General features: G+C 39.6%; 1 protein-coding gene and 1 long non-coding RNA gene across 9 annotated transcripts; one reads left to right on the top strand and one right to left on the bottom strand.

The window, feature by feature from the left end:
• Positions 1-41,310: 41,310 nt before the first annotated feature.
• Positions 41,311-43,057, top strand: LOC148790364 (uncharacterized). The gene is made up of 2 exons (XR_016078817.1): positions 41,311-42,277; positions 42,757-43,057. It is a non-coding gene; the product is annotated as an uncharacterized LOC148790364 (long non-coding RNA).
• An 18,793-nt stretch (positions 43,058-61,850) lies between these two features.
• Positions 61,851-111,800, bottom strand: LOC104598355 (lysine-specific demethylase JMJ18). 8 transcript variants are annotated; one of them, XM_010260383.3, is made up of 14 exons: positions 111,445-111,799; positions 111,057-111,180; positions 110,776-110,966; positions 108,243-108,552; positions 107,533-107,604; positions 76,381-76,458; positions 75,754-76,284; positions 75,449-75,673; positions 67,800-67,961; positions 66,572-66,940; positions 65,319-66,489; positions 65,121-65,224; positions 63,944-64,141; positions 61,851-62,568 (listed from the first exon to the last, which is right to left on the bottom strand). In XM_010260383.3, the coding sequence occupies exons 4-14, from the start codon at positions 108,402-108,404 to the stop codon at positions 62,164-62,166; spliced, it is 3,477 nt and encodes a 1,158-aa protein (XP_010258685.1). In that variant the 5' UTR covers positions 108,405-108,552; positions 110,776-110,966; positions 111,057-111,180; positions 111,445-111,799; the 3' UTR covers positions 61,851-62,163. The 8 variants fall into 8 exon arrangements, with proteins under 8 accessions (XP_010258685.1, XP_010258684.1, XP_010258682.1 ...); XM_010260382.3 differs by lacking the exon at positions 111,445-111,799 and adding an exon at positions 111,268-111,407; XM_010260380.3 differs by lacking the exon at positions 111,057-111,180.
• Between the last annotated feature and the right edge of the window lie 32,379 nt (positions 111,801-144,179).

Here is a 144,179-nt window from a genome sequence, read left to right as displayed (position 1 = left end):
TAATCTCATCTCTTTTGTTGTTGTTCTTACCAATTCTCTAGGCAAACCTTTAGTAAGAGGATCAACCAAGTTTTTACTTGACCTCACATAAGTTATGGTGATAACTCAATCTTGGATCAGTTGCCTAACAAATTCATGTCTCAGACTTATATGTCTAGACTTACCATTGTAAGTACCAATATAGGCTCTCGATAGAATTGCCTCACTATCACAGTAAAGGGAAATCAGAGGCATAGGACTAGGCTAAAGTTTTATATCCAATAATAAATTTCTAATCCATTCAACCTCTTTTCCAACAGCTGCCAAGGCTATGAATTTGGATTCCATGGTTAAATGAGATATACAAGTTTGTCTCTTTGATGCCCAAGAGATCGCACCCCCACCAAAGATGAAGATCCATCCAAAGGTGAACTTGTTATCTCCATTATTGGTAATCCAACTCGCATCAATGTACCATTCTAGTACAACTGGATAATCATAGTAGAATAAGCCAAGTTCTAAGGTTCTTTTGAGATATCCAAGAACTCTTCCGATTGCCTTTCAGTGCTCTACACCGAGATTACTTGCAAACTGACTAAGTTTACTTACTACAAAGGCAATACCAGGTCTAATACGAAGCATAGCATACACCAGACTTTCTACTGCACTAGCATAATCAAGGTGCAATTACTCTACCAGAATTTACTACTAGCTTTATACTAGAATCATATGGTGTGCTATATTCTTTAAATCCTAAATGCTTAAATTTCTCAAGTATTTTCTCAATATAATGTGATTGGCTTAATGTGTAACCCGTATTATGCTTTTTAACTTTTATTCCTAAGATGGTATCTACTCCTAAATATTTCATCTTGAAGATAGATGATAAGTAGATTTTAGTTTCATTTATGCCAACCATATTAATATCCACAATGAGCATGTCATCAACATAAATGCATACAATTACACCATAATTTTCAGTAAATTTTGAATAAATGCATCTATCAACACTATTGTGTTTAGAACCAAAAGCTATAATGCAAAAATCAAATTCCTCATTCAATTGTTTGGGTGCTTGTTTTAAACCTTATAGGGATTTAACCAGTTTACAAACTTTTTTCTCATTTTCAGGAAGAACAAATCCTTTTGGTTGTTCCATATAGACCTCTTCATTTAAATCACCATTTAAGAAACTAGTTTTAACATCCATTTAATGAACAGATAAGTGATAAATGGATGCTAGTGCGACAAGTGTTCTAATAGAAGTTGTTCTAGCCACTGGTGCATAGGTGTCAAAGTAGTCAATTCGTTCATTTTGACTGAATCCTTTGACTACCAGTCTAGCCTTAAAAGTTTATACAGTTCCATCACTGTTGCAATTTCTTCTAAACACCCATTTACATTTGACTGGTTTTGATTCTAGAGGCAAGTCAACTAGTACCCATGTGTTGTTTGACATTATTGAATCCATTTCACCATTTATAGCTTCCTTCCAAAAGGCAGCATTTCTAGTGGTCACAGCCTCATTGTAGAACTTCGGATCATTTTCAATGTTTAGTACAATGGGTATCTTATTTAAAATCTTTTCTCTATCAACCTCAACTAAGAATATAATTGGTTGAGTAGAGATAAAATCTGAACCTAACTGTTTCTCTTTTCTTTGTCTTTGACTTCTTCTAGGTTCTACTATAGGTGCTCAATTGTGTCATTTCTTTTTTTAGTCTCATTGTTACCAATGGGTATTAAGATCTGAGTATCTCTTCCTAGTCCTCTATCATTTTCTATGGATTCATTTTTTGTAGATTCAGAATATAGTTTATTTTCAACGAATTCATCTCTAGTTTCAATTATTATGTTAGACTCTTAAGTCTAGAAGCCTATAGGCCTTGCTATGTTCTGCATATCTAACAAACATACTTCTCTTTGCTCTGAGTCCTAACTTAGTTCTTTTAGAATCTGGAACTTTGTAATGTGCTACGCACCCCCACACTTTTAGGTATGTTAAGTTAGGATTTTTTCTTATCCATAATTCATATGGACACTTGTTATTAACTCTATAAATAATTCTGTTGTGTAAATGGCAAGCTGTTAGGAGTGCCTCCCTCTACAGGTTCAAGGGTGCATTAGATTTCATCAACATAAAATTTATCATTTCTGTAAGTGTTTCGTTTTTCCTTTTGGCTAGGCCATTCTATTGAGGGGCATAGGGAGCAGAACTCTAATGTATTATTCCAAATTTTTCACAGAAAGAATTAAACTCATTTTTAAAGTATTCAACACTCCTATCACTTCTTAAAATTTTAATTTTCTTTTTCAATTGATTTTCAACTTTAGTTTTGTATAGTTTAAACATGTCAAAGGCTTCATCCTTAGTTCTCATAAGATAGACATAGGTATACCTAGACAAATCATCTATAAAGGTTATGAAGTACGTCTTACCTCCTCTAGTTAATACACCATTGAGTTCACAAATGTCAGAATGAATTAGTTCTATAAGTTGAGAATTTCTCTCAACAATTGGGAAAGGTTTCTTGGTCATTTTAGATTTTATACAAATCTCACACTTTTCATTTAATTCATTATTATAAGCAATTAAACCAAGTCTACTCATGTTTTTTATGAATTTAAAATTCAAGTGTGCTAATCTATCATGCCATAAAGAGAAAGAATCAACAATATAAGTAGAACATTTTCCTTCATTAACACTTAATTTGAAAATATCATTACAACCATATGCCTTTCCAGCAAACATCCCATTCTTGGATAGGATTAGTTTGTTGGACCTAAAGACAACTTTGAATCCCCTCTTACAAAAAGGTTTTACTAAGACCAAGTTCTTTCTAATGTCAAGAACATGGAGAACATTCAAGAGAGTTAGTGTCTTTCCGGAGGTAATGTTCAATTCCACGCTGCCTCTTCCAACAACTTTGGCACATGTCTTGTTTTCCATTTGTACCTCTTGACCATCAGTCACTTCTTCATATGTCTTGAACAAGGACTTGTCCTTGCAAACATGGACTGTGGCACCTGAGTCAAACCACCACCCAAAAGATGATTTTGTCATATTGACTTCAATAATCATGGCCACCAAATTGTCTTCCAACATGTTTGCAGACTTGGTTCCACCTTTCTGATGTCGGCAGACTCGGGCATAGTGCCCCTTCTTTCAACAAACATAGCAGGATCCTTTCTTATTATTGCTTTTCTTGAAGTTCCCGTCCTTCTTTACTTGTAATGCAGTATTAGTCTTCTTCGGTCTATTTTCCACAAAATTAACCTTAGAGTTCAGCATACTGGCTAGGGTCTGATCCCTACTATCTCTAATCCAACTCTTCTTCAATACGAAGGTGTTGCTGAATTTGCTCCAAGGTAAGTTCTTCAGCCTTGTGTAAAATCTTTTCTTGTAATCCTTCTAAGAGGGTGGAAGTTTGGCAATTATTGCTCTCACTTGAAAAGATTCAGGAAGGGTGATATCAAGGGATTGAATTTTATTGACTATCACCTGTAGTTCGTGAACTTACTCCAGTATGGGCTTATGGTCATTCATGGTGAAGTCAAAGTATTCTGCAATAAGATACTTATTTGTACCTACTTCTTGTGCCTTGTATTTGAATTCCAAAGCCTTCCAGATTTCTTTTGGAGATGTAAATTCCTCGTAGAAGTTATAAAGCCAGTCTGATAAGGCGTTCAGTATATGTCCTTAGCATAGAAGTGAATCCTCTTCACCTTTTTCTCTTTCCTTCTTTAGCTTTTTTGAGCCTTTGTTAGTGGGTTCAGGAAGTGATTGCATATTTGGATCCAGGAGATAGTACAATTTTAGTGTGGTCAGAAAGAAGATCATCTTGTCTTTCCACCGACTAAAGTTTGCTCCATCGAACAGGTCTAGTCAAACAAGATCTTGGTTCATCATCTTGAACGAAGTCATGCTTTCTTTCACCTCCATTGTTGGGAAATGGGGTCTTTGAAAGTTGAAGGAGAAGCTCTGAAGCACGTTTGAAGACACTATCTTTAGAACGTTATTTTCCCCCACTCAGTTTAACTGAGTTTGTTGTTGGGATATAGACAAATCTGTTCGTAGGATACAACAGAGCCTTGAGCGAGAATCTGCAACCAACAAAGTTGAAGAATCTTCGAAGAAAACTTCTGTGAGACAATAGCAAACCGGACAGAGAGAGAGAGAAAGTGATTTTCGAAATTGTGTGTGAAATGCTTGATTCATGCTCCTTAAATAGTTTCTGAATAGTTATGAAGAAGAGGAAGGTACTGGTTCAAAGAAAGGCACCTTGAACAGTCACAATTTCAAACATTGTGATTGTTTAAAAGGTAGTTAATAATTAATGACTGTTAACTTTGAATTGTGCCTCTTGATCACACCCGATCAAATCATGGTCATTGATCACATCAACGGTCAACATCACACCAAAAGCCAAAGCTGCCCTTTACGAGTCATGCGGGTGCATGCAAAGTGCGCCTCTAAACCGCCTCATTGCACCGTACACACGCGCACACATGTGTACGCGCGTTGCGCGGTAGCAAACCTCCATACTCTCCTCTTCTATATCTAAGGAGTGTAAATTAGCTGCTATTAAAAAACCCAAAATAATTCTTGTAATTTTCCAATGTGGGACAAATTAAAACTGGTTTTAGTAAGGGAAAAGCTATTTTTCAAAAAATGTGTGCAGGTGTGTTTTGTCATGTAACTGACCAATCAAACTCCACTGGATTTAATCTCTAATGAGATTAAAATCCAACACTCGTCACACATTTGATCCTCTCCTTCTCTTCTTCATGTTTTCCTACAGAAGCTCAGGTGACGATATACTACACAGGTTAATAAGATTTATAGTATATTACCGGAGGCTGGAGCCCTTTATCTGTCCTATGTTTTAGTGCTACATTAACCTCTTAACATTTGTAGCTCACTTATTAGACGCAAACTACCATTTCATGAGTCATTTCCATACTATCTTCTACACAAATGCAACAATAAGTATCGAACAAGGAAACTTCACAAAATATCTCAGTTGTCATTACTGCATGATCCCATTTCAAGCAAAGAGAGAACAACAACAGGCCCAAGAACAGGTGGAAGTGGAGGTCTGTTGAAGGTGACAATGGGCTATGCCTCCGCCTTGTCATCTGTCATGGGTCCTTCTTCCTCTCCAACATCATTGTTTGATTGCTTGACAAGGGTCGAAGTTGCCATTATCCCTTGTTTTTACACATGTAGCTCCGAGTCATATAAACTAGGTACTTACCACTAAATAAAAGGGGATCTATCTAAAGAGCAGAGCAAGCATTACTGTTAAATAGTGCATGCCCTTAGCTCCAATCAAATTGATGTGCTGGTACATTTATTGTAAATGAATAATAGTACATAATTGATTCATATTATATTGGTGTGTTTTTGTGTAATACCCTTAAACTGGACACTTATTAGACTCGTGTTAGTTTAGAATCTTTATAGCCGTTGGATAGATCTGGGGAGATTTATCCTGCCAAGATTGACACTAATGTGCTGCCAAGTTGGTTGGGGTGGCTTGTCTCAGCTGCTAGGGTGAGACCTGAGGTACATGTAGTGTGGGTTTTCTTGAAACCCTAAACCATACCAAATTCCAGTATTGCCCTAGACCTTGGAGATAGATGGGAAAACTAAAATGTTACACCTGACCCCTAGACTCGATTATGGTACTGTACTAGGTGTTGGATTAGGTTGTCTTTGATATGTCAATCAGTGAGATCCTTAGAGGGGGTCAAAACCTAGGTATGTTGGGACAGTCCGAGAATTCACCTGAGTAGGTGATCATAGTAACAGGATCAGCCCCTTTGTTGGACAAACTGAATGATCGGGGAATGCACTCTCTCTGGTGGAAACCTAAAATGCTGGCAGTTGATATCAAACTTGTTGAAATTTGTTTTGCAAAATATATTTATATAGAAATATACTTATATATTATGGTTTCACAAATTGTTTGCATAAGGTTTTAATTCCCGGGATCTATGTGAGCAGACAGTGCAACACTGTACCTTACAGTCAAGGGAGAGGTCCTCTCTTGTCGGGCAGTGTTTGATCATTATGAGCTCAGAGGTTAAGTGTAAGACCATTGAGGGTAATATCTGATGGGATAATCTTGCATCTGCACACAGTCATTGGGCCTTCATAAGGTGGCTGGACCCAAAGACCATTTAGTGTAAATGTTGGGCACTTTAAGAGACCATAATGATGGAATCAAGGGTTCACTGTGTTCTGTAGTGAATTCGGCCAGGCCTTGTAACAAAGGCTGGGCTAAACCCCTATGGCTGATGTATAAATCAATGCTAGGGTCCCACACCATACAAAGAGAACCAAACTAGCCAGCATTTAAAGGGAAAAAAGTGAGCTATGTGACTAAATAGGCCTAAAGCCCATTTGAAACTGGACTTAAGTCAGTTGATTAAAAGGGGGTGAAATTTGATTTATAACCTGATTAGGATTAGCTAAAGGATAAGATAAGTCTTATCCATTTAAGAGCCCAAATCCAAATATCATATTTGGATCAAGAAACTCTTTCCTAATTGGATTAGGAAGTTGATCCAAAGAAGGCTATAAATAGGGGGTGAATTCACTAGTTTAAACACACTCAACAATCTGCAGAATTCTTCCCAGTTCGATCTCCATTGTTGGATCTGATCAAGAATAGTTCTTGATATTTTTTCTTGATAGAAGAAACAATTTAAAGTCGTGTTCACCAACCCCTTGCCTGATTCTTGTTTTAGAACCATCCTATTGATCCTGCCTCACCATAAGCTGTGTCATGTTCAGTGGAGGCGGGTTTTGGTCAACTCTTTGAGCGTGAACACTTACATTGGGAGTTACTATTCCGTATTAGGTATTTCTTTATTTGCTTAATTTTGGTTTTAGATCTAGTCTGGTTTGTTTCTAGAACAACCTTGAAAAATGCCGCTTTTCTAAATCAGGGAATAGGATTCCTGGATGGGAGAACGAAATTTTTGAAATTTCACTTAGCCACCCTGCATAGTCCAGCCATCCATATGATGGATCTCCCATCCCTTCAGTGGTTTCAAGTCGTATAAGGTATTTCCTTATTTGCTTAATTTTGGTTTCAGATCTAGTCTGGTTTGTTTCTAGAACAACCTTGAAAAATGCCATTTTTCTAAATCAAGAAATAGGATTCCTGGATGGGAGAACGAAATTTTTGAAATTTCGCTTAGCCACCCTGCATAGTCCGACCATCCATATGATGGATCTCCCATCCCTTCAGTGGTTTCAAGCCATGGTTTAATTCTTGAACCAAATCAGACCTGATTTAAACCAGGTTTTTACATATGCAGCTCTGAGTCATATAAACTAGGTACTTACCACTAAGTAAAAGGGGATCTATCTAAGGAGCAAAGCAAGCATTATCACATCACCCACCTAAGTCTCCTTCACCAGAAATCATGGCCGACTTCTTTCCATCGCTTTTGCCATCGTGCTTTTCATCTTGTTAGTTGCACCCTTGGCTATCCTGTTGTACTTTGGATTTCAAAACTGGAGACTGAAGTCAAGATCTAGAGATCTTGAACATCAGATCAAAGAGCCGTTGTTGGTTCATGGAACCACAGCAGTCACACATCTGCAGAAGCCACAAGCAAAGATGGGGGAAGTAGAGGTGAGGTCACGATCCTAGAAGTGATCAAGACCTTGTATTTCTGGATCTTGTGGGTACGGGGTTGGTGGTAATGAACAGCATGAGTTAGATAGGTGGGCGCTTCCAATAATTTCCTCTTCAAATGATGCCATCCTCTGATTAAATGGTTGCCCGGAAAAGAAAATGATGGATTTGAAGCTATTAGACCGTTGCAGAGTTTTGCACAGAAGAAGATAGAGATTTACATCAATTTTATAGGTGATAACTTTCCACCGATTCTCGATGTAAAACTCATCTAAGTGGAGTTTAACGCTAATTTACATTGTAAAACTATACGTAAAACCAACACCGAGAAATTTGAACCAAGGTATAAAGTTTACCCCAATTCTCCTAAGGAGCAAAAGAAGAACAAATGTTCTAAAAACTTATTGTTTTCCTTACAATACGGATAGATGGGATCAATTTACGGTGGGCCAGAACAGCTCTCACACGGAGGGACGTACACAAGCATCTCCAAATAAAAGTGATAACTCTTGGAGGGAGGAACTTAGATAACTCAAGCTTCTTCTAAACATCTGAATGAGCGTGAACTATTGAAGTGAGTTCTTTGTATACCGACTCAGTCACGAACAACCCTTGGAATTAAAATCCAATGGAGTCCTAGGAGATCGGGTCTTTCTGCAGAAGTGGAATATTAGTATATTACTAATCTGTTTAGTTCAAGGGGTCAAAGATTGCCTACACCTTTGTCAGATCCCACTGTCTAGAATTTGAAGAGATGAAATCATTGACAAAACAAGAAGAATCTAATTCACCTTTGGGTATTGGTTTAAACTTTAAACGAGCTAATGGATGGGACCCAGTGATCATTTTTCGAATTGACTTTACTTCCTTTCTTGATATCCCACAAGCACCCTTGTCCAACACATAGTGACAACTCACAATGACCCGCCAAATCTTGGAAGCATCAGAGCCAACTTTAACATTCCAAAAGTTGTGACCACGAACATATTTAGCATGAACGACTTGAACCTAGAGGTTGTTTGGCTCAGAGATAAACAACCAGCCCAACTTAGTGACGAAAGATTGGTTCAATAGAGAGGAAATTCTCAATCCCAAGCTCATTTCTTCTGGAGCCATATAAGTATCCCATGCCTTAAGATAGATGCGGGAGCCACCCTCCTTAAATAGGATACCCTAAATATTGCTTAAAATTATAAATTAATCGACATCCTAAACTACTCAAAATTTACTAGTAGACATGAGCCTAAATGGTCTCTAAGATTTTGACAGTATGAAAGTTGTTAAAAGCTATTAATTCTCTAAGTATAGTACAGTAGGGGTACTATTATAATTTTTCCTCTTTTACTTTTTATTTGGGAAAATTCCCAATAGCTACCCTATATTTTATGTCAAGTGCCAATTTAGTACTCGAACTTTAAAATGCGACAATCTAAGTACCTACCATTAATAGACTGTCAGTTATATATATCATGTGGCTTCATGTGGATTTAAGACTTTTAAAAATATCAAAATTACCCATAAAAATAAAATACACTATTCATCATCTTTCTTAAGAAAATGAAACAGAATCCAAAGGGCCCATCGCTAGCCACCACCAAGGCTAGCTGGAGGATAAAGAGTTTAAGACCGTCTGTCTAATGGAGCAAAGCAACCATGGCAAATAGGACACTGACTGCATTTAAGCCCTTCCTATGGTTGCTTGCTTCATCAGCTCGGCGGTTGGTCTTTGGAGCACTATTTTCAGCAGGGTTAGGGTCATATGGGTCTCTTATCTGACTCTGTTACTTGCTGTTTTAAGCCAACTTCAGTTCAGTCCTATTCTTATGTATTATTCTCAGGAGTTAGCTTAGGCCTCAGGATGATCAGGCGGTACCCCACGTCCCCATCCACAGGAAGGAACAACTAACCAAAACAACTGCAAGGGCAATGGCAGCTACCTGGCTCAGAGCCTGGTATTCAATCCACAACCCAGGAGGTGTATGTACAATACAAGGAGCTAGCACCATCGGATTATGGACAACTGGGAGTTGGCCATGGTCTAATGTTCATCCTTTGCATTTCTTGCAATAGGATATTTGGGTCTTGGGGGGCCATCTGAAATTGGATGGATGATGACTGATGATGGTTCCCTTCCCTTTACTTCTGGTGCAAATTGGATAATTCATAATTTTATTAAATTGTTTCTTTTTAATTTCTGGTACAAAAGCAACCAGCCTACTTTCTTGTCGTTTTAATGCATTGGTGACTAAATTTCGTCATTTTCAAGTCTTTCCTTTGCAAAATAAATCCAAAACCGCTTCTTTATTCTTCAGAAACAAAACCAGCTTCGTCGAATCTTTCACCTTAGGCAAAACCACTTCCACTTGAAAGTTGGGACCCATCAAAAATGACCCACCGACCCCTCCACACCATGGACCATGGTGGTCGCAAAACCGCTATAAAAACACCACCCATCTCTCCTTCTTAACCTTCAACACTTCACTTCGTTCTTAATTTATACCGTCTCTCATTTGCTCGCCAGTTCCTTTGTAAATGGATTTCATTATCTCTTCCAAGAACCAACCGACTTTCTCAGAGTCAAAAAAGATCGACTACTCTTGGAGATCGAGAAGACCCTGAAACCCAAAACGCCATCACAAGCCGCCTGTATCTAAAACCCTCTCACGCCTCTGAAGCCCTCGACAAAGACGATGTCCTTCGGCGCATCCACCACCACAAGCACGTAAACAAGGTCCAAAATGCTCTCCATGCGCCCCTGAGTTCGCCTTTCTCAGGAGGGGCAGATAATGCCCCCATCCGCGAGTAGAGGTGGCTGGACGACACTCTCTCTGCTCCGTAATAGTCGGTTAGTTCCATGCGCTCCTTCGTGAGGGAAGAGAAGATAACAACTGTAGTCGCCGGGGTAACTTCTGTAGTTGCAGTAAGTAGTGGCGATTATGGAAAGTTGGAGTTTGAAAAGGTTATCTATTCTGTTTGGGATTCATCTGATAAAGAAAATTGGGTGAAATTTAAGGGGCATTTGTGTCTTTTTCCATGACACTTAACGGTGAGTTAATATTAGGGACTAAATGAAAGTTCGGATACTAGATTGTCGCAAAATAAAAGTTCGGATACTAGATTGTCACATTTTAAAGTTCAGGTACTAAATTGGCACTCCGCCTAAAGTACAGGGTACTTATTGGGAATTTTCCCTTTTTATTTCCAGTCGCCCTAGTATATATACTAAAATGTTGGTACCGCCAACATCATTTTTTGGCTCGCAAATCTTTTTTCTCTCTTCTTCTCTCTCTCTTCTTTCTTCCCCTCTTCTTCTCTCCAACATAATATGGTATCAAAACGGGACTATCAGATCTGAAAAGGAGAGATCGAGTGAATTGTTCTCTTCGCACCAAGGTTTTGTGTTGTGCATATTTGCATTTATACTCTTTACAAACTGAGTGCACATATTTGTATTTGTACTGTTAGAAGTTTATGCCCTTAGCACTGATCAGCATGATGTATAGTATGGCATTTATTGTAAATGAATAAAGTATATATTTGATTCATGTTAAATTGGTGTGCTTCTGTGTAATACCCTTAAACTGGACACCTATGAGACTCATGTTAGTTTAGAATCTTCACAGCCATTGAATAGATCTAGGGAGATTTATCCTGTCAAGGCTGACACTGATGTTCCGCCAAGTTGGTTGGGGTGGCCTGTCTCATCCACCAAGGTGAAACCTGAGGTACATGTAGTGTGGGTTTTCTTGAAATCCTTAATCGGACCAAATTCCAGTATTGCCCTCGATCATGGAGACAGGTGGGCAAAACTGCAATGTTACACTTGACCCCTAAACTCGATTATGATACTACACTAGGTGTCGGATTGGGCTATCTTTGATGTGCCAATCAGTGAGATCCTTAGACGGGGTCAAAACCTGGGTATATTGGGACAATTCGACAATTCATCTGAGTGGGTGATCATAGTGATAGGATTAGCCCTTTTGTCGGACAAAGTGGATGATCGGGGAAATGCACTCTCTCTGAAGGAAACCTAAACTATCGGCAATGGATTTCAAATGTGTTTGAAATTTGGTTTTGCAAAATATATTTATATAGAGATATACTTATATATTATGGTTTCACAAATTGTTTGCAAAAGATTTTAATTCCCGGGATCCATTTGAGTAGAGAGTGCAGCACTGTACCTTACAGCTGAGGGAGAGGTCCTTTCTTGTCGGGCAGTGTTTGATCATTATGGGCTAAGAGGTTAAGTGTAAGACCATTAAGGGTAATACCTGATGGGCTAATCTTACATCTGCCCACAGTCCTTGGGCCTTCATAAAATAGTTGGACTCAATGACCATTTAGTGTAAATGTTGGGCCTATTAAGAGCCCATGGTGATGGACTCAGGGGTTCACTGTATTCAGTAGTGAATTCAGCCAGGCCTTATAACAGAGGCAAGGCTGAACCTATGTGACTGATGTATATATCAATGATAGGCTCTCACGCCATACAAAGAGAGCCAAGCTAGCCAGCATTAAAAGGAAGTGAACGTGAAAGCTTAATGGGCCTAAAGCCCATTTTGAACTGGGTTAATTGGATTAATTAAATAGGGAAGAATCTAGGTATGGATCAGCAAATAAGGATGAGAGGATAACTCCTATCCTCTTAAGGAGTCCAGATCCAAATAGAGATTTGGATCAGGGAATTCCTAATTTGATTAGGAATGGCTGATCTTGATCTACAGATAAGATAAGGGATTATCCTTACCACTTATAGAGTTCATATCCAAATAAGGATTTTGATCAAGAGACTCCTAATCAGATTAGGAGGTCATCTCTTTAAGGCTATAAATAGAGAGCAAGGCAGATCTAAAAAAGACACACAAATAACACAGAAGACAACTCAGTTTGACTGTTTCTGCCTTTAGTTCTTTTTCTCCCTTCTCTTGCCGCCCTACCCTGTTCGATCTCTAATTATTGGAACCGATCAAGATTTGATCTTGATATTGTTTCTTGCTAGAAGAAACAATTTTGAAGCTGTGCTCACTACTCCATTTGATTCTTGTTGAAGAATTAGAGGTTCTTGGCGAAGAACTACCTACTGATCCTGCCTCATCCTAAGCTATGTCATCTTTAGTGGAGGGTGGATTTGGTATATTCTTTGGGTGTGAACACCTGCGTTGGGAGGAGATTTTTGTGTGGTTTCCGTATCAGGTATATCCCCCCTTAATCTTGGTTTCAGATTTGGTCCAGTTTGGTTACAAGAACGAACCTTGAAAATGCTGTTTTCTAAGTTGGAAATACGATTCCAGGATGGGAGTAAAAAAAATTTTGAAATTTCGCCCAACCTTTCTATAAGGTTTGGCCATCCATATGATGGATTTCCCATCCCTTCAGTGGTATCAGAGCCAAGTTCAAGTCTTGAACCAAATTAGATCAGATCTGAATTTGCGCAAATGGGCAGAAGGCATTCTACCTAATTTGCACAGTTAACGTTTTTCTAGAAATTAGTTCCAGATTTTTGGGCGTATGATCTAAATGTTTCTTGAATATTTGGGCTACACATGTGATGGAGATCGAATTTTTTTGGTGCCAAAATTGGCACACCCTACTATTTCTTTTCTATTCAATTTGGTCTATAAATAACTTTTTTTTTAGACAAATTGTTGGAGTGTGCAACAGAGGAGGAGAAGATTTCGCAAAAAGAATTTCTACGATCTGCAATTTTACATATATCAATTCTGCAATCTGCGATTAATTGTTCTTTATAGGTTTACAGGATGTCCAAGAAAATCACAGTGCAGCCCTCTGATTTCATTTTCTTGATAATTTGGTTATCTAGATTTAATTTATTTTTCAGATCATTATTCTTGAATTAAATCTTGAATTGAACACCAAAATTTGGGCCGGTTTGGACCAATTGTACCAGATTTGGTCCAAACTGGTTGGATTGAATTCTTGATTCGATGGGGTTGGTTTTCCTGACCCAAATTCAATTTTGGCTAGAGGGTTGATAGCCCACTTCAAGTTTTAATTCGGCCACCTCTGTAAAACCCAGTTTTAATATGTTAAAACTGAATCAGCCCTGATTTAGCTATATGGGCCAAACTGCCTTTTGTAGTACAACCCATGTACCTAGATAATGTTATATGATAACGTTATGGGCTCCATTGGGTTGATACTGATTTAATCAAATTAAGTAAGGGTTCTACAGATATTTTAATTGATTGGATCAATTTATTTCATGCATGTGATATATGGATGTGTGATGTGCTACGTGCATAGGCCATAAGAACTTGGCCCATGTTAATTCGGTAGTGGCTCTTTCGCACACCATGGCTGAATGCACATCTTTGCCATGGTGTCCATAAGATCATTGGATGATCTCCCTATTTGATGGGCCCCACATCAGCTTTCCCCTAAGAGGAACTGTGCAGAACCCTAGCCGTTTAGGGCCCATTTAAATCTGGCTTTAAGAAAGTCAGTGGGAGCCACTTTGGTTTGACCTAAATAAAACTAGGGCGTAATATTTCGTTCCCTCCACTGAAATATAAGTGCATATGATAAGGAGATTCATATGATGAACTCTTTAAAGGCCTTCCATCATTAGCATGAAGATGGGTCCTTTAGTAATGAGGAGATGCACCATAAAATTGGGTTATCCATTTGTTGTTGGATCTATTGGATTGTTTCAGAAGATGATAGGGGCGTCATAGACCGATGTGGGAGGGGTCTATCTTAAAATGAAAGACTCTCTCACGGTACCTTGGTGTTCAGAAATATGACGGGTAAGCACTTGCTGGATAGAAATGTTCAACATAAAATGGCAATGAACCTTGTCTAACAGAGGCTAAAGGGAAAACTCATAAGATGAGTGGATATGATCCTTCACAGAAGGTGGTGGGGTTATGCAGCTGAAACATTTGGCTCCATGCACTATATGTGATTTCCTACATTTCCAGAGACATAGTTCATAGCCTCCGTCACTGAGATAAGAGGGAAATCTCAGAGATGAACAAATGGAAATGGAACATAGATTAAAATCCATATCTATGTAGATAACATGAATCAAATCAATTTGTGGACTAATATTTGCTTTGCCTTTTATCAGAAATGGCAAATGGGAAATTCACCAAACTGTTGGACGATAATAAGCTTAAGGGCCCAAATTAAGTTGACAGGTTTCGTAACCTTATGTTGGTTCTAATGTCCGAGAAATTGGACAAAGTTGCTAAGAACTCTGCTCCGGATCGTCCAAGTGATAGGGCTTCTGAAGCCCGTAGGAGGAAATATCAAGAATGGGAAGAGAAAAGCTCTCTTGCCCGGTGCTACATCATAGCCTCCTTAGACAATCAAATACAGCAACAGTTCGATCAGATCGAAGTGTCCAAGGATATCTTGGATAGTCTAAGGACCATGTATAAAAAGCAGAATTGTTCAACTCATCAAAAGGTCTTAAAGCAGTTTATGACAGCACAAATGTCCAAGAATCATCTAGTTCATGACCATTGCCTTAAGAAGATGGAATACATTAATGAACTGGAGGCTCTTGGATCTAGGCTAGATCATGTCACCAAAGTCGATGCCATCCTGAACTCTTTGCCTCCTTCCTTTAATCAGTTCATAATGAACTATAACATGAATAAGCTAAATGTTAGCCTTCAGGAACTCAGCAAAATATTGTAGAGAGCTGAAGAACTGATAAAGAACGATGAGCCCATAGCCATGCTTGTTGAAATTGGCAGATCAAGCAACAAGAAGAGGAAGGCAAAGAAGAAACCATAGAAGAAAACTAGTAAGCCTAAAAAGCAGAAGGACAAGGCATCAGATGCCTGTCACTTCTACAAGCAGACCGGCCACTAGAAGAGGAATTGTCCTCAGTACCTGAAGACCAAGAAACAAGGTAATTTTGAATTCTTTGTCATAGAGACCAATATGTTGGTCACTTCTGCTTTCTGGTGTATTGACTCTAGGACTTCTACTCATGCATGTAATACATTGCAGGGGTTTAGGACAAGTAAAAGACTGAGTGATGGAGAAGTGATTCTTTACTTGGGGATTTCTGCAACGTGATGGAGAAGTGATTCTTTACTTGGGGATTTCTACAAGTGTTGCAGCTACAGCCATAGGAACTATAGAATTATATTTCGGAGAATGAATTATTATATTAAAAGATTATCTTTATGTACCCAATTTGAGAAGAAATTTGATTTTTGTTTCAAAACTGTGTATGGATGGTTATTATGTTCCTTTTAGTAATGTGATTACTATTAAAAGGAATAACAAATTCATCACATATGGAGAACTTGAGAATGGTCTCTATGTTCTCCAACCTTCTCTAGAGACAAATTTAACCGAAACTACGTCAGATAATAACCCAAAGAAAAGAACTCGTGATACAATTAATCCCACATGCCTGTGGCATTACCAACTTGGCCACATTAACATAGATCATATCACAATGTTGGTAAAGGATGGTCCTTTGGATTTTCTAATTATAGAAGATCTTCCAACCTGTGAACCTTGCCTTTAGGGTAAGATGACGAAACGGTCATTTATCGGTAAGCCTAAAAGATCAACAAGCACACTTGACCTTATACATATTGATGTATGTGGTCCCATGAATGTTAGGACACATAACCAGCACGTTTATTTCATAACATTTACCGATGATCATTCACGATATGGTCACGTGTACCTAATGAGACATAAGTCTGAATCCTTTGAAAAGTTCAAAGAGTTTAGACAAGAAGTCAAGAAATAGTTGGAAGACACATTAAGGCCCTTCGATCAGATCGAGGAGGCGAATATCTCTCTAACGAATTCAGGGACAACTTAAAGGAAAATGCAATAGTATCACAACTAGCTTCTCTTGCTACACCACAGTTAAATGGGGTTACGGCTATGACCAAGAAAGTTACTTAGTGGAAGTCACAGCCAGTGAGGAGGATCCAGTGACTTATAAGGAAGCTATGTTGGACATAGATTCCTTGAAATGGGTAGATGCCATGAGAGCTGAGATGGACTCAATAGAGACCAATGGAGTCTAGACTCTTGTAGATCCGCCCCTTGGGGTAAAAGCAAGAGGTTGAAAATGGATATATAAGAGGAAGAAAGGCCCCAATGGTAAGGTTGAAACCTACAAGGCTCGTCTTGTGGCGAAAGGGTACAATCAGAAAGAAGGAAACAACTATGAGGAAACCTTGTTGCCCGTGGCCATGCTTAAATTCACTAGGATCCCGCTAGCCATAATAGCATACCATCACTACGAGATTTGGAAAATAGATGTCAAAACCACGTTCCTAAATGGAGATCTTACTGAAATTATCTATATGTAGCAACCGCAAGGTTTCATAGCTGCAGGTCAGGAACACATGGTATGTAAACTTAATCGATCCATATATGGGCTCAATCAAGCTTCTAGGAGCTAGAACATCCGGTTTGACTCTACTATCAAACAGTTTGACTTTGAGCAGAATCCGGATGAGACCTGTGTTTATAGGAAGACCAGTGGGGATAAGGTTATGTTATTGGTTCTATATGTAGACGACATTCTACTCATTGAGAATGATGTAGGATTGTTGACTACGGTGAAAGTATGTCTTTCACAGCAATTCTCCATGAAAGATCTTGGAGAAGCCTCTTATATCTTGGGACTTCGACTCTATAGAGATAGATCGAAGAGGATAATAAGATTATCCCAGTCTACTTACATTGACAAAATAGTCAAGAGATACAGCACGGAGAACTCCAAGAAAGGAAACATTCCATTCAGGCATGGAGTCACTCTCTCTAAGGGAATGTCTCCCAAGACACCTGAGGAGATTGAGGGCATGAAAGAAGTTCCCTATGCCTCTGTCGTAGGGAGTATCATGTATGCCATGCTATGCACTTGGCCAGACATTGCTTAGGCTGTGAGTGTGGTAAGTAGATACCAATCTAACCCAAGACAAGAGCATTGTACCGTTGTGAAAAACATACTGAAATACCTTCGAAGGACAAAAGAGTTTTGTTTGGTATTCGATGGTAGTTCACTACAGATCCTTGCCAGATGATAGAAAGTCTACATCTGGATACATATTTACGATGGGGTCTTGTGTAGTTAGTTGGAAAGTAGCAAATAGGGGTCCACCGCAGATTCCACAACCGAGGCCGAGTACATTGCCTCAAGTGAAGCTGCAAAGGAAGCCGTATGGATGAAGAAGTTCATTCAAGAATTAGGAGTAGTTCCAACTAACACATCACCCATTCCATTGTTGTGTGACAACACTGGAGCCATTGCTCAGGCTAAGGAGCTACGAGCCCACTCGAAGTCAAAGCACATCAAAAGAAAGTACCCTGTACTACGGGAGATAGTTGGAAGAGAGGACATCCTGATTCAGAAGGTAGCATTAGTGGAAAATGTAGCAGACCCATTAACTAAGCCACTAACACAGAAAGTGTTTGAGAAATACGTGGAAAGTATGGGACTCAGGCTTGTACCCGATTGGACCTAAGTGTACGTGAGAGCTATTAGATAGTGTATGCCCTTAGCTCCAATTAACATGATGTACATTATGACATTTATTGTAAATGAATAAAGTACATATTTGATTCATGTTATTGTGGTATATTTCTATGTAATACCCTTAAACTGAACACATATGAGACTCGTGTTAGTTTAGAATCTTCACAGCCGTGGATAGATCTGGGGAGATTTATCCTGCCAAGGTTGACACTAATGTGCCACCAAGTTGGTTGGGCTGGCCTGTCTCAGCTGCAAGGGTGAGACCTGAGGTACATGTAGTGTGGGTTTTCTTGAAACACTGAACCGGACTAAATTTCAGTGTTTCTCTCAACCTTGGAGACAGATGGGCAAAACTAAAATGTCATACCTGACCCCTAGACTTGATTATGATACTACACTAGGTGTCGAATTGGACTGTCTTTGATGTGGCAATCAGTGAGATCCTTAGAGGGGGTCAAAACCTGGGTATGTTGGGACAGTCCAAGAATTCATCTGAGTGGGTGATCAGAGTGACAGAATCAGCCCCTTTGTCGGACAAAGTGGATGATCAGGGAAATGCACTCTCTCTGATGGAAGCCTAAACTGTCGACAATGGATTTCAAATGAGTTTAAAATTTGGTTTTGCAAAATATATTTATATAGAGATATACTTATATATTATGGATTCACAAATTGTTTGCAAAAGGTTTTAATTCCCAGGATCCATGTGAGTGGAAAGTGCAATACTGTACCATACAGCCGAGGGAGAAGTCCTCTCTTGTCGGACAGTGTTTGATCATTACGGGCTGAGAGGTTAAGTGTAAGACCATTAAGGGTTATACCTGATAGAAAGTCTACTCACAGTCCTTGGGCTTTCATAAGATGGTTGGACTCAAGGACCATTTAGTGTAAATGTTGGGCCCATTAAGAGTCCATGGTGATAGACTCAGGGGTTCACTATATTCAGCAGTGAATTCGGTCAGGCCTTGTAACAGAGGCTAGGCTGAACCCATGTGGCTGATCTGTAAATCAATGATAGGGTTCCACGCCATACAAAGAGAGCCAAGCTAGCCAGTATTAAAAGGAAGTGAGCATGAAAGCTTAGTGGGCCTAAAGCTCATTTTGATTTGGGTTAATTAGATTAATTAAATAGGGGCGAATCTGGGTATGGATCAGAAGATAAGGATGAGAGAATAACTCTTATCCTCTTAAAGAGTCCAGATCCAAATATAGATTTGGATCAGGGAACTCCTAATTTGATTAGGAAAGGCTGATCTTGATCTGCAGATAAGATAAGGGATTATCCTTATCACTTAAAGAGTTCAGATCCAAATAAAGATTTGGATCAAGAGATTCCTAATCAGATTAGAAGGTCATATCTTTAAGGCTATAAATAGAGAGTAGGGCGGATATGAAAAAGACATACAAACACCACAGAAGACAACTCAGTTTGACTGTTTCAGCCTTCAGTTCTTTTTCTCCTTGCTCTTGCCACACTACTCTGTTCGATCTCCAATTCTTGGAACTGATCAAGATTTTATCTTAATATTGTTTCTTGCTAGAATAAACAATTCCAAAGTTGTGCTCACTACTCCATTCGATTCTTGCTGAAGAATTAGAGGTTCTTGACGAAGAACTACTTGTTGATCCTACCTCATCCTAAGCTGTGTCATCTTCAGTGGAGGGAGGATTTGGTACACTCTTTGGGCGTGAACACCTGCGTTGGGAGGAGCTTTTTGTGTGGATTCCGTATCAGGTATATCCCTTCGTAATCTTGGTTTCAGATTTGGTCCGATTTGATTACAAAAACAAACCTTGAAAATGCAGTTTTCTAAATTGGGAATATGATTCCCATATGGGAGTAAAGAAATTTTTGAAATTTAGCCTAACTTTCCTGTAGGGTTATCCATATGATGGATCTCCCATACCTTCATGTACTCCTTCCAAACATAGCCTTAGTATCACTTTTTATCCAAGACGAATAACTGCCTCTAAAGAGAAGAGGGTTGGACAGAAATTCTTCAAAAAGGACATAAAATGATATGGCTTAACAAATCATAATAAAGAACATCTGTATCTACTGAAATTTAATTAACTTAGCAAGACATAAATATTAAGAAATGACAATTAGCTTCAAGCATGATAGTAGAATATTAAGTGAAATACCTGTATCTCTATCCATGTCCAAGATCCTAGGAAATAGAGAATTCTCTCCCATATCCATGTTGGTAGGGGTGCCAATTGGGTGGTTTTGGATGAATTGGGTTTGGATTGACTTTCAACCCATTCATCTTACCCACCATCCCATTAATGACCCATTTAAATAAAATTAAATGGTTTGTATTGAACCAAACCCACCTTGCCCAACCCATTGACCTTGTAACACCTTTAGTTTTATGAAAATATGAAAGTTAAACATATTTTTAATAACTTAGTTAGACATGGCCTAATGGTAATTAACGAGATGGTATTGTTTAAATGGGGAATTTAAATCACATCACTTGCACATAATTTTTACACGGGGAATTTAAATGGAGTTAAAAATCTTTTGGGTTACTATTCAATTATAGTTAATGGGTTATAGTTAATCCTTTTGAATTTAAATGGAATGGCAATGGGAATTAATGAGATAATGACACAAAAACATTAAATTCAAAGAGGAAGGAGATAGAGAGAGAATAAGATGAGATGGTTTTGTTTTCAACCCATGGTTGAACCGAACAACTAGACCTGTTAGTGGTTTGAAAACCATCTAGACCAGTTGGCTTTGTCAATGTTTTTGTAAATCGGTTGGTTGGACCAATCCAATGTCTACAACTTATTTCGATGGCTTTATCGAGACAAAGCCAACTCACTATATCTGCCTTTCACTGACCTGTAGCTGTGGCAGTTACACGTTGCTGAACAAATGATTCTAGATGATGAGGAAGCTAATCCCGATAATATAAAGACAAAAAATTTGTTGAATCAACTAAGAATCGCAACTTCAATCAAGAATATTGTGTTGAATATAGCCAAGCTTATTATAAGAAGACATTGCTCCCAAAGATGATTCTGGTGAGTGATATTTCCCTTGAAATAGTACATAGATTTATATCAACTAATGAATTTGCTTAATGGTCATAGAAAGAAACAGAGTCATCTGTCTAAAAGGAAATCAGTTCTTTTCGGATAACCAAAACATTTTCGTCACCACCAGTTGTGACAACCATGCATTCATCAGCGAAAAGGGGAATATCACAAGAGGTTGCATGCCTATTTGTGCTAGTTGAACTGCTACAAAAACAGGTTGTTCTAGCATAAGCTATTTGCCAGACTACAACACCTGATCAGTTCCAAATTTTGAATGTGACGATGACAAGCATTGGCGTCTTTCACCCCAATGCCACCAAATGCTGCAAGTATGCTTTCCTAGTTGACAAGAACTGGTTCACCATCAACTTATCAAGTCCTTGCGAGATCCAAAACAGGAAGCTGAATTGGTGGTGGAAAAATAAGAAATGGACTAAATAAACATCAGATGTATTTTTGAAGGGACTGGATGTTAGACAGTTTTGTATGCCGTTAACTTCAATCAGAATGATGTACTTTATGAGTTTATTGTAAATGAATAAAAGTGCATATTTGATTCATGTTCTCTTGGTATGTTTCTGTGTAATACCCTTAAACTGGACACTTAACGAGACTCGTGTGAGTTTAGAATGTTCACAGCCAGTGGGTCGGTTTGGGGAGACCTATCCTAACAAGGCTGACACTGTAGTGCCACCAAGTCGATTGGGGTGGCCTGTCTCAGCTGCCAGGGTGAGACCCTAGGCACATACAGTGTACGATTAATTGAATCTTTGAACTAGACCAGATTTCCAGTATTGCCCTGGACCTTGGAAATTGATGGGCAAAACTGGAAAGTTACACCCGACTCCTAAACTCGATTATGATACTGCACTAGGTGTCGGATTGGGTTGTCTTTGATGTATCAAATAGTGACATCCTTAGCGGGGGTCAAAACCTGGGTATGTTAGGACAGTCTGAGAATTCATCTGAGTGGTTGATCATAGTGACAGGGTCAGCCCCTTTGTCGGACGAAGGTAATGATTGGGGATGCACTCTCACTGATGGAAACCAAGACTGCTGGCAGCCGATTTCAATCGTTGAGATTTGTTTTGCAAAATATATTTTATATGAGATATAAAAGTATATATATTATGGTTTCTAAAATGTTTGCGAGAAGGTTTTAATTCCCGGGATCCATATAAGTAGAGAGTGCAACACTGTTCCTTGCAGCCGAGGGAGAGGTCCTCTCTTGTCGGGTAGTGTATGATCATTATGGGCTGAGAAGTTAAGTGTAAGACCATTGAGGATAATACCTGATGGGCTAATCTTGCATCTGCCCACTGTCCCTGGGTGTTACAAGGTTGCTTGGCCTAGGGACCACTTAGGGTAAGTGTTGGGCCCATAGAGCCCATTTGATGGGTTTCAGGGGGTGCACTGTCCATAACAATGTATTCGGCCAGGCTATGTAACAAAGGCTGGGCCGAACCCATGTGGCTGATGTGTAAATCAATGCTTGGGTCCCATGCCATACAAGGAAGCCCAACTGGGCAACAGTTAGGTGGGTTAAGTGAGCACATAAGCTTGATGGGCCTAAAGCCCATTTTGAACTGGGCTATTTAATTAGTTAATTATGGGGCGAATTCTGAGATGGATTAGCAAATAGGATAGGGTCTTGACCCTATCCACTCAGAGAGTCCAGATCTGGATGTGATTCAGATCTAGAAACCTCCTAATGAGATTAGGAGAAAGCTAATCTAATCTGCTGATAAGATAAAGGTTTATCCTTATCACCTAAAGAGAGGGCTGATCCAAATATGATTTGGATAAGCATCTCCTAATTGGATTAGAAGCTGATCCTTTGGGTTAACAAAAGAAGGAGGGGGCGGCAGCTTTAGAAGCATGAGATATTCACATCCTCTTTAGTGCTGAAATCACAAGAAGAAAGATTTCTGCAATCCCTGCAAAGATCCTTCTTGCTGCCTCCTTCCTGCAGCCGCCCTGTTTGCCAATTCGATCTCCAGTTGTAGGAGAAGTCAAGATTCGATCTTGACATCAGTTCTTTGAGAAAGAATTGATAGGAAGCTGTGTTCACGTGCCATCCTGCACTGCGCCAATTTCAGTGGGAGCAGTCTTTGGATCCTTCCTTGGGCGTGAACACCTTCTTTGGGGGATACTGTTTCTCCGTATCAGGTATAATCCTCTACTACTCTTTTTGGTTCAGATCTGGTTCAGTTTATGGTTCAAGAATGATCCTTGAAAATATGATTTTTTAAATAGGGAATGCGATTCCCAGTTGAAGGGAGAGAAAATTTTTTGCAATTCGCCCCCTTATTCCGCAATCTTTGGGCGTCCATATGATGGATCTCTCATCCCTTCAGTATTATCAGAACCATGGTTCAAATCTTGAACCATTTTGTTTCAGATCTGAACCTGCGCAAATGGGGAGAAGGCGTTTTACCCAATTTGCGCAGATATGGGTTTTGGGAAATTTGTTCCCAAAATTAATGGATGAATAATCTGAAATTAATTTTATATAAATCTAATTTATATTTAGAACTATTCTTCATGATTTTCTTGATTTATGGGCTGTTTGTACAAGAGGAGATCGAAATCTTGATTTGCGTAGGGAACCTGCGATTTTGTGGATTTTGGATTATTTTGTTTGTAAAATGTTTTTTTTTTTATTTTTTAGACCGAATGTATAGGTATTCGATATGATGTAATCATTAATTGAAATAGGATTTCTATTTATTTAATTTTGGATCAAAGATGGCGGCACAGAAAAGGAGATTTCGCAGAGAAGAAGGCTTTGCAGATGGTTCAAACTGTTTTTTTTATCAGTATTTAATTTCAGAATATTTTCTTGAATTAAAGATCAAACCCTAGACCCATTCAAACCAAGATTGGTTCAAACTGTTTGGACCGAATCTAGGGTTTTATAAAGGCTGAAAGTCAGCCCTAATTTTCCCACTAATGGGCCTGAGGATTGATACTTAATTAAATGGTTAATTCGGCCGAACCTGTAAAGGCCCAGCTTTAAATAGTTAAAACTGCTAAAATCCCACTTAACACATAAAGCTATATGGGCTGAACCATTCGGCCCATATACCTAGATAATATTAATGGTTAATATTATGGATTTAAAATGGGCTTCAAATGGGCCTTACAGATGATTAATTGATTGGATCAATTTATCCCTGCATAAGATGTATGGTTGTGTGATGTGCTACGTACATGGGCCATAAGTGCTTGGCCCATGCTCAATCGATAGTGGCTCTTGCGCACACCATGGCTGAATGCACATCATTGCCATGGTGTCCCTTTTGGTCATTGGATGACCTCCCTCAGTGGTGGGCCCCACACCTCATCAAGAGGTCACGTGCGGAACCCTAGCCGATTTAGGCCCACCAAAATCAGGTTTTATGAAAGTCAGTGGGAACCACTTTGGTTTGACCTAAAATTAGAACTAGTGCATAATTAACTATTCCCTCCAGCTAATATGAGTGCATGTGATAGGGAGATTCATATGATGAACTCTCTAAAGGCCTTCCATCATTAGCATGAGGATGGGTCCTTCAGTAATGAGGAAACGCACCAGAAAATGGGCTATCCATTTGCTGTTGGGCTTGTCTAAGTGTTACATAAGATGATAGGGGCGTCATAGACCGATGTGGGAGGGGCTTCATCAAAAAATGGGAACACTCTCACGGTACCTTGGCGTTCATGAATATGATGGGTAAGCACTTACTGGACAGAAAGGCTTACCTAAAAATGGCTCTGAACCTTGTCTGATAGAGGCCAAAGGGAAAACTCATATGATGAGTGGATATGATCCTTCACAGAAAGGTGGTGGGGTTATGCAGCTGAAACAGTTGGCTCCATGCACCCTATGTGATTTCTCACATTTTCAGAGACAACCCGTAGTCTCCGTCACTGAGAAAGGAGGGAAATCACAGATAGATGAATAAATGGAAATGGAACGTAGATTAAAATCCATATCTATGAAATGAACATGAATCAAATATGGTTGTGGACTGATGTTTGCTCTTTTATCAGAAAATGGCAAACGGATCATTTGCAAAATTGCTTGATGACAACAAGTTGAAGGGCCCAAACTATACTGACTGGTACAGGAACCTTATGCTGGTCCTAGCTTCTGAAAAGCTAGACAAAGTGGCAAAGAATCTTGCCCCGGAGCGTCCGGGTGATAGGGCTTCTAAGGCCCGAAGGAGAGACTATCAGGAATGGGAGGAGAAAAACTCCCTTGCCTGGTGTTACATCATTGCCTCCTTGGACAACCCAATATAGAGGCAGTTCGATCAGATCAAACTTGCCAAGGACATATTGGACAGTCTCAGGATGATGTATGAAGAGCAGAATCGTTCAACTCGACAAAAGGTCTTGAAACAGTTCATGACCGCACAAATGACCAGGGGCTAACAAGTTCACGACCATTGTCTTTGGATGATGGAATATATCAACGAACTGGCGGCTCTTGGATCCGGGCTGGACCTTGCGACTCAGATAGATGCTATCCTTAATTCTTTGCCTCCTTCCTTCAATCCGTTCATCATGAACTATAACATGAACAAGCTGAATGTCAGCTTGCAAGAGCTCAGCAATATGTTGCAAAGAGCTGAAGAACTGATTAGAAAGGATGAGCCTGTATGCTTGTTGAAGCTAGCAAGACAGGCAAGAGAAAGAGGAAGGCAAAGAAGCTTCAGAAGAAAGCCACTAAGGGCAAGAAGCAGAAGAAAGACAAAGAATCGGATGCCTGTCACTTCTGCAAGAAGACCGGCCACTGGAAAAAAAACTGTCCTGCCTACCTGGAATCCAAGAAAGGTAATTTCGAAACTTGTGTTATAGAAACCAATCTGTTGGTAGCTTCTGCGTCTTGGTGTATTGACTTCGGGGCTTCAACTCATGCGTGTAACTCACTGCAGGGGTTCAAGGTAAGCAGAAGGCTGAGTGAAGGAAAAGTCACACTCTACTTGGGGACTACTGCAACTGTTGCAGCCGCGACCATAGGAACCATGGAGTTACTTTTTAGAGAAGGAACTATTGTACTGAGAGATTGTCTTTATGTACAAAATTTAAGGAGAAATTTGATTTCTGTCTCAAAACTGTGTGTAGATGGTTATTCTGTCTTCTTTAGTAATACGATTACTATTAAAAGAAATAACAGATTCATCGCATACGGGGAACTGGAGAACGGTCTCTATGTTCTACATCCTTCTCTATAAACTAACATAACCGAAACTACGTCGGCTGAAATCCTCAAGAAGAGAGCCCGTGATACAGTTAATCCCACGTGTCTGTGGCATTACCGACTTGGCCACATCGGTGTTGACCGAATCACAAGGTTGGTAAAGGATGGTCCTTTGGATTTTCTAACTGTAGAAGATCTTCCCACCTGTGAGCCTTGCCTACAAGGCAAGATGATGAAACGGCCATTTAACGGTAAGCCTGAAAGATGTACAGGCACACTTGATCTAATATATACTGATGTATGTGGTCCCTTGAGTGTTAGGACATGGAATCAACACATGTATTTCATCACCTTCACAGATGATTTTTCACAATATGGTTACGTGTACCTAATGAGACACAAGTCTGAATCCTTTGAAAAGTTCAAAGAGTTTAGACAAGAGGTTGAGAAACAGTTAGGGAGAGAAATTAAATTCCTTCGATCAGATTGAGGTGGCGAGTATCTCTTTGACGAATTCAGTGACTACTTAAAGGACAATGGGATAGTATCACAATTAGCTCCTCCTGCTACATCACAACTTAACGGTGTTTCAGAGAGGAGGAATAGGACCCTATTGGATATGGTCCGGTCACTTCTCATACACTCAGAGTTACCCACATCCTTTTGGGGTTACGCATTAGAGACTGCGAATTATGTGCTAAATCGGGTTCCAACCAAATCGGTTCCGAATACTCCATATGATCTTTGGACCGAAAAGAAACCAAGTGTCAGACACTTGAAGATTTGGGGTTGTCCAGCACACGTTAAAAGAACGAGTGCAGACAAGTTGGAATCCAAGACCAGTCGTTGCCTATTTGTAGGCTACCCAAAAGGCTCTGTAGGTTACCTATTCTATGACCCAAGTGAGTAGAAAGTGTTCTGCAGTCGAAATGCACAATTCTTGGAAACCGATTACATCCTGGACACCCATCGTCAGGAAGTTGTTCTTGATGAGGAGAGCTCAGGAGCAGTGGGAGATGTGCCACAAGTTCCAGGTAGTGACCAACCTAGAAGATCCACTCGGGTATCCAGGCCACCAGTCCGTTATGGTTATGACCAGGATAGTTACCTGGTGGAAACCTTGACTAGTGAGGAGGATCCCGTGACTTACACAGAAGCTATGTTGGACATAGATTTCCAAAAGTGGGTGGAGGCCATGAGAGCAGAGATGGACTCAATGGAGACCAAAGGAGTCTGGACGCTAGTAGATCCACCCTCCGGGGTAAAAGCAATCGGTTGCAAAAGGATTTACAAGAGGAAGAAGGGCCCCGATGGTAGGGTTGAGACCTTCAAAGCTCGTCTGGTGGCAAAAGGGTACACTCAGAAAGAGGGCATCGACTATGAGGAAACCTTTTCGCCTGTGGCCATGCTTAAGTCCATTAGGATCCTGCTAGCTGTAGCAGCATACCATGATTATGAGATTTGGCAGATGGATGTCAAAACTGCATTCCTGAATGGAGATCTTACTGAAGATATCTATATGCAGCAGCCGCAAGGCTTCATTGCTGCAGGTCTGGAAAACATCGTATATAAACTTAATACATCCATTTATGGACTTAAGCAAGCATCTAGAAGTTGGAACATCCGTTTTGACTCTGCTGTCAAATCGTTTGACTTCGAGCAGAATCCGGATGAACCCTGTGTCTATAGGAAGTACAGTGGAGATAAGGTTACCTTCTTGGTTCTGTATGTAGATGACATTCTACTCATTGGGAATGATGTAGGAATGTTAACTACGGTGAAAGTATGCCTTTCATAGCAATTCTCCATGAAAGACCTTGGAGAAGCCTCCTATATACTGGGTCTTCAACTCTATAGAGATAGATCGAAGCGGATAATAGGATTATCCCAATCTGCTTACATTGATAAAAAAGTCAAAAGATACAGCATGGAAAACTCCAAGAAAGGAAATGTTCCTTTTAGGCATAAAGTCACTCTCTCCAAGAAGATGTCTTCCAAGACTTCTGAGGAGATTGATGGCATGAAAGACGTTCCCTATGCCTCTGCCGTAGGGAGCATCATGTATGCCATGCTGTGCACTCGTCCTAACATTGCTCAGGCAGTGAGTGTAGTAAGCAGATTTCAGGCCAACCCAGGGTAGAAGCACTGAACTGCTGTGAAAAACATACTTAAGTACCTTCGAAGGACAAAAGAGTTTTGTCTAGTATTCGACGGTAGCTCACTACAGATCCAAGGGTATACAGATGCCAATTTCCAGTCAGATCCAGATGATAAAAAGTCTACATCTGGATATGTTTTCACGATAGGATCGTGTGTTGTTTGCTGGAAAAGCAGCAAACAGGGGTCCACTGCATACTCCACGACCGAGGTCGAGTACATTGCCGCAAGTGAGGCTACCAAAGAAGTTGTGTGGATGAAGAAGTTCGTTCACGAGTTGGGAGTAGTTCCGTTTAGCACATCACCCATCCCATCGTTGTGTGACAACAATGGAGCCATTGCTCAGGCTAAGGAGCCACAAGCCCACTCAAAGTTGAAGCACATCGAGAGGAAGTACCACGTACTACGGGAGATTGTTGGTAGAGGGGACGTCCTGATTCTGAAGGTAGCGTCAGCGGAAAATGTAGCAGACCCATTGACGAAGCCACTATCACAGAAAGTGCTTGAGAAACACGTGGAAAGCATGGGACTCCGGCTTGTACTTGATTGGACCTAAGTGCAAGCGGGAGCTGTTAGACAGTTTTGTATGCCCTTAGCTTCAATCAGAATGATGTACTTTATGAGTTTATTGTAAATGAATAAAAGTGCATATTTGATTCATGTTCCCTTGGTATGTTTCTATGTAATACCCTTAAACTGAACACTTAACGAGACTCGTGTTAGTTTAGAAATGTTCATAGCCAGTGGGTCCGTCTGGGGAGACCTATCTAGACGAGGCTGACACTATAGTGCCACCAAGTCGATTGGGGTGGCCTGTCTCAGCTGCCAGGGTGAGACCCTAGGCACATACAATGTACGATTAATTGAATCTTTGAACTGGACTAGATTTCCAGTATTGCCCTGGACCTTGGAGATTGATGGGCAAAACTGGAAAGTTACACCCGACACCTAGACTCGATTATGATACTGCACTAGGTGTCGGATTGGTTGTCTTTGATGTATCAATCAGTGAGATCCTTAGCGGGGGTCAAAACCTGGGTATGTTGGGACAGTCTGAGAATTCATCTGAGTGGGTGATCAAAGTGACAGGATCAGCCCCTTTGTCGGACGAAGGTAATGATCGGGGATGCATTCTCACTGATGGAAACCAAGACAACTGGCAGCCGATTTAAATCATTGAGATTTGTTTTGCAAAGTATATTTTATATGAGATATAAAAGTATATATATTATGATTTCTAAAATGTTTGCAATTCGCCCCCTTATTCCGCAATCTTTGGGCGTCCATACGATGGATCTCTCATCCCTTCCCTGGACAGGTAGGGTAAGTTTTGATTTGGAAAACTCCGACATTTTGTACAAACCAAGAATCTATAAAATTGAAATTAAGATGTATTTGTCATTTAGATGTTTTGACTGGTGAATTGGTTTTTAAATTTTGTTTGTAATTGATGTTTTTTATTTTCGTATTTCATTTCAATTTATATGAATATAGAGAAAACATGTTATTTAAAACAAATTTGAAAAAATTAAAAGAAAATGTTATATGAAAACAATGTATAGAATTAGCGGTCATTTTTCTTGTACTGATAGTGTAGCCGAGGGCTAGACCCGAAGCACTTGCCAACTTAGATAGGCCATTGACCCTCATCTTTTCGGCCCGTGGGACCTGCTACAAGGTGATGCACTGAAAGTGGTGGGCTAACTCTTGTACTTTGGCCAAATACTTAGCAATGTTTGGTTCTCTGGCTTCATATTCCCTATTTACTTGATTCACCACCAACTGAGTCATTGAAGATTTTGATGTGCGGGGCTCCGAGGTCTTTGGCAAGTTGTAATTCGATGAGTAGGGCCTCATACTCAACTTTGTTGTTAGAGGCCAAGAAGCTGAATTGCAGTGCGTACTCCACCTCGTTGCCATCCGGGGTGGGGAATATGAGGCCTACTCCACTTCCTTTAGCATTCCAGAATCCATCTACAAACAATCTCTAGGTCGGCCAAGGTCCCTCATCTTCTACGGGAGTCTGGCCAAGGGCTTTGCTGAAGGTGCACTCTGCCAAGAAATCTGCCAAGGCTTACGCTTTGGTTGCAAGTCTCAGCCGGTACTGCAAGTCAAACTCAGAAAACTCGATGGCCTACTTGGTCAGCCGACCCGAGGTCTCAGGTTTGGAGAGTACCAACTTGAGGGGTTGGGTGGTCAACATTGTACTTTGGGCTTGGAAGTAGGGTCTGAGTTTCCTAAACAAAACCACCAAAGCAAAGGCTAGCTTCTCCACTTCAAGGTACTAGGTCTCGACGTCGCAGAGGACCTTGCTGACATAGTAGATTGGCCACTACACGCCTTTGTCCTCTCTCACCAGAATCGAACTAACGACCTTGTCCTCGGCCAAGTGGTATAGGAATACTGTTTCTCCAGGAAGGGGCCGTGTGAGCAAAGGGGGTGAGGTGAGCTAAGACTTCAGTTCATCAAAGGCTCTTTCGCATTTTTTGGTCCATTGGAAGTCCTTCGATTGCTTGATGGCTCGGAAGAAGGGTAGGTAGCAGTCAGCCAACTTTGATATGAATCGATTGAGGGCAGCCACTTGGCTAGTGAGCCTTTGTGTCTCCTTGATGGACCGAGGTGGCTCCATGTCAAGTATGGCCTGGATCTTTTTCGGGTTGGCCTCTATACCTTTCTAGGTGATGATGAAGCCCAAGAATTTTCCCGAGGTAATTTCAAAGGCACATTTAATAGGGTTAAGCTTCATATTGTACTTCCTCGACACTGCAAAGGTCTCAGCCATGTCCGAGGTGTTCTAGCCGGCCTTCAAGCTTTTCACTACCATGTCATCCACATAGGCTTCAACATTTCTTCCAATCTAATCCTTGAAGAGTTTGTTAACAAGTCGTTGGTAGGTTGCTCCAGCATTCTTCACGTTGAAGGGCAAGACCTTGTAGTAGTGGGTGCCATGCTTGGTGATGAACGAGGTCTTCTCCTCATCCTCGGCGTGCATTTTGATCTGATTATACTCGGAGAAAGGCATCCATGAAGCTCAATAGCTCGTACCCTGTGGTGGTCGATCCTTGGCAATGGAAAGTTGTCTTTGGAACAGGCTCCGTTGAGGTCTCTCAGATGAAGCCAGCGTCAATTAGCTTGTCTACCTCATCTCCAATGGCTTTCCAACGCTCCAATGCAAAGTTCCTCTTTTTCTACCGAATTGGCCTACAGCTTGGGTCCATGCTTAGCCAGTTCGGGAAGGGTGTCTAGAGGAAGGGTAGACCCGACGCGCACCATCTTCTCGGGCTCGGCCTCGTCTAGGGGAACAGAGATGAGGTCCTCGACTTGCTAGTTCATCTCTGAGGTCGAACCCTTCCAATAGAAAAACTTCTTTGTTCTTCCCTTTTAGTGCTACCACAGCACTGTCTGGCCACTTGCTGATTCCCTCGGACGACTCCGACGCCATGCTCAGTTGGGAACTTCATGGCGAGGTGGTAGGAGTAGATGGCCACCTTGAGTGCATGAAGGGTTGGTCATCGACACCACCAATGTCATAGAAGATGATGTCTATTGATGATCCGCTGTCAACGAGTATCCTCTTCACCATATAATTGGCGACAGTCATCGACACCACCAATGCGTCGTCATGGGGCACCAAGACCCCCTTCAAGTCATTGTCCGAAAAGGTGGATGACTTCGTTTATCTTTCGTTTCTTGGGCATCAAGCCTTGGATGTTGAGTGTCTAGTGTAGGCTTTACAAGCCGAGGCTGAGGCTGTGCCCCTAGCGATGACGTCGATGACCCCAGACAGGTTGTGTTGTTGTTGCTACTGTGAGAACGAGGCATTGGCATCGCCCCCCCCCCCCCCCCCACATAATCCTTCAAGTGACCACAACGGATGAGGGACTCAATTTCAATTTTCATCTCATAGTAGTCCTCAGTGTCGTGGCCGGTGTTGTGGTGGTACTTGCAATACCTTTTTGGGTTACTCCTCTTGGGGTTCCTCTTTGTCTTTGTAGGCCACTTCATGTATTCCTCCTTCCCTACTTGCATGAGGATATGCATTCGGGTGGAGTTGAGTGGCGTGTACTTGCTGAAGGACGGGGCTGGCGGCTTCTTGTCAACATCTTTGTTGTTGTTGTAGTGATCGTGGTCACGGCCGTCTCTATCGTTCATCTTCTTTTCTAAGGCCCCTCAGTTGGGGTCGGCCTCATTCTCTTGGAGGTGCTCGTCGGCCAAGGCCTCCTCAGCGGCGATGAACTTTTGTCCCTTCTTCAAAAATTTCACCTTGTTCTTGGGTAGTGTCTTGGTGACAAACCACTTGAGGGATCCAAGTTGGAGGCCATTGATTGCGGCATGCATAGATACTAAGGGGTCGAGGTCTCGGACCCCGAGTTCTTTCTTGAATCTGTCGATGTAAGACTACAAGCTCTCTCCATGCTTTTGTCGGATTGACATAAGGGAAACAACGGTCTTCTGGCACCATTGGCTACTGACAAAGTGGGTGAGGAACAAGTTGGTGAACTGCTCCCACGAATTGATGGACCAAGGTGGGAGCCCGGAGAACCACCTACGCGCCATTCCCTTGAATGTCACCTGGAAAGCTCGGCACGTTAGGACGTTGGAGTACCCATACAGGAGCATGATTGCTGAGAGGCTTTCTAGGTGGTCATCTAGGTTGGTGGTTCCATCATACGTCTCTAGTGTGGGAGCCTTGAAGTGATGTGGGAGTGGCTCCAAGGTGATGAAGTTAGTGAAGGCATCCATTCTGTTAAACGAGGGGTTCTGACTGGTGGAGGCATTACCTCTGCCCTCCTTCACCTATCTGAGTTTGTCTTTCATGGACAAACTCAATGGATCACTATTTATTTCACCTACAATTGAAAGTCATCAAGCTTTTCGAATTGTGTCCATAATAAAAACATTAAAGAATATTCTTTATTGAGGAAGATAAAAAAAGACAAGATAAAAATTAGGGAAAATTCTCGATAGGTACCCTATACTTTAGGCCGAGTGCCAATTTAGTACCCGAACTTTAAAATGCGACAATCTTGTATCCGAACTTTCATTTTGCGACAATGTAGTACCCACCATTAATGGACCATTAGTTATGTATATCACGTGACCTCATGTGCAATTTAAGACTTTTGAAAATGTCAGGATTGCCCTTGGAAATAAAAGACATTGTTCATCATCTTCTTTCTCAAGAAAATGAAACAAAGTCCAACTTTTTGCTTTCAATTTCTCGCCGAAACATGATCACAATGGAAACGGAACCGAATTGGACCTCGTCATCTTCTTCTTGGCTTCGTCTTCACCTTCCACTTCTTTGACTTCTTCGGGTTTTTTAGTCTTTTTACCATGCTTGGCCTTAATAATAGACCACAACGAGGTTCTGCTCCAAAGAGAGAGTTCAATGCCAACTCAGGATGGTTGATGGTTGATGGTCGATGTCCATTCGTGTTTGGTAAGCACTAAGTCATTAACCAAAACCTGGAACGAGGGCTTGACTAGAAGTTTGTCAATGTTGGAAAGGATGGGCTGGTGGACATGGCTGAGGGAACGGGATTAGCAACTCTAGGATCACCTATTAATAGAAGGTTGATAAAGAAAATTAGATGATACATAAAGGGCATTTGTGTTTTTTCACATGACACTTAATGGTGAGTTAACGCCAGGTATTAAATCGTTGCAAAATAAAAATTTGGATACATTTTAAATTTCGGGTACTAAATTAGCACTCGGCCTATAGTATAAGGTACCTATCGACAATTTTTCCTAAAAATTATATTCCGCTTATATACATTTATCCTCATTTTCTTACTTTAAATTTATGCACGAAATTTGAATGAACCAATTACTGTCATGTGAACACGAGGACACAAGCTGTAATACCAAGAAGCCATGGATCCTTAATGGCTCTGATCTGCCGCCCATGTCATGCATACCATGATAGAATCATGGACTTTCAGGATGCTAACCAAAGTGGATAAACACAAACCACCTTTAGTAGACCACAACGACTCTCCGTGCTTCATATATGTTACACCTAGAATCCTTGCCCATAAGGGTCCTTTTGTTGGAAAATAATAAAGAAATCTCCCTCCAACACCTTTTCTAGACGTCAGCCCAACATCAATCCACAAGGGCCTTGAAAGATGTTTCCAATGCACCCTGATAAATGTGGGGTGTTTGTGGACTCCCTCATGACACGCAGTTGTAATATTTTTTCGTGAATCTAATACTACCATTTGAACAATAATTAAAAATTGGGAAAATTGATATGAAGTGCAAATTTGAAAAATAAATAAATATTAAAAAGAGAGTGGAAGGGTTTGGGCTAGTGATTGCATGGTTATTTGGACATTTCCATGTCCCTTTTTAAAAGATTTTAATAAAAGAGGGTCTACTTGCAACTATGTCACAAAGTTCAAGGGAGGTTTCAGCAATTTACCCAAAAATAAAATAATACAAAGAATAATATATATAAAAAGAAAAAGACAAAGATAATAATTAAAAAGTAATAAGAGTAAATAATAATCAAATAATACACACACATGCAAAAATATACATGCATAAATACATACATAGGACATGACAAAAATATAATAATAAAAGTATGGTAAGTAAAAATATAAACATGATAAGTGGAAAGCAATAATGAAGTGCACATATGACAAGAAACAATAATAAATTAATATTAATAATAAGTAAAAAATATAAAATAAAAAGAAACAAAATGATAAAAACAATTAGAATGATAGTAAAAATAATAAAGGATATGTATATATAAAATACATAATAATAAAAATAAAAAAATGAAATATAAAAATATAATAATAATAATAATAATAATAATAATAATAATAATAATAATAATTGTAAATATAATGAATATACATATAAAATAATCAAGAAGGGAGAATGAAATATCAATACAATATAATAAGTAAACAAATGAAAAATAAAAATAAAAATAGAAAAGAGGTTTCTTGTAGTTGGTTGTCTTTGTTGTGTTCGCTCTCTCTTTTTCTTTGTTTTCTTGGTTGATTAAGAATTATGTATTTGTATTTATGCTAGGGCAAATTTCATAAAGTATCCCTATGGTTTAGGAAATTGATTAACTCTACCTTTACTATTTACATCTTGTTTTAAAGTATCATTAAATTTTTTTAACAATTGTCTAAAACCTTCCTTGCCATTTATCCTAGACCACGAGAATGTTTGGTAGACACCGCCTTCTATGCAGTTTCCAATGCATTAGTGGTCAGAGCGCCCATACGTGTCGGTGTCGCCATCGTAGGTGGTAGATGGTAAAACCTATCGAGAACGGTGGATCGCAGAACAAAAGTTTAGGTGGTAGAACACTTTGAGTCAATAGTGATGGTACCACAGGAACACTTTGAGTAGAAGCTCCCCTCCCCTGTCTTCTTTGCAAATGAGTTCATACAAAGGAAAAAGTTTTGATTCACACTGGAATTTTTGTTCCAACGTGCTTTGATGTTGAGTCACTACCAACGACTGCACTTGGCCGCATGTGTATGGTGATCAAATGTATCACTCCTAGCTTATATTCCTCAATCCTCAGGCAGTTTTGAAAGCCAAAGCTAAGTTGGCGACAGAAAAAGAGAAGAGGAAACTTGAAAAAGATTTGGAGGGTGAGAATGGTGGGGCTGGTGTTTACTGAACTAACTTGAGGAAGAACTATATCTTAGCAAATGATGAATGGAAAGAAGATATAATGCTAGAAAAAATTGATGGTCGCAATGTTGCTAACTTTATCCATCCAAACATTTTACAAAGACTTGAAGAGTTGGAGAGGGAAGAAGGGCTCCAAGTTGAACGGGAAGCTAATGATGATGAGTTTGAGATGGATGGCAAGGAGTTTTTGTACAAAAAGTTAAAATTATGAAACTTGATAAAAAATCTGTCAAGAATAGGAACAAGGATGCTCGCTGGGGAGAGATAGATAGGGTCATTCCAACTTTGAAACCAAAGCACTTGTTGCTCAGTCCAAGAGGACTTTAATTGTTGTGAAGATAAGACTTAAGTTGTAAATCCCAAATAAGATAGGACTGTATTTCTAGATAAGCCAAAACTAGTAGCTATTCTTGTATAAATCAAACTCCTAGTAATCATGTACAAACACGACTCTCAATGTATATATATATTGAATACATAATAGCAACACCATCAAGGAACCTTTGCTGAAGAAACATTTTCTTTCCCTCGTCTCTCTCCTCTCTATTTGTCTTGTTTATATCTCATCACACATTCTCTCTATTTGTCTATATCTCATCGCACAGTCTCTCTCCTTTGTTTTGCTATTTACTTCTAATCGCACATGGTATCAGAGCCAATGACAACAGAAAGCTCCTCAACCAACATTCCATCCACTGCCATCTCTCCCAATACATTAACCAACCTCTCATCTTGTATCAATTTTTCGAACATTACCCACTTTCTACCCATAAAACTCAATGGGGAAAATTAAGTTGCTTAGAGGGCTCAGTTTGTACCAGTTTTCAGAGCCCATGAAATTGAAGGAATTGTAAATGGAACACTCCCAAGTCCTCCACAAACAGTATTCTCTGGAGGGCAGCAAACTCCAAATCCCAAATACCCCATTTGGATCAAACTTGATCAACTTATCATGAATTGGATTATCTCCTCACTCATTGAAAGTATCACCAATCAAATCGTTGGCCTCAGAACATCAAGGGATGTCTGGAAGGCATTAGAAGAAGCCTTTGCATCCCCCTCACCAGCTTGGCTTCTCCAACTATGCATGCAGCTCATGAACATTAAGAAAAACTCTTCATCCATTACTGAATATATACAAAAGATAAAAAACATAGCAGAGTAGTTGGCTGTTGTGTCTAAACCTGTCCACAACCGGGATCTTCTTCTCAGCACTCTTAGTTGACTCGGGCCTGATTATGATCAATCCATTACCTCGGTAACAGCTAAATCTGATTTCTCTTCTCTTGCTCTATCTGATCTCTTTGGACAACTATTAAATCATGAAGCATGGCTCTTGCAACGTAATTCTTCTCTTCTTGGTGACTCTTCTTCCAATACTGCAAGTAAGCAATCTGCCTCTCGACCTCCATTTAGTTTCACTCCCTCCACCGATTCAGCATGGTATCTGGACTCTGGAGCCTCTCATCATGTCACAGCCGATCTGAACAACCTATAGAGCATATCCGAATATACTAGGGCTAATCAGATTCGTATTGGTAATAGTACAGGTTTGGCTATTTCTCATGCTAGTGATTCTTCTTTCTCTATCAATAATAGTCTCTTTCATCTTACCAATATTCTCCATGTCCCTAATATTACCAAAAACCTTCTATCAGTTAGTAAATTTGCTAAAGACAATAACTGCTATTTTGAATTTTAACCTTACTTTTTGTTGGTAAATGATCGATCCTCGGGGAGCCTCCTCATGTGTGGTCTCAATATATAAGAATGGTCTCTATGAACTTTTGCCACCGGATGCACCATCTCCTACTAATTTATCTCACACTATTGACTCCTATGATTCTTGGCATTATCAACTAGGTCACCTAGCATTCAAGATTGTTCAACAAGGTCTTTCTAATATTGGTTCTTCGGCTGCAACTTCTTCTACTGTTTGTCATCATTGTCTTATTTCAATAAGTCATCGCCTACCATACAATAGTGTTCATCATCGTTCATCATCTCCCCTAGAGTTAGTTTACTCTAATATTTGGGGTCCTGTCCCTATAGCTTCACATAATGGCTTTCATTAATATATTATGTTTCTTGATGATTATAGTAAATATTGTTGGGTGTTTCCTATAGATCACAAATATGATGCTCTGCAAACATTCTTGTGCTTTGAAACATTGGTTGAAAACTTGTTCTCTTGCAAGATAAAACAATTTCAATCAAAACTTTTCCCTCATGCTCATGCCCAAAATGGTGCTCTGAAACGCAAACATAGACATCTTACTGAAACCGCATCGGCCTTGCTTTCTCATTCCTCTATGCCTTTGTCATACTAGGATGAGGCCGTCCAAATAGTTGTTTTTCTCATCAACCGCATGCCTACACCTGTTCTACACGGATCTTCACAATATCAACTCTTGTTCAAACAACAACCCGACTATTCCATCTTGAAAGTTTTCAGTTGTAGCCGCTATCCTTTCCTTCGCCCATTTAATAAATAAAAGTTCACATACCGGTCCTCTCTTCATACCTTTATTGGATTCAACCAAGCTCATAAAGGCTATCGTTGTTTAAATCCACTCATAGGCCATGTTCTCATTAGTCAAGATGTTTTTCATGAAACAATATTCCCATTTGCTACCAGTGCACTTTCATCACATCCTCCTATTTCCCAAGGCACTTACATTTCTACTCCCTCTATTTGCCACCCTACACCCGATCCTTCTCCTCCAGTTTCTCCTTCACCAGAACCACTGCCAGACAACCTTCCTTCTCCAAACTCACCTATTCCCTCCCCTGAGCCTAGGATGAGATCGGTGGATTCCATCATGAGAGACGCTCAATCGGAACCTCCACCGGTTCGGTTTCATTCTATGACTATGAGATCTTAGTCCCGTGCATCTACACAACATCCATTATCAAAGGCTTTACTAGCACATTGTTCTACATTGCCTATTGAACCAACCTCTTTTCTCAGGCAAATGAACAGGTTGAGTGGCATAGAGCTATGTGTGAGGAGTTTGATGCCCTCATGGCAAACGGCACCCAGACTCTCATACCCTATGAGTCCCACATGAATGTAGAACTATTATTGTTACAAAGCGAGGTTGGTCGCTCAGGGGTTCCCTCAACAACCCGACATTGATATCTGTGATACCTTCAGTCCGGTTGTAAAATTTGTCGCTATCAGAACTATTATTGGAATTTCTCTAAATAAGGAGTGGTGGATTTGTCAATTTGATGTCAGTAATGCTTTCTTGCATGTTGATTTACATGAAATTGTTTATATGTGCCAATCTCAAGGCTTTAAGGATTTGCAATACCCCTCTCATGTTTGTCTACTGCAGAAGGCTCTTTATGGTTCGAAACAATCACCCCGTGCTTGGTTCTCTAAGCTAAGCTCCAAGCTAGTTGAATTTGTTTTGTGACCTCTAACTCCGAGTATTTCCTCTTTATTTATAATCATGATGGCATTCTTATATATCTTCTTGTTTATGTTGATGCCTTGTTGCTCATTGGAAATGATGAAGACACTCTCTCATCAGTCATAAATCACCTTGCCTCCTCTTTTGCAATCAAAGATCTTGGGACACTCCATCATTTTCTTGGCATAGAGGTTCACTCCACCTTCTCAGGACTGCAACTCTCACAACGCAAATACATACTCAACATTCTTCATAGGTGTCATCTTGTAGATTCAAAACCAATTGCTACACCTCTCCCTACACATTCTTCCCCTTCCATGTATGAAGGGCAGCCTCTTGAAGATCCCTCTAAGTATTGTAACATTGTCAGCTCTCTTTAGTATGCCACCATCACCAAGCCAGATATTGCATTCAGTGTGAACAAAGCATGTCAATTCCTTCAACAGCCTACTAATGTTCATTGGAGTTTTGTTAAACACATTCTTTGTTATTTAAAAGGCTCAATTGATTACTATCTATCCTTCACTTCCACAGGTGACCTATCCGTTCATGGGCATTGTGATTTTGATTGGGCCAGTTGTCTAGATGACCAAAAATCAACTGGATGAATGGTTGTTTTTCTTGGAAAAAATTTAATTAGTTGGAGGGCTCATAAACAAGACACTATCGCTCGCTCTAGCACAGAGGCTAAATTTCATGCTCTCACTGATCTTACAACTAAAGTCATCTGGCCCACGTCCTTTCTAAAAGAATTACACATACCTATTTCTTCCCCACCTGTGCTTTGGTGCGATAACATCGGAGCAACCTATCTTACCACAATTCCAATTGATCATGCCCGTACAAAACACGTAAAGGTGTATTATCACTTCATCAGGGATCGGGTCACCAGTGGAGCAATGATAGTTCGACATCTTTCCTCTACAGATGAGTTGGCTAACATCCTCACCAATGGGCTCCCTCGAACTCAACTTCTTGAATTACATAGCAAAGTCAACATCATTCCCTTGCCGCTGTGTTTGAGGGGGTGTGCTAGTGCACCAATCCAAGAGGACTCTCGTTATTGTGAAGATAAGACTTAAGCTGTAAGTCCCATATAAGATAGGACTGTATTTCTAGATAAGCCAAAACTGGTAACTATTCTTGTATAAATCAAACTCCTAGTAATCATGTACAAACACAACTCTCGATGTATATATACATATATCAAATACATAACAGCAACACCATCAGGGAACCTTTTCTAAAGAAACATTCACTTTCCCTTGTCTCTCTCTTCTCTCTGTTTGTCTTGTTTATATCTCATCGCACATTCTCTGTTTGTCTATATCTCATCTTACACTCTCTCTGTCCTTTGTTTTGATGTTTACTTCTAACCGCACATCTAGGAAACACTCCATTGAAAAAATTGGCAGACGTTGATATAATTTAAGGTTGCTGGAGGTGACGGTAATTGATAGAACAACAATAACTAACGTATCCAAAAATGACTCTATAAGTTCTGGATCATGATAAGGGTTCTTCTTGATAAGCTTATCATGATAAACTTATCCCTATATAGTTATCTCAATAGCTTTCCTTGTTTATCCATAACTCTCTACTTGTAAACTATTGGAATCATGCATGACTCTAACTCTTATACTTTCTATAAATAGTGGAACTCACGGTTGACAAATTATCAAACGATTCATAAACACTCTTGTCTCTCCATAAACTCAGTTTTATCTCAACGATTTTCTTGCTCAAACTTGGTATCAGAGCCATGTCGACTGGTTCAAACAACAATAGCACTGCACAAGGCGGCAAACTTAGCTCTTCAGCTACTACAAGTTCTATACCTTCCATACAAAATGTAATGCACTTTCTACCGATCAAGTTGAATGCAAACAATTATTTGTTATGGAAGGCGCAATTCCTACCCATCCTTCATCACCATCTAGTGGAGTTTGTCGAAGGCAAAAAGAAACCACCACCAGAAGAGGTTCCTAATCCCTCTGGTTCAGGGAGCATGCGGAACCTAGAGTTTGACAAATGGATGGATCTTGACCAGCTTGTTCTCAGTTGGCTAATCTCATCCCTCACCAAAAGCGTAATGGGCCACATCGTGGGTTTGACATCCTCCGCTGAAGTCTAGAGTGCCTTGGTCTAGAGTTACTCAGCACACTCTCAGTCAAGGGTGCTTCAACTGAAGAGGCAACTCCAAAATCTCAAGAAGGGAACACTATCTATCTCAGCCTACGTTCAATGCTCTAAATCGGTTGCGGATAGCCTCTACACTATTTCCCAAAAAGTTTCAAAGTCAGAACTTATTCTCTACATTCTTGCTGGTTTGGGTAACAAGTATGAATCAGTAGTGACCACACTCTCACTAATCGTCCAGATGCAGCAGATCTCAGCATCTCAGAGGTACTCGGCTCTTTACTCAATCATGAATCTTGGCTTGAAGATCAGGCCCGTTTTTCTGAATCTCCTAATATCAATCTTGTTGGAGTCAAAGGCAAGGGATACAACAGTTCTCTGAATAAGTAACAATAGCAACAGTTTCACTCTATGTTTAATGGAGGTTGTCGTGGCCGTGGTCATGGAAGTGGAAACATTTAGTACAATCATCAGAATAATTTTCCTAATCAACAACAGTTTAATGAAGGTAGTCGTGGAGGTAAGAATTTTGGAATTATTTATTAAATCTACAACAAAATAGGACATAGTTCCCTTCAATGCTGTCGTGCACATTATATTTTCAGTCTTCAAAATGACTCTTACAACAAACCAGCAGCTTATCATGGAGGGGTTAGTTCTCCCCAATTGCAATTTGTAAATCCAAATAATGGAAATGCTCCCTCATTTGGTCCAACATGGTATCCGGATTCGGGTGCTACTCATTACATGACACTATAATTGGATAATTTACAAAACCAATCTGAGTACATGGAGTCGGGTAAGTCAAAATTGGTAACGGGCAAGGTTTGTGCATACATCATACTGGTTCATCTTTTCTTTTATTTGATCAAAATGCTTTTACAATAAAGGACATCTTCCATGTTCCTTCTATTTGCAAGAATTTATTATCCACCAGTCCTTTTACACATGATAATGATATGTTTTTTGAAGTCCACCGTGATTGTTATTTTGTGAAAGATTACTCGGGGAGAATAGTTCTACAAGGGATCAGTAGAGATGGCCTGTATTACTTCTCGTCTTCAGCTTCAGTATCTTCAACCCCAGAAGCTCTTGTTGGTGAACGAACATCTATTAATGGCCGGCATTTGCATCTTGGTCATGCAGCGCTTCGCAATATAAACACTATTGTCTCTCCATAAACTCAGTTTTATCTTAGTGATTTTCTTGCTCAAACTATAATCATCACTTCGGAGATTTCTTGTGTTGGGATTTTCCAATAAAATTTTGAAGCTGGAATAGGACCTATAAGCTTTTATTCTTTTGGTGGGTTTGGACCCAAGTGCCTGGCAATATAATATTCGATTTGAGTGCTTAGTTCTTTGGACAATAGAGATTATGAATGTTAGCTTTTCATTGGTTTCTTTTAATCGATTTGAATGTGAAAATAAAAGAAAAACAAAAGGAAAAGATTGTAGTTGGAATTTTATCTAAAAATTGAAGTTCTTCAACTCTTTCCTCACGGATCAGCTTCTAATTCCTCGTCTCAACCCAGAAGAGTTGTCTGACACCATCAAATAGATAGGTGGAATAACGAATCTATTGTAGAGAACTCTCTCTTCCTCTTACTAAAGCAAAAAGGGAAAGGTGTATTATTTGGCTGTGTCATTTCCAATTGTTCCTACGTATGTTAACGGTCCCTAGCATTTTCTTTGTTTAACGAGCAAAGATTTGAAATGGAATCGATTAATCGGGAAAGTCCCAGATGAGACTGGCAACTATGTTTTTCTTAAAACTCTTATTTTCTCACCTTATATCAATTTCTTTAGCTACCGTAAGGGATGTTGTTATTTTCTCACCTTAAAACTCTGTAATTTCTCCGCTGTCCTCTCTACAAATGGGTTCATACGAATTTTCATATTTCTCCAATCCAAAAGGAAAAGAAGGAAAAAGTTTTTATTCACACCAGAATTTTTGTTTTAGCTTGCTTTGATGCAATCATTTTCTTGAAATTTTTCATCAATTGGGTTTTATTTTGAAATTTGATGAATAGTGGAGGGAAAATTCAATATTTCATTTTTTTCATTTATACTTAACAACGATGTTAATTGTCAGAAAACTTAGGGGTACTTTAAGACAATATGTAATAGTAAGGGTAAAATTAAATTTCCTAAACCATAGGGGTATTTTAAGAAATTTTCCCTTATGCTTACTTGGAACCTTCATGTAGACCCCACCTATTGGAAATGGGAGAGGGGTGCCTAACCTCTCCTATATCCCATCTGAATCTTACCCAAATTGGTTTAGACAGCGCCAATCCTCTCAAAGACTACTTTTGATTTCTCTTGGTTTGGTTTGGATAGGATCAGTTTAAGAAGGGTTTTGATCTCTCTCTTGGATTGACCGACTACTATAGTTTCTTTTTTTGGACAAATGGGGGTGCAACTTGGGTGGGCCCAGTCTGAGCCCGAACCGGCCTAGCCTAAAATTTTACATGGGCTAGGCTTGGATTTTCAGTTCTCAAGCTAGGCTCAGGCCCAAAAAGTCATGCTTTTTTATTTTTTGGGTCGGGCTTGTGCTATATATATAATTTTAGAGTGGGTTTATTGACCAACCTGAGCCTGGCCCAGGCTCGAGCCCAACTTGAGTGCATCAAATTACAATGTGGGCTAAGCTCGGGTTGGGAAGATCGGGCTTAACCTCTGGCTCAATCTGGGCTCAAGCCTTAGCCCAAATTTTAGGGTTGGGCCCAGGTTAACCATAAATCCGGCTCAACTCGCCTTACTTGCACCCCTATGAACAATTGGCTGAAAGATATTTACTTTTCTCTCCTCTTTTGAGGGGACTACTACTTTTTTTTTGAGTTTTACACTGCTATCTTGTTGTTTAATGACTTCAAAAAATAACCTATGTCCTTCCTATCAAGTTTAACAAATCCAATTATGCTCTATGGAAATTTCACTTCCAATTCCATGTTGAGGCAAAGGAGCTTTACGATTATTTGGATGGAAACTTTTAAACCTCATGATTTAGATGCTAAGGCCCTAAAGCAATGGAAAATTGATAAAGCAAAGATTGCCTCATGGATCCTTGGATCAATTGAAGTTTATATTGCCATTCCTGTAAGAGGGTACCAAACCACTTATGAGATTTATCAATATCTTGAGAAGATCTCTCTAGACAAAACCAAATTGAAGATGGCATATTCTCTTATCGTTAAGAGGAGAGGAGAATTCAAGAATATTATGTAGGAATTATTAACCTCTATGGACTAAGTATGAGCTAATATACATGGGAGAAGATCCTTCAAATTGTTCTATGAAGTTTATGAAGGCACATTTTGATAGAAGGGAGATGATGCATTTCTTAATGTATCTCAAGCTAGAATTCAAAGTTGTTTGATCTAGGGGTGCAAATGGATCGGATCAGGATTCGATTGATCCAATCATATTTGGTTGAATTCGGATCACCCCTGTTTGGATCTTTGAATCGGATAATAGGATCTGATCATAAATCGGATCGAATTCAGATCACCCCCTATCCGATCCGATACAATATATATTATATATTTATAAATATAAATATATATAATACATATATATGTGTTATTTATTTATTTATAAATATATTTTTTATATTATATTTTTATAAATTTGTTATATTATTTATTTTTTATAAAAAAAAATATGTATATATATGACAAAAATAATTAAAAAATACTTGTATTTTTTGTTTTTACTTTATTTAAATTAGTACATTTTATTTTTCTTTTAATAATTTATAAATTTTTAAAGAAAATAAGTCAAATCAGATCATATCGAAGATCTAACTTACCAATAGGATTCAAATTCAAATCAAGTCCTATCAGATCTGATCGGATCTTCAGATCAGACATGAACAGTATTGGACCAGATTCAAATCCAACCCGATCCGTTTGCATCCCTAGTTAGATCTATTATTCACAATAGAGAGACTCTTCCATACTTAGACACTATTCTTTGGGAGCTTTCTAGAGAAGAAACTAGGCCGGTTACTCAGACTACACTTGATGGGAAGAAGGACTCTAACATAAATATTGTTTTCCTTGCAACAAAGCCCAAGGGGAAGAAAAAATTTATTTGGTACAGTGTTATGAATGTAAAGAATTTGAGCATGTTGTCTCACACTACATGAAAATGAACACCTACACTTATTGTAAGCAATAGGGACATATCATTATAGAGTGCCTTACTTGATCTCCAAAGGGGGGTGGGTTCAATCAGAAGAAGGGATCCTATAAGACTTATCAGACTTCTATAAAGGGTTCATGTGCCTCATCTTCTACCGCTTCATTGGTTCCGCAAAGTGATGCCTCCAGTGGTATGTTAAAGGAGAAGATTCAACAACTTATGTCCTCAACTATCTCTTTTGCTTTCTCAATCTGTAAAGTCTCCTCCCTTTTGTTCTTCATCAAACAATCTATGAATCATTTATTCAAGTGCCTCTAATCACATGATAGGGGTCTCCTTTGGTTAGTCTCCTAAACCACACTCCTCTAATAAATGCATTGTTACTACTAATGGTGAAAAGTTAAACATTTTTTGTTGTGATGATTTGCATTTATTTATCTCTAAGTCCTCTCACTTTCACCTACCCAAGATTTTATTTGTACCCAAATTGACTACTAGTTTGATTTTTGTTGGATAACTTGTGAAAGATGGCAATACTTTTTAAGGGTGTTCAATTCAGTTGATAAATCAAAAACCAAATCGAATATTAGTTTGGTTCGATTAATCCAGGTATCGGTTCGGTTCGGTTTTTGTTTTTTTTCTTAAATCAGTAGTCGATTTTAGTTTGGTTTGGATGAGATGATAATACTATTTAGGGGTTTTCAAATTCAATTCATAAATTGAAAATCGAACTGAACCAAACCAAATAAGCTAGTTTATTTTGGTTCATTCAAGTATCGATTCAATTCATTTTTTGTTTTTTTTTTTAAATCAATTTTTGGTATCAATTCTATTTTGTTGAGATGGTAATACTATTTAGGGGTGTTCAATTCCGATTGACAAATCAAAAACTGAATCGAACTAAACTGATTAAGCTAGTTCGGTTTGATTAATTCGGGTATCAGTTTGGTTCAGTTTTTGTTTTTTTCAAAAATCGGTTTTTGACTTCAATTTGGTTTGGTTGAGATTTTGAACTGAACCGAACTAAAAACCGAATTAGTGATTTATTTAATGAAGTATATTGAGTATTTAATGTTATATTTAATACTTTATGCCAATTAATTATTATATTTCCCAATAACCAATTTGGTGATTCCCCATTGGACTCTAGGCCCATTCTAACTTTTAATTAATAATAGTTAATTAAAACCTAGACTAATTATTAATTGTTCATTAATCATTAATTGTTTGTGAATAATGGCCAATTTGGCAATTCGCCATTAGCATAGGGCTTTGTACCTATTCTAACTTTTAATTAATAATAGTAAATTTAAACCTAGACTAATTATTCATTGTACATTAATCATTAATTGTTTGTGAATAATGGCCAATTCGGCAACTCCCCATTGGCATGGGCTTTGGGCCTATTCTAACTTTTAATTAATAATAGCCAATTAATTAAAACCATTGGACTTTAAGGTCATTCTAACTTTTAATTAATAATAGTTAATTAATTAAAATCATTGGGTTTTGGGGCCATTTTAACTTTTAAATAATAACACTTATTAATTATCAATTATTCATTAGTTGTTGAATGTTTATCATTTATGTGGAATCAAGGCCCAACTGAACAAAAAACCGAACCAAACTGAATTAAATTCAGTTAGGGTCGTTGTTTAATATAAGATTAGCACACTAGGGAGGTGAAGGGGAAGGGGCTTAGACTAGGTTAATTGTTTTCTTTGGAATTCGAGAAGAAAAAAGTTCCTTCCACATCCACTTCTTGTTTACTTTCTAATACTTTTTGTTTTAAGACTATTAATTGTAGTAATGCTTAGCACTTATGGCATAGACCCTTTGGCCATCTTTTTTCTGAGAAACTTGATTACTTGTTTACTTTTGGTAGTTTACCAACATCTGTTGCTTCTCTAAAGGACATGAATAAAGCTTGTATCACTTGCTACTTATGTAAGAGCCATGTTTTGCCTTTTCATTCTCACTTTGAACATGCAATAGTTCCATTTCAATTAATATATAGTAATGTTTGGTTGTCTCAACTTGTTTCTAGGTTGGGGTACAAGTATTTTCTGACTTTCATTGATAATTGCATTTGTTTTAATTGGATATATTTTCTTTACAAGAAATCCAAAGTGTTCTCTATTTTCAAACTATTTCAAGCCCTTGTTACCACCTAGTTCAAAACCAACAAATGCATTCTACATTTGGATTCAAGGGGAGAGTACTTTGATGAGAGTTTTCAAACTTACTTAAAACAACAAGGTATTCAATCCCAGAAATCCTGTCCTAGAACTCAACGAAAGAATGAAGTGGCAACAAGAAAGAATAGACACATCTTGAGTGTAGTTAGAACTCCCTTACAAGATTCCCATGTACCCTCCTAGTTTTGGGTGGAGGCAACCAACATTAGTACATCTGCATGTGTACCTTATAAATCTTCTTCCATCATTAATCCTAGACAACTCTTCTACTTTCCAATATCTCCATCATCCTTCAGACTTCTCCATGCTTTAGGTATTTTGTTGTGCATGTTTTATCCATCAAACACACTAAACTAACTACTCAAGCAACTTTATGTGCTTTTATGGGCTATTGTCTTGATCAGAAGGGTTTGTTTTTCTATGATCCCATGACTCATCGCATTCGCATATCTCGCAATGTTATTTTTCTTGAGAATGTATCTTTCTTTGAACATATTGTAAAGTTATTGCACAATTTTGACTACAAAATATTTAGATGTTCATACATCACTTTTGCAGTAATTTCAGACTTATTTCCAAAAGCAACAAACTACAGCAGCACCTTTATCTAATTCTTCTTCACCACCAGCTATTGGTCTACTTACTCCCTCCATTCCTATAACTTCTTTTGTTCCTACATCTGAAACCATTTCTTCCATTGCTCTTACATTGTGTCATTCTTCTAGGATTTCTTAACCTCCTAACCATTATGGTTTTTCTTTATACCATAGTTTTTTTTTTTGTTGTTGTGTTGTCTACTACAGATATCTCTAAGCCTTGTAGCCATTCCTTAGTGGAAAATTTTCATGGACTCTATACTCAGGCTCTTCTTGATAATGTTACCTAGGAACTTGTTAAGGCTCCTCTTGAAGCATCTATTATTTGTACAGATATCTCTAAGCCTTGTAGCCATTCCTCAGTGGAAAATTTTCATGGACTCTATACTCAGGCTCTTCTTGATAACGTTACCTAGGAACTTGTTAAGGCTCCTCTTGAAGCATCTATTATTTGTAGTCGATGGGTTTATTCAGTAAAATTAAAATTAGATGGAAGTCTAGATAGATAAAAAGCCTGACTTGTTGCTGAAGGCTACAAGTAGGAGAACGGGATAGACTATGGAGAGGTTTTTGTTTAGGTAGAAAGGATGACTACTATTTGACCACTCCTACCCATCTTTGCTGCTAAATAATAGGAGATTCATTAGATGGATGTGAAAAATGCATTCCTCCATGGAGAGTTGAAGGAGATTGTGTACATGAAACCTCCTCCTGGATATTGTAATGATCATCACTCTATATGTTGCCTCAAGAAATCCTTTTATGGACTTAAAAAAGCACCTAGAGCCTAGTTTGAGAGATTTTATTCTGTTATCACTAATGCTAGCTTTATACAAAGCTCCTTTGATTACTCTCTCCTTACCTTACATTGGGATTAGGGAGTGACAATACTTCTCCTCTATGTTGATGACATATCATCACAAGGAATGGTGCAAAGGGATTGTTAATTTGAAGAAACTTCTAAATGAATCTTTCAAGATGAAGGACTTGGGTCCCTTGACGTACATTTTGAGACTAGAGGTCAGTCATAATTCTCATGCTTATTTCATCAATCAACATAAGTATGCAACTAACCTTGCCATAATGGATATAACTTCACTAATTCCAAGTTAGTTGACACTTCCTTGGAGATTAATTTGAAACTCAGTAAGGATGATGGTCTCTCTCTTGAAGATCCTACTCTTTATCACTAGTTGGTGGGTAGTTTAATTTATTTTACTATGACTTGGCCAGATGTATCATACGTAGTCTAGATTATAAGCCAATTTGGATCATCTTCATGACAACCACATTTGTAGGTTGTCTAGACACTCGAAGATCTACTACAGGTTGGTGTGTTTTCTTAGGTGACTCTCTTATCTCCAGGAAATGCAAGAAGCAATCTACAATATCAAAATCATCTATTGAACCCAAGTAAAGGGTCATTTCTTCGCTATGTAGTGAGATTATTTAGCTCAAGGCTCTTCTACATGAGCCTCCACTTTCAGTTCCCCTCTTTACATCCAATCCCATTTTTCATGAATGCACAAAGCACATAGAAGTTTATTGCCATTTTATTAGCGACCTCTTTGTTGGCATTATCTCTTCCGCATGCGTCCTCTAGATTCCCAGGCATTAATTTGAGGGGGAGTGTAGAGATAAAGAGAGCTAAAGGAGGGTTATTTTTGTCTTTCTGTGTTTCTTGTATATTAGATTATTTCTTATTCTATTGTACGTTATTTGCATATTGAGGACAAAATAGTCATTTCACCATTATAATATAACTACTCTTTTCTGAGTGTTGATTGTCACTTGATACACACCCAACAACTATGATTTTCTTCTTTTCTTAGTCTAACGATTTGACTCTGATGGTCGATGGAGTAGTCCACAACTTGATATCACCAGTTAGGGGTGAGCAAAAAAACCGAAAAAGCAAACCAACTGAAACTGAACCAAAAAATTGGTTAACCAAACTGGTTGATTCAGTTTCGGTTCTGTGTTTTTAAAAAATCGAAGGTACTGGTTCTGTTTTGGTTAACCAATATAAAAAACCATAGTTAACCGAACCAACTGGTATACATATATTTCTATATATTATGTATATTATATATATTATATATGTTATATATGTTATATTTTTTATATATTATAAGTTAATAAATATGCATTATATATATAGTATATGATATATTATTTATTATTTAAAATACAATATTTATATATATATATATATATATATTTATAATTTTTATTATATATTTATATAATATATATTATAAAAATTAAAAAGAAAACTGAAAAACCAATGAACCGAACCGATGATTAACCAAACCGGCCAACCAATTAACCGACTGGATTCGGTTCGGTTTCAATTACTGGTTTTTCTAAAACCAATAGTACCAATTCGGTTCCAAAAAAAAGCCCCACAGTTCGGTTGAGCACCCTAATCGCCAGTAGTCTTGGCTATGAGGTTTTTTCAGAGTAGTTATCTATAGAGGTTCTTTTAAGAGGAGAGTGTACTGGAGGTAGTAATTGCATGTGCAATATAAGACCGCAATGGTGTTGGTAGAGATTGGAAGAGAAAGAATAGGGCAGTTACTTTTGGCCCCAAGGACATGATGGCAAACTCGCCATTCATGAAGTGTCTCAATGGCTACAAGGTGCGAAGAATGTTAGTGGCCACGAGCAACTTGGTGAACTTAGCTTCAGTGCACATTGTGCATGTGATTGGGATTGAGGACATAGGAGACAAAACAATGACTATGGAGATTTCCAACTTCAATGCCAATGTGTCTTAAACCCTGAGCTCACGGATGCTACAGGTTGAAGTTGGGCATTCCGCATTCATCACGTCCTATTGGGTTTCAGACTGTGGCAGGAAAGACAACTTATCACATGCATCCTATTGGGTAGGCCATTATTCATCTAAAAGGCGCCCTTCATGGTAATGGAAGCAGGTACGCATTGTGGGTACCCATTATTCATGTATCAACGAACAGTGTTCCAAGGCCATCATAGGAGGGAAGCAGATACGCATTGTGGGGACCAAGGCACCCTTCATGGTAATGGAAGTGTATCTACACCATGGTTTTGACCGAAAAAACCAGGAACCGGTCATATGACCGGTTTCGTTTACCCCAGAACTGTTATTTCACAAAAAAAACGTTGATTTGGTAGTAAATCGCTGATCCAGGTGGTTAAACCGTTTAAGGGTTTGATTTTTTTTTAATTTTTTTAATTTTTTTTGTCAGAATAGACTATTCATTGAGTTTGAACAATCAAACTGTTCAACCTGAGAACCAGACCCCTAACCGATTCATTGTTCGATTCAATTTTAAAAACCATGATCTACACGATGCAGTCTACTACACATAAACGGTGTTAGAGGCCGAGGCGCAGCTAGCGAAGTTGATGGGTCACACCACCACACGGGACACAGGATACCCCCGTGGACCTAACCACAATAGAACAGCTTTTATACTTTGGTCCCTATAGACACTTATGAAGGTCACAACATCATCTTCCTGCACCAACTACAGAATGAAACCTCCACTTCTACCCCACCTCAAATGAGGTATGCAGCATTAGGGGTAGCAATTTTTCACCCAACCCTCTCAATATCTAATCCATCCATTTACTTGACGGGTTGTGTGAACAACTCGCCACCTAACCCGTCCATTTAAATGGGTTGGGTTTGGGTTGTGGATAACCGTTGAGTTAACCATTACAAACATTAGTATTAATTTCTTAGCCTTTTTTTTATTTTCTTCATTTGAATTAAATAATTTATAATTAATTCATTAATTTTCTATTAATTATTGACTAAATTTAGTTTTGTCTTAAATCAACACACTTCACCCAACATAAATCCAAATCAATTTGACCTAAGTCCGAACTAGTTCAATGCAGTTCCGATCCAACATATACCGATCTGGGTCGATCTGAATCCAAAATAGACCTAGGACGGGATGGCTCGGTACTGCTTACTTTGCCTGGTTTGGGTCGTCCAGTCCAACCATTATTCACACAACCCAGCTCAACCTGATACAAGTTGATCCATGTCGACCCAAATCCAAAACAGGTCAGACTGGGTGGGGTCCAAACCCTAAACCACCCCGCTTTCTTTGCCTAGTTTGGTTCATATCCGCACGACCCGACCCGAATCCGACCCGGCCTTATTTACTTCTTTTGACCCACTTCGGGTCAATCGGTTCAGCCCTAAACCCGTGCACAAGCCTGATATGAGCCGACCCAAGTCAATCCACCATTTGACTGAACTAGTCCGGACTAGTCCGACCGGATTGAACCATCCTAGTCGGGGTCTGGCACGACCGAACTATAGCAGTCCGATCGGGTCGAGGTCTGGTCCGACCGAATTGAATCGGTCTGGTCGGTTTTGTCCAACTGGACTAAACCGGTTCGGGCGGGGTTTAGTCCGACCGAACTGATCCGGATCTAAACAGTTCAACCATTATTGAACTTGATGTGATTACCTCGAAGACAATCCGATTAGATAGTTCAAGTTGGTCTGACCAGTTTGAACCAATGTAGTTCGTCAAATCCAAAACCCAAACATAGTTAGATGGCTTCGCTGCTTGTATAAAAATAACATGCATGAAATGTAATTTGAACATTCACCAATTATGTAAATAGCAACTACTATTACCACTAAGCTATGACTAACTTATTTGTTAAAAGAGTTAGTTTTTTGTTTTAAGTACATAAATATAAGATTAATAGGTTTGGACGGACTTGATTGGATTAAAGTGAATTTGAGTTGAACCCAACCCATAAAATTTTATATAACTGGGTCATTAACGACTTAACAAGTTAAATAAGTTGAATTAAAACTCAACCCGAGCCAAACCCAACCCAACCCGCCCAATTATCACCACTATGCACCATACCACCCATCCAGCTAATTAATGTTTATAGGAACAAACTATATCTTTCATTGATTAAGTCAATCTTGTTACTTCGTCTTGGTTATTATGTTCATCTCCCTATGAACAACTTCAATGGAAATATTATTAGTTTAGGATTCTTTCTTTACCCCTTCTTTTTTTTTTCTCCAAGACTTCTGAGAGACTCTCGGTGACATGCAACAAGGGTAGGTTCAATATCAACATGGGTACAAATACATATAAATATTTTGTAATGATACTTACTAAGGCAATGATTTGTATCCATGTACTCTATTGGATAGATTTCATATTTTTGTTTCACTTTCAAAGTAGTATGTTGTGTTTTGTATGATCAGACTATCTCTTATTTCATTTCAACAACATTTTGTTTAAGGAGAAACTTAATCGGTTTCCAATCACTTTACACATGTGAAAAATACACCATCACAGCACTATCTTGAAGTTGAAATTGAGAGTTCGGCTTCAGTCCAGGCACGTTTTGTCCGCGCATCATTCGTGCATTCGGAGGATGCGCCGCGTGTTCTCCGAATTGTGTGAGGTGCTGAAGCGTGTGAACGGGCTTAAACCCCGTTAGTGATGTCTGTCGTTAGTGGTGCCGCGCATTCGGTTCCTCTCCATTCCTCTCCTCTCGCAGATTCACACTCTCTCTTCTCCGCCCAGCGGCGACTGCAAAATCATCACCGCCGGCGACAAACAACCATCACCGCCGGCGGAAGAAAAACCTCAGGTTGTCTTCTTTGCATCTCTTCTTCTTCCATCAAAACTAGGGTTTAATCCTCACTAATTTTTAAAATTACAAGAACTCCTTCCTCCATCACTGCTCTCTTCTGCCCACTGTAAGACGCTTGAACACGACGGATAAGGTGATAATGAGATCATAGACGAGGAGGAAGATGGCAAGCTTTTCTTCATCAATCTCTTCTATGGGCCCATCATTTCCGGCAACACACCGCCATCTCCCACCTGAAACAGAAACGCTCCATGCCCATCGCCATCTCTTCCAGGCTCGGTTACCCAATTAAAAACATCCCAATAGAATTCCACTTCCGACCAGCCAACCACAATGCGCTCATTCCCTCTGAATTTCCAGGCCAATCTCTTTACAACCAGGCTTATCTTACCATCCACTTTCACTCTCAACAGTCCACCACCGCATTCGATCCCGATTTCATGTTTCGACTCTGAAAACTGAGTTGTAGTAGTGTAACTCCGATGCCCAAACACGTGCTCACGACGGGACAGCAATGCAGGCTCCGCTGATGGAGACACCCGAACAGCTCCAGTGCGGTGCAGTGCATCGTCTCGGAGGTCGCCCAGGAAGAATTCAATACGAGAGTTACAGGCAACGGCAATGTAAAACCCTGAATCGGGCTCAGCCGAATTCTGGGAGTACACAGCACGAGTGAAGTCCTAGTAGAGCTTGACCCCGTGGCAGTGGTGGCGATAGCGGTTGAGGGAGATGGATTTTGAACCAGGTCGATTTCGGAAGAATGAGAAGGTTGAATGGAATGCGTGTCCTCCCCTCTGATTCATGGAAGAAGAGATCATACAAATAATTTTAGAAATTGCTGAGGATTAAACCCTAGTTGTGATGGAAGAAGAAAAGATGCAAAGAAGACAACCTGAGGTTCTTCTTCCGCTGCCGATGATAGTTGTTTGTCGCCGGCAGTGTTGGTTCGCAGTCGCCATGGGTTAGTTTTCATGGAAGCAGAAGAGGTGCAAGTAAGATGAGATGCAAAAATCACAATACCTGAGGTTGATCCGCCGGCGGTGATGATTGTTTGTCGCCGGCGGTGATGATTTTGCAGTCGCCGCCAGGCAGAGAGGAGACAGCGTGAATCTGCGACAGGAGAGGAGACGAATGCGCGATACCACTAACGGTAGACACCACTAACGGGGTTTAAACCCATTCGCACACTTCAGCACTTCACACGATTCGGAGATACGCGGCGCGTCCTCGAAATGCACGAACGGTATACGGACAAAACGTACTTGGACTGAAACCGCACTCGAAATTGAAAATAAAGAGGAGCAAACTATAAACCCACCAATAGCCACGCCACATAAATCCAAACATAAAATAGTAAATCACTTACAAAAATTAACTAGCAGCGACCCGTGCGATGCACGGGAAAATCTAAATTTTATTTTTCATTTAATATTGATTTATAAAAAGTAATTATTATTAATTGAATATGAATAAATATTTTTTAATAAATTTAGTTTTATTAATAATTTATAGTAATTTTAATAATTTTTATTCTTTTTATTATTTTTATTTGAAATTTTGATTAACTTTAAATAAATAAAAATCATTGTAAAAGTTACATTTTTATTAATTCCACTAATAATTAATAATTATATAGGAATAACAATGGGGTGGGTTCAAGGCAAGGCACCCCGTCCTTTTCCTTGCCCCATAGTCAAGACACTCTACCCCATCCCTAGTGTCACACAAGTTCAGGACAAGGTAACCACTCCTCAATGTCAAGCAAGTTCAAGGGCAAGGCACACCGCTCCTCAATGTCAAGCGAGTTCAGGGGCACCCCACTCCTCATCAAGGATGGAGAATCCTCAAAACTCCCTATCTCATCCCTAGTATTGGGTGGGTTGAAGTAGAGGTGTAAATTGGGTCATGCTAGGTCGGCATGACACGACTCACATGTGCCCCGCACAAAGTGCGAATCGTGTCATGCTGGCCCACGACCCGAGCCTGCACGGGCCTGTGCCGTGCCATGGGTCGGGTTGGTCCATGCATTGGGCCTTGGGTCAAGCCATGCTGCACACCAAGCCAAGCTCAAGGCAAGGCATCCACTCCTCGTCCAAGGTTTTTAAAATTGGACCGGATAGGGAACCGTTCTAGGGTCTAACGGTCCGACTGTTCGATCCGAACGGATGACACGCTCTAACAAAAATCAAATAAAAAATTAGAAAAAAAAAGGCCAAAAATTATTGTTCGGGTTGACAATTTGACAGCCTAGGTCAGTGGTTTGCTAACCAAATAAATAGTTTTTGGACAAAAAGCGGTTTTGAGGTGAAACGATGTCCAGTTTCCAATTTTTACGGTCTAACCATTTGGTTTGATCCAAATTTGAAAACACTGTCCCCGTCAACCCAATATTCAATTTGATGATAGAAATGATCAAAATTATATATTGAGTATCAACGACATGGTGAATTTCTAAAAGTACACTAAATTGTCTTTAATATTCAAAAATGTAATTTTATGAAAATTTTGGAAATTTTGTTGTACTATAATTTTGAAAATTTATTCAAATTTATTTAAATTCTTATTAAATAATTTATTTTCTTTTTAAATGGTTTACTTATAGAATTATACTAATTTATCTTATAATTTCTAATATAAACTAACAAATAATTTCCTTTTTCCAATATTATACTAATTTATCTTAATAATTTGTGTAATTATTTGTTCAAATTATAGTTTTCTGTTTCCCATAGTCATTTATCTTTAATAATTTTCAATAATTTGCAGTGAAAAGTACATAATTTCTCAATGGTTTTCCAAAATCTATCAAATGTAACAAATTTTCTTAAAATTCCCAAAATATTCTAATAATTTTCAATAATTATTTAATGCATTTTAAATAAATCAAATACTTTATATCTTTTAATTTTAAAAATGTTATTTCACAAAAATGTAGTTTTATGAAAACTTTTGAAAATTTTATTACATTTGTGTAATTATGAGGATTTATTGATTTTTTTTAATTGTTATTAAATATCTATTTTTATTTGGTAGTTTACTAACAAAATTACACCAATTTATCTTTTATTTTTCAATATAAATTAATTAGTAATTTCATTTTCTAAAATTATAATATTTTGTTATCCCAGTTGTATTTGTTACTAATTATAATAATAGCAATAACTAAAATTTTATACTTTTTGATAAATGTTAAATATAATTCTCAATTTTATAGAAATTAATTATAGAGTTTCAATTTTTATAAAATGTTGTTAATGAGTAAATAACAATATTTATTAATTTTTTATAATTTACTAACCATACTAATAAGAATATTTAATTTTTGGTAATTTACTAACTATATTTATTAACTTTTGGTAATAACGCTATTTAATACTCATTGAATATGGGTGGGATTAAATATTAACCATATTTAAATATTTATTAATTAATAATATTTTAAATGAGGGAATTGGGGGGATGCATTTTAGAAATTGATTAGGGAGTGAGGCAACATAATACTTTCCTATTGGTTTAAATGAGATACCTTAGGAGAGAGATTATAGGAATATTTTTAGGTAGTTAGGTGACATGGCTTAGTGGGAGTGATGAAAAGGGGAGAGGAGAGAAAGTCAAGGTGAGGATAATGGAGCAAGGAGAGGCATGGTGACAGGGACCCGTGCGACGCACGAGCTTTATTAAGCAAAAGTTAAACAATAGAAATACGAGAGTATATAATTGTTTCATATTTTAACTTTTTAATAAACAATTCGATCAAACTCAACCCAAGCTGGTTGGTTTTCTAGTATTTCATATCGGCTTGGGTTTAATAAATATATATTAATATTTTATATTTTAAATTTAATTTTTTAATATGAGAAAATAGAAAAATTTCCATATTTCTTAGTCTAAAATATTTTATATCATAGATTTAATTTTTTTTAATTTACTTTTTAATAATATCATTGTAATTTATGAAAATTAAAACTATAAGTTTAAATCTTTTGAACAAACTAAACCGAAAATAGATCCAAATCGATACAACCCGAGTTGGTGGGTTTTCACTAATGGTCAATCGGTTGGTGGGTATTCACTAATGGTCAATCGGTTTCGAGTGACAAACTGCGGACTTGACCAGATCAATTTGGTTGCGAAACAGCCTGCAACTGAACTGAACTAATCATTGAACACTCCTAATCTCAACTAAATCTATAGTCTAATCTCTAATAAATAACAATAGTTTAATCTCCAATAATTATTGAAAATTTATAGCAAACGTACACAAACATTGAAAATAAGTTTATAATAAAATATAATAGATATATAATAAAAATACAATAATTACAAAATTATTAGTGTAATCTCAAGTAATAGTTTAATCTCTAATAAGTATTAATCTATAAATTATAAAAAATATATAATTACTAAAAATAAATTTGTAACAAATACAATAAATACGATAAATTAAATTTCAAAAGTTAAATAATAGTTGTTTAATCTCCAATAATTATTGATAATTTTCTATTAAATAACAAAATGAAAATAGATTTATAAATAATTATTGAAAGCATATTTATAAAAAACAATAAATAATTATTGAAAATAAAATAAATATTATTTATAGTATATATAAATTTATAATGAATATACACTATTATTGTAAAATTATTACTAATAAATATAATTTTGTTGATAGTTATTTTCTATAATTATTAACTGATATAAGTGAAATAAGTTATTTACAATATTATTTAGTTATTGAAATAATATTATTATTTAAATTCTTAAAATATTAATTATTTATTTAATTTAATAATCCATAAAATTATAATTTTACTATTATTAAATAATTCATTATTAATTTTATACAATATTAAATTATTATTAATATGAATATTATGAATTCTATTATAATTATTTTTCTACTTTTAATAATTTTTTAAATTTATTACTTAATTTCGTTAGCTTAACTATTTAAAATTTTGTAATGTTAAATATTTTTTTATTTAAATATTTAAATAATATGTAAAATATTTAAAAATTTTCATTATTTGATTTTTATTTATTTTAATGTTATTAAATAATATTAAATATTTTGTTATATTATTTAGCTATTTTTAATGTTTGTAAATTAAGATTTGTAGTTATTGAAATATTTAAATAATGTTTTAATTTTTAATGTTAATTTTTTATTATTTGAATAACATTTAAATTGAATAATTCGCAAAATTATAAATTATATTGTTACTACATAATTTCATGATGAATTTTGTAAAAATATTGAATTATTAATAATATGAATATTATTAAATCTACTAATTTTTTGTGTTTTGAATATATATTTTAAATTTAATATATAATTTCGTTATAACATTTAAATAATTCTAAATTTTTTTAATTGAAATTTTCTTTAGATAGATATAAATAAAAAGTAGGGGAGAGGATAAATAGGAATTAGAAATAGTTTAGGAGATAACCTCTCTACTAAATTAGAGATAATTTAAGAGATAAATAGGAGTTAGAGATAATTTAGGAGATAAATAGGAATTAGAGACAATTTAGGAGAAAGTGCAGGAAAGTGGTGCCATTTGGCTAAGCATTAGAAATGCAAATCCCTCTTTCTTTATGGTTGTTAGAAATAGTTAAGCATATGTGATTTCCTTATTGATTTAATCGGTAATTATGTGAAATTAAAAAAATAAAAAAGATTCAAAAAAACAGAAAATTATGAAGGGCATTTGAATCAAGGAGAGGTATGGTGACATAGACAGACCTATAAAATGTGAGGCTATGATATCACTCACCCCGCGGATGTTCCAAGAGAGCATTGACGTAGTTAATGGAAAGCTAGAAGAAATAAGTCTTTAAGAGTTTAAAGACATCTTTTCATGGTCGTAGGATGAGATGCCTAACCTTGAACTCGACTTAGTGGCTTACTCACTACACATAAACCCTATTGCACACTCGGTCAAACAACCCCCGTGAGTCCTCCGTTCAGATGTATAACTCAAAATAAAATAGGAAATAGAGAAATTACTCAAATAGGATTCATCAAGCCCATTTCACATATGGGTGGCTTGTCAAATGTAGTACAACTTTCCCTACGCCTTATACGTGATAAGATTATAGCAATTAACATTTTTATAGATGATGCATTGATTTTCACCACCTTAATAAAGGATGAAGTCCCTCTACCAAACATAGAACTCTTGCTATATTCCACTACAAGCCATGAAATGTTTTCCTTGCTAGATGCCTACAGTAATGCCCTTTAGGTCGAAGAACACAGGAAGCACACATATCAAATAGCAATGACGTGTATCTTCCATGACACGTGGCAATATTGAGATACAGATGCAAAGAGTACAACCTTAGGATAAACCCCATGAAATGTGCCTTCGAAATAAGATATGAAAGTTCTTAGGATGTATAGTTAACAACAGAGGGATTCACCCTAATGAGTGCAAGGTGAAAGCTATACTAAATATGCCACCTTTAATTTCAAAGAGCCATCTAAAAACTTTCTTCAACAAACCTCCTATCTTAGAAAATTCATCCCTGGCCTAACACTAGCAACAAAACTTCTAATGGACTTCACAAAATAGAATGTGTCTTTTGTGTGGAGAGAAGAACATGAGAAAGCCTTTCTGAGAATCAAATTTGTACTTGTTACAAACTCTGAAGACACATTCTTCATGTTCTCTCAAAGGTTTGTGAACATCAGCACTTATTTAAAACGTTTAAGCCAGATTCACATCAATTGGATTTGATTTAATTTGAAATTTTTGCTTCATATTAAATGAATTTAAAGGCTGCATTTGTACGAAGTGCAAATCTCGATTAAGTGCAAAATTTATATCTGGTTCATTTTTGTTTTTGTTTATTTGTAGTTATAATTTGCATTAATACCTGATACAAAATTTGTACTTTCTGTCTCTTTTGCACTCACTAGTGCAAATTTCGCATCCCAACAACTGATGCAGTATTTGAGCTACCTTCCCCCTACCTCAATTCTTTATCATATAAAGTGAAGACCACAGCATCTTGCATCCTACCTTACTCCTGAATATACCCACCTCCTACCACTGGTGGAGGTAACTTCATTTTGCTTCACACAAACAAATAAGTCAAAGAAGCAAAAGTAAACCAGAATTTACATTCAGTCCTCTTGCAATCCCAGGAATTTGCACTAGTGCAAATGAAATTTGTACTGGAACCAAATGCAGTCTAAAATATGTTGCCAATCACCATTCCATACCACTATATGGGTCTTTTGTAGTCCCAAACCACAATGCCCAACCTTTCAGAAAAATAATGCAGGAAGTTCCAGAGGGCCAGGGAATAAGCCCTAGTTTCTACGTAGGAACCAAGCAGATAAAATAATGCAGGAAATGTGAAGAGATGCAGACTATGTAATTGTTAAGGAATCTAGTATCAGAATTTACAAATGAAAAAACAAGATGGAAAAAATAAGACTAAACAATCGTCATTGATAAAGGGTTTAATATACACATCTAATATAGAATTAGAGTCAGTTCAGGCAAGAGATAAATTGGATATGAATTTCATTAAGTTGGAAGAAATTTTCTTTATCTATAGTGCATAAATTTCTAATATACAAGCAGCCTGAAATTAATTGTGATTGGTTAATGGTATTGGAACAAAAACCCTATGTATCATAGAGGGCACAGCAGAAATGCATGCCATACTCTTGCCCTAATGATCTCTAAAGAGCCTGAAAAGAATAGACCTAAAAAGAATGGGGAAGGTAGGGACTAGAAAAAGAAAATGAAAAAACAACGTTACCTCAGACAAAAAGAATGATGGCTTATTTTCTACTTTTCCTCCTCATTTATCTACAATTTTCTGAATCTCCCTGTTCAAAGTTGTGAATGCCACTCTCCATTCAGTGCTCCATGATCCACTGCATAATATCCTGTGCATCATTTTTAGTTCATCTGTATTTGCTTTCTTGAACAATCCTCCTATCACAGACTGAACTTCATTAACTGAATGGACTCCAGTATTTGATTTGTCCAGGTCCAATTTTATTAAATCAAAGCCAAAAATCCGAGTCTTTGATTCCTCTGTAGATAAAGTTGCACCAACAGGATACCTCTTCTCACCATCAAGTTCCTTGCCCAAAACCCCACATTGCACTAAAGGGACTTTATTCAAATCTTCCCCTTTGAGATTAAGCCTATGCTCCCAGTACTCCAAGCACTGATGATAGGGATCAAGTGCTTCAATGGCCTGTGAATACCCTAGTTAGCAACCAAACCTATAATGGCAACATGCTTGTGGATACATGTAAATATAATAACATTCATGGATCATATATTTGTGCCAAATATTAGTTCTGACTGAAGGGGTTCCAGTTATTTTTCAACTCAAACCCCCATGGTGCCAAGTATCAAAACAATAGACCTACCTATCAGACAAAAAAAGTCGATTTTTTCTCTTCTGTTTGGGGAGGGGGGGGGGGGTAGAGGGAGGATGGGATTGGATGCACTTATTCATTCAAATAGCAAGGTTTTATGAAGTCAAACACCCAAAAGGAGGGTACATGGCTAATTAAAAGTATTACCTACTATATGAGCAATCTAGATTGGCCTCTTACGTATTTTTATTTCCATTTTATATGTTGATGAACCCAACCAAGCATTAGCCCCAATACATATCAGATACATACAGCAGTATATCTTACTTTTCCCAAGCATGGGTGGCCATTGAAGTTTCAATTTTACTTTAGAAAAAAGGTTTCCTTCTTGGGGATGGGGGAGATGGGATTGGATGCACTTATTCATTCAAATAGCAAGGTTTTATGAAGTCAAACACCCAAGGAGGGTACATGGCTAATTAAAAGTATTACCTACTATATGAGCAATCTAGATTGGCCCCTTGTGTATTTTTATTTCTGTTTTATATGTTGACGAACCCAACCGAGCATTAGCCCCAATACATATCAGATACATATGGCAGTATATCTTACTTTTCCCAAGCATGGGTGGCCATTGAAGTTTCAATTTTACTTTAGAAAAAAGGTTTCCTTCTTGGGGATGGGGGAGACAAGGAGGTTTCATGGCAAACATGCATACCCTTTTCAGTTAACACATGGAAGATCCTGGGTCATCCAGCATGATATAACATCAACTGTTTCAGATACAAGGATTGGGACCATAAAGTGATTGACCCCACATAATAATATCTCTAGATCTCCTACACTTCCAGCTAGCCTGTGACATCACGTGTATTATCACATGTATGGGTATTTTGACATGTAAAGAGAACTTGTCATAGACTGAATGGAAGTGCAATATAAAGAAGATAGAAGTGTGAAGATCTGGGGGCCATGATAATTGCCTAAGCCAAAAATATCAAGTCAGACGAGTACACCAAGATAATCACACTCATCTGATCATGCTAACTCTTTGGCCTAGACAATCATTTTTTTTACATGGGTGCATCCTATGTTTGGTTCCTACTCTATATTTAAGACACATGGGCAAGAAAAGATAATGTCAGGATAAAGGGAGAAAAATGGATACTTTTTCTTTTATAATTGCAAGGAAGCTTTTACTCAAATACTAGAAGTTAATGAGTTCAAGGAGGATTGAGAAAGCTTTACCTGAATAATGGACGGGGATAAAAATCCAAACATTTCAAGTCCATTGAGATTCTGTAAAGGTTGTATGGGTGGCAGTCCTTTTTTCCCTAGGTTATGTTGTCTTTGGATCTCTTGTTCCAGTCTTTCTAGCACCATTTCCCAGCATTTCTCAGCAGAGGCACTAGCAAAGGCCTGACTTGGGCACTCCTCCACCGTAACCTGAATTATTCTCCCAAAGATAAGTAAAATCAAAAGATTTTTTTTTGAGCAAAAGGTGAAGTACTGTATTGATTCAACTGATACAAGGATGTTAAGTATGGGCATGTATGACCCACTATACAAAAGTATAAATATATTGCAGCTCCTGCCAAATTTTACAAAAAACAACGTAATAGGATCAAAATAGTTTTGATGGGGAACATCTCTGAAAAGATCCGTTGCAGCTAGCCAGGAGTCAATGACACCAAGGATCTTTTTAAAGATTTCCATAACAGCTTTTTTGCCTCAAATATTCTCTGATTCCTCTTCAAAATCTTTAAAAAGATAAGATGTTATGACTAATAATAGAAATTTGAAAAGCTTCTGAAATATGAATAGGGAAAGTGGGAAGGGCATTCGGAAATCTGAAGTCTGACACATTTTAAGTCTAATTAGAGCTTGTTATAAAAGCTTATATCTGAACAGTGTGCCAGTAATCTGATTACACTGGCACGTTGAAGAAGCTGATTGGAGTGTCTACTGCAGTTTATTCTTTTTGAAAATGGGTAGGAGGGTACACACTTGTTATTATGAAAGCTTTAAAAGGTCAAGAATAAATATAACACTTACACAACTATTAAGTCATAAGTGATGATTCAATAACTTGTTAATCAGAGCAAAAATTCAGATTAAGTGGCCTATAAGAGGTGTAAATCTATGCACTCAGAAGGATAAGCACTTGTCTTACTAGTTCAGAAATAAGTGGCTATTTTTCGGACTTTCAAATGCTACTGTAAATAAATGAAAAATGAAATGAAAGAAACATGAAATTTCATGTTTCTTATTATTTTCCATGATAAAATAGTTATAGATCCAGCCAGCTAGTCAATTATTGGTTGTTGTTGGACTAAGAAACAACAAATTTTTCCTGTCTCTATAAACAAAGTATTTAATAAAGGTCTTAATGTTCTTTGAAACAGAAAAAGAGAACAAACCACACCTTAAACAGAGGCCCAAGGAGACCAGCATCCAGGACCTCTGAGATATAGCTGCAAATTTGTGATGGATCAAACACACTAAAAAACCTTACACGGCTTCTGAACCCTGCCAAGGCCAACCAACAGAATCTCAAGCAAATTAGAGTTAATCCTATAAAAGAAAAATGAAAGAGTCCCAGACAAGGTCCAACCCAACATACCTTTCGGAAATATGGCACTTTTACTGCACCAAAGCTTTCCCGGCATGGTTATGCCAAAGTTTATAGGCTCGACACGTAAATTCAAGTTTTTTGTTGGATGGTTTTCACCATTTAGAGTCTTTAGGCACGAATTGAGTTCCATAAGTTCAGTTTTGATTATGCTGCTTGATGATGCAAATGAAGAAGAATGTGGAATGGAAAGATCAATCCCAAAGAGCTTACTACTACCAGAGTTGCAAGGATGTCCAGCATCTCTCAAACATGAAGGATGACTTTTACTCACAGGAATAAGAGAAGATAACTCAGCAGAATTATTTAGTGAAACTGAGTTGCAATCAGAAATTGATCTGACTGGAATAGAGAGGGCCCTTCCACCACTATCAAGGTCCCTTTTTTCCATTTCTTTTGAAACATTTGAAATGTGAATTTCTTCCTGCTTAATCACTGATGTAAAGGTCTTGGCAACATCAACAGTTGTCTTATTATCATAGCTTTCATACATTTCTTGCTTCCCACTTCCATGTTCGACAGACATACCCTCAAGATTCAAATTAATACACCAGTCCCGTTTCAGTTCATCTTTTTTGATAGGAAATCCTTCATTGCAAACCCCATTCTCCACCTCTGTCTTGACATGAGGTGCATATAAACTATGAGGTCCTTGTTGCTGGTTTGACTGAATGACTTCCAAAGAATTATAACATTCCAATTTGCAAGGCTCGTTAATGTTAGGAATTTCTCCTATTCCTGAAGAGGGACTTCCTTCCTTCTGCATGAGACAATCAGTTCTTGATGCTTCACTCTCAAAATCTGACATAGGGTTACCAGCTTCTATGCTGTTGATGTTAACTAATCCAAGATCCTGTGATGCCCATTTAGTTAAAGCATCTAAATTCCCTTCTAAAGCCTCAACCAGAGTGGCCAATTCTTCTGTATTATAACGGAAAAGGAAAAATCTCTGCCCTGGTTCACATGAACAGAGAAATTTTGCATGTTTGAGACATGCAAAGCGGTCAGGAGAGCACCTGCAGCTGGCAGCAGACAGGTGTAAGTCATAGAAGCATGAAAAGCATTCTCGTTCATGTGTCAAATCAAAGTCTCTGTTCATCTTTTGAGACCGCAAAAGAATTGGAAGACTGTCTCTTCTTTCCTGCTCTATATCAACTCGGGCCTAGAAAATGAATAAGTCACAATCAGATTTGTCTTTTAGAAATTTTCATTGCTGTTAAAGCATATAATAGGAATGGATTTACCTTAATCGCTTTTGTAAGTATCCCATCATTCCCACAAACACTTTTCCAACTTAAATTCTCTGGGCTTTGCTTTCCATGTACCAAGAGCTCCCAGAGGGCCCTGACAGCTTCCCGAGCCGAACCCAGTAGTAACTTGTCATGAGAGATGGATGTCTTCCGGCACTGCTCGCTATAGAGCTCCACTGCACTTTGTCCAAGTGGTAACCAGTCAACTGGGGCCACATTGACAGCTTCTGCACAGTTGAAGCCACAGTTGAACCCCGCATGGTATGCCCTTGCAAAGGTGAGAACAAACTCCCCAGAATTCTGGACAGCTCGGTACACTGGCACCCCCTCAGATTTTAAAACTGAAGGGGACAACTGAGTAACCTATTCCAAACATGACCACAAAACCATGCATTAATAACATCATATAAAACCAAGATGAAATTAGATACCACTAAGGTTACTCCAACCAAGGCAATATTCTTGCCAAAATTGACCAGATCAGATCAACATAATCATATAATTTGCCACAGCCTTTCAGTCAATTAAAATAGCCAGACAGCAAAATAACAACTGTTCACCTAATGCTAGATCACTTTGCCAGGATTTATAGGCTCAAGAGATCTCCTAGATGCACACCATCATTAAGGTAATTCTGAAGCCACTTATGCATAGAAGGGAAAATGAACAGGTCAAAGAAGTATGCATCCCTCCATCCTTCTGTCAAGACCATCTTACAGCATTTCTTTTGTTTGTATAAACAAAATATAATTTCCTTTATCATGTCCTAATAGGGTAGTTAAAAAATACATCATTCAAAAGACAAGTACTTATATGCAAAAGTTTTTCTTTGATTACAAATTACACATTACAGGAGGATTAAGAGGTGGGGACAGAGCAGGATGCAGGTGAGGTCCCCTGACACTACCACGGAGAGCCAGCAGTTAGGCAGGCTTGATCCTGTGCCTCCACATTCAGGAGGATGAGTGACCAACTCAGCTAATTATGTGCAAAAATAAATTAACATTTCAGAAGTTGAAAAATCTAAATGAAAGAAATGAATATATTGATATATGGAACTGCATAATCAATTTTTTGTTCCACAGTCCATCTGAATGTTAATTGTGATGAATTATTATTTTAACAGAACATTTATCAACCTCACAGAGTATATTACATTTGTTCAGGCTGCATAATATGCAAGATGAAATCTGATAAAAATATATAAAAAATGTCCCTGTACCAGTTCATTAAGTAAATATGGTTGCTCCTCAAACAGATCAGGCAAATGCTTTTTCATGGCTTCCTCCAATTGTGATGCATGGCTTCCAGGAACTCCATACCATACTTTCGGATCACCCCAATGGAGATAGTTCAGGGAGTAGAGGTGGTGGTCCTCAACATGCTATCACCAACCACAACAAACGGTACAGTAATGAATTAGTTATAATGGCACAAATGCTTATACTTAGCTACATTTTAGCTAGACTGTTGTCAATCGTATCTTATATTTTAACAAAATTATACCAATATAAAAGGTTTCATCAACTGGGTCTAGAAAGTACAAATTCCTAGTATATCGGCCCCTTCTTTGACAACCACATGAAGGGATCAGTGGAGCAATCAAGATTATTATCCATCTGATGATCTGAAAGTGATTCTCTTGGCTGGCCATGGAATTACCCATACGTACAACTGTGAATTGGACCTTAGACCCTATTAATACAATTATAAATCTTAAATACATGGATTGACGACCACTAATTTTCTTTTTTTTTCCGGTATGAGGGAAGGCTTCTTTTGCCATGTTGTGGCAGCTATTGGACAGTGACCTCAGCTGCAACATTTAAAAAGCTTGGCTTTGGCTCCCAAACTCACCCTAAGCAATAGGCAAGAAGCCATGTAAATAATCTTCATAGTAAGGTTACAAACAATTGATTGGGTGCATTGGAGATGATATAGTCCTTTGATTGTATCTTCACCTTATTAGAGAGATGCAGTTTCTGCTGGATTCGATTATCTAGAGGAGACAATAAGGATGAATTGCACAGGGTTCCTGCACAGTTGGGTAGGCTAGGGAGCTTGTTTCTATATATCGGGTATTCTGTTTTGTTGGGGTAGCAGCCTGGCCTCAGCCTAACTGATTCCTGGCTTGCATACAGTTGAAAAACAGCCCTTCGAAGTATGGGACTGTGTAAGATTAGATGAAAAACAAGAAAAGGCAAACAGCTGAAAAGATTGGTGAAGATGGAGAGAGAGAGCTGGCGGCAAGGAGGGTTAGAGGATGAGAGGTTCAAACTAATCTCCCCCTCTAACACTCTAATACAATTTTATTAAGTTAATTCTTGAATAATTACAACGAGAGGCCCTTGGTTGGGCAAGAAATTACAAAAACACAGCATAGAAGAGGATATGGGCCCAGAATAAGGCCCGTTACAGAAAAGAACATAAATATAACATAGAATAACAGCCTATGGGCCATTCGGCCCATCTTCTCTACACTCCCCCTCAAGCTGAGCATAGATGTTAATCAGGCCCAGCTTGCCAGTGTCATGCTAAAGCCTTGCCTTGGGAATGCCCTTGGTGAGAAAATCTGCCAATTGTCCTTCAGAAGTGATGAAGGGAAGACACACTTCACCCGAAAAGACTCTTTCTCGAATAAAGTGTCTATCAACCTCAATATGCTTAGTTCTATCATGTTGTACTGGGTTGTGGGCAATGTTAATGGCGGCCTGATTATCATAGTAGAACATCATTGGCTTGTCATACTCAATCCCAAGTTCCTCCATCAATGACCTTAGCCACAACAGTTCAGAGACTCCATGTGCCATGGCCCTGTATTCTACTTCTGCTGAGGATCGAGCCACAACTGATTGTTTCTTGCTCCTCCAAGAGACAACATTACCAGCCACCAAACTGCAATACCCTGAAGTAGATATTCTGTCACCAATATTTCCAGCCCAGTCAACATTAGTATAGGCTTCAAGTTTCATATGACCATGCCTGGTAAACAAAATTCCTTTTCCTAGAGAGCCTTTCAAATAACACAGAATTCGTTCTGCGACTGCCATATGAGTATCTCGGGGAGCATTCATGAACTGGCTAATACAACTGACAGCATATGCAATATCTAGCCGAGTCATGCACAGGTACAGGAGTTTCCCAAGAAGTCTCTGAAAGACCCCTTTGTCTTCCAACAATGTTCCATCTGAAGCAAAAAGTTTGTTACTCATATCAATAGGAGTTACAGCTGGTCTAGCACCCATCTTCCCAGTTTCAGAAAGCAAGTCAAGGACATACTTCCTTTGGGAGATAAGGATCCCATCCTTGGATCTAGCAACTTCTATGCCAAGGAAGTATCTCAACGACCCCAGGTCCTTAATCTAAAATTCTGTACGAAAGACTTAAGAGCACGAATTCTTGAAGAATCATTACCAATCACAACAATATCATCAACATACACAATGAGATATACTGCCAGAGATTCTCTTCTCTTCACAAAAAGAGTATGATCAGACTGTGTCTGAGCATAACCGAAGTTAACAAGTGCTGCTCTAAATCTCTCAAACCATGCTCTAGGAGACTGTTTGAGGCCATAAAGGGACTTCTTCAATTTGCATACATTTCCTTGCATATCACTTCCGTACATTCCTGGAGGGAGAGACATATAGACCTCCTCATGTAAGTCACCATTCAGAAATGCATTCTTTACATCCAACTGATAAAGGGGCCAGTTTAAGTGAGCTGCCAGAGATAAGAGAACCTTCACAGATGTCATCTTAGCAACAGGTGCAAAGGTCTCCAGATAGTCAATCCCATACGTATGTGTGTAGCTTTTTGCAACTAGCATGGCCTTGTACCTCTCAATAGTCCCATCATCCCGGTATTTAATGGTAAAGACCCACTTGCAACCAACCGGATCCTTCCCTTTAGGCAAATCCACCACTTCCCAAGTATCATTCTTGTGTAGGGCATCCATTTCAGATTTCATGGCATCTCTCCATTCTGGAATCTCAAGAGCTTCTGACATAGACCTGGGAATAGGATTAGAAGCAACTGAAGAGAAATAAGAAAAATAAGGAGAAAGCAGACCATAAGAAAGGTGTTTTGAAATGCAGTGTGCAATGCACTTCCCGTTTCCTTTCCTAACAGCAATGGGAACATCAAGATCCGGGAAAGATGGTTCCAAAGGGGTTGAAACAACACCTGTTGTCTCATCTGTGATTGGAAGTGCATGAGGCTCGCTTGTTGGAAGGGAAACAACCTGCTCATTCCTGGATCTTTGCCTTTGATACACCTTAGGATTGTGGGTAGGACGAGGAGGTAAAGAGATAGGAACACTAGGACAAGGAGAATGGAGTGACTGGTCCTCCCTTGATTGATTTGGAGAGGACACAGGCTCATCATGAGACTCAACTGGGACAGGGAGAGGAAGAGCAAACACTTGTGACAAACTCTCCCCCTGTGGACAATGTCCTTCCTGAGAGGAACCATAAAAAGGAGAAAATTCATCAAAGGTAACATCCATTGAGACATATCGAGTGCCAGTCTTTGGATCAAAACAACAGTAACCCTTCTGTGTGGGGGAAAAACCAAGGAAGATACACTTGTGGGCTTTTGGTTCAAATTTATGTCTCTGAGCACTTGGAATGTGTACATAACAGGTGCAGCCAAACACACGAAGAGGAATAGGAAAGAGGTCCTTGTCTGGATGAAGAAGACTGAAGGGGGATTTAAACCCTAGAATCCTAGATGGCATACAGTTTATGAGGTAGGTAGCAGTGATAACAGCATCACCCCAAAACTTGTAGGAACATGTGAGGCAAACAAAAGGCTCCTTGCAACTTCAATAATATGTCTATTTTTCCTTTCAGCAACTCCATTCTGTTCAGGGGTTCTAACACACGAACTTTGATGAATAACCCCCATGTTAGAGAGATACGAGGATAAGTTCTTCTCAAAATATTCTTTTGCATTGTCAGATCTAAAAATTTTAATCTTGGTATCAAACTAGGTTAAAACATATTCATGAAATTGCCTCACAAGTCTTGGAACTTCATCACGAGATTTCGTTAGGAATATCCAAGTGAATCGAGAAAAATCATCAATAAACAGGACGAAGTATCTGTAGCCCCCCATAGAGGATAAGTGGTAAGGCCCCCCATACATCAGAGTGCACAATATTAAAAGGAAAAGAAGATCTTTTATTGCTCAAAGGGTAATTCTTTCTACAATGTTTTGATAACTGACATGATTCACAATTAAGACTGGACACACTGATTCCCTTGAACAATTCAGGGAATAGATGACTTAAAGCAGAAAAAGGCAAATGACCCAAACGACAATGACTCAACATAATTCGACTGGCAGACTCTGAAGAGGTAGAACCAAAAGCAACATTCCTAGGCTGATCAAGGCATTGTCCAGGAGTATCGAGCAAGTATATTCCATTCACTTCATGGCCACTCCCAATCATTTTTCGAGACTCCAGATCCTGAAAAACACAGTGGGAAGGAAAGAAGGTTACACAACAATTTAATGACTTGGTTAAGCTACTTACAGATAACAAATTTGTATTTAATCTAGGTACATGAAGAGTGAAAGGTAGGAGTAAGGAGTCTGTAGCCTTGACGGTTCCCTTACCAGAAATAGAGGCAAGAGAGCCATTGGCTAAGGTGATTTTATCACGATCAGGGAGCAAATCATATGAAACAAACAAAGTAGAAAGGTTGGTCATGTGATCAGAAGCACCTGAGTCGATGATCCAAGGGGTCTTAAGATTACCTGAGGTGGTTGCATGATTAGCAGAAGCTCTTATACCTGAGTGAGCAAATGCAGAGGTGGCTGGACTTCCTAAAGGGTTGGAAGATGAAGTTACACCTTCGAGATGATTGATCATCTTCCCAAATTTTTCATACTCAACTTTCATGGCCGCCAACTATTCACAGGCAGACTCAACTTCAGTATCTGTACCAGTGGCTACATTTGCACTCCCTGTCTTTCTACTATCATGTTTCTTCTGGAATCGAACAGGAACAAGACCGGGATGTAATTTCCAGCACTTATCTTTGGTGTACTTTGGCTTCATGCAATATTCACATACAACCTCCTTCTTTCTAGAGCCCCTACAACTCCTTTGGGTTTAACCCCCATATTTGCAAAGTGATCACTAGTGCCAACCCCTTGAACCTGTACCTGTCTTCTGCTTTCTTCACTGCTGACCAAAGCATATGCTTGTGACAATGGGACACTTTCCTTGGATAAAATATTTTGTTTTTTGATGTCATATTCAGGGTTTAGTCCAGTTAGGAACTCAAAAACCCTATTTCTTTCAACTAATTTCCTGTAGGTTTCTGCATCATTGGAAGTGTCCCAAGTCACAGCCTCTATTAGATCAATTTCTTGCCACAGAGATTTCAAGGTTGAGAAGTATACCGCAAGGGATTTCTCCCCCTGTCTTAAATTCTTCACATCACTCCTCAGTTTATAGGCTCTGGCTACATTTAGTTTCTGGGAGTAGGTTTCTGCAACACTATCCCAGATTTCCTTAGCTGAGTTCATCCATAGATAATGTTGACTAATTTGTGGCTGCATTGAATTCACGAGCCACCCAATAACGGTGTAATTCTCTTGCATCCGTTTCTCATAAGAGGGATCATCCTCTAGGGGAGCCTTCTTGCTCCAGGAGATAAACCCCCACTTTCCTCTACTACAAATATAAATTTTCACAGATTGTGACCATGCCAGATAGTTGGTTCCATCCAGTTTAACCGTGGTCACAGTCAACAAAGAATCAGCTGGGGTTCCTAAAGCATGTCCATATTCAGCAACATTCTTACTCTCAATATCTGAGGAGTCCATCATGTAAAAACTTCAATTAGGGTTTCGGTCGATTTCTACTAGTGTACTGATTGTTGATGAACTCAGATTGGGTTAAATTGGCAACAAAACACAGCAACTCACAAGGCCAGTTCAGACCTGACATCCGTGAGAACCAAGCTCGGTGGCAGCTCTTTCAAGAAGAAAAAGGCTTGATTCAGCCTTCAAGAGATAACCAGCAGACCTCCAAACACTATGTACCCGATTGGAGTAGCTTCCTAGTTAGGGATTCCAGGTTCCCAACAATAGGTGCCCTAAAGAGAGCAAAACACAATCCACAGTAATTAAAGGGGCCTTTTTACGAACACTATGTATGCAGCAGTGAACACCCCACTGTCACCAAGTAAGAACCACTTCAGGAGTAGTCCGTATAGGTCCAAGAAGCAACTGAACTGAAGTAGGAACTCGCGCCACTGAGTCCAAAAAGGTTTTGGCCACTTGACAGTCCAACAAGATGAGAAACCAACCCATAAATCTCTAAGTTAAATCAGGTTGACCACAGCTGAACAGCTGAACAGATTTAGAGGGGTTTTGAACACTCTAACAGTCCCCCAAAATCAGAAATGTAACACTGAAATAACTGAAGCAACTTACAGTTTTATCAATCTCTGATTCGAGCTCCAATCAGGTCGAACAATCCTTCTCTCTGATTCTTCCTAGTCACCGAACTATTCTCCAAGCGATTAGAGTCTTAGGCACCCTCTAATGAACTCCAAGAATCAGGCGAATGAGTCTAAACTTCCAGCCCTAGAACACCCTCATGTAGTCGGCTGGACTATACCCACATGAGAGCCACGCCAAGCTCAGGCCCGCTCTGATACCAAGTTGAAAAACAGCCCTTCGAAGTATGGGACTGTGTAAGATTAGATGAAAAACCAGAAAAGGCAAACAGCTGAAAAGATTGGTGAAGATGGAGAGAGAGAGCTGGTGGCAAGGAGGGTTAGAGGATGAGAGGTTCGAACTAATCTCCCCCTCTAACACTTTAATACAATTTTATTAAGTTAATTCTTGAATAATTACAAGAGAGGCCCTTGGTTGGGCAAGAAATTACAAAAACACAGTATAGAAGAGGATGGGCCCAGAATAAAGCCCATTACAGAAAAGAACATAAATATAACATAGAATAACAGCCTATGGGCCATTCGGCCCATCTTCTCTACACATACATTCTATTGTTCCATCTTTCCAAATATTCTGGTAATAATATTTATTACTTTACTTTATCTACATCATGGTGGCATCCATATCTATGCTTGAAAAGTTTAACCAAAGACATGGTTCTGAAAATGGCAAATACAGTGCTAATATTGCGCCACTATCATAGCTTCTGGTTTTCTGAACTACACACTACACCTATAGGAAAGGTTTTACCTAACAAGCATCATTGGTCGTTACACTCATTATAGGTACTGTCACACTGTTCATTTAAAAAATTTATAAACCTCTACTTTTATTATTTGATTTAAATTTCATAAATATTATATGATACATTTCTTTTGACAGATCAACCAGCATATTATGGGCTTTATTGTTGCTTAGTTAGTTGAGTTACTGTTTTGTTTCTGTTTTTTTATTGTTGGACTTTCTTATTATTTCCATTATTCGGCCCATGGGCCTCAATTAGCTGTTCACAGGCCTTTTTCATTGCTGCTGCCTATCTAGGGGAATTATTGTAATTTTTGGTCAGTTACAGCAGTTAATTTAAAAGCTAGTGGGGGCTCACATGAGCTCCCACGATTGTAGTGTTTTTCTCCTCATTCTCTTCTCTCTTTTCTTCTTCTTTACAGCTTTTTCCTATTTAATCATCAAATTCTGGCTATTTTTTTATTATCCTTGCTGTATAAGATAAGTATTTCAGTAGTATAATACTAAAACATTGAAAATACAAAGAAGATTACACACTTATTAGCATTTAAAAGCATCATTTTGATGAATGAATTGCATAGTTCTCTTGCTGTTACCACATAATTTTATTTTTTTAAAAGCTTAATCATAATTGCCTCCAAGACTTACCCAACAAAATGATGAAAAGCACATCCCAATGTATAACCATGGCACCAGAACCCCTGAGATCTCTTCTCTTTCATAGCAAAGTAGAGACCCGGGCAGGCGTGGGAAGTTATTCAAATTCCAGCCTGACGTTACATACTTATCCAAGTTGTCTATAGGGTTCAAATGTGATCCTTTAGGAAATCCACTCCCAAATACTCCAGTTTCCAAATCAGCCCCATAATACACCTGCAATGATATCAATAAAGTCAAATGCAATGGAAATTCAAAAACAATAATAGGACATATGGAAGACCATATATCAATACCTCTATTTCTTCTGTTGGTCTCTCAACTATCCTCCAATATTCACCTTCAATATCCTCTACTGAGGGAACCCACATTTCCTTGGGTTCGTCCCTGACAAAGTTTAAGTTCTCTTCGACATCCTTCATTCCAAAATAATTCTCTTTGAAATCATCAGCATATTTCTGAAAATCATTAAGAGTGAAATCAGAACCTGAAAGGAACCCAAACTTCTCGTCTGTGTCAGAGGCAACACATTCATTAGTGTCATAGCCATCAAAACTTGTACGTCTCTGAGTCGTCCCCATCCTTGAGCGCCTTCTTCTTTTGCGCTTTCTGTGGCTACGATTTCTTAATTTCTTTTTCATTGGCTCCCTATTTTGGAGCTTATCTACTTGCTGAATTCGTGTAGAAAACATAGCATGTTCCCATATGCTCTTTTCTCTTAGAGGGCAGGGTGGCTTCCAAGAAGGAGGTGGCACAATCCGGCAGATACCATAAGGTTCTGCTTCCTTGCGTATCTTTGCAATATAACCAAGTGCATCTTCAAACTCCTGATGAATGGAGCATCAAGTCAAAGAGTAAACAATGTGAAACTCCATTAAAGACATTGAATTGATATCTAACCTTATGATAGCAATAAAAAATACCTCATCATTTGGATAAAATACTGGTGCTTCATCAATAATGGGCCTGCAGGCATCTTTTGGGTGCCATCTCGTGAATATCTGTTTGACAAAATCATGTTAACCTAGGAAAATCATGATGAGACTGGGAAGAAATGTTGAATCTTGGTTTCAGTATACAAGTTAGCTAACACTACAAGTTATGTAACAAAACCACACCAGTTGACTGTCTTTAAAGACTAAGATTCCCTACTGTGTATATACAAGGAAAGAAACAAGACTACAACTCTTCTTCTCCCAAAATACTGGACATGGATAAGAAATTGTTAAATCTTGTCCATTACACTGAACTGTGCTATGCTTTCTAGCGTCAAAGTTATGCCAGTTTGGTGATAATAATTATACCAAGTGAAAACTAAGGTTCTAACATTCAAATCTTTCTTATGGCATACCATATGGTCTTTATTTAACAAAACAACAAGACTATTATCAGATGTCATACAATATAATTTGATTAGTACAATGAGAAATCCATAGAAATTTTACTATAAAAGCATTTCTCCAGTATCCAGTACTAAAATATATAGCAGAACATAATAATACGAGCATCTAAGAATGTTGAATTTCTATTTTCCATTGCTATATTCGTATGAAATTTACTACAACATAGGTAGTATTTATGTCAAGACTAATAGATGTTAGTGAACAATTTAAATCTGAGAAGGAAAGAAATAACAGAATCTTTCAAGGAAAAAGAAAATCGAGGGAGGCTTTGATTGACTGCACCACTATCAAGGTAGTGCATTGGGTACAATCAGATGAGTTGTTTAAGGAATTCACAGTGGATGATATAATTAGGGGGTGCAGTTCAATAGCAAACTCCTCAAGATCTAGTCCAGAAATTCAAGAGAGTTGGGCAGCCTCTACACAACAAAAAATCAAGTTCAATTTTGATGGCAATTCTTTTGGTAACCCGGTTACCCAGGGCCTTCAGGTGTAGGAGGAGTCTTTAGAGATGGGGAAGGAAAAATTTTGGTTCTTTTTTTGGGGACTACAGGAGTGGACGATTTGTTAAGAGCTGAGGTTTTAGCATTGCTGAAGGTCTGACACTGGCTAAACAGATGGGACTGCACCAGATTGAAGTGGAAGGGGATTCAAGATTAGTAATAGACTGGATGAAAACTAGAAATTTGGGAATCTGGAACCACAGGCAAGCTATGAGAGAGGTATGGTGTCTTACAAGGGAAGTTGAAGCAAACTTCCAATGGGTTAGAAGAACAGCAAATGGCCTGGCCGATGCTTTAGCCAAACAAGGATCAAACCGGAGTGAACTTTTCTGGGTTGTTTTGTAACAATGGTTATGAATTTGGCTGGGTTCAGTATTTCAGCTTTGGAATTTTTTAGATGTAATGCAATGTTTTAATAATTTTTAATGAAAGTAACTGTTTCCTATAAAAAAAAAGGGATGTGAATGTATTAGAAGAAAAATGGGAAAAAAATAATATCAGTTAATCCTTCTCCAAAGCATTCAAGGAAGCAACATCCAAAATGAAACATTCATCATATGTATACTTCAACAGGTTTATCCACATTCACGGGTGTTGAGAAGGATGAAGGGGATGGGGAATTCTATACATTCAGAATGGTTCCACCGTCCAAGAAGTTAAGTGGGGGCCATGGTTTAAAATGTCCATAAATTTCCTAATATTTCCAAAACATATTTCTATTTCCGTGGGTATCAACTTGAAATACTACTGGAGTTGACATACTCCCCAGTGAAAACTTAGGTGGAGTCCAAGAGATGGTATTATAACATAAATCAGCGACAATATTATAGATCTGTAAAGTAACAGTGTTATTGCCTGCCTTATGGACATTATTACCATTTCGAGCCAGCTTGAAATTCTTTTCAAAAATGAAGATATATCTTAATTTTTTATTTGCATAATAAATTATTTGGTTGATCTATTAGAATCAATTGCATTTTTTATGAGTTCAGATTTTGCTCGATCTCACTCTATCATGCAGTTTTGACTGTTAAAGTTTACAGGATAACATTGTAGCATGTTATTTTACCTATTAACCTTAGTTTTGTTTGATGATATAGAACAAGATAATAATTTAAAAGGGTCACCTGTGCTTCTTTTATTATTACATAAAATAACATTCTATATTTTTGCATATTTCACAATGTTTCCACTATATCTATAACTTTTACAATGTTTCCATTCGACATTTCTACATTTATGACATGTTTCCTATATTTGGATGACCAATATTTCCATCAACACTGACATTTTAAACTGTTAGAATACACAAATCAGGGGTGGTCATTTGGGTTTATCTATTTGAGAGTGAAAGGTCTATTTTATTTAAGTTTAAGTTATGTGTCCCATCACTTATGAGGGACAATATGATATTTCTTGTAACTATGTTATTGGAGATAAATACAAGTGGATCAGCTAGAGGTGGACTGATTTTTCCTAATCTGGCCGAACCCTTCTTCTCCTCCTCCTCCTCCTCTTCTTCTTTCTCTTCTTCTTCTTTACTTTAACCTAGAATCGAATAGGGTTTTTACATGGTATCAGAGCAATAAAACCTAGTTCTCTTTTCCCTTTTTTTCTTCTTTCCTCACTGTTTGTCTTCTTCCTGGGTTCGCTGCCAACCATTTCAGCTTTCTTTGATTTTCTTCTAGCCTGAGTGGAAGCTCGACAAGAGGCCAAAAAAGAGTAGCCATTTTGTGGTTTTGGAGGTGAGTATCCCTCCAGTTACTGTGGTGGTGGTCATTGAGGTTGTGTACTAGATGCCCTCTATTCTGTGATACGAAGAGGGCTGTTTGTGGACAGGTATGAACAATTCTGTTTTTTTGCCCAAATAGTGGACTATAAATGCTGTGTTTTGGTTCAAAATATTTTTTTTTGTGGAGGTTTGAAGTGACTAGTATGCATATCAGCCTTGTTCTCCTCTGTTTTTACCTCATATGTGTGCTGAAAGTAGGGTTTTTTCGACTGCTGAAGTTCATGCAGCAGTGGTGTGGTGGTGGTTGTACTGTGTTGAATGGTGTGTGGATGCTTCTGAATAGTTGAAAGTGAAACCTTGTGTCATGTGGTGGTGTTTATACTGATTCCTGTGTTGGATTTAATGACTGAGTGATTTCAGCTTTTGTATTTGATGTGCAATGTGTATTTGAAGAAGGTGGTGGTGCTGAAAGTGAGATAAGTTTTGTGGAAGTGCGTGAGATTGTGCTGAATATTTGAAGGTGAATTAGTTAAGATGGCATCAATTGGAGATGAAAATGACAATAAAACAGGCGTTATGATTTCTCCAAATTACCTAAATGTTCAAATGACATCTATTAAGTTGAATGGTGAGAACTATGTGCCGTGGGCAAAATCTGTGGAGGTGTTTTTAAAGGCCAAGAAAAAAGTACATGTGAGAGAGGAGAAACCCTTCTGATTCTCCGGGGTTTAGTGACTGGGAACAGGAAGATGCACAAATAATGACATGGCTATGGAATAGCATGGAACCAAAAATTAGTGTGAACTTTATGTTCCTAGCAGCTAAAGAAATATGGGATCATGCTAAGAAACTGTACTCCGGACAAGACAATACAAGTAGGGTGTATCAGTTGTACCAAGAGTACTTTAATCTGAAGCAAGGCAGTCAAAGCTTGGAGGAATACTATGCAAGTCTGAGGAATATCCGAAATGAGCTCAATGTGTATCATCCTCTAACACAGGATGTTCAGATTCAGCAACAACAGCGTGAGCAACTTGATGTGACAAGGTTTCTAGTGGGTTTGAAGGCTGAATATGAGCCTGTCTAAGCACAAATACTGGGGGGGTCTGCTCTTCCCTCACTTGAAGAAGTTTTTGCCCGTCTTAGGAGGACATCTATTGAGTCTATAGAGCATTCTTCTCTCTCAGACAAATCTGGTTTTGTGGTGACTAGAGGGGGTAGGCCTTGGAAATAGAGGTGGTGGTGGTGGTCGTGGACTTCCAGGTAACCGTGGTGGTCCCATGTTTAACCGTGCTGGCGGCCGGAGTGGAGGTCGGGACTCAGGGGGAGGTCGTGGTAAAGGAAGAAATAATGCCCCTAGGAAGTGTACACATTGTGGATTAGAGGGACACACGGTTAATTTCTGCTATGATTTACATCATGGTCCACCCAACACTTGGGCTAACCATGCTATGACTAAGGGTAATGGTACAATTACTGATAGTCAGCATACTGACCCGATCCCCTCCACATCTACTGGTGCTTCTGGGAAGGAGATGGTGAGTGTACCCCGTGCAGTATATGAGCAGTTTCTTCAGACATCTCAACAGAACACAGCTACCCTTGCCCATTCAGGTATGGCTTGCTTGGCTTCCAAGCCCTCACACTAGATCATTGACTCCGGAGCCTCGGACCATATGTCTGGGACTCCTAATGTATTTTCTTCTCTTTCTCGGTCCTCCACATCTCAAACTGTTACTCTTGCTAATGATTATACATCTCCCATATGTGGTGTTGGTGATGTTGATCTCTCCTCCTTGTCTTTATCATCTGTTTTATATGTTCCCAAGTTCCCTTTTAACCTTATGTCTGTTAGTAGATTAACCAAGTCACTTAATTGTTCCATAACCTTTAATCCCTCTTCTTGTGTGTTTCAGGATCTCAAGACGGGGATGAAGATTGGTGAGGGCATGAGGCAGGTGGATTGTATTACCTTGATGGTGGTGGCCCTCTAGTAGCTTTTCAGTCATCTCTTACTCCTCTTCAATGGCACTACAGACTTGGTCATCCTTCTCTCAAGGCTCTGAAGTTGCTAGTTCCTTCCTTGAGTCATCTTTCATCTTTGGATTGTGAGTCATGTCAGCTTGGGAAACATTATAGAGTCTCTTTTAGTCCAAGAGTTGATAGTCGTGTCTCGAGTCCTTTTTCTTTAGTTCATTCTGATGTCTGGAGTCCGATCAAAGTGATGTCATACAATGGCTATAAGTATTTTGTAATTTTTGTTGATAACTTTTCAAGGATGACATGGATTTACTTATGAAAGATCGTAGTGAATTGTTTTCTATTTTTCAAAAATTTTATGCTGAAATACGTACCCAATTTGGTGTTCATATTAAAATTCTTCGCTCCGATAATGCCAAAGAGTACACCTCAATACCATTTCAGCAATACTTAGAGCACCATGGGATAATTCATCAAACTTCTTGTGCCTACACCCCACAACAGAACGGTGTAGCTAAACGGAAAAATCGACATCTCCTTGAAACTGCTCGGTCTTCTATGCTTAATATAAATGTCCCAAAGCATTTTTGGAGTGATGCCGTCCTCACATCCTGTTTTCTCATCAATTGGATGCCCATGTCCATCCTTGGAAGTCAATCCCCCTTCTCGGGGTTGTTTCCCACCTTGTCTTTGTTTCCTCTCACCCCAAGAGTCTTTGGATGTGTTTGTTTTGTTCAAAACTTGGGGCCTGGTTTAGACAAGTTAGATGCACGAGCTACTAAGTGTATCTTCCTTGGCTACTAAAGGATTCAGAAAGGGTATAAGTGCTATAACCCTAATTTCCATAAGTCATTTGTGTGCTCCGATGTCACCTTCTTTGAATCAGTTCCTTTTTTCTCAGATACTGTGGTTTCTTCTCCTTCCTCCGTAGTTCCTCTTCCCGTCCCTGTTGCGGATCCCCTTCCCGTGGTTCCCATTCCAGTTGCAGATTCACCTCCCATGCCAGTTACTACTGAGAGGCCACCAATCAAACAAGTATATACTCACAGAAGAGCACCGGCCCCTCCAATTCAGCCCTCGTCGATAGATCCTGTCATTGCTTCTTTTTCCTTAGACCTTGATCTTCCTATTGCCCTGCGGAAAGGTAAACACACTTGTACTTCTCATCCTATTTCACACTATGTTTCAGCTGCTCACCTTTCTGCTTTTCATCGCAACTTTATATCATTGCTATCATCTGTTTCCATTCCCAAGACTGTCCAGGAAGCCCTTACCTCCCCAGGGTGGCGACAAGCCATGGAAGCGGAACTCTCTACTCTACAACACAATAACACGTGGGAACTCACTGCTCTTCCTCCCAGTAAGCATGTTGTTGGGTGTAAGTGGGTCTACACAGTGAAGTATCTTCCAAATGGCAGTGTAGAGCGATTGAAGGCCAGGTTAGTGGCCAAGGGCTATTCTCAATTGTATGGTGTGGACTATATGGAGACATTTTCTCCTGTGGCTAAAATTGGTTCAATTCGGGTGTTGATTTCATTAGCTGCTAAAATTGGTTCATTGAGGAAGTGTATATGGAGCAACCGCTAGGGTTTGTTGCTCAGGGGGAGGATGGTAAGGTTTGTAGACTCAAAAAGGCAATTTATGGACTGAAACAATCTCCACACGCATGGTTTGGCGGGTTCAGTGAAGTAGTGAAAGACTTTGGGATGAAACAGTGTTAGGTAGACCATTCTGTGTTCAGCCATGACTCAAAAGATGGGAAAATCTTGCTAGTAGTGTATGTGGATGATATTGTCATAACTGGGAGAGACAGTAACGGGATTGACAGGTTGAAGAAATTCCTACAAGACCACTTCAATACGAAAGATTTGGGTAAGCTGAAGTACTTCCTACGAATAAGTAGAAGTTCAGGACTGTTATCAGTCTTGAACCCTAATGGATTTCAGGTTCAAAAATAAGAAGAAAAGTAAGAGAAGAGAGGAGGAAGAGGGAGGAGAAGTAGTAGAACACAAGAGTTGAAAGGAGGAGCAGAAGCTTAATATTCTGCCACCGTCACTTTAATTAATATTTATAGGTTATGCTCATTACATGGAAAGGACAGATCTGCCCTTAGTCTTTACATAACATAATAGAGAAAAATAAGACTGAAATAAATAGCAACTGAAACAACTAAATGACCAGCAGCTAACCCTAGGAAGACTAGAACACCTTCTACCCTATGAACACAGTGGGACCGAAGCTGTGGGGCCCACATCAGTGTTCTCTACACTCCCCCTCAAGTTGGGAATAAATGTTTATCATTCCCAACTTGGATAGATCTGCCTCTAGCTTCTTCCGTGGTACAGCTTTGGTGAGGATATCTGCCAGCTGCATGTTGGAGGTGATGTACGGGAGACGCACTTCTTGTGATGAGACCCTCTCTCGTACAAAGTGTCGATCAACTTCAATATGTTTAGTTCTGTCATGCTGCACCGGGTTGTGTGCTATATTAATAGCCGCTTGATTATCACAATACAGCATCAGGGGCTTCTCATACTCAATACCCAACTCCTCAAGTAGTGATCTCAGCCAAAGAATTTCAGCCACTCCGTTAGCCATTGACCTGTACTCAGCTTCAGCACTAGATCGAGAGACAACACTCTATTTCTTACTCCTCCAAGAGACTAGGTTACCTCCCACAAGAGCACAATATCCAGAGGTAGACCTTCTGTCATCAACACTCCCGGCCCAATCGGCATCCGTATAGACCTCCACCTTCATGTGGCCATTGTTCTTGAACAATATACCTCTACCCAGGCATCTCTTCAAGTATGCTAGTATTCTTTCTGCTGCTAGAAGGTGCGTGGTTCTAGGAGAATGCATGTACTGACTGACAACACTAACTGCATAACTGATATCTGGCCGAGTGAGGCATAGATATAGGAGCTTTCCCACAAACCGCTGGAACATAACCTTGTCTTCAAGCAGCTCCCCACTCTCTGCACTAATCCTGTGGTCTGTTCAATGGGTGTATCCACAGGTTTGACACCCAACTTTCCAGTTTCCGCCAACAGATCTAGAACATATTTCCTCTGAGAGACAAAGATCCCCTGTTTAGATCAAGCAACCTCAATACCCAAAAAATACCGTAGTGTACCCAAGTAATCTATACCATAAGTCTGAGTGAACCCTTTTGCAACTAGCCGAACTTTGTACCTCTCAATGGAACCATCCGCATTGTGCTTCACAGTAAATACCCATCTGCATCCAACTGGTTTCTTTCCTTTAGGCAAGTCAACTAGCTCCCAGGTATTATTTTTCAACAGGACATCCATTTCAACTTGCATTGCACCTCTCCACTCCGGGACTAATAGGGCTTCTTGCACTGTTCTTGGAATAGGGACATTAGCAACGGAAGTGAGATAGGACCTGTAGGAGGGAGATAGGCGATCATAGGACAAAAACTGGGAGATGCAGTGGGTTGTAGATGTGGTGCAATGCCGTTTTCCTTTACGGATGGCAATGGGAAGGTCAAGGTCATCTACAGGGGGTGAGGTAGCAACAATGGAAGGAGTCTCTGTGGGCCCTGGGACTGTAATATCTGGACTTGGAGCCGCAGAAGAGGTTGGAGCTAGCCGGGACTGTTGATGACCGGGATCAACCTGCCGACATCGCCTGTGATAGACTCTCAACTCCCGATCCCCCTGACCACCCTCGCTACTGCAGCCCTCATCACCCAGTGGAATAGGTAAAGGAACAGCCCCAAAAGTATTAACCCTGCCCTCACTGCACTCCCCCTGAAGAAAAGGACCCAAATCTCCACGCTCACTACTCTCCCCCTGAGGAGAGACCCGAGAATAGTAGGGTGTCTCCTCAAAGAAAGTGACATCCATGGATACAAACTTCTTCCCTGAGACAGGATCATAGCAGCAATAACCCTTTTGAGTTTGTGCATAACCAAGAAAGATGCATTTGGAGGCCTTGGGTTCGAACTTGGAGTGATGGGGACCGAGAAGCTGAACAAAACAGGTACAACCAAATGTTTTGAGGGGAATAGTAAACAACTCCTCATTGGGGTATAGAAGTGAAAAATGAGGTTTCATATCAAGAACCCGGGATGGAACCCGATTAATAAGATATACCGCATTAAGGATAGCATCACCCCAGAAGCGAATAGGGACATTGGAGGTAAACATAATACTTCTAGCCACCTCCAAGATGTGCCTATTCTTTCTTTCTACAACCCCATTCTGCTGAGGTGTATGAGGGCAAGTGCTCTGGTGGATAACCCCATGATTAAGAAGGTACGATGCCAATGGCTTAGCAAAGTATCCCTTTGCATTATCAAATCTAAGAACTTTGATCCTGGCATCAAACTGGGTTAGGATCATTTGGTGGAAGTTTTGGGTCAGGGCAAGAACCTCATCTCGTGAACGCATAAGATAAACCTAAGAAAACCGGGTGTGGTCATCAACAAATAACAAAAAATATCTGTACCCACCCATAGAAGGAATGTGATATGGCCCCCAAACATCAGTATGCACAATATCAAAAGAACTATTACTCCTTTTATTACTCAATGAATAAGAGTTTCTACAATGTTTAGCAAACTCACAACTTTCACATTTCAACTGAGACGACTCAACAGACTCAAACAAAGTAGGAAACATACTCTTTAAGGACCGAAAAGACAAATGACCCAATCGGTTATGCCAAAGCATAACCGGACTCACAACCTGAGAAACAAGTAACTTCTTATCCACTGACTCCTCCCGACGAGAACTCTCTCCGAGCAGATAGATCCCATTCGTCTCATGGCCAGTCCCAATCACCTTCTTCATCTCCAGGTCTTGAAAAACACATCGGTCAGGGAAGAAAGTTACTGAGCAGTTCATATGTTTGGTAATACTACTAACGGAAAGAAGGTTAGTATCAAGTTTAGGAACATGCAAGACAGAAAACAAGGAGATAGTATCCGACAATTTGATGTCACCCTTGCCAGAAATAGGGATAAGAGAGCCATCAGTAATAGATACTTTATCCCTACCAGAAGATAAGTGATAAGTAATAAACAATGAGGGCAAGCTAGTCATATGGTCAGATGCATCTGAATCTATTACCCAACAGGGTTCAGTAGTACCTGGAGCGGAGGCATGGTAGGTTGAGGCTCGAGTACTTGAATGTGCAAAGGCTGATGTGGAAGGGGCTGATGATGACTGCGGTGACTGAGTTGAACTGCCAACTTCCTTTTCCAACTGTATTAGAGCAGCTAAGGTCTCTAAGGGTGTGCCTCTTGTACCAGACGAGGATGTTGAATCAGTAGTCACAGCCACATGAGCATTACCCTTTTTGTTTCTCAACTTTGTCAGGACCAAATGTGGATGCAGCTTCCAACATGTTTCTTTTGTGTGTTTAGGTTTCTTACAATGCTCACACACCACATCCCTTTTATCTTCCTTCTTTTTGTCCCTCTCTGAATCACCCCCTGTTTTGGGTTTGACAGTTACCAAGGCCGGTGTAAGCGGCTGAGGTTGCATCATGATTTTCCTCCTGGTCTCTTCACTATGCACTAAGGAGTATGCCTGAGAGAGGGTCACACTATCTCTGGTCAAAATCTGTTGCCTCACAATATCATATTATGAATTCAGTCCTACTAGAAACTCAAACACTTTGTTTGTCTCGATGTGCTTTCTATGGATCTGAGCATCTTTGGGACTCTCCCACTCAAGAGTCTCTAAGTGATCAATCTCATGCCACAGGGACTTCAAGGTAGAGAAGTAGACCGAAACCAGTTTCTCTCCTTGTTTAAGGATATTCACCTCACATTTCAATTCATATGCTCTAGCAACATTAAGGGGTTGGGAGTAAGTTTCTTTCATCACATCCCACATCTCCTTGGCTATCTTTGCCCATAAGTAATTTCGGCTGATATGAGACTACATAGAGTTACACAGCCATGTCATAACCAAGTAGTTTTCTTGGACCCACTTGGTATACATAGGGTCTCCCGTGGAAAGTTCTGTCACATCTCCCAAGAGATACCCTACTTTGCCCCTTCCCCCAATAGCCATCATGGCTGATTGGGCCCATTCCAAATAGTTTGATCCATCAAATCTTACGGTTGTAATCTGAAAACCTGTCTCAAAACCACCACCATAACTGTTGTTCCCAAAACTGCCTTCTGCTTGATTCTTAAACTCCATTTCGGTCAAGAACCAGAAGTCTCAAAATTAGGGTTACTACAGTCAAAACAGCACTTGGACTATCAACCACAATCACAAAATCAGTATAGAACCAATCTGTACTCACAGTAGATGTGCATGAAACAGGTATAAAACTAATCTGAAACCAATAACCACACACAACAGCAACAGTCCGAACTGTTTCCACCCCCTTAGAAGAGTTCAAAAACCCCAAAAGAAAACTGAAAAACAGTTTGAAGAACAATCTGATATGCTGAAGCCGAATTGGGGTTTTAATCAGTCCTAAAAGCAAATTCTCAGCCGTACACTCCAGACAGTACCATACGGATAAGGTTTGTAGTAGGGTTAATATGAAACCCTAAAACTGATCAATGTTGAGGAGAGAACTATTAGGGTTTGCCGCAGTATTAGATCACAAGGTTCAGTCCAGTATTAGGGTTTGCCGCAGGGTTAAGACAAAACCCTAGAGAATTGAAAGATAAAACGCTAGAGTGGTTCGGCCGCCCTTGCTAGATAGGTCCAACCTATCTTCTCTGATATTACTTCTCTCAGAAAAATAAAAAACTTACAATAGGATGTTGTTCGCTACCTTCCAAGGTTACCCGAACCCTAGACTTCTCTGATTCTTCCTGATCACCAACACGCTACAACTGTGGCAATTCTTCAAACAGCTGCTAAACCCTCTGGAGATCTCCAAGAACCAGTCAACGAACTCTATTTTCTCAGCTTCCAGCCTTAGATGGTTCTCATGTGGTCAGCTGGACTAGACTCATATTAGAAACCTGGCTCTGATACCAAGTAGAAGTTCAGGACTGTTATCAGTCTTGAACCCTAATGGATTTCAGGTTCGAAAATAAGAAGAAAGGTAAGAGAAGAGAGAGGAAGAGGGAGGAGAAACAGTAGAACACAAGAGTTGAAAGGAGGAGCAGAAGCTTAATATTCTGCCGCTGCCACTTTAATTAATATTTATAGGTTATGCTCATTACATGGAAAGGACAGATCTGCCCTTAGTCTTTACATAACATAATAGAGCAAAATAAGACTGAAATAAATAGCAACTGAAACAACTAAATGACCAACGGCTAACCCTAGGAAGACTAGAACATTTTCTACCCTACGAACACAGTGGGACCGTAGCTGTGGGGCCCACATCAATGTTCTCTACAGAATAGAAGTTGCAAGGTGTCAAGGCATGGAATTAACTTATGTCAAAGAAAATATGTTCTTGACCTATTTGAAGAAACAGGACTGTTAGGTGCTAAACCAGCAGAGACTCCTATGGAACTTAATGTCAAGTTGAGTGTTGATGCAGGTGAAGAGTTTGATGATCCTGGAAGATACAGGAGGTTGGTGGGAAAGTTGAATTATCTAACTATTACCTGACCAAATATATCATTTGCTGTGAGTATGGTGAGTCAGTTTATGCAACATCCTCGGATTCCTCATTGGGAAGCAGTTCTAAGGATTGTTAGGTACCTGAAGGGTGCTCTAGGTCGTGGTTTGCTATACCAAAGTGGAGGGACTCTTGAAATAGTAATGTATACAGATGCTGATTGGGCTGGTTCAATATCAAACAAGAGATCAACTACAGGGTATTGTACCTTCCTTGGTGGCAATCTTGTAACTTGGAAGAGCAAGAAAAAAACAGTGGTGGCAAGAAGTAGGGCAGAAGCTGAGTACAGAGCTATGGCTCATACCACATGTGAACTAATATGGTTGAAGAACTTGCTACAAGAGATGGGGTTCTCGGTTGACAAACCCATGAGACTATATTGTGATTGATAGACAGTGTATGCCCTTGACTCCAATCAGAATGATGTACCTTATGACATTTATTTTAAATGAATAAACTACATATTCGATTCATGTTATTATGGTGTGTTTCTGTGTAATACCCTTAAACTGGACACATATGAGACTCGTGTTAGATTAGAATGTTCACAGCCGTTGGATAGATCTGGGAGATTTATCCTGATAAGGCTGACACTGATGTGCCGCCAAGTTGGTTGGGGTAGCCTGTCTCAGCTTACAGGGTGAGACCCGAGGTACATGCAGTGTAGGTTTACTTGAAACCCTGAACCGAACCAAAATTCTAGTATTTCCCTGAACCTTGGTGATTAGTGGGCAAAACTGGAATGTTACACCTAACCCCTAGACACTCGATTATGATATTGCACTAGGTGCCAGATTGGGCTGTCTTTGATAAGCCAATCAGTGAGATCCTTAGAGGGGGTCAAAACCTGGGTATGTTGGGACAGTCCGAGAATTCATCTGAGTGGGTGATCATAGTGACAGAATCAGCCCCTTTGTCGGACAAAGGTAATGATCGTGGATGCACTCTCTCTGATGCAAACCAAATCTACCGGCAGTCGATTTCAATCGTTGAAATTTGTTTTTGCAAAATATATTTATATTATGGTTTTAAAATGTTTGCAAAAGGTTTTAATTCCCAGGATTCATGTGAGTAGAGAGTGTAACATTGTTCCTTGCAGCCGAGGGAGAGGTCCTCTCTTGTCAGGCAGTGTTTGATCATTATGGGCTGAGAGGTTAAGTGTAAGACCATTGAGGGTAATACCTGATGGGTTAATTTTGCATCTGCCCACAGTCCCTGGGTTTTTATAAGGTGGCTTGGCCCAGGGACCACTTAGTGTAAGTGTTGGGCCCGTTAAGAGCCCATGGTGATGGACTCAGGGGTTCACTGTGTTAGACAGTTTTGTATGCCCTTAGCTTCAATCCGATTTGATGTACTTTTGTTATTTAGTGAAAATAAATAAAGTGCATGTTTGATTCATGTTGTTTGGTTTAATTCTGTGTAAGACCGTAAAACTGGACACTTATATAGACTCGTGTTAGTTTTAAATGGCTGATACTGGTGTGCCACCAAGTGTTGGGATGGCCTGTCTCGGCCACCAGATTTCCAGTATTGCCCTAGACCTTGGAGATAGAAGGGCAAAACTGGAAAGTTACACCTGACCCCTAGACTCGATTATGACACTTCACTAGGTGTCGGATCGGGCTGTCTTTGATATGCCAATCAGTGAGATCCTTAGATGGGGATCAAAACCTGGGTATGTTGGGATAGTCTGAGAATTCATCTAAGTGGGTGATCATAGTGACAGGATCAGCCCCTTTGTCAGACAAAGGTAATGATCGGGAATGCACTCTCTCTGATGGAAACCAAACTGCCGGCAGTTGATTTCAATCGTTGGAATTTTGTTTTGCAAAATTAATATATTTATATATATATATATATGTACGGTTTCAAAATGTTTGCAAATGGTTTTAATTCCCAGGATCCATGTGAGTGGAGAGTGCGGCACTGTTCCTTGCAGCCGAGGGAGAGATCCTCTCTTGTCGGGCAGTGCTTGATCATTAAGGGCTGAGAGGTTAAGTGTAAGACCATTTAGGATAATACCAGATGGGCTAATCTTGCACCTGCCCACAGTCCTGGGTTTTTATAAGATGGCTTGGCCCAGGGACCACTTAATGTAAGTGTTGGGCCCATTGGGTCCATGTGATGGGCTCAGGGGTTCACTGAGTTTTTCAGTGAATTCGGTTGGGCCTTATATTAAAGGCTGGGCCGAACCCATGTGGCTGGTGTGTAGATCAATGCTTGGGTCCCACGCCATACAAAGAAGCCCAACTGGGCAGTAGATTGAAAACTAGTTAAACACTGAACACTTAATGGGCCAAAAGCCCATTTCGAGCTGGGCTGATATGATCACCCATCTATGGGGCGAATCTGAGATTAATGTTAGTAAAAGGATTGGGCCTTTAACCTTATCCACTCCAGGAGACCAAATTCAAATTAGATTTGAATCAGGTAACCTCCTGATAAGATCAGGAATAAGCTAACTTAATCTGCAGATAGGATTAAGATAATCCCCTATCCAAATACAGATTTGGATTGGGATAACTCCTAATTAGGAGGTTTCTTAATCAAGAAGAAAGGAGGAGAAACCCAAGAGAAACATATTAGATTTCGAACCAAGGGTTTGTGGTGCAAGAAATTATCCTGCAAACAAATATTAGATCTCATACAAACTCCAGAGAGAAGAGAAGCAGTTCAGCCATCTTCGTCCCAGGAGTTCTCCTCCAGCCGCCGCCATTCCCTCTTGCAAGATTTGATCTTTGCAGCAATAGGGAGTCAAGAAATCAGTTCTTGACATTAGTCTTGCGAAAAAGACTGAGAAAGATTCAGTGTTCAGAGTTTCCAGAGGATTCTTGCGAAGGATCCAGTGTGTAGGACGCACCCTGCTGGTTCCGTTCCATCCACAGCTGTGTCATTTTCAGCAGGAGCGGATCTTGGTTTCTTCTTTGGGCGTGAACACCAACTTTGGGAGATACTGCTTCTCCGGATCAGGTATATTCCTCCCTTCTGCTTTTTGGTTCAGATCGTGTTCGATTATGGTTCAAGTAGGATCCTTGAATATAGTATTCTAAATTTAGGGAATATGATCCCCAGTTGGGAGAAGGTAGGAAAATTTTTGAAATTCGCCCACCCATTCCGCAACCTTTTGGCATCCATTAGATGGATCCTACCATTCTTTCGCACTGCCCATAACAGTGAATTCGGCCAGGCCTTGTAACAGAGGCAAGGCTGAACCCATGTGGCTGATGTGTAGATCAATGTTTGGGGCCCACGCCATACAAGGAAACCCAACTGGGTAGCAGTTTGGAAGGTTAGTGAGCACATGGACTTAATGGGCCTAAAGCCCAATTCGAACTGGTCTAATTTGATTAGTCAAAGAGAGGGGCAGATCCGTGATTTGGATCAGCAGATAGGATAGGGATCCCTATCCACTCAGAGAGTCCAGATCCAAATATAGATTTGGATTTGGATACTCCTAATAAGATTAAGAGGGCTGATCTAATCTGCAGAAAAGATAAGGGTTATCCTTATTTCTTAAAGAGAGTCTAGATTCAAATAAGGATTTGAATCAAGAAACTCCTAGTGGGATTAGGAGTTGATCTCTTTAAGGCTATAATAGGAGGAGGGGGCGAACCATTCTATACATCATCTCAACATCAGATCTCAGATCCAAGAGAGAAGATAGCAACAGTAAGACTGCACCATCTTCTGCTCTTGCGCCCTCCTCCTACTGCCGCCATTGCAAGTTCGTTTTCCACTGTAGGAGTGATCAAGAAGTGTTCTTGATATCAGTCTTTGGAGAAAGGCTAATCTGAAGTTGTGCTCGCATACCCTCCATCGAATTCTTGCTGAAGGATTCGGTTCTTGTGAAGAACCTGTTGATTCTGCTCCACCCTACGGTGTGTCATCTTCAGTGGGAGCAGTCTTTGGAGTTTTCTTTGTGTGTGAACACTTTCGTTGGGAGTTACTGTTACTCCGTATCAGGTATATCCCTCTCCTACCTTTTGGTTTCAGATCTAGTTCGGTTTAGGTTCAAGATTGATCCTTGAAAATGCAGATTTTCTAAAAGAGGGAATGTTCCACAAGAGAGAAATTTTCGAAATTTCGCCCTACCTACCTGCAGGGTTCGGCTATCCATATGATGGATCTCTCCTCCCTTCAATGATAACCAGGTTGCTGTCACATCTCTTCCAACCCAGTCTTCCATGAGAGAACCAAGCATATTGAGGTCGATTGTCACTTTGTGAGAGAGAAAGTGATAAGTGGAGTGATAACCACATCTCATGTGAGCTCAGGAAATCAGTGGGCAGATCTCTTTACAAAGGGATTGTCTCGGGGCAGAGTAGATTATATTTGTGACAAGCTGGGACTATATGACATATACTCTCCAGCTTGAGGGGGAGTGTTAAAATACACAAATCAGGGGCATTTTGGTCATTTGGGTTTATCTATTTGAGAGTGAAAGGTCTATTTTATTTAAGTTTAAGTTATGTGTCCCATCACTTATGAGGGACAATATGGTCTTTCTTGTAACTATGTTATTGGAGATAAATACAAGTGGGTCGGCTAGAGGTGGATTGATTTTTCCTAATCTGGCCGAACCCTTCTTCTCCTTCTTCTTCTTCTCTTCTTCTTCTTTACTTTAACCTAGAATCGAATAGGGTTTTTACATAAACCTTGGTGGGCATGAGGACCTGTGTCCAGAAGTTCAGCTACCAATCTCTACCAACCAAGGAGAATGAGTCAGTGCCCAAAGGTATTGATAAAATGGTGGGGTTGTGTAAAAAGTTGTTGAATGTGTATATTTTAATTTACTATTAAGCATAGGGGTATAATTGTAGTTTCATCTTATATTATGTTTCAATGTTTTAAAACACGGAGGCGTGACGTGAGGTGTTCCACTACCTAGAGGCATGAGACATAGTTCAGAACACAAGAGGCGTAAGCCTCCCGAACACAAGGAGCCGTAAGCCTCCTTAAGATGAGAGGGGTTAGGAGGAGGATGAAGAGGAAGGGGGATTCTCATTTTTTCTTTATTTTAAGGGGCAAACCACTTTCTTTCCCCTTATCTTTTCTTCCCTTCCCTTTCCTTTTCTTTCCTTTTCTCTTCTCTTTCTTTTTCTTTCCCTTCCCTTTCTTTTACTTTCCTTTCCTTTCCTTTTTCTTTTCTTTTTTTCTTTTTTTCTGTCTTTTTATATCAAATGTGCATGAGGCGCATGAGGCGTACGCCTCATGAAAAAAGCACAAGAGGCATACGCCTCAAAGGTGTTAGCGCCTCTGGCATACGCCTCAAGGCGTTTTGGGAGTGCCTCCCACGCCTTTTAAAACACAGTTATGTTTTACCCTATAAACAATAATAGAGTGGGAACTACCACTTTATGTTTTCTCTCTCCATATTCTTTCTTTTTTTCCTCCTTCTATCTCTTTTCTATGGCAAACATCATGTAACAGAGCATATCATGCCATAAAAAAGAGTTATCTCCCTTTTCCCCACAAGACATGGTTTTTTGCTAGACTTATCTAGTAAGTTGTTACCTTTTTTAATCTAATTGCACAAGACAAAACTTTTTCTATTCTTTCTTGGTCTTGGAACTTAGGATCTTGTTTTTTGGGAAAACCAGTGTTTTAAAAGCGCAAGGGCCATTTTGCGCACGAAGCACAAAGCGCAAGGTGCAAGGCGAGGCGCACCTTTTTGAGGCAAGGCGCACAATTTTAAAAAAATGCAAAAATTCGAAGAAAATGCAAAAAAAAAATGCAAAAAATTCAAAAAAAAATCAAAAATGGACCTATCCTACTACCTGATGTACCAGGAAGACACGGTATAAGTACATAGAGTTGGACATCACACCACCGGATGAGTGACACACTATAAAGACACATAGGCAGCCATTGCACAAGTAATAGTGACACAACGAAGTATTGAGATAGTAGCATCACATCCCAGTGCATCCATCTCTCCTGCATGCCAGTTGTTCCCCAATCCTTCATCATAGCAGGATCCAATTATGATGGCAAGCCACACTACAATCCCACATCACATGCTTACATTGTGGCATCACAACTTCTTGCTTTAGTACTTAACTATCCGTCATTGGGTTGTCCATTTGGGCCCCCAACGCATTTATTATATGTGAAGTCTCCTATTGCTCATTACATTCCCTCGACACATCCTACATTATAATCAAGATATTATGGAACCTTGTCATACTTTAGGCTTACATCGCGGTGAGACTGTTCTAGTCTCTCATTGCATTCCAATCTTAAAAGAAAATGCATGATTTCACCCAACTCTATGTTTCTCATTGCTAAAACCATCATGATCTCATGTCACAGCGTCACAAACATGCTCCATGATCTCGCCTCACGATTACACATCGGTTTTGTGCCACTCATCACATAGCCTTAATCAACACTTGAACGTTCTTAAAATGACATCTTTTGCAGTGCATGCAATCAAGGTTCTAGAAGGGGTAGTAGCTATAGCCATGCTCACATGCAAATGTCGAGAAAGAGCAGGAACTTGAGTACCAGAGTAATTAAATGGACACATGGCAAAACCCTAACTTGCCCATGTGGTTTAGATCTAACAAACTAACCGCTTTCTGAAGCAGGAAAGTTCCCTCCCTTTTTCTGAGGGAGTTTCTATAAATAGGGGGTCTCTGAGGATCACCACATGCATTCTGATCTAAGCTTTGCATAAGCTCTACTAAACTCAGGACTCAATCTCTCTTGTGAGTCTCTCAGAAACCTCCCCACTCCGCCATCTACGGTCTTTTAGGTAGACCTCTATAGTGCCTTTCCCTCCTACTCAAACCTAGAGTATCAATCAAAACCAAATCTGTTAAGCTGAAGGAAACCTGATTTGTGATCAAGTTTCTGTGAAAATAGATGAACCAGAATTGATCTGTGTGGATCTAAATCTTTTTTGGGGATGAATTAATGATTCTATTATTAGAAGTGTATGCCTTTAGCTCCAATCAGATTGAGTATATTGAATTTTATGAATGAATAAAAGTCAGTTCATTATTGTTTTATGTTTTACTTGGTATGTTTCTATGAATTACCCATTGAACTGGACACTTATGAAACTTGCATTAGTTTAAAAGGTTCTCAACCATTGGATAAAACTTGGGGAATTTATCTTGACAAGGTTGATACTGATGTACTGCCAAAATGGTGGAGCAACTTATCTCAATTGCTAGGGTTAAACCCTAAGTATAGCCAATGGGTGTTTGTAAGAAGAACTGAACATGGACTAATTTCAAGTTAAGCCCTATACCTTGGAGACAAATGGGCAAACCTGAAAAGTTGCTCTTGATTCCAAACTTGATAATGATACTACACTATGTCTTGGAGTCGGCTCCTTTTGATATGCCAACCAGTGAGATTCTCTTAGGGTTAAACACCTAGGTATGTCGAAGCAATTCAGAAAATTACCTAAGTGGGTGATCATTGTGATAAGATCATCCACTATCTCTGATGGAAACCTAAAGCTGCTGGCAATGGATTTCAATTGTTTCTAAAATCTCTTTGCAAAATGTATTTATATTTATGATATAATATTTTATGAAAAAGGTTTGCAAAAGGTTTTAATCTTGGGGTCCATCTGAGCAGGGGATGTGACATTACATCTAGCAATTAGGAAGATGTCCTTCCCTATGAGTAGTGTTTTGATCATTTAGGGTTGAGAGGTCAAGAGCAAAAGACCACTACAAGGCTGAAACCTGATGGGCCTTATCTTATGTCAATCCGTTATCCTTGGGCTTCATAGGGTGGCTAAAACCAAGGGTCACTTAGACTTGAGTGATGGGCCCAGACTGAGAGCCCCATTTGATTAGCTCAAAGGTTCACTGACATTGTTCAGTGAATTCGGCCCATGTGTTACTTGGCATGGGCTGAACCCATATGAACTGATATAAGACCTTTGTGGGTCCCATGCCATACATTAGTCAAGCCCAATAAGGCTTGCAATAGTTATGTTATTGACCCACCTAAAGAAATGGGCCTTAGCCCATCAACTAGTAAGACTAGTTGGACTAATCACATGACAACTTAAGTTGAGTCGTCATGTGCTTTGGATTGAATATGGGTATGGATCTCCATGTTATCTTATGTAATTAGAGACCTACCCAAATCAATTTGGATAAGTCCTAATTACATTGGGATTGAAGTCTATTTAAAGATAAAAGAGGGAGAGTTCGACCACTACTAGTCTTACATCTTTCTTGCACTTTTTCTCTTTTCTCTTATTTCCCAAAAACCCTAATTCAAACCAGCCTTGGGAGCTACTTTTCTTTCATTGTTTCTGTTGCATTTTCTAATGTAACACATCAGAATTGAAGTGGTTTCACAGCTGCACAAATCCAAGCTTGTTGAAGAAGCAGTTCGGCTGAAGACTTGTTATAGGGTCAACCTCGACCATCAATTGTGCCATATTCAGTTGGGAGGCCTATTTGGATCTGAGTATTGAGCATGAGCCACCACTCTGGGAGCTGCAATTTGTGGACTCTGTATCAGGTACACTCGTATTCATTTTGTGAATCAAATCTGATTTGATATAGAGACCACTGATGATGTAGCCGTGGTCCCCACCACTTTATTGTACTCGTATACTACAGTCTTTTATTAGTCTTTAGTTGTTTCAGTCAGTCTACAATTAGTAGTTAGTCTTTTATTTTTGCCATGTAAGCAGTAAGGGTATTTCAGCCCTTTTATCTTTATTTAAGAATTAATATAAATAGAAAGAGGGGGGTGGAAGATAGAGTATTCTCTCCCTTTCTAAATCTCTCCTTTGAATCCTTACTCTCCCCTTCTCTTTTTCTCCCTTCCCCCTCTCTTCTCTTCTCAGTTTTCTTATTAATTACAATCTATCTTTGACTGATTAGTAGTCTTATTTGACTACATGGTATCAGAGCCAACCTAGGGATTCTTGTGATAGCCTAACATGGTCGGCTGCAATAAGAATTTCCTAGGATTGGAAGTTTTAAGCAAATCAAGACCATCGGCTGAGTCTTGGAGATTGTTGGCAGTGTGCGGCTAGCATTGGAGGATGTCCAGCAATCAGGAAGAGTCAGACGAAAGAAAGAACCTTCAAGATTAGGGTTCAGATGTCCAGCAATCAGGATGTCCAGCAATTAGTAGTCTTATTTGACTACATGGTATCAGAGCCAACCTAGGGATTCTTGTGATAGCCTAACATGGTCGGCTGCAATAAGAATTTCCTAGGATTGGAAGTTTTAAGCAAATCATGACCATCGGCTGAGTCTTGGAGATTGTTGGCAGTGTGCGGCTAGCATTGGAGGATGTCCAGCAATCAGGAAGAGTCAGACGAAAGAAAGAACCTTCAAGATTAGGGTTCAGATTTGTTTTGAAGGTGGCGGCTAGAGTTCCACTGAAGTAACTTGATTTTTTTTAAGGTTGATTTATTAAAAGAGTATTCTTTCTTGTTTTCCAAGAGGTGCGGCTGAGAGGTCTCTATCAAAAGATCACTCTTTCTTGTTTTTTAGAGGTGCGACTGAAAGATCTCCCTTCTTGGATTGCCCTTCGTGTTTGACCTATTGAAAGATCATTTTTTCTGGTGATTTTAAGAAGTGCGACTGAGAGATCATACCCTAGACTGGTTGATTTTGATCTGATCTTGGTGTTTCTTGACCTACGACTGGTTCTAAGGTATAAGACCTTGAATCCTAGACTGCCGCCAATTCTGGAACAGCAGTTTTTTAGTTTCAGTCTTACAGACCAAGGTGTCTTTATTCTTGAAAGAACATCAGAGCAGTTTTTTTTTTTTTTTTTTTTTTTTTTTGTTCTGGGTTGTTTGACCTTTACCAAAGTAGGTTCAGCTGTAGCAGTTTCTGGGAGGGATTACCCTTCCTCGGAGATAAAAGAAGGTTTTTTGACCCTTACCTTAACAAAGAATGAAGTTTAAAGGCCAAGGGGAAAGTCTTGTGGGAACTGGTGGTGCTAGTAGCATGCCTGAAAGTAGCTTTCAGATTACCACTGTTAAGTTTGATGGATCAAACTACTTAGAGTGGGCCCAATCAGCCATGATGGCAATTGGGGGCAGAGGAAAGCTAAGTTATTTACTGGGGGATGTGAAGGAACCAGCTAAGGAGGACCAAGTATATGCCAAATGGGTTCAGGAAAACTATTTGGTTATGACATGGCTGTGCAACTCCATGCAGCCACATAACAGCTGAAATTATTTATGGGCAAAAACAACTAAAGAAATCTAGGATATCATGAAAGAGACTTACTCCCAACCCCTTAATATTGCTAGGGCCTATGAGCTGAAATGTAAAGTAAATAACCTTAAACGAAGAGAGAAACCAGTCTCGGTTTATTTTTTAGTCTTGAAATCCTTGTGGCACGAGATTGATCATTTAGAAACAATTGAGTGGGAAAGTTAGAAGGATGCACAAACCTATAAAAAGCAGGTTGAAACTAATAGGGTGTTTGAGTTCCTAGCTGGTCTGAATCTGAGTATGATATTTTGAGACAGTAACTTCTAACAAGAGAAAGTGTGACCTTATCTCAAGCCTACTCTCTAGTGCACAGTGAAGAGAGTAGAAGGAAGGTTATGTTGCAACACCAGCCCCTTGAATCAGCCTTGACAGCATCTAAACCCAATTTCAGGGGTGATAAGGAGAGAGGTATGAAGAAGGAAGACAAGAGGGACTTAATATGTGAACATTGCAAGAAACCAAAGCACACCAAAGAAACATGTTGGAAGTTACACCCTCATCTAGTTCCAGCAAAACTCAGAAATAAGAAAGGGAATGCTAATATGGCTTCATCAGGCACAAAAGTAGCACCACTTGACACACTAGCTGTTGTCTGAGCTGCTTTGACCTAGTTGGAAAATGAGGTTGGAAATTCAGCATCATCATCTCAGTCACCAGTAACAACACCAGCTCCTCCCACTTCAGCCTTTGTTCACTCAAGTACACGGGCCTTAGTTTATCATGCTTCAACTCCAGGTAATACTGAACATTGTTGGGTAATAAACTCAGGTGCATCTGATCATATGATTGGCTTATCCTCACTATTTGCTACCTATCATTTGTCTTTTGGTAGAGACAAGGTGTCTATTGCTGATGGTTCACTTGTTCCCATCTTTGGCAAGGGAGACATCAAGTTGTTAGTGCCATTTCCTTGCCTTTTGTTTTGCATGTTCCTAAACTTAGTACTAACTTGCTTTTAGTTAGTAGAATTACTAAAAACCAGAATTGCTCAATGACTTTTTTTCCTAATCGATGTGTTTTTTAGGATTTGGAGACAAGGAAGGTGATTGGGACTGGCTGTGAGACGAATGAGATCTATCTACTTGGAGGAAGTTCACACTGGGAAGAGAGCGAAGTTAGAGGGTCTTTTGTTTCTCAGTCTATTGGTCAAGTCATGCTTTGGCATAACCAATTGGGTCATTTATCCTTTAGGTCTTTGAAATGCTTGTTTCCTAATTTATTTGAATCTATCCAAATGTCCAGTTTAAAGTATGAAAGTTGTGAGCTTGCAAGGCATTGTAGAACAACCTATCCATTGAATAATAAGAGTAGTGTTCCTTTTGACATTGTGCATACCGATGTTTGGGGACCATATCACATCACTACTATGGGGGGGGTACAAATACTTCTTGCTATTTGTTTATGACTACACCCGGTTTTCTTGGGTCTACTTGATGCGTTCTCGAGATGAGGTTCCTGCCTTGACCCGGATCTTTCATCAGATGATTTTAACCCAGTTTGGGGAAAAATCAAAATTTTTAGATCTGACAATGCGAAAAAGTACTTTAAAATATCCCTAGCCTCATATTTCCTTGACCATGGGATTATCCATCTGAGTACCTGCCCTCATACCCCTTAGCAGAACGGGGTGACTGAGAGAAAGAATAGGCACATATTGGAGGTAGCTACAAGTATCATATTTAACTCCAATGTGCCTATACGTTTATGGGGAGATGCTATTCTCATAGCTATTTATCTCATCATCCGAATTCCTTCGCAGGTTCTTAACATGAAACCTCCATTCACTCTTTTGTATCCTGATAAAGAGTTGTTCTCTGTTCCCTTTAAAACCTTTGGATGTACTTGTTTTGTTCAAACTCTTGGCCATCACCAGTCCAAATTTGATCCTAAAGTCTCAAAATGTATTTTCCTTGGTTATGCACAAACTCAAAAGGGATATTGCTACTATAAACCAACCTCAGGAAGAGATTTGTCTCTATGGATGTCACTTTCTTTGAGGATGTACCTTATTATCCTAAGGTTTCTTCTCAGGGGGAGAGTAGTGAGGCTGGGATTAATACATCTAAAGTTCCTTTACCTGTTCCATTGAGTGAAGAGGGATGTAATGGGGAAGGCTATCAGAAATGTCGGGATTTGAGAGTTTATCACAGATGGTGGAGGCAGGTTGATTTCGGTCATCAACAGTCCAAGCCATCCCCAATTCCTTCTACAAATCCAGATCAAAGTACTACAACTCCTCCATCTCCCGTTATAGATGAGCCCCCCACTATTGAGCCTTCACCATCTTTTGTTGAGCCCTTACCTCCACTGGATGATCTTGAACTCCCAATTGCAATCCGTAAAGGGAAACACCATTGCACCTCATCCATAGCTCATTGTATCTCACAATTCTTGTCATATGATCATTTGTCTCCTTCATACAAGTCCTTCCTTGCATCCATTGCTGATATTCCCATTCCTAGAACAGTTCAGGAAGCCCTGCCAATTCCAGAGTGGAAGGATGCAATGATGGTAGAAATGGATGCCCTTCTGAGAAATAATACTTGGGAGCTAGTTGATCAACCTAAGAGGAAGAAACCAATTGGATGTCGATGGGTGTTTACTGTGAAACATAATGTTGATGGTTCCATTGAAAGGTATAAGGCCCGGTTAGTTGCAAAGGGATTTATTTAGACTTATGGTATAGATTACTTGGAGACTTTTGCACCAGTAAAAAAGATGACCACTATCAAAGTGTTATTATCTCTTGTAGCCAGTTATTCTTGGCCCTTGTTCCAGATGGATGTTAAAAATGTCTTCCTCAATGGAGAGTTGCAAGAAGAAGTGTACATGCAGTTGCCTCCTGGTTTTTATAGTACACAGACAGGTAAGAAGGTTTGCCGACTGAGTAAAGCCCTGTATGGACTAAAACAGTCCCCTAGAGCTTGGTTTGATAGATTCAGACAAGCCCTTGAAAAGTTTGGCTATGTATAGGCTCAGTTAGATCACACTTTGTTCATTAAGAAGGTGGATTCTTCCTTAACTTTGCTTGCTGTATATGTGGATAATATTGTAGTAACAGGGAATGATAACAGTGAGATTAAGTCTCTTAAGCAACTTCTCGATCAAGAGTTTGAGGTAAAAGACCTAGGAGAGCTACGATATTTCTTGGGTATTGAGGTAACTCGGTCCAAGCATGGAATCTTTGTTTCTCAAAGGAAGTATGTCCTTGATTTGTTGGAGGAAACAAGAAAGTTGGGTGGTAAGCCAGCTGACACACCTATTGAACAGAATCACAGGATCAGTGCAAAAGGAGGAGAGCCTCTTGAAAATAAAGCTATGTTCCAACAGTTGGCTGGAAAACTCCTTTATCTTTGTCTCACACAACCAGACATCATCTATGCAATTAGTGTTGTTAGTCAGTACATGCGCTCTCCTAGAACTACTCATCTACTTGTTGTTGAGAGGATATTGGCATATTTGAAGAGGTGTCCAGGCAAAGGTATACTGTTTAAGAATAATAATCACATGAAAATAGAAGTTTATACAGATTCTGATTGTGCCAGTTGTGTTGATGATAGAAGGTCTATCTCTAGATATTGTGCCTTTGTAGGAGGTAACCTAGTTTCTTGGAGGAGTAACAAACAAAATGTTGTTTCTCGTTCCAATGTTGAAGCTGAATATCAGTCCATGGCAAATGGTGTGGCTGAAATACTATGGTTGCAATCACTGTTTGAATAATTGGGTATTACCTATGAGAAGCCTTTAATGTTGTACTGTGATAATCAAGCTACTATTAATATAGCCCATAATCCAGTACAACATGATAGAACTAAGTATATCGAAATGGATCGACATTTTATTAGGGAAAGGGTTGCATCTCAAGAAGTATGTCTTCCATATATCACCTCCAACATGCAGTTTGCCAATCTTCTCACCAAGGAAGTTTCAAAGAAGAAGTTAGAAGCAGATCTATGCAAGTTGGGAATGACAAACATCTATTCCCAACTTGAGGGCGAGTGTAAAGACCACTGATGATGTAGTCGTGGTCCCCACAACTTTATTGTACTCGTATATCTACAGTCTTTTATTAGTCATTAGTTATTTCAGTTAGTCTGCAATTAGTAGTTAGTTATTTCAATCAGTCTACAATTAGTAGTTAGTCTTTTATTTTTGCCATGTAAGCAGTAAGGGTATTTCAGCCCTTTTATCTTTACTTAAGAATTAATATAAATAGAAAGAGGGGAGTGGCAGATAGAGTATTCTCTCCCTTTCTAAATCTCTCCTTCGAATCCTTACTCTCCCCTTCTCCTTTTCTCCCTTCCCTCTCTCTTCTCTTCTCAGTTTTCTTATTAAATTACACTCTATCTTTGACTGATTAGTAGTCTTATTTGACTACAGATCTAATGCTAGATTGATCCTAGGAGAATCCGATTCTCAGGTTCGGGCTGAAATTTTTTGGAATTCAGCCATAAACCCTAGCCAGTTCAGCCAACATACATATGTTTTTCAGTCCGTTCAACATCTATGGCCTCCTTCTTTCCTAAGTTATTTTTGGTGTGTTTGTATACCTCTGGTTGCATCAACAGAAGTGCTGTTAGGTTGCATGTGGCAAAAATCAGCATTGGGAGTAAGTCTGTTTGGACTGAAATTGTAGTTTTCTGTTGTTCCTACTTTGTTTTATAATGGCTTTAGACAATTAGCAACAACTAGGAATGCATTTTTTTACTGGATGAAATGCTAAAGATATCCTTTACCTCATCTCCATTGTTCCTCTGAATGGCTTAAATTACCTAGAGTTGTCCAAGGTAGTTAGACTTCTTGAGAAAGGGAGGGAGGGAGAAAATTATATGATTATGAAGATTATGTTATGGTTGCTGTCATTTATGAAACCGACAATAAGAAAAAACTTTATGTGGGCTGAGACAGCTAGAGATATATGGGAACAAGCTAAAGCAACATATGATGAGCAGAGACTACGTGATATGCATGTATATGTGATATGTGATACGCATGCTGTTCATTATTTGCATGTGATGCATGCTATGATGAGACCATTAAGACAGCTAGAGATTTATGGCTCGAGATGAATCAGATCAAAGTCCATGATCATCATGTTTTGATGTTTATGTGATATGCACGTTGTTTATTATTTGCATGTGATGCATGCTACGATGAGACCATTAAGACTACATAAATCTCCCTTACGTTAAATATTTAAATTGTGCATGGGATGTTATGAACATCACATGTGGCCTTCCACTATTGTAGAGTGGATGTGTTGTCACTTGTTGTGCCTTGTGAGCATGTATGCCATAGATATATATGGGGCTATTCCTACGAAGAGAACACATGAACACCCTATTAAATATGAGATATGATGGGGTAGGATACCATTAAATTTCAAGAAACTATTACATGAGGGGTTTGACGATATCCTGCACCTTTCAAGAAGGTAGGTCTGACTTGCTTGAGATATGATGGGGTAGGATACCATTAAATACCAAGAAACTAAGAATATGGACCAAGAAACTATTATGTGAGGCCCATATATCTTAAGGACCAAGAGATACATTGGAACTTGCTTGAGAAAGCATTGAACAAGAGTTATTCACCCATTGAAAACTGGTGAACCAAGAACTTATCATGTGAGGTTAACCAGGGTTTGATGGGAACCCAATCCCCACTAGAAATCCTTTAAATGAGGATTTTCATTTCTCATTAAAGGAGTGTGATATCCGAAGAATTAGTGGGAAGCGCCATTACGGTTTAATGACACAAAATCATATGGTTTAAAGTGAATAGACCAGGAACTAATTAGAACCAATATCTTTCTACAGATTTAATTGGCAAATTTGAACCCACTCGCTAAGACCCTACACACAAACCAACTAACTGGACCCAAATTCCAAGATTGGCTAAGGAATTTAAGAATAGTTCTAAATTCCAAAAAGAAAGCTTACATCCTAACTAAACTGGTCCCATAACCCCCTATAAATAATGCAAACCTTGAAGAAGAATTTGCATATGATAAGCAGAAAGAGGATGACATGCAGGTCAGATGTTACATGTTGGAAGATGCAGCTAGCATCCTTGCTCACCTACAAGATTTGTATGGTGAAAGAAGCCGCTCAGTAAGATAGAGATATCTAAGAACCTCTTTAGGTTGAGAATGTCGGAGGGACAGTTGGTAAATGGCCACTGTCTTAAAATGATAGATCACATTGAACAACTTGAAAGGCTGGGATTTGTGTTGGACCCCGACTTGGTTATTGACCTGATTTTGCAATCCCTTCTAGACTTCTTTTCTCAGTTCATGATGAACTTTCACATGAACAAGATGGAGTGCACACCATCTGAGCTCCTAAACATGCTGGTAACCACAGAGGGAACCGTAAAGAAGCCTAATGCCAAGGATATGATCCTTGCTGTGGGCAATGCTTCATCTTCAAAAGGAAAATCCAGCAAGAAGAAGCAGGGTCCAAAAGCTAATGGAGGGATCAAGAAGGAGAAAGCTAAGAACGCCAAGAAGAAAAGAAAGTGCTTCCACTACAGGAGAATGGACATTTGAAGAAGAACTACAAAGAGTACCTCCCAAGTCTAAAAGGGCAAGGACAAGCCTTCAGAAGGTAAGTCATCATTACTCATTGTGGAGGTGAACATTTGTGCATCCATGTAAGATCTAAAGAGAAGTAGAAGGCTGAGGGACAGTGAGTGGACCCTACGAGCAGGAAATGGAGCAAAAGTTGTTGCTTTAGTTGTGGGGACCTATGGCTTGCCACTGCCATTAGGGTTGAGTTTAGAACTCAATAATTGTCTTTATGCTGTAGATGCAGTTAGGAATTTGATTTCTTTCAGTTTTAGACAGTTTATACAATTACCTTTACAAACAATAGTTATTTGATTTATTTTGGAAATAAATTTTATTGTTCTGAAACTTTGATGGATGGTTTATATCTCATCAATTTTGATGGTTCCTTAGAAACATTGAGCATGATAATATTGTTTTCATTCCCAAAAGGCCAAGAAAAGTGATTAGTCCCAAGTATATGTGGCACCTGAGGCTAAGTCATATTGAAGAGGACAAGATAAACAAGTTGGCTAAGGATGGACAATTGGGTTCATTCATCTTAGAGCACTACCTAACTTGTGAATTGTGCCTTCTAGGAAAAATGACAAAGCTGCCCTTTGTAAGACATGGGGAAAGGACTGTAAACATACTTGCCATCATACATTGTGATGTGTGTGGGTCCTTATATGTTACACAGTGAAAACATGTACAGTGATACAAGTATGCCTATGTAAACCTGTATTTAGCTTGCTTCCTTTCTACATTTTCTCATGTACTCTCCTTTGCTAACTCTTTCTCTCAAAAAAAAGAAAAAAAAAAACAAGTGTGGTAAAACCAGTTTGGAAGTACACCTGGATTTTGCTCCCCTTCTCTTGTATGATTTTCAGTTATTCCTAACTTCTTTAAATGAGTTATTGTTATCTATTAAAGAAAAACATGTTCATCCACAAAGAGAAGTGTTGACAAATAGGCCATCATGTTACGGGCTCTTTTCCGGGCCTTATTTTTGGACTTTCTTTACTAATGGATCATGGACCTTAAATTTCTCTAACATTCTTATTGCTGACACCTAACAACCAAGGGCGTTATTGTAATTATCTTTTATTCAGTTACACAGTTAATGTTAAAAGCAATGGGGCCTCACATTGGCTCCCACAATTGAAGGGGATTGGAGAGATTTCTTCTTCATTCTCTTCTTCTCTTTCTCCTCTTCTCTTCTACTGTTTTCTCCTTCATTCTCTACCAATTTTCTGCTTTTATTTCTTAATTTTTATTGCTGCACAAGACAAGTAGAAGAAAATAGAGTTGAGAGTTTTGTTGATTAGAAGACTTGATTACAGAAGAAAAGAAGATAAAGAGGAAAAAAGATAGAGAAAGAGAAGAGAAAAGAAAGAAAAGGTTCGAGAGAGCAAAAGCATGGGCTGCTAGCCCTTCTTGTTGGTATTTATAATAAAATGAACAATAACAGAATTTCCCTCATACAACAACAAATAGAAATAAAGTCCAAATATGATACCAGAAAGGCATGATATCTGAAAAAATGATAAACAATCAACTGGTATCATAAAAAGTGGTAACTATCAATCAGATAGTATTCATCAAAATTCACAGAGGGATTTCAATTGATCAAAGTTCTTCCAGTACCATACCCTTCCAACTTCATAGATATTGCCAATATTTATGTTGTACTATTATAAAAAGAAACAAATATGTTATAATCCAATATAGAGCATCATGGACTAAAGATAACTTGATTCTCTAATAAGTAAACAGGATCAAAGACCTCTACATGGGTATCTGAGTTAGATAGCGTTCTATGAAACTATGTGGCCAATTAAATACATTTAAGTCCTTTGCATGGGGTGAAGTATGCAAAAAAAGGGTCATTGCTTGGTGTAATGATAAAATCTCAGGCTGGTAAACACAAGTTTGAGGGTGAGACCAGCCATTTTGTGGAAAATATGCCAAAGGTTAGGACTATATCCAGTCCACCCCACCCAAGACTCCAGATAGCTGGACCACCATTGGGTAATGGCCTTTTTAGTATGAAAAAGCAAAAAGGAGCCACATTATTGTAAAAGTTAAATTTATAATCCCCTTGAATTTGTATACCTTCCTGTGTCGGGGACTGCCCGGTGCTTCAGGAGTACCATCATTGTGTTTGGCATGCCTTAAGTACTGGTCCTGTGGAAAGCTATTATTAGAATGTGCAATGGGTTGAATTGCAAATTCAATAAAGTAAAAAAAAAAATGCAATGTCACTGCCCTCTCTAACTTGCTAGCCATAACCATAAGCAACAAAATGTTAACAGTACAATTAATGAATACTATCATAATCAAGTACTTCTCTTTTTCTTTTCACTTTTAGGATTCACCTAGGATTAGAAATTGATTTGATGAATTATAAATGGGAACTCATGGAAACCAAGAAGTTTCAGTGTGGATGCATAGGTAAGGTGATCACAGACACTTGATCAACAATTTTTCTTTTATTATTACTTTGACAGATAAGACACCTGAGTAACTATGGCATATATGCATAGCAATGTTGAAGAGCTTAACATGTACTTTTCTGTTTAAAAAGACGAAAAGTAAACATCAAATATGGGAGAACTTCTCATCATGAACCTTAGAATGTTAATCCTAGAAATTATAAAATGATCCAAATAACATAATACAGATTAAGACATTAAGTCAAAGGGGGACTTGGCAGAAATTCAGTGGCAGGTGATAAAATAAGTCAAGATGTGACGATGAGATCAAAATATACAGAAAATATTGTAGAAAAGAAGGCCATGTAATGGTAAAGGATAAAAAAGCACCTTCATGGATTTTTCACAGTCAGACTCATCTCCAGAACTAATATCTAATAAACCATAATGGATCCAATTTCTCCGCCTAACAGATCGTTTAACCTTCACTTCCTCACAGTTGCTAGGTTCTACATCTAGCTTTATAGGTTGAGGATCAATGACTGCTTCCATTCCAAAACTCCGTTAAACGGATGAAGTGTGATCTGATTCCCTTTTAATGCTAAAGCATACATCAAAGGGAATATTTCCATGACTTGAGATTCCTGGATGTTCTTCTGTCAAACAATTCTGAAAACATTTTGTCCCCATCGATATTTAACTGCAAGGCAAAAGATAGATGATTTACACAAAGCTGATATGAAAGTTTTTAGCATTCTAAAATTACAAACAATACTGAACAAGCCAACCAATATAAAAATTACCCTATGACACTACCACCAGTAGCTAAGGGTTTTCTTGTGTATTTGGTTTAAAACTTGAAACAGCATATTTAGCCTGTCTAGATATGATCCATAACCTGGTGCTAACAAAGTTTAAAAAAAAATGCTAGCTTCTATCTAATTCCTAATGCAGATTGAGCCTCTAATTAACAATGAGTTAAATCTCTCACAATTAGTCATCTCATGGACCAAAAATTTCAGTTCAGCTCCCTGGAAATACAGACATGTTTTCAGGGAAATCAATATCCTAGCAAAGAGATTCAATTCTACTTTTAGCTGGATAAGGGCTGCAAATGGGTTGGTGGATGTGTTGGCAAAGCAGAGTTAACAGGCCTATTTTATTTTGGGAAAAGCTGTAACCTGATGTATTTTGGGGCTTTCATGTAACTTGAATGTGAAATTTGGGGATGACACTCTATTCATCAAGTTGTATTAACTACTTTTTAATTAAAATTAATGAATTTATTTTCTGCTGATCAAAAAATAAATCTCCCACTACCAGTCTTCCACTTATTCCACCTGAAGCTAGTTTGGCATAGGAATTATTAGGACCAGAGGCCAACCCAGAAAATTTCACCTTTTTTCTTCCTTTTGTGGGGGAGTGGTTGTCATTAATGGGAAATTATAAAATTTTCTAAAAGGCTCTGTAAAATATTTGGTATTTTAAACAAGTATACACTATTAGAATCAAAATTAAAGGCAAGATTTTGTTTTTCTTTTTTTTTGAAAGTATAAGTTAAAGTATTTCACTAAGATCAAAGAGCCAAAGTACAGTGAGGCCTCCGTACAAGGAGAAGCTGTAAAGGCGAGATTTTGTGTGAAATATATTAGTAATTCAACCCAATTCATTTATATAGTCACAAGGATACCTTCTTTCTATACTATTCTTTTGAACCTTTTCTTCAAATGCAATATAATATTTATCATCTTCATTACCTAAGTTAACATTCAGAGTTTAGGATTAATCAAATTAACAATCTAAAAAGATCTTAAGAAAACTTACTGCGGGGAACCTGGGGATGGTTATTTTTGTTTATTGCTTTTTTTTTCTCTCTTTATGGGAAACCAAGCAACTTGCTATGGACCTAGTAGTGGCTTTTTTATGCACTAATGATAAACTAAAATTGTTCTCTTGGGGGTAAGGTATCAAAAGTTCAACTTTTCTTATTTCTTGGGTGGAGGCATATTCGAGAGCAACCAGGAAAAATATTTGCCTATCAAAAGACATGAAAACTTTACTATGTTATCGAAAATTGATGACCAGCCCCTTGGGTTCTGCCATTGAGTCTTACATCCATTTAGATTATCTATCTTAGTGTAATTATTATGGATAGAAAGAACTGCACATAATTCTAATCCAACTTAATAAAAAGGAAAAAATGCAAGGGTTTCCATCTAGCAAGTCTTCACAATTAGAAGATGAATTTCAGTGTGATATTTTTTTTTTTTTGATAATTGAATTTCAGTGTGATATTTTAAAGAACACCATGACCTAATTCAACAATGGACTGAAAGCCAAGGCCTGTATAAGGTCAGGCTAGACCACCCTATAAAACCAGCAGAGAAATTGGCTAAACATAACAAAAATTTCCATCATGCACTAGATAACCCAACTGTGGTGTATGGAGTCTAAGTTAGCAACATGACAGAGAATAAGCTGCAGTTTATGGTCTTAATGTTTCTGGCAGAACATCAGGTAACTACCAGAAAAATGCCATCTTTGTGAAGGCCTCTTTATCAGGAAGAAAATGCAAAGGCTCTTCATTGATATACAGGATTGAAGAATTAAAATTAGATGCTAAATTTATATTCAGTTTAATATTACAAGAGTACAATATCAATTGCATACAAACAAAAGATCTGAACTTGAGTTCAGATTATGATAACCAATGCCAGATCTAACTCATAAATAGTTCAGTTTTTATCTAACTGTGGAATTGTAGGCACCGATTCAAAAATTAAAAGCATGTATGAGCCTGCATAGAAGATGGATAAATAGGGAAAAAAAACATGAATATGAACAAGAAGAATAAATAAGCAACAAGCCTCTAGGAACCAAAAGATGGATGGCCGTATTTAACAGGATCAAAGAACAAACTAACCTCCTGAAGAATTTTCCTGTTTTCCATGAAAACTGTTTTATTAGCCACAGAAGATCATGAATCCCAACCAACAAATCTCCATGCAGAGCGAAATTTTGAAGGGGGAAAAACCACTGTTCTCACCTAGAACAGGAAATCAAAACAAGCCCAATTCACAAAATATCCAAAACTAACTGCCAGACAATAATTTCCTGCACAAACCCCACAGAAAAGAACGTTATTGTAACCCCAAAATTCAACAAAATATGGTCTCATGGAGAGAGAAAATAAAATATTCGTACCCAACTCCCCGGTACTTCTATTTTTCCCTGTTTTGCAGAAGAGCAATAGAGAAAGAACGTAGATAGAACCCAACCTTCAACTAAACCAACAAATGATCCAAACCCAATTTGCTTTCTAGCCGAGCTAACACAAAATAACATATTTGATCCACTATCATTAATTAAAAACCAATAGATAATTATTTAAATTTAAAATAAAGAAACAAATTACCTAAAAATGGAGAAACCAATGACCCAATTGAAGATAAATTATACCCCAAAAAAATGACTTCATCATATCAATGAAAAGAGAAGAGCACCCACATGATTTTTCTCAAGACTCAATGAAACACAGTAGTATCTAACCAAAACTACCCAGAAAAAAAAAAGGAAAATACAGAAAAGATACCTTAAAAGAAGCTAAAATTCGATAGCGTCGTTGTACCGTAGGTTCCCTCTATTTCTTCAATTAAATTAAATTAATCACAATAATAATGTCATAAATATGGTAAGATAAGGACTACTTTGTCAGATGAGACTAATGGCTTTCTGTTTTCCATTCCCTCTGAGAGTTGGAGAGAGAAGAGAGTTTTAGAGAGAGAAAGAATCCGAAAAATTACAGCTCAAGGAGATGGAGGGAAGAGAGTCAACCAACGACCCTCACACGCACGCTCTCACTAACCGAAATCTCTGAAAGACGGAAGGCTAAACCAATCAAAACAACTAACCACGACAAACAATCCTCTCTCTCTCTCTTTCCTCTTTCTATGTACTTTCTTTTTCTTTTGAAAATGAAAAATTTAAAACAATTAAAAAAGAGAGAAAATTAGGTAGTACTGTCCTATTGCAATTATGATAGTACCTAAATCTGTACAAGCTCTTTTCAAATCAAACCCTAAGTGAACCCATTATGTAACCATACGTGAAACCACAATGATTAGATGAAGTTATGGATGTAATTAGTATGTCATGCTTCTGCGTGGTAAATTTCTGTACTGTAGGACTACGACCTACACAAATTAATCAATAATCAATAATTATCCGACCAGATTGAAGTACTTTAGTTATGGTAGTCCTTGGAATAGCGTAGCTCCAGAGTACCGTATGCGTGTGATTAAAGAAAAGTAAAGAAAAATAAAATTTCTCATGGTCTTTAATTCTTTGTTTTTTTCTTATACCCTTAGTCTTAACAAAATTACGAAAATGCACCTTAACGTGTTTGACCAAGGAGATTGTTCGTTGCTCTGTTCAGATCCATTACTCCAAAACAAAGCCATCCGAATTGTTTGGCTGCAGGAGAAAAGGAAAGCAGGAGTAATTATTCTCCAAAACATAAACCCGTTTATCTTTTGGTCAAGCCTAAACCCCCTGGGTATTAAGGGTCCATTTGATTTATAAGAATTGGAATTGAAATCAGAATCAAAATCTCTTGGATCAGAATCTGAATGATTTATTCTTAATTTTTCATAATTTTTAATTTATTTTTAAAATCGACTATAAGGGAGAGAAACCAAATAGCCCTCCTTCAAATTGAGGAATGCCATTTTATAAGAATTGAAATGGGATTCCACCAACCAAACAGTTGGAATAGAAATAGGCCATCCCGATTTTAATTCTAAACCCCTACTTCCATAAACCAAATGGAACTTAAATTTGGTATGAAAGTCAAAACTATTGCGTACTATGAGTTTTGAAAAAAAACCCGTGAAACAATTAATCAAAATTTATTTTTTGGAAACAATTAATCCAAGTCGTACATGGGTTTGGAGCCAACCCGAATTCCGAATTGGTTAGTATATCGGGTAAAAAACTGGGGCAGCTTTTTCCAAAATAAAAAATAAAAAGTTGACTCGGGTAACCAGATTCCTTCGTTCCTTCCGGCCCACGCGCCCATTGTTTTGGTTTCTCTAACAAGAGGCCCTAAAACCGGGAGCGCTCAGGTTTTTTATGTGGAGACGAGACAAACGAGGGAGAGAGACATGGTACAGAAGCAGAAGTACTAGTGGCATCTATACCGGAGGCATTTAAATATTAAAAATCGGACTTTTTTTTTTTTTTTTTGGTATTCATATTAGAAATTGGATTTGCTCTCGCACAGTCCTCTGCAAATTTGCATTGAAAATATTTTCCCATGAAAGTATATAATAACGGAGATATTTCCATTTCACGGCTATAAAATAAGACTTAGAATGGTGTAAACAGGAACTTGTGAGCACTGAATCCGATATCTGAATATTGGTAAATATTGATTTACAATGGCTCTCAGCTCTCAGTTGGTAATATCTCTCAGCAGAGACATGGGACCAAACTCCGCTGTCACGTGTGACCCGAAATCTATTTCGGGTCTAATCAACTAAGAAATATATAAGGATCTATATTAAAAGATAATATACTATAACAAACCAATCATCTATATCATTCTTTTAAAAATTGTGTAATTTATGTTTTTTGATATTTCTACAATTTTATAAGCTTTTATAATTATTGGTAATTTATTTTACTTATATTATTTAGTAATTTGGTGCAATTTCTAGTAATAATTTTTTGGTAATTTCATGCTAAGTCTAAGTGGGTGTTTGATAACACTGAATCTATCGCTTATTTCTAAAATACTTGCTTTTCAGAAGTAATAGACATTTGGGGTCATGTCTTAAAAGTTTATCTGAATGCCACTTTCAGATCTTAAACTTTAAGACCCAAGCCAGGCATTAACGCGGTTAGATGCGTTTCAGACCTGACCAAAAGTTTAAAATATCCTTGATACATTTAATAATGACTAATTATACCTAGGGGTGGCTACAAGCCGAGCTCTTCATGAGCTATCGGCTTGCCTCAGTTTCAACTGAGCTTTGAGCCGAGCTAGAGCCATTTTACAAGCTCGATTAATAAACGAGCCGAGTTGAGCTCGAATTTATATATATATATACAATAAAAATATTATAATTCATAATTTTTTAAATATCAAATAAAAAAATTTACATATAATTTTTTATTTTTATAAAACATTTTTTTCTCAAATCAAGCTCGAACCGAGCTGAGCTTGAGCTTACAAGGCCGCTGCAAGGGTCTTTAGTTGCTCCCTAACCCTCGATGGGGGGCTGTGAGGACTACAACTCGCGCACCAGCTACCTAATAATGGGTGAGACTGGTACGGTGGAAGGACCCACATCGAAAATCACCTGCGATGAGATAAACCACAAATGATTAGTACAATGAGATAATCACAATAAGAAAATCATACAAATACCCCAATTATCTATACCTTCTCGCCCACAATGCCTTCAAATGGAACTTGTGGGGCACCTACATCAAGTTGAGCGTCATCTGCCTCCACCCGCTTCAAAACAAAAGACTGTAAACAAGTTAGTAAAAGGGATGCCATGGTAATTGCGATGGTAGTAAAACAAATACATCAGAAATATAAATTATTACCAAATCAATCTTCTTAGGCTCATTCTTATGAGGACGGAAAGCCATCTTCTTCACACATCCACCTGAGATGCGGATAGAAACAACTTTGGCTGGGGAAACTGGCATTGCCTATTGCATAGACTCTATGTCATCCGCGTCTCTTACTTCGGGTGTCGGGGCTGGGGGCTCTTGCCTAACCCCTTCTGGATCTGTTCGTGGTGAGCCCCTAACTTGATCCTCCCAAACCCGAGATGACACAACGTCCAATTCGGGGCCGCGTGGGACAGTTGATGTAGGAGGGCAGTTGCCTTCACCCTCGCCGATCTAGCCCTCTTTTCCGTAGGAGGGCAGCTGCCTTCACCCTTCTCTAGAGCAAGGTGCTTCCCCTTTCGAACAACACCCATGAATTCTCATTCCTCTATAATTGGCGGGCTCAATTGAGGATTAACCAGCGCATGCTCCTACCATTGCATGACCTAGAGGGGGAGCCATAACATGACATGGGCGGGGAGTCGCAAACATGAACATTTCGAAGCCCCCAAACAACGAGAACATGTACGCAAGATGGAGGAACTTACAAGCTTGAACCCTCCCATAACCTGCCATAGGGAGCCACAAACTTCTCAGGAATACCAAATCATGCCTCCGGGTCCAAAATACATCCTCCCCTGAAGACTGAAGAAATTGGGCACCCAGATCGTCGTAGTCGAACTGGCAGAGGATCCTATTAGGGTGATAAGCTATAACTTGGGCTTCACTGGTGCGGTCTAAGTATGCGATCACACTGAGCCAAAGAATAAGACGCACCACACCTGCAAGGGGATGCGCCACCTCCACAACCCACTGCTGATCACCATCCTCAAGAACAACGTTGCCAACACAGAACAACATAGAATGTTGAACAACCCAGGTATAAGGCCTCCACATGAAACCTTCAATGGATGCTAGCTTCAACTCAACCTCATTTACCTCAAAGTCCTTGAGCCTTGTAGCGCAAAGCCATCGCTTTCCACGGCAAACCCCCAATGAAAGATCTTTGGTCTCGTCTCCCTTTAAAGCTGCAATAGTGACATTCATAGGAGAGAGACGTCGGGGCATGACACTGAGCTCCAAACACTCACAAATGTACCTGGATCTATCATCTGATGGACTGTGTTGTCCATCTGCTCGAGCAGGTACCCCAAAAACAACAATGCTATCCGAAGTCGGTGACCTTTGGCAACCATCACGACAAGGGGGACCGGCACCGTGCGAAGGCCATAACCAAGCAGCCCTGGGAGAAGGAAACAAGACGCGACATACAGAATAAATGCTGCAAGGTGGCCGATGGTGGTAAGGGCTTCTTACCACCTATACTAGTAGCAAGGGGAAAGGATGAGGGTTTTGATGTTGTTGATGGGAGTTAACTAATGTGTTTGTATGGGCACTTGGGTCGGTTGGTGTCATTCAAGTGTCAAGAGCCTAGGGCTGATAGCTCAAAATCACTGAATAGCTATTCTAGCTGGGCGCGTTATATCTTAGGGAATCCAATGTTTTTTTGGTTGCTAAGGGATGCCAGACTTATATGCTTTGTAGATTGTTTCCTTGATCTCCCTGGTAAGGAGGGAGTGAGTTATATAAAACCTTTATTGGATCACCGGTGTTGTCGTACTCACACATTTGTGGGTGCGTTCGGTGAATTTGCTATCACCGTAGAGGATGTTGTTGCCTTATTGGCATTACCAATTGGTGGGTCAGTGTCTACCCACCACCAACAGTTTCTCGAGTCCCTTCCTACCAACTTGTTGGGGCTCTATGAGGAATTGTTGCGGGAGATTGCTGAGTTTAAGTTCAAAGTAGACCAATCGACTACCCAGGGTAAAATGTCACTTGAAGCATGGGTGACGTATTGGTTTGAGGCCAACAACAGGGGAGATGTAATGGTGTGCAGGGGAGAGAGCCAATGCCACTAGCCACTTCACGTTCGGACAACATTTATGTTGTATCCACGACTCTAACAAACTCAACAAACGAGTATTCAGTTTTCTTCTGGCGAGGAGACATGGTCTAAAGAACATGGAACAAGGAGGAAATAGATTGAGAACGGACACTAGAGCGGTAAGGATAGAAACAAGGACAGAAAACTAGATGAGAATAAGTGCAAACACTAAAAGGAAGCAGAAGAAGGCATACTACCCTTTTTATAGAATCCTCGCACATGTCAAGAATGCTAAACAGCATCGGGGAAGACAAATCGATATGATTGCAATTTCCCTACTAACGCTTAACAGAAAAGTAAAGTATGTAAAATTATAATCATACCCTAGTCAGGCGGGACAAACCGGTGCATTAATTTAAAAGTGGTGACACGTTGGCAACCACCACTTTAAATGTTACATCCCCTCTCCGAGCCACACACACGAACACAATGCATTTATGAGGAGACGACAGTTACGAAAAGTCTTAATGATGACTACCATATCATCAGCACATAATTGCTTTCCCATCCCTCCAATGGTAACCGAATGCAAAAAGCCACCAAGCGAAACCCTCCCAACTCACAATGTGTACTCGTGATGGGCATCACTTCGACAAACACAGGGGGGCTGGACGCCTATACTTTAGCATTTATCTCTTGTCTTTCGACAATTTACTTCATGCCATTAGGTAGGGGGCTAAGAATTTCAGAAACAAAATGAGCATAGAGTTGCCTACTGATAGAAAGCAAATTGTTGAAAGACAGGGGAGCTGAATCACAGAGTGAACGAAAAGCTAGCCCAAAATGGACAAACCTAATTCCCATCCGAAGATACCACCAAGTCGAATATATGACTGCTTTTTGACTGGTCCGATGTCTACTAATAAGCAAGGGGGCTAAAAATAGATCTAGATGAATTTTCCCCCTGATCACGAAAGACTCAATCAAGATAGGGACGGCCACCGGACTCAATGTACAGAGATCAGTGTGCCACAATGCACACTGATCATAAAGTCTCAAGACAAATCATAATACAAAGATGCACACTGATCATAAAGCCCCCTTGCTTACCGATAAGCAAGGGGGCTAATGTAGGAATATAGCGATTGCCCATACCAATAGAGTGCAGAGGATACCGAATTAATACAACACGGACACTTGCGATGAGTTCCTAACTCATCACACGGCTGCGATAAACTCGTACTGGAAACGAGTCACAATGAACTTTAGACACGCACAAATCTGTGATGAACCTTAAACACACACAAATTTGCGATGAGCTTTAGACACATGGGTAGTTGCAATGAATTCAAAGTCAATGTAGAATCGTAACTCCCGTAAAATCACTATAGAATGAGAATAAATATCAATTACACGTGCGTCTTTAAATTATGCGCGTGACAGGATACCCCATGGACCTAGTAAAGGTGCACCCACTAAACAATTACATCACTTATGCCACGTTGGTTAAATGGGTCCCGAAAGGAAGTAGCATACACGGATTATGAGAATCCTTGGATGAAAGGAAAGTTCATCCCAAGGATATCTCGTAAGATACATAGTGAAACCTTAACAACTGACAGCGAATCTGAGATTCCATTTCCTAATGGGAATCAAATGCTTTTGGCTCCATCCTTTCGGGACCTTGGGATCTTCCCTATAAATAGGGGTCCATCTTTTAATGAGATGATCATCTTATCACTTACATTTGCCTTAACCTTTAGCCTACCTCCTGCACCCAGTCTTCTTTAGTCCTTTAAGGAAACCCCTATACGTAGCCTAACCACCTTACTTACACTAATTATTAAATATTTTTTAATTGTTTAATAGACTTTATTACTAATTTTATTATTATTTTAATTCTTAATAGTTTATTTTAACTTTATGTATTTATACATACTTTCCAATCTTAATCTTATTTTAATAAATTATTTTTTATTTTTATAATTTTTATTTGTATTAATTATTAGTTATTTTAATTTTTATTAATTATTAAATATTTTAATAGTTTTAAGATATTCATTTTCTAATTATTAAATATTTTCTCATTGCTTCATGGACTTTATTACTATTTTCATTATTATTTTAACTTTTAATTATTTATTTTTAATTTATAAGTGTATATGTATTTTTCAATTTTATTCTTATTTTAATAAATTATTTTTTTACAATTTATTCATATTTTTAATATTATTTTTGAATTTAATAATTTATTTTTATGAAATAGTGCAAATTGAGCTAACAATTATCAAATGGTTTGTTTTAGGGGTAAAATAGTAAAATTAGGGAATTATAGATATATTAGAATATATCTATAAATCCTTCATATCATTGGCCCACTCTGAGAACCAAATTCTCAGATATTTCTACTAACTGCTCAAATCGACTAGACTAGTTCTTGCATTTGAGTTTTGGTTCAAACCCCCATTTGGTTCAGTTCAAGAGCTGAACCTAGTGCTCTAATACCACTATTAGAAGGGTTAGGATCCATCATATGGATGGTTGAACCATTCTAGATGTTGGGCAAAATTTCAAAAACTCCCTAATCTTTCTAGGAATCAAATTCCCTATGTTTTGAAAAACTGCATTTTTCAGGACCGATCTTGCACTGAACTAGACCAGATTTGAAACCAATCAAAGAGGGAGATGTATACCTGATATTGATACCACAAATACAGAGCCCAAGGTGGAAGTTCATGCCCAAATCAATCCTAAAACTAGCCTCCACTAAAAATGGTGCAGTGTATTCCTAAAGTCGATTTAGCAACACAGTTTTCTACAAAACTAAGCTCCAACTGCTTGGATCAAACTGAGGATGATGAGCCTGATATCCCCTGAATTTTTCTTGCAAAAATCAGAGGAGAACTGATCTAGATCAATCCCAAATAGCTGATGTTGAACTAGGAAAAATTTGAGAGACAAAAGGGTGTAGAGAGAACTAGAAACTACAAAAATATGAAGATGTGTTGGACTGGTCTGCCCCTTCCTCTTTTATAATCTCTTATGGAGCTATCTCCTAATTTAATTAGGAGATAATCAAGATCTAAATCAGATATGGACTCTAATTAGAGATATACCTTATTTTCTTATAAGATTTGGTGCTCCATACCCAAATCCAAACCCAAATTCACCCAATGTCACATGACAACTTAATTAATCATATTCATTATGGGCCCATCAGCTATAAGGCTCACGACCCAAGGGTGTTGCATAGTCAACTTTGGCCTAATTTTTATGGTGTGGGACCCCATAATGACCTCACATAAGTCCACATGGGTTCGGCCCAGCCTCTATGAAAAGGCTTGGCCGAATTCACTACTAAATGTAGTGAACCCCTGAGCACATCACTATGAGCTCAATATGGGCCCAACACAAAGAGAATGTTGAATGACTCCTGAAAATAGGCTTCATCAAACCAATCACTCAGCCACAGTGGTTAGCTAATGTTGTTCCAATCAAAAAGAAAAACGACCAACTAAGGTTAGTACCTAGATCTTAGCGCATTAGCTTACAACTATCAGTAAAGGAGTAGCGCAATAACTTTTCCCACCCCTACCCTAGGTGTTGTGTCGATTTCAGGGACATGAATAGGGCCTGCCCCAAAGATGAGTTCTCGTTGCCAAATATGGACATCCTCATTGATTCAACGGTCGAGAACCAGTTGTTCTCTTTCCTAGATGTCTATAGTGGATACAATCAAATATACATGGACCCTATAGATGCACTAGACACAACATTCAAGACACCAATTGGGAATTTCTACTACAAGATGATGCCCTTTGGCCTAAAAAATGCTGGAGCCACATACCAGAGAACGATGATGAGTGTGTTTCATGACACGATGTACAAGGAGATTGAGTGCTATGTAGATGACATAATGGTAAAAGCAAAGAAGAGAAAGGAACACTCTGACGTACTAAGAAAAGTGTTCACCAGATGTAGGGCTTTCAACCTAAGGCTCAACTCACTAAAGTGTGCATTTAGAGTCGAGTCAAGGAACTTTCTGGGATATAGAGTTGACCACACTGGGATTCACTTAGATGAGATAAAAGTAAAAGTTGTTCCTAGGGAAAGTCTCCTACCTTAGAAGGTTCATCCTTTGCCTGACAGATGCAGCAATGCCCCTGCTTAAGTTGACCAAGAAGTTTGTAGAAAATAAGTAGTCAACACAACACCAAAATGCTTTCAACCAGCTAAAGCAAACACTAACCAAAGCCCCAACCATGTCACCTCCAAAGAATGGCTAAGATTTTAGGGTGTACATAGCATCAAATTCAGAAGCCGTAAGATGTTTGTTAGCCCAAGAGAATGATGAGGGCGTTGAGTGTCCAATCTATTATACTAGCAGAACTCTAAAAATGGTAGAAAAGAAACTACTCACACATGTAGTGCTAGTCTTTGCAACACAGAAGTTTAGACACTACATCCTAAGCCAAAAGGTGAAGTTGATTGCAAGAAATGATCCAATAAAATATTGCATCGATAGACCACCACTCTCATAGAGACTTGTGAAGTGGATGATGCAATTAAGTGAATATAGCATTGAGTACACCTAGCCAAAGGAAATCAAATGCCAAGTAGTTGCAGACCTCCTAAATGCCTTCCCCACCAATGACAATTTCCCCATCTCTGAAGAGGTACCTGGAGAGCTCCCCATCATCGCAGTAGTAGAAGATAGAGAATGGACCCTAACATTTGATGGAAGTAGCACAAACTCCTCTGTAGGAGATGGAGTCGCGCTGACTTCGTCAGTCAAAGAAACATCAGCCTATTCATTCAAATTACAACTCCCCTTATCACACAACATCGTAGAGTATGAGGCACTTGTACTGGATCTGATAGTAGAAAGGGACTCCAGGGTTAAGAAGGTAAAAGTAATAGGGGACTCAAAACTAGTAATTGGACAGATGGATGGTAGCACAACAATAAAAGAATTGGCAATTCTACCATATAAAACACTGGTCCAGAGGTTAACTAAGGACTTGGAAGTAACCTATGAACACCATAACAGAGCCAAAAATAAATATGCCGATGCACTAGCCACCCTGGGATCTAAAATACAACCGAGTGAGAACCCAATCAGTATAACAATCCAAATGCACTGTGAGCCATCAACAGAACAACTGGGGCACTGGGTTAAAACAAAAGATAAAATAAAAGTAGACAATTGGAGATCCAACATAATACAGAAGCTGAGTAACCCAACGGTGGCGATGTAAGATGGCAAAATCCTCCTAAGATTCCAACTGGTGAATAGAGTATTATACCATAGAATCGCAAATGTAGTTCGGGCAAGATGGTTAGGACCCAAAGAAGCTGAAGTAGTCCTGAACAAAACTCATAGAGCATATTTTGGAGATGTGACTACAACACTTTATAGGATACTACAAAGGTTGGGTTATTACTGGCCAGAGATGAAAGCAGGCGCGACCAAAATACAAAATGATTGTGAAAAGTGTATACTAGAGGCAAATAAAAATGAATGCTTCATAGTGGGTGATGCAGATTGAAGAGACATGTTCATAGACTACATTCATAATGACATTATGCCAGTCAACCCAATTTTGCAAAGAAACTCCTAGCAAAAGCCAAAAGGTTCTATCTACATGACGGAGTGCTATATAGAAAGTCCTATGCAGGAAAGCCTCTGTACTCCAGAGGTTACTGTTTCATTACAGGGGCCACAGACTTTCATAAAATGGGTGGAGGTTGTACCATTGAGAAGAATCTGTGTAGAACATTGCTAATTTCATAAGGCAACACATAGTCCATAAGTTTGGAGTCTCGATGAGGATTTTAACATACAATGGGTTATCAATCAAAACCAAGAAGTTCGAAACCTATTGGGACAATATGGGGAACGATTAGGAATATCAACAACTTATTACCCACAAGGGAATGGGCAAGCAGAGGCAACCAATAAAACCTTGTTGAATATGCTAAGGAAGATGGTGGCCGAGAATAAAAAAGACTGGGCCAATAAGTTGTCTAAAACACTTTTGGCCTATCGCACAACAATTAGAAAGAGTACATAGGCAAATCCATACACCTTGGTATACAGTCAGAAAGCAGTTCTACTAGTAGAGATACAAACAATGTCAGCCAGAGTAGCCTATGCAACGGGAAACACTTCTAAATGGATGAGATAGAACAAATGCTTAGCAATAAACTAGAATGTAAAGAGGAAGCCTGAGAAAAATCATTACAGAGGCAAATCAAATACAAACAACTCATGACTTCCAACTTCAATAAACTAGTAAAGCCCCAAAAAATCAAAGAGGGTGACAAGGTACTAAAAACAACACTCCATGTCAGACAAGGTAAATCGGCTGGCCAGTTTTCCTCTAACTGGGTTTGACCGTATATCATCCAAGAAGCTCACCCAATAGGATACTATGTATTAAAAGATGTAAGCACAAATGAACAAGATTTAGCAATGAATCATCACTGGTTAAAACTGTAAAATGAAAAATGCATGTGAATTCTGACGGATTTGAATGTGATCCTTTGTATATGAAATCAATCAAGCATGCTATGTTCCATCGGTACATATCGTCAATCTTGAATAGATTATACAATGTTTCCATTTACAATTGTGTGTTCATTATTTATTTTATCCTACTAACAATTCCCTGGAAACATCGAGAGCGATGCTTGTTAAACAGTGTATGCCCTTAGATCCAATCAGATTGATGTACAGATACATTTATTGTAAATGAATAAAAGTACATTATTGTTTCATGTTAACATTGGTATGTTTTTGTGAATTTACCCCTTAAACTGGACACTTACGAGACTCATGTTAATTTAAAATCTTCTCAGTCGTTGATAGACCTAGGGATTTTATACTGCCAAGGCTAACACTGATCTGCTACCAAAGAAGTTGGGGTAGCTTGTCTCAGTTGCTAGGGTGAGACCTGTAGCACATGTAGTGTGTGTTTAGTTAAAACAGTGAACCTGGACCATTTTCCGATTATGCCCTACACCTTGAAGATTGATAGGCAAAACTGGAGAGTTACACATAACCCCTACACTTGATTATGGTACTGCACTGGGTGTCAGATTGGGCTATCTTTGATATACTAATCAGAGAGATCCTTTGAGGGTTAAAACCTGGGTATGTTGGGGCAGACCGAGAATTCATCTGAGTGGGAGATCATAGTGATAGGATCGGCCCCTTTGTCGGACAAAGTGAATGATAGGGTTTACACTCTCTTTGATGGAAACCTAAACTATCGACAATGGATTTCAATTGTGTTTGAGATTTGTGGATTTTGACTGGGTATATTATGTTTTATGAAAAATGTTTGCAAAAAATTTTAATTCCCGTGATCCATCCGAGCAGAGGGTGTGACATTGCACCTTGCATCCAAGGGAGAGGTCCTTCCTTGTTGGGCTATGTTTAATCATTATGGGCTGAGAGGTTAAGCGTAAGAGACCATTAAGGGCGGATTACCTAATGGGCTTTATCTTACTTAAGTCCATTATCCTTGGGTCTTCATAGGATGTCTGGATTCAATGATCATTTAACTGTAAATGTTGGGCCCATTTTGATACCATAGTGATGTGCTCAGGGGTCCACTGTGTTTAGCAGTGAATTCGGCCAAACCTTTTCACAAAGGCTAAGCCAAACCCATGTGGGCTTATGTAAGGTCATTGTAAAGTCCCACGCCATACAAATCAAACCTAAATTTCCAAGCAGCACACTTGGGTCGTGAGCCCATAATTAATATGATTAATTAAGATGTCACATGACTACTTATGTTGTCATGTGACATGGGGCGAATCTGGGTTTGGAAATGGGTATGGAGCACCTATCATCTTAAGAGGATAAGTCTTATCTCTTAATAGATTCTAGATCCAAATAGAAATTTGGATAATCTCCTAATTTGATTAGGAGAAGTGCTCCATACAAAGATAAAAGAAGAAGATAGCAAACTGCTCTAGAAGATTGGTCAAATCTGCTCTCTCTCTTCCTCTCTTGTCTCCTAAGAAACCCTAGTTCGACTATTGTTTTTGGGACTCATAAAGATAAGTTCTTTCTTTGATTTTTGCAAGAAAAATTCAGAGAAATTGCGTGCTCACCTCCCCAATTCAATCCAAGCAGTTGGTATAAGTACATAGTGTTCACTCCGACCACCAGAGTACAGAAGATACCAAATTGGTACCACATGGACACTCGCGATGAGTCCATAACTCATCGGTGATTTGCAATATGCTTATATAACTCATCGAGTGTTTATGATGAACTTGTACTTGATACAAGTTGGGACAAACTATGGCCAATGCAAACCTGTGATGAGGTTTAGACACACACGGTTCTACAATAAACTTTGGACACACGTAGTTTTGCGATAAACCTCGGATGTGCATAAGTTCTGCGATGAACTTTAGTCGTGCTCGGTTTTGCGATGAACCCAAGAATCTTTACAGAGCCATGGACCATTGTAAACTGGGCTTAATTATCGATCGCCCATGCAATGTAAGTCACACGCATCGTAAGGAACCACGTAGGTTTAGTGAGAATGCACTTGCTAGACAATGACGTTACCAGTGCCACGTCGGTTAAGTAGGTCAACAAAGGAAGTAGCACACGTGGATTATGAGAATCCTCGGATGAAAGGAAAGTCAGTTCTTAAGAGATCTCATAAGATACATGACAAAACCCTAGCGGTGCTCCTTAATGACCGACAACGGATCTAATATTCCCTTACCTAATGGGAATCAAACTCTTTCAACACCTTCTGTTCGGGCCTCGGGATCTCTCCTTATAAATGAGAGTCCATCCCATAGCGAGAGGATTATTCAAATCATCCAATCCTCCTACCCAGCTCCCATATCACTTCCATCTACCCTAATATCTAAACCCTTAACTGGCACTCGGTCTTCCTTTGTCCTTCAAGGAGACCCTGAATCTCTAGTTTTTCCTTGATCACGAAGGATGGCCACCCGTAGAATCAACCTTTCACCAATCCCCGAAGAGCACGACAACATCATAGAGAATACGAACCCAGAGATGGGTAATCAGTATGAGGCAGAGACGACTAATTAGGTCGACATTGAGATCTATTCAAACAAGGTCTAAGAATTCAAAACTCGATTTGAGGGCCAGTTTGATAGAATCGAGCAAATGTAGAATTAAACAAGGGCTACCTTGTAGATACTCCTCCACGAACCAAACAATCTCCCTTCACCACAAGCGTCGCTCCCGCAATCATCCCCACCAGCCATCATGCCCCTAACTCTAACCCCACCATACCGAAGCAGCCTGCCAAGGCTAATCCGGTACCCACACAAGTAGGACAGCTCACCATTAGGCAGCCCAGAGTCCTTCCCGAAGTGGACCCAATAATAGAAGTCCCACTCAGCCGGGACGAGCTGAGAGAGTATGTTTAGGGGCTGGTGGTAGAGAGTCGTAACCAAGCCCAAGCTTTGGTCGTCTTGTAGAAACCTTACTCTTTTTGAATCTTGTACACTCCTCCCCAACAGTGGCCGCAATACGACGGGCAAAAAGGAAGCTCACAAGACCACATGAGCAAGTTTGAAGAAGACCTTGGATCCTTTGCTCCCGATGGAAACCTGAAGGCCCACGAGTTTTCCAAGTCTCTGACAAGGCCGATGTATACCTAGTTTGTCAACCTTACTACTGGAAGAATTAACTCGTGGGCCGAACTAGACAAGAGATTTGATCAAAATGGTTCACCTTGGAGAGGAAGATGACGATGGCCGACTTGCGTAACATGGAGCAACACATAAGGGAAGACCCTTTGACCTATGTAATGAGGTTTTAGAAGTTGAAACATTTTGTCAAGTAGTGCGTACAAGGGATGTAGCTTGCCTACAGAATAGGCATTGAAAATGTGGAAGTCGACACATTTAGTCAATTGTGGAGATGCATAGAGAGAACGACGCACTAGTCTACGCCAACTTTGGGGCAATATGGAAAGAATGAGGCCTATGCAGTTGATCAGAAGCCCCAAAACAATGGAGGGCCCAGGTAGGGGCCCTATTACCGGAACAACCCCAAGGTAAGAGGAATAATTTACCGATCCCACCTCCTTTTCCCTACACCAAGGAAAAGGTAATCATGATTATGAATAAACTAGTCGAAGATAGAGTGATCAACTTACCACCCCCACCACTGGGAGTCGATCCAGAAAAAGAAAGACATGGAGGAAGATGGTTCAACTTCCACCAATCATTGCATCTTGACTTAATGGACTACCTCTCCTTAAGAAGATTGTTCGTGCAAAAAGTAAAGATAGATGACTTTGTAAAGAGAAACCTGGCACAAGTAGAAACTGTAAGTTAGGTGGTAATAAGGTTGAGGGTGGTAGTCTCCTTGAAGGATAGAGGAAGATTGGAGATGAGAGAACAAATAAGCGGTTGAGACAGAGAGGGTAAGGAAACGACTAAGCGGGGAATCCAAGGATCGGGTTAACCAATAACTGGATTCTTGAATTTCATTACGAGGAGGATCCCTGTTTATGGGGCAGATCTTGAGATCCTAAAAGGAAGGAGCCTGAGGTGTTCATTCCCTACTAGGAAAGGGAATATTAGATTCGCTATTAGTTGTTAAGGGCATTGTTGGGGTCTTGCCACGTGTCCCTATGGGGATCCATCTGAGGATCGGCTCTCCTTTCACTCGAGGATCCTCATAGCTTATGCGTGCTACTACATTTTGTGTGCCTTACTTAATTGACGTGGCACCCGTGACATCACCGTATGGTAGGTGGTGTCTCATTAGGTCTACCTAGTGCCCTGTCATGTTCATCCCTTCGACATTACGCGTGCAGGTGGCACCTGGACATGGTTCTCAGCAGACTAGGCTACCACAGTGATTGAGGGTTTATCGCAAGGTCGAGTGCGTGTGATCCACATTGTAGGTTGAACCAGGGTTTGCATTGGCTCAAGCTAAGAATGTTTTCATCACAAGCATGTGATGAACCGCGAGTTTATTGCAGTCCTACGATGTGCATCGTAGGTTCATCGTAGGCTTTTGATGTGATGTGGGTTCATCGCAAAGGGAGGGTTAGCTGCGGTTTGATCGCAAGTGTCCATGTGGTATTAATTTGGTGTTAACTGTGCTCTGAGGGTCTAAGTGAGCACTATATACCTACATTAGCCCCCCTACTTATCAATAAGTGGGAGCTTATCGATAAGCACTCTGCTTTCACATTTATTTTTAGGTACTGCAATGGATTTGTTTGCATGTGTCAGATCTAAGTATCTGATCTTCAATGGGCTTTCCTGCATTCCCTGGTTTAGCCCCCTGTCTTTTGTTGATTTCCTTCCTATCAATCGGCAATGTTGTGCTTTGTTTGAACGTCTTAGCCCCCCTGGCCATTGGCAGGAAGGGAGTTAGCAAAAGACACTAAAGTGGAAATTATTTGTGCAGGCAACAGGCCCCTCTCCTCTTTATGTGCCAGGTGGTCCTTTACGTGGGTTTGTTGTATTCAACCGAAATTGTGCTACAAGTTAAGTTTGTGAGTTTCGGCCCCCCTAGCCATTGGCAAAAGACGCTAATGATGTTGTGCTAATGTAAAGTGTCCCTACGTGCCAAGGTCGAGCTCCATGTCTCCTGTGGTTTAGCACCCTAACCATTGATGGAAAGGGATTTCCAAAAGACAACAATACCGATGTTTCGGCATGAGTTGAGGAAAGCCCCCCCCATTGTGTGTCAAACCTAGAGCATGTTCTTTAGATGTAGAGTTTTGGTGTCGACGGCGTATCATATTCTATTTGTGATGGAGTTTTGAGAAATCATTCTTGTGTGAGCCACGTGGCAACCATCATTGGTGTGTTTGTTTTAATTGACATTGCGCCATAAAGGAGTTGATTCGCACATGTGGATTTTTACTTATTGATACTATAAATTGTCGGTTCGATGATGTGTCCCTTTTCTTGGTTTAAATGCACCATTTCGTCTTGCTTTGAAGGGGTGTAATTGTAATTTTCTTAGGGTTGCTTTTTCGTTAAGCTTCGTTTGGGGTTTCGTGCTGGCGTCTGTTCATCTTCTCTGGCGCCGTTTGGTGTTCTAGATATGTAGTCGCTCATTATAAAAATCTAAGGGATTCAGGGTACATCATCTTCGTATTTTATTGTGAGTTTTCCGCTCTTGCAAAACCCTCCTTTTTCTTCTTTTCCTTCCTCCTTTGTGTCCTTTGTATTTTGTCTTGTCTGCCTCTCATGGATTCTTATCAAGGGAAGGTTGGTTGTCCCTTCTTTGACTTTGCTAGGTAAGTTGACATAGCTAAGTTATTGTTAGAGAGAGACAACCTTGATGGCTGATGGTGGGAAGGGTTTCTGGCCTCCGATGCCTATTTTTAGGGGTATGGAGGGTATATACAATCCCATTCATCGATTAGAACAGATGTGTCTTTGTGGGTGACCAGACCGCTTAGTTACTTATAAATGTCAGGAACCTAAGACTTGTAGCTCCAAGTCCTCTACTAGTTATTTTGCATGGGCGCAGTACATATTAGGGAACCCTATGTACTGTCGTATGTTGCAAGATTCTGGTCTACTTAGGTTTGATTGTTACATGAATCTTGCCGGTAAGGAGGGGGTAAAATATGTTCCTCGTCTATTAGAGCATTGGTGTTGCCGCATCCACACTTTTGTGGGTGCATTCGGGGAGTTTACCATTATGGTGGAAGATGTGGTTGCTTGGTTAGGGTTGCCGATTGGGAGTGTTGTGTCTGCTCAACACCTTCAACATGTCGAATCTATTCCCACCAAATTGAGGTGGCTCTCTGACGAACTTCTGCACGAAATTGTGGCCTACAAAGTTTGAGTGGATCAAATCACTGCGCGTGGTAAGATTCCATTAGATACTTGGGCGGCATATTGGTTCGAATCTCATGGTGGGGCAGACGTTATGGTGTGACGTGCGAATTCTCAATGCCACCTCGCCGCTTTCATCTTGTAGATATCTTCTCGGTTCCTTTTCTCTGATTTACCTGATTACGGCTTGCGAACAGTCTTGATCCCACTTGCCATTTTAGTTGCTAGTGGTCATCAACTGCCATTAGATTCCATGTTCCTGGGTTACCTGTACGAGTAGATGGACAACACCATCCAATAGATAATGAACCAAGGTTGTAAGAGGCGTGTCAGTTACATTTGCGCTCTTTTTCTCTAGATGTTTTGTTGTGAACACTTCGATCTTAGCGTTATGCCTTGCCGCCAGTCTCCTCTTTGAGTTGTCATTGCTACTGAGGAGCGATAAGTTCGAGGAGAAACAATTCGAAGTCTACAAGGGTAAGCATTGGCTTCAAGCTTCCAGGCACAAGGACTTCAAACTAGATGAGATTAATATGAAACTGGTGTCTCTTGATGGGATTGTTTGGCGGTCATATGCGGAAGCTATTCGCCATGCTATGCCCTTTTGTGTTGGGTTTCTTGTTCCTGAGGGTGGTGACTAGCAATGTGTGGTGGCTGTTGATAATCCTACTGTGGGTGTAGCACGGCTGGTGACGTGGCCCAATGTGATAGCCTATCTCGACTGCATCGGGGAAGCGCAACTGGTTGTGTACCATCTAGACAGGGTGATGCGCCAATTTGGGTACGATGACATTGGCGGGCAATTCTTGAGGTCTTCTGTAGAGGACGTGTTCTAGGTCCGTCACCATGACCTCGCTTTCCCAAATTGTGTGATGTTCCCTATCGCTGGGTTTGGGAGGGTGTCAACTTGCAAGTCCCTCTAGTTTTCTTATTTGTGTTTGCTATATGGGGGATTTCAGGAGCTTGTAAGGAAGAACCCCCAACCTCGTCATGTGTTGGCTCCCCCGGTGGGTCATGCTGCTGATCAAGGAAGCGTTCCATCGACTACCGTATCGCATTCGTCACAAAAGGTTGGCACAAAGCGTGACAAGAGCTATACAGTATTTGAGCAAGGGGAGTGCAATCCTCCTTACATTACGAAGAGGGATAGGTCCGTGAGGGTGCCACGCTCTATTCGAACTCCAATTGTGCCACGATCTATGAGCTCGGATGTGGTTGCATCGTAGAAGCCCAATTGTCATGCCGTGGGTTGGTAGGCATCTACAACGTTGCCACTTGTGGAAACGTCTGCACCAGCCAAGGAGTCGACCGAGTTGGCTGTGGTGGCACCCTCTGCCATGGTAACTTGTATCTACTTCTCGAGCGGACGAAAGAAGAGGATGGCTCCTCCTCAACCAAGGCATGGTTCCTCAGAGGATAGTCCGGTACTGTGATTGAAAATGCTCGCTTCCCCTTAGATTTATGTAGTATATATTATCGTTGGTGGGGGTGACTAATCTGTGCTTGTTTCAATGCCTTTGCAGTCTGTGGAGAGTGACAACATTCTATCAGCCTCGAAGGTCCCTATAGTCTCTCCTAAAAGGGCTGGTTTGGTGAGTTGAAATTTTATAATTATTATATGTTCTTCAGAAAAGTTTATTTTCCTAACCTTTTAGTCAAATGTTGTGATCATAACTTAACTATGTATGGCCCTTTGTTTTGAAGCATGTGGAAGTTGACCAAAGCATAGAGGCTCCGGGGGTCCCTAATGTGGGCAAGGAGGTAAGTATGAAATTTTATTGATATACTGCTTTATCATGTTTAGACTGATTGTGCTAACTGCTTATGTTTTACCTCATCGCATGCCCCATTCCATGTAGATATTGCCACCGTGCCTATCGCTCCTATTATCAAGCGACTAGTGGAGGAGTTCAGGTCATCACAGCCCCCAATCAAGTTCCCAAAGCTGTTGAGAATGTTGACTCTAGCAATGCCGCTCCTGATGCTGTGATGCGAGAAGAGGAAAGTTCTATGGCTGCGGAGCCAGAGCCAGTAGTTTGTCACGAAGAAGCTTCTGCTCCTACTATGGCTATTGAGGTCGAGGTCCCTGGGAACTTGGAGGTCAGGGGTCCTGTCGAATTCGAAGCCCCTGTCCAGGGAGTCGGGGCTCCCTTGGGCACAAGGGACCAGGCGGAAGATAGGGATGTAGAAGCGAGGATCATATCACCCGTTGAAGAGTTGACGTATGCGAAGGAGCTTGTGCAGATACGGCAGGAGCTCACCGAATATTGCGATAAGAATGACGTCCCTCCCATGGGTTATACCACCATAGATTTCGTCCAAGTCCAAGGCCCTCGCCAGTGCGACAAGTACTCCATCTCACATTCAGTGGAGGAGTTTGCTTCTATTGTCATACGGGTTGGGTGGTTGTCGTCTGCAAACCTTTCACCCAATGGTTGTTGGGCCTGCCTTGAATACGATTGTGACCATGATGGACCACATAATGAACCGTCCTGTTGAAGAGCTCTCGTGGTCAGACGTTGCTCATTGGCTAGAGACCTACAGATCTTTTTCTACTATTGTCTTCCATATGGGTCAGATCAAGAGGCTAGTCGTAATGTTGGGCCATGCGTTTTGGAAGGCTGGTCTGAAGGTGTCACAGTCGGTATTATTTCGCTCATTGAAAGACGCATGCCTTTATCGCAAGGTTGTCAAGGCTAGTCTTGCGAAGGCCACTGAGAAACTAGAGGCCCTTATGGACGAATGCGTGCAACAGCGAAAGGTGCTGGCAGAGTATGAAGTAGAGCTGGAGGACTTGGACATCTTCGAGGAATGCGGGCGAGCCTTAGAGAATATCGTAGTGATGAGGAAGGAATGGGCCAATGTATAAAGTCATTGTAAATACTTGTGGTCATTGTTAAGAGTTTTGTATTGTGACTAGATAGAATATGATTTGCATTCTATGTTGTTATCTCCAATGCCATGTGATCTCTATGCGTCTTTATTAGTTACTAGCATAGAGCGTACTTAATTGTTTCGAAGAACGTTCTCGGTGTTCTTTATTAAAATCGTGTTGCACCTCCAAGTTTTTATCATACTTAAGCATCGGTATATAACAATTTTATCGCAAACCAGAGGCTTGAGGTAGATAGAGTATCGTGCCTGTATTTGACTAGGAATTATCTCATACGTCATTGTGTCAGTGGGTAGATAATCAACGTTCTTAAAGGGGTTGGGTTCCTCATGGATCTGACCTTAGATGCATATCTCTGAAAGTGCTACTCCCGGATTGCAATGAGGTACTATCATAGATATAACTACGTCGTATTTATGAACCATCAGGGGGCGAAGTTGTATGCTCCCCTAAGTTACAGTGTGCATAACAGTTTAGAAGTCAAAAGGTCATTAGTGGCAAGATCCTTGCCGGTGTTCAAGTGGTTCCTTTGGATGAGGTATCATTATTTATCCGTCAATCTTCATCATATGCAAATGTTGGTATCGGTGTGATGGACTTTATCATAGAGAGCAAAAGGCAAGCAAAGGTAGTAACATGTAGTTAGTGGGAGTTGCCTCAAGTACCGTCGCACAAACGATGAGGTGATTTGGCAATCGCACAAGGATAGTCCCTGGACTACTCTGTTTTGTGAGGTTTGGCCTTCTGAGAGATTTTGGCCATTTAATGGGAAAAACACTTGCTCATTCATATGAGCAAGATATGGATAGTTGGGATGGTATGGCATTTGATTGATTATTGTTGCAGGTAGGTTGCTTGGTTTCGAGACGTGTGACCTTTAGTTTGTTGCATTTGTGAGCTGGATGAAGGTATAAGTATTTTTTGAGTGAGGCAAAGGTCGTACTTGATGTTGTTGAAGCCCCCTAGGGGTCGCCTAGGGATGCGATTGCGCCTGGGGTTGCTAGGTGATATAAGTTCTCCTGGAGTTGCCAGGGAATGTAAGGACACACCAGGGGTTGCTAGGGCCTACGCATGGAGCATGCGTTATCCTGGGCAGACCAGGGTATGTAAGAGCACACCTGTCAGAATAGGCCTTTGAATGGAGCATGCGACATCCTAGGCGGACCAGAGTATGTGCAAGCACACCTGTCAGAACCAAGTTTCAAAGTATCGACACGTATTGACCTGTATCGGCCAATATATATCATTCTGGGACCCCACCGATATGCCTCTATAGTGGGTGTATTGGGGGTCTGACCGGTTCTGGGGATGGAGGAGACCTAAACTGGCCCCCTAAACCGGTTTCAGAAAAAAATAAAAAAACTAAAAAAAAATAGTGTTGATTCGCCCAGTACGCCCATACCGGCGTATCGATATTTTGAACCTTGGTTGGAACAGGGCCTTCGCATGGAGCATGTGGCATCCTAGAAGACTAGGGTATGTGAGAGCGCACTTGCCGGAACAGGGCCTTCGCATGGAGCATGCGGTATCCTGCGGACCAAGGAATATAACATCGCACTTTCCAGAACATGGCCTTCGCATGGAGCATGTGGCATCCTAGTGGACCAGGGTATGTGAGATCGCACTTGCTGGAATAGGGCCTTTGCATGGAGCATGCGACATCTTGGTGGACTAGGGTATGTGAGAGCGCACCTGCCGAAACAAGGCCTTCGCATGGAGCAAGCGGCATCCTGGCGGACCAGGGTATGTGAGATTGCACCTACCAGAACAGGGCCTTCGCATGGAGCATGCGGCTGAAGGGATGGGATATCCATCACATGGATGCCCAAGTCATGCGGAATGGACTGGGCAAATTTCAAAAATTACTCCCATCTTTGCAGGGAATCGAATTCCCTGTTTAAAAAAAAAAAATTTTAAGGATCAATTTTGAACCATGAACCAAACCAGATCTGAACCAAAAGGAGTAGGAGGAAGGATGTACCTGATACGGAGAATTAGTATCTCCCAATGGAGGTGTTCACGCCCAAGGAAGGATCCAAAGACTGCTCCCACTGAAGATGGCGTAGTGCAGGATGGAGCAGAATCAGCAATGTTCTTCAAAAGAACTTAACCCTTCGCAAGAATCAACTGGATGGCTTGTGAGTACAGCCCCAATCAATCTTTTCCCAAAAGATTGGTATCAAGATCAAATCTTGATTTCTCCCAAGAACTGGATATCGAATGGAAGGTAATGGTGGCGGCAGGAGGGAGGCGGCAAGAGAGATTTTGCAGAGGTTGCAGAAATCTCTCTTCTGTGATTTTAGCTCTGAAGACAAGAGTCTTAGATTGCATATCTAAAGGCTGCCACCCCTTCCTCCTTTTATAGATTTAAAGGGATCAGCTCCTAATCCTATTAGGAGCTGCTGATCCAAATTATATTTGGATTAGAAGTCCCTTTAAGTGATAAGGGAGAACCCTTATCTTATCTGCAGATCAGATCAGCCATCTCCTAATCTAATTAGGAGGCTTACAGATCTAAATTTTATTTAGATCTTGGACTCTCTAAGTGGAAAGGGTCTAGGCCCAATCCTATCAGCTGATCCATCTCAGAATCCGCCCCTTTTAATTGACTGATCAAATCAGCCTAGTTCAAAATGGGCTTAAACCCCATTTAAGGTTATGTACTCACTTACCCTTCCAAAACGCTGCCCACTTGGGCTTTCTTGTATGGTGTGGGACCCTAACATTGATCTACACATCAGCCACATGGGTTCAGCCCAGCCTTTGTTACAAGGCCTGGCCGAATACACCGTTATGGACAATGCACCCCTGAAACCCATCTTATGGGCTCTATGGGCCCAACACTTACTCTAAGTGGTCCCGGGGCCAAGCCACATTGTAACACCCAGAGACTGTGGGCAGATGCAAGATTAGCCCATCAGGTATTATCCTCAATGGTCTTACACTTAACATCTTAGCCCATAATGATCAAACACTGCCCGACAAGGGAGGACCTCTCCCTCGACTACAAGGAACAGTGTTGCACTCTCTGCTTACATGGATCCCGGGAATTAAAACCTTTTGCAAATCATTTCAAAACCATAACATATAAATATCTTTATATAAATATGTTTTGCAAAACAAAAATCTCAACAATTGAAATCGGCTGTCGGCAGTCTTGGTTTCCATCAGAGAGAATGCATCCCCGATCATTACCTTTGTCCGACAAAGGGGTTGATCCTGTCACTATGATCACCCACTCAGATGAATTCTTGGACTGTCCCAACATACCCAGGTTTTGACCCCGCTAAGGATCTCACTGATTGGTACATCAAAGACAGCCCAATCCGACACCTAGATGAGTATCATAATCGAGTCTAGGGGTCAGGTGCAACTTTCCAGTTTTGCCCATCTATCTCCAAGGTCCAGGGCAATACTGGAAATCTGGTCCGGTTCAAAGGTTCTATTAATCCTACACTGCATCTGCTTCAGGTCTCACCCTGGTAGCTGAGACAAGCCACCCCAACAGTTGGCAGCACACCAGTGTCAGCCTTGACAGGATAAATCTCCCCAGACTTACCCAATGGCTGTGAACATTCTAAACTAACACAAGTCTCATTAAGTGTCCTGTTTAAGGGTATTACACAGAAACACACCACAGGAATATGAATCAAATGTGTATTTTATTCATTTTAATAAATTCATAGTGTACATATTTCTGATTAAAGCTAAGGGCATACAACTGTCTAACAGCGGCATCCTGGTGGAACAATATTACTCAAAGTATGGCTTCAACGAGTAGCCATTTATGGTTTCATCATGTTCTCTTGTGTTTGTGGTTTGTAATACATAGTAGCCATATGGGTGAGCCTCTTTGATCATGTACGGGCCTTCCCACGTTGGAGCAAATTTTCTTGTTGACTTGCCTTGCTTGACGTGGAATGATGTCTTGAGTACATTGTCTCCTTCGCAAAAATTCCTGGGTTTCAGTAATCTATTGAAGTTTGTGGCTAAGGCTTGTTTGTATTTGATTTGCCTTTGTAGTGCCTTGTCCTTACCTTCATTGATATTCTCCAATTTTTCTATGAGGAGATGATCCATGTCTTCTGGCTTAAACCTTTTCCCCATTACAAAGGCGACACTAGCAAACACTAACCGTATCTCTCTATTGGTAACACTGCTTCCTGGCCATACACTAGTGGATAAGGCGTAATTTGTGTACTTTTCCTAATCATGGTGCGAGAAGCCCAAAGGGTTTTTGATAGCCTTTCTAACCAATTCTTTTGATCATCGGCCACCATTTTGCTCAACATTCTCAGTAGGGTTTTATTGGTGGCTTCTTCTTGGCCATTTCCTTATGGGTAATACATCGTGGGTGTTTCCAATCTTGCATTGTACTACCCTAGAAGGTCCCAGACTTCCTGGTTCTTGATGGAGAGACCATTGTCTGTCAAAATTCTCATCAAAACTCCAAACCGGTGGACTATATGTTGGTTGAGGAAGTTTTCTATGTTTTCTTCACAAATCCTTCGCAAGGATACAGCCTCTTCCCACTTGGTGAAGTAGTCTGTGGCCACTATGATGAAACAATATCCTCTAGAAGGTGGGTGGAATTTGCCCATGAGATCTACGCCCCAAGTATAGGAAGGCCAAGGCGTGTTGATAGGATGAAGATTGTTGGCAGGTTTGTGTATCCTTTCAGCATGTATTTGGCACTTATGACATCTACACACATGTTTTTGAGCATCTTCCATCATGGTGAGCCAGTAGAATCCAAGATGTAGAATGTGGTTGTACAGGGCCAATTGTCCTTGGTGTGGGGTAGGCTCAGAACTATGGGCTGCTTCTAGTATTTCCTTAATTTCTTCGCCAGCAAAGCATCACAGAGGTTTTCTGGCATGGGATTTCCTATATAAGACTCCTTCATGGAGATAAAATCACTTGGCTTTGTTTAGGAGCTTCCTCCTCATCACTGGGTCTATCGGAAGTGTGTTGTCTTCTAAGTAACTTATGTACATGTTCCTCCAATCTTCCTCTCCTACGACTAAGCATTCTCTACCATGCACCTCTGGAGTACATCTTTCGCAATTGCGTTGTATTCTGGCGGCGTTTGACTTCATCGCAGGCTAGTAGTATCCCAACCTTTGTAGTTTCCTGTATAGAGTGTTGTTGGTGTCTCCATACTGGTTTTTGTGCATTTCCTTTAGAACTGACTCTGATTCTTTCGGCCCTAAACACCTTGTTCTAACCCCATCCGCAAGTTGATGGTATAATATCCCATTCACCAATTGGAACCTCAAAACCATCCTATTATCCTGTGTCTCTATCATCGGGCTGCTTAGCTTTCCAATGATATCATGCCTCCAATCGTCTATTATGACTTCATCTTCCTTTTCCGCCTAGTCCTTCAATGTGGCAGTTGATAGTTTGTTGAGTGTCTAGACAATGATCTCAATCGAGTCTTTGCTGGATTGTATTTTTGTCCCTAGGGTAGTGAGTGCATCAATAAACCTATTTTTGGTTCTGTTTTGGTGTTCGAAATCTATTTCTAGGTCACGAATCAGTCTCTGGATCAAGGTTTCAACTCTTTTACTGTTGTGCTTCCATCAAGTTGGTCGATTACCAGTTTAGAGTTGCCCATCACTCTGATCTTCTTAGCTCCAGACTCTATTGCTTTGATTAAACCCAAAACTAAAGCTTCATATTCGGCTATGTTATGGGAACAGGTGAATTAGAGTTTGAACGAGTGAGTGGAGGTGTGGCCATCAGGCAAAGTCAAGGTGACTCCACACTGGATGAGGTACTGGTGCTACTCCCATCAAAAGTTAAAACCCGTTCCTTTCCTTCAGCTACTGCGTTCATGGGTATCTCTTCAAGGATTTCTTTCAATATAGGAAAGTCATTATTCAAGGGAAAGACAACCAAAAGGGGAGGTCTATCCACTTTGGGCCCAAAACTGGGTATACGCAATCGTGTACTCACTCAGCTGCATCATCCACTTGACAAATCTTCCAAAAAGGGGACATCTATCCATGAAAAACCTTATCGGGTAATTCCTTGCAATGAGTCACACTTTTTGACTTAGGATGTAGTGTCTAAACTTCTGTGTAGCAAACACCAGCGCAAGGCACTGCTATTCCATGTGGGAATTCTTCTCAGCTGGTTTGAGGGTTCTACTGGTGTAGTATATTGGACACTCGACTCCATCATCTTCCTACGCTAACAAACATCCTATTGCTTTCGAACCCGATGTGATGTACATCTTGAATTCCCGATCACTTTTGGGTGGCGACATGGTTGGAGCCAGGGCCAGGGTACTTTTCAACTGCTCGAAGGCTTTCTGGTTTTCCTCCATCCACTTGAAGTCTATAGACTTCTTTACTAGTTTCATCAGTGGTGTCGCCACGTGTGCAAGACCAGGGATGAACCTTCTAAGGTATGAGACTTTTCCTATGAAGGTTTTTAATTGCAATCCCTTAACTGGAGGCGGAAGGTCTAGGACTGCTTTCACCTTGTTCTCATCTGGATGGATCCCTGTCTGGTCCACTCAATATCCCAAGAATTTCCCAAATTGTACTCCGAATGCACACTTCAATGTATTGAGCTTCAAGTTGAAAGTTCTACATCAACTGAAAACTTTTCTAAACACATCATGATGATCTTTCCACCTTTTTTCTTTTACCACTATATCATCCACGTAATACTTGATTTCCTTGTGCATCATGTCATTAAAGACACTCATCATTGCCCTTTGATATGTGGCCCCGGCGTTCTTTGAGCCAAAGTGCATCATCTTATAGTAGAAGTTTCCAATTGGTGTGCTAAAGGTTGTATGAGGTGCATCTGCAGGGTCCATGAAGATTTGGTTGTACCCACTATAGGCATCTAAGAAGGAGAAGAGTTGGTTCAACGCTGTCAAGTCTATCAAAACTTCCATGTTCGGTAAGGGAAACACATCCTTGGGGCAGGCTTTACTAAGGTCCTTAAAATCGACACAACACCTGCAATAAGGTTAGGATGGGTTAGTTTCTGATAATATTCTAGTGTTACTAAACTAAAAGTACTAACCTAAGCTGCCCATTCTTCTTCTTCACTGGCACTATGTTGGCTAGCCATTGAGGGTGCACTATGGGTTTGATGAACCCTACCTTTAGGAGTCGCTCTACTTCTTCTTTAATCTTTTGGGTTATTTTTGGCTTGAAGATCATTTGTGGTTGCTTTACAAGTCTGAACTTGGGTTCTATGAATAACGCGTGTCGGACGAGGGCCAAGTCTAGGCATGGCATTTGGTCGTATAACCAAGCAAAGACATCTTAGAATTCTGTGAAAGTGTACACGGGTTAGGCTCTTTTAACAGGTCTTAAAGTTTTGCGATAAGGAAATGCCCTTACCCTTCAATAATGCGATAAGCTTGTCTCTATCTTCGGGTCCTAGTCTGGCCAATGTGTATAGTGGCTTTTCTCCATTCTCCTACCACCAGGTTTATTTCTTCTAAGGGTTCTTCCATCGTGTCGATGGAATCTGTCATGCACTTGGAAGGTGCTTCGATTTCAACACAGTATTCTAAGGTCTCTTCTCCTATCTCTTATTTATTGTAAGCATCACTTAATAGGTGTTCGTGTTCATATTTTGATCATGAAGCTAGTGTATTTTATTGTCGTACCTTTGGTGTCTGTGGTTCATGTTTGGATTGTGATGTACCATTTAGTGATGAAACTACAGCAGTGCCCTTTTTGTGAAAATTGCTCAATGACATAGTTCTGGTTGACACATTACTTACAATCTTGTTAAAATGTACTTATTATCATATTACTCATATCATCAAAAGATAGTTTGATAAAGGAGCAATACATGTATATGTTTCTGGTAGCGAGTTGGTAACAATACTTGCAATAAACCTACCATGCTCTAAAATAATGCAAAACAACTAACTTACCTAAAAAAATACATAAACTCATACCTCGGGGATGGCCTTTTTAGCTGCTGGTGCTTCATCATTTTCGCAGTTTGTGATGATTGTGTAGTAGCTTTTTCCATCATCACCAATCACTCATACGCACCTAGTCCTCTTCTTCTTTATTTTCATTGTTGCCTGAGGTTCTCCATGTGTAGGATTCGGTAGCAACAACCCCTCCACCTTGGCTATTCGTGTCTCCCCTTCGTCTACAAGCTTTTTGAAATAGATTGCATCTTGTAGATGAGCCTCTGTCCTATCGAAATGGACCTTGGTAACCAAGATTCTTATTACACGTCCCATTTTCTTGGCTTTTATGCATTAATGGTATGTTGAAGGGACTAGGACTAGGCTATGTATTAGGGGCCGGCCTAGGAGGACATGGTAATCGGTCCTCCATGAGATGACCTAGAATTCTTGCGTGATGGAGAATGGTCCAATCGTTACCTGGAGTTTAATAGATCCTTGTATGACGGACGCATTCCCATTGAAGTCAGTTACCTCCATAGGTAACCCCTTGACTGTCTCTCGTTGTATGCTCATCAGCTTCAATGTATGGACAGAGATTAGATTAACAGAGCTTCCTGGATCAACCATTGATTGTCTCATCTCGAATCCCCCTACTTGCGATGAAACATATAGGAGTTGATTATGATGGGGGTCTACTGCTAGCATGTCTTCTGGTGTGAACTCCACACTAGTTCGGTCAGACAATAAGGTTCAAGTGGTATGCTAAAGACCTCTGCCAGTGCTCTGATGGCTAGTTTTCTCGTGAAGGTGCTTGCTCCTTGCTTGGTGGAAAAGTGTTGAAGCTACGGACATTGTTCCAGTTTTTCAATTAACATGTTAGGCTGATGTTGACTTGGCATCCCCACTACGTTGATGCTCCCCCATATGGGCCAGGAGGGGGTCAGTTTCTACCCGCGTTAGATCTTTCTTTACGAACTCATCTAGTTTAACATTTTGTAAAAATAGCCTCTTAGAGTGAAGCAGTCCATCAAGTCATAGTATGGTGATTAGTGATAGTAGCACCATCTTCCGTTGCGTCAGTCTTTTTATGGGTTTATTCTTATTGGTGGCGGCAGCAGGTTGATCATTCTGTCTTCGACCAGTTTATTCATTATCATGATTACCTCTTCCTTTGGGCAAGGGAAGGGAGGAGAGATCGATAGGTCATTCCTTCTTCCTTGGGCGGTGTTATAGTAGTTGGGTCCCTACCTGGGCCCTCCACTGTTACGGGGCTTTCGCTCAACTGCGAAGGCTTCATTTCTCTTGTACGGTGCGAACTAGTTTAGGGTATTCTTGACCATTAGCGATGTCCTTTCTGTGCACCTCCATAACTTGTTGAATGTCTCTATTTCTACATTCTCAATGCCTATCCTCTAGGTGGGTTGCATTCCTTGTATGCATTGTTCAACAAAGCTTTTCTCCATGGCATGCTCATTGAAAACGGAATGGGTCAGTTTTTGAAACCTCATGACATGTGCCAAGAGGTACTATCTCAATTGCTCTATGTTCCTTAAGTTGGCCATTGTCAACTTCCTCTACAAAGTGAACCACTTCGATAAGAACATTTTTTCCAGCTCGGCCCACGAGTCAATACTTCCTACGATGAGGTTGACAAACCAAGTATACGTCGAGCCTGTTAGGGATTTTGAAAATTCATGGACCTTGAGGTCCCCATCGAGAGCAAAGGATCCTAAGGCATCTTCGAACTTGCTCATGTGTTGTGGTGGGCTTCCCCTCTACCCAACATACTGCAACCATTGTTGCAGGGCGACATAACCGACAGGGTAAGGCTTGTACAAGATTCAGTATGAGTATGGCTTTTGCAAGACGACATAATCCTGCACTCGGTTGTAGCTTTCTACCACTAGCTCTTGAACGTACTCTCTTAACTCATCTCAACTAAATGGAGTTTTTGTCACTGGATTTGGATGGGATAGGATCCTTGACAGCCCCGCGGTGTTCTGCCCCGTTTGCAAGGGTGCATGATTGGATCTGATTAATCGCTCTAGTGCAGTGGGATCGAGGTTGAAAGCATGGTGACCGGTGGGGGCGCCTATGGGGATGGCAACTGGGGTGTAGGTAGATTGCTCGGCTAGGGTCGTTCATTGGAGGAGAATCTGGAGAGCAATACTTGTCTCCTCTAATGGTCGTTCAAGTTTCTTGAAACGGGCCTCAAACTTGTATACCTTGTTTGCAACTATCTTCATATCGACATAGTTGTTTGCCTCTGTTCGAAATGATTTTCCACCCCCGGGTTAGTATCCACAGGGACGTTATCGCGTTCCTCAGTGATTGGCATAAGGTTAATCCTTCATGCGACCATCCTCTGTGATCAAAGATGGCAGCAGAGATTCTAAAGTAAGTTAGGTGGTAGTAAGGCTGAGGGTGATGGTCTCCTTGAAGGAAAGAGGTGTTAGACAATGTATGCCCTTAGCTCCAATCAGAATGATATACACTATGACATTTAATGTAAAAGAATAACAAACATATTTGATTCATGTTATCATGGAGTGTTTTTGTATAATACCCTTAAACTGGACACATATGAAACTCGTGTTAGTTTAGAATCTTTACAACCGTTGGATAGATCTGGAGAGATTTATCTTGCTAAGGCTGACACTGATGTGTTGCCAAGTTGGTTGGGGTGGCTTGTCTCTGCTGCCAGGGTGAGACCTGAGGTACATGTAGTGTGGGGTTTCTTGAAACCCTGAACCAGACCAAAATTCTACTATTGACCTGGACCTTGGAGATAGATGGGCAAAACTAGATTGTTACACCTGACCCCTAGACTCGATTATGATACTACACTAGGTGTCAGATTGGGTTATTTTTGATATGCCAATCAGTGAGATCCTTAGAGGGGGTCAAAACCTGGGTATGTTGGGACAGTCCGAGAATTCATCTGAGTGGTTGATCATAGTGACAGGATCAGCCCCTTTGTTGGACAAAGTGAATGATCAGGGATGTACTCTCTCTGATGGAAACCAAATTTGTCGGTAGACGATTTCAACAAAGGATGGGGTGAACCCATGTGGCTGATTTGTAGATCAATGTTTGGGTCCCATGCCAAACAAGGATAGCCAACTGGGTAGCAGATTAAGAGGCCAAGTGAGCACATAAACTTAATGGGCTTTAGGCCCATTCGAAATGGTTTAATAAGATTCATTAAATAAGGAGCGGTTCTGGGATTTGGATCAGTAGATAGGATAAGGGATTATCCCCTATCCACTTAAAGAGTCTAGATCTAAATAAATATTTGGATCAATGGAACTCCAAATTTGATTAGGAAGGCTGATCTTTATTTATAGATAAGATAAGGGATTATCCTTATCTCTTAAAGAGAGTCTAGATCCAAATAAAAGATTTGGATTAGGAAACTCCTAATGGCATTAAGAGATCCTCTTTTTAAGGCTATAAATAGAAGAGTAGGGCGAACCTCCAATACATCTCATAGTCTGCTAAATTGAGAGAGACAACACAGTTTGACTGCACTTGTCTTTTGCTCTTGTTCTTTCTTGCTCTTGTTGCCCTACCCAGTTCGATCTCCACCAGTGGGAGTGATAAAGAATGGTTCTTGATATTGCCTTTTGCTAGAAGAGGCAATCTGAGGTCGTGCTCACCAGCCCTCCATCATATTCTTGTTGAAGAATTTGGTTCTTGCGGAAGAATCGTCCTGCTGATTCTGCATCACCTCACACCGTGTCATCTTCGGTGGAAGCAGTCTTTGGTCTTCTCCATGGGCATGAGCACCTTCATTGGGGGTTTACTATTACTCCATATCAGGTATATCCCTCTATTCACTCTTACTTTCAGATATGGTCCTTTTTGGTTTCAAGATTGATCCTTGAAAATGCAGTTTTCTAAAATAGGGAACGCGATTCCCACTTGGGAGAGAGAAATTTTTGAAAATTTTCCCAACCTTCCTACACGGTTCGTCCATCCATATAATGGATCTCTCATCCATTTAGTGGTATCAGAGCCAGGTTCAAATCTTGAACCAATTTAAACCAGATCTGGATCTGCTTAAATGGGTAGAAGGTGTTCAACTCGATTTGTGCAGTTAACATTTTTTTTGGGAAATTGGATCCCAATTTTGGGCGATTGATCTGAAATTAAATCTATGGTTCGATGGGGGCTGTTTTCAGCCCTAAAATT

Source organism: Nelumbo nucifera, chromosome 7 (genome assembly GCF_055504915.1).
Source record: "Nelumbo nucifera cultivar China Antique chromosome 7, China Antique-T2T, whole genome shotgun sequence".
NCBI classification, from domain to species: Eukaryota; Viridiplantae; Streptophyta; class Magnoliopsida; order Proteales; family Nelumbonaceae; genus Nelumbo; species Nelumbo nucifera.
Note: the sequence above shows the minus strand (reverse complement) of the source record. Positions and strands in the feature narration are given on the sequence as shown.

Coding starts and splice junctions, on each gene's coding strand:
- LOC104598355 (XM_010260383.3), bottom strand. CDS start 108,404: ATGGAAGCAGTCATTGATCCTCAACCTATAAAGCTAGATGTAGAACCT. Junction 76,459..107,532: donor GCAGTCCCCGACACAGGAAG/GTATACAAATTC, acceptor TTTGTCAAACAG/ATATTCACGAGATGGCACCC. Junction 62,569..63,943: donor TATCCCCGTCCATTATTCAG/GTAAAGCTTTCT, acceptor GGGTATTCACAG/GCCATTGAAGCACTTGATCC.